The sequence below is a fragment of the Pituophis catenifer genome, unplaced genomic scaffold, assembly GCF_029215685.1.
Source record: "Pituophis catenifer annectens isolate HBS135680 unplaced genomic scaffold, rPitCat1.0.hap2 SCAF_2, whole genome shotgun sequence".
Taxonomy (NCBI): Eukaryota; Metazoa; Chordata; class Lepidosauria; order Squamata; family Colubridae; genus Pituophis; species Pituophis catenifer.
The window spans coordinates 13,829,748-13,951,643 of record NW_027256882.1 but is presented as its reverse complement, the minus strand read 5'-3'; the positions used below and the strand labels follow the sequence as shown (position 1 = coordinate 13,951,643).

Here is a 121,896-nt window from a genome sequence, read left to right as displayed (position 1 = left end):
CAAATATACATTTATTTACAGAGCTTCCTCCAGTTCCTTCACTGTCTGAATTGCTCTCTCCATAACCTACACATTTGTTAAACTCAATGACTGACTGAGGTTTGTCATGTTAAAAAATCCTTACTTTATTTTTACTTTGTTCCTTCTAGCGATCATGCTTGGTCATGCTTTGTCCCTCAGTTACATCTGAGTTACGTCTTTTCCAATGTAGGTCTTTTTCTCCATCAGCCAGTCTTTGTCCAGCCAATCTGCTTCATTGGGTGATCCTCTCTTCTTTCTTCGGCATTTTCACACGCCAGTCCTGGGACAGCTGCAGCAATGTCAGTTCACCCACAAAAATAATGCAATCCCAAACATAGAGGTCTCTTTTGCCTGACAAACCTGCCCCACAGAAATCTTGACCGTAAGATATGCTTCTTTGCAGGTGTTCTCATTAACCTAGAAGAGTCCACGTATAGTATCCAATTTTGGGGTACGACAGAACAGAAAGAACAATTACAACTTCAAAAAAAGATAAGCAAGGCATTGAAGCCCTGGAAACCAAAAGCCAGAAGGAACAGTGAAAAGAATACAATAGAATAGAATTCTTTATTGGCCAAAATAAAAATAAATAAAGTGTGATTGGATACACAAGGAATTTGTCTTGGTGCATACGCTCTCAGCGTACATAAAAGAAAAGATACGTTCATCAAGAATCATAAGGTACAATCATAAGGTTAATGATAGTATAGGATACAAATAAGCAATCGGGAAACAATATCAATATAAGTCGTAAGGATACAAGCAACAAAGTTACAGTCATGCAGTCATAGGTGGGAGGAGATGGGTGATAGGAACGATGAGAAGACTTAATAGTAATAGTAATGCAGCCTTAGTGAATAGTTTGACAGTGTTGAGGGAATTATTTGTTTAGCAGAGTGATGGCGTTTGGGAAAAACTGTTCTTGTGTCTAGTTGTCTTGGTGTGAGGTGCTCTATAGCATCGTTTTGAGAGTAAGAGTTGAAATAATTCATGTCCAGGATATGAAGGGTCTGTAAATATTTTCACAGCCCTCTTTTTGACTCGTGCAGTATACAGGTCCTCCATGGAAGGCAGGGATTGTTTAGCCTGCAACAAAGAGAGTTGAAAGCAAATGCAACAACTCTCTTCAAATATTTCAAGGGTTGTCACACTTCAGCAATAGACTTCATCTCTGTTGTGCCGGCAGGACAAGCGATTCAAATGGCATAGATGAAAATTCAAGCTAAACATAAAGAGGATGTAAACAGTTGCTAGCTAATGCAGCGTGAAGTGATGACTTCTTTTCTAAAGGTCTACGATGGAAAGAAAAGGCAGTTGCTTATTTTAGCAGCATCTAATATGCCAATTTGAAGGAACATTGCTTCTTCAGAATAAATGGACCACTGCATAAATATTTCAGATTCAGGTGCCGTCTTTCCTTTTTGTGGTCAGGTGATCTTTTGTATTCAGATCAGGCCTTAGGATGATAATGTAGCACTTGGGGAAGAAGATGCAGACCAACAGACCACCGCTGGAGGCTAAGATGGAGAAGACTTGCACAGCCACCATGGACTTCCCCTTGGTGCTCTGATAGGCTGGCACAAAGGACAGCCAAACGCTGCAGAAGACCAGCATGCTGAAGGTGATCAGCTTGGCTTCATTGAAGGCCCCAGGCAGATTCCTGGCCAGGAAAGCCACCGTGAAGCAGATGGCGGCCAGGAAGCCCATGTACCCAAGGGCAACATAAAACATGGCGACAGAGCCTTCATTGCATTGCAGGGTGATCTCTCTGGGTTGGGAGTGCACGTCAGAGTCAGGAAAAGGTGGAGAGACACTGAGCCAGATGGAGCAAATGATTATCTGGACAGCAGAACAAGAAAGGACAATGGAGTTGGCAAAACTCTTCCCAAGCCATCTGTTCATCCTCTTCCCTGGCTTTGTGGCCAGGAAAGCCAGCACCACCGTGATCGTTTTGGCCAGGATGGAAGAGACAGCCACTGAGAAGATGATGCTGAAGGCTGTTTGTCGGAGGAGGCAGGTGGCTTTGCTTGGCCGCCCAATGAAGAGAAAAGTGGACAAGAAGGAAAGCAGGAGGGAAGTGAGGATGATGTAGGAAACATCCCGGTTATTGGCTTTGACTATCGGGGTTTCCAAATATTTAATAAAGATTCCTAAAATGAACCCAGTGATTAAGGATAAGAATAAAGCAAAGGAAACCATGATAATGCCCAAAGTTTCTCTGTAATGGAAGAAGACTGTAATCTTAGGGATACATCGATCTTGATCTTCGTTTGGATAGAGATTGTTTGGACATCTGATGCATTGCTCTGAATCTGCAAAGGACAAGAATAAGAACTTATTCTTTTTGACTGGAATCCGTATTTACTCCCAGCAATACAGATTAGACAAAGACAAAAAGGACAAGTATGACAAGTATAAAAGGTGGGAAGAGGGGCAAATAACTAAGGCAGAATATTAGCAAATAGTCCGAGCCTGTAAAGATGAAGTGAGGAAAGCTAAGGCTCACAATGAACAAAGGCTTGTGACTAAAGTAAAAAATAACAAATAAAGCTTCTTCCAACATATTAAAAACAAGAAAAAAGTCAAGGAAACAACAAGAAGGTGACAAGCAACAGGGAGAAAGCAGAACTACTTAACTCATTTTTTGCATCTGTCCTTACACAAAAGGAAAAAAACAGTCCAATCTATGAAAAACAGCACCACAAAAAAACAGATTAGGAACACAAGTTAAAATAGGGAAGAAAATGGTAAGTGAACACCTGTCTACCCTAGACGAGTTCAAATCACCAGGACCAGATGGATTACCCCCCAAGGTTCTGAAGGAACTGGCAGATGATATCTCAAAAGCACTGAACTATATCTTTCAAAGATCCTGGAGCACAGGGGAACTGCCAGAGAATTGGAAAAGAGCTGATGTAGTTTCCATCTTCAAAAAAGGAAAAAAAATAGATCCAGGAAACTACAGACCTATCAGCCTGACCTCAATACCAGAGAAGATTCTGGAAAAGATAACCAAACAACAAATCACCGAACACCTAGAAGAAAACCAAGTAATAACCAAAAGCCAACATGGGTTTGTCAAAAACAAATCATGCCAGACTAATCTTATTGCATTCTTTGACAAAGTGACAAAATTAGTGGACCAGAGGAATGTTGTCGATATAATTTACTTGGACTTCAGTAAAGCATTTGATAAAGTAGACCATAACCTACTACTAGATAAAGTAGAAAAATGTGGGTTAGACAGTATCACCACCAGATGGATTCGTAACTGGCTGACCAACCGCACTCAACATGTAGTCCTCAATGGAACTGCATCTACATGGAGGGAAGTACGCAGTGGAGTACCCCAGGGCTCTGTTTAGGCCCAGTGCTCTTTAATATCTTCATCAATGACTTGGATGAGGGGATAGATGGGGAACTCATCAAATTTTCAGATGACACCAAGCTGGCAGGAATAGTCAACACTCCAGAAGATAGGCTCAAGATACAGAAGTATCTTGACAGATTTGAATATTGGGCGCTATCTAACAAAATGAAATTCAACAGTGAAAAAAGCAAGGTTCTACATTTAGGGAAGAAAACCAAAATGCACAAGTACTGTATATGTGGTACCTTGCTCAATAGTAGTAACTGTGAGAGGGATCTTGGAGTCCTAGTGGACAACCATTTAGATAAGAGCCAGCCGTGTGCAGCAACTGCCAAAAAAGCCAACACAGTTCTGGGCTGCATAAACAGAGGGATAGAATCAAGATTACGTGAAGTGTTAATACCACTTTATAATGCCTTGGTAAGGCCACACTTGGAATATTGCATCCAGTTTTGGTCGCCACGGTGTAAAAAAAGATTTTGAGACTCTAGAAAGAGTGCAGAGAAGAGCAACAAAGATGATTAGGGGACTGGAGGCTAAAGCATATGAAGAATGGTTGCAGGGACTGGGTATGTCTCGTTTAATGAAGAGAAGGACTAGGGGAGACATGATAGCAGTGTTCCAATGTCTCAGGAGCTGCTACAAAGAAGAGGGAGTCAAACTATTCTCCAAAGCACCTGACGGACAGGACAAGAAGCAATGGGTGGAAACTAATCAAGGAGAGAAGCAATTTAGAACTAAGGAGAAATTTCCTGACAGTTAGAACAATTAATAAGTGGAACAATTCGCCTGCAGAAGTTGTGAATGCTCCAACACTGGAAATTTTTAAGAAAATGTTGGATAACCATTTGTCTGAAGTGGTGTAGGGTTTCCTGCCTGGGCAGGGGGTTGGACTAGAAGACCTCCAAGGTCCCTTCCAACTCTCTTATTCTATTTTATTCTAAAACAGATTAGAGCTCCACATGGAAAAAGAGATGCCAGATGACTAAACTAGCTTTAGAAAAAACTAAGGAGGCCTCAGGCACAACCTGTCCCCAATTATTTATGCTGTTCTTTTATCAGTCCCCAGGAAGTTTAAGACCACTTCACATGTTCACCAGGGATGCCACACTTAATGACTTTTAGGGGATTTAGGAATTGGAACACTTTTTTTAAAAAAAATTTGATTTATATGCCGCCCTTCTCCTGAGACTCAGGGCGGCTTACAATGCGTTAAGCAATAGCCTTCATACTTTTGTATATTTTTTTATACAAACTGGGTCCTCAATTTACTTACCTTAGAAAGGATGGAAGGCTGAGTCAACCTTGAGCCTGGCAAGATTTGAACTTACTAATTGCAGACATTGCAGACAGCTGGAGCTGAATTACAATGCATTAGTCTGCTGAGCTATCCAGGCTCACTTACATCCCAATGGCTCTCTGCCTACTTGTTAAGCAGGAATACTTGACCTGGCCTGGAACAAACAAAGAGGCAGAGTCCAATTCTTGCTGAGTCACAAGTTTTATTCAGATCTGGATAAAGCTGAGTCCTAATATGAGCCTATTCAGATTAGGTGATAAATGAAACCACACCGGAAGACAAATAGGGGGTCCCTCTAACCAACTTCCTCACACCGAAGAAGCTACTTGGACAAGCAGTAAGATGTTTCAAAGCGACAAGAAAAGAAGTCCAGTTGCCACGACTCAACTTCCAGACAGGTCTACCTGGATAGACTGAGAATCTTCATCAATAACTTTGCACAGTGACTTCATCTCCATACTCCATGTTCTCATGATGTTATACTTGGGGCCACACTTTCATACAACCACCAATTGGGCACAGAAATGAGGATGCAGAGATGGGTAATAGGATTGACTGAAACCCCACTTCTCTAGAATTCCCACCTTCCTGAATGGAGATGGTCCCATCTGCACAAAGAACACACTTGTAGCAGCAGACTGGATCTCCTTCTGGAACTAGCTTGACCCATCCGGGATAGCAACTTTCAACACACCTGGAAGGGGGCATGGACTAAATAGATAAAAAGAGATATTAATGAATGGGTCTTGGGGTTCTGCATCTAAGGAAAGGAAACTAAACTTGGTTTAACTAAAAATCGGTATTCAATGCTAACTCTTCAAATGGAATAACTGCCGATGGCTTCTCAATTAATCTCCTCTCTCCATTATTCCCCTTTGGGTTCCTCTTGGTTGATTTTTAAGCTCCATGTTAGGGCAAGAGAGGAGAGGAGAGGAGAGGAGAGGAGAGGAGAGGAGAGGAGAGGAGAGGAGAGGAGAGGAGAGGAGAGGAGAGGAGAAGAGAAGAGAAGAGAAGAGAAGAGAAGAGAAGAGAAGAGAAGAGAAGAGAAGAGAAGAGAAGAGAAGAGAAGAGAAGAGAAGAGAGAAGAATAAAAAATAAGGAACACTGTAACAACAGGACAAACATTAAAGGTGACTAAACTATGACAATACAATAACCCACTATAAGAATGACAATAAAAATTTTAAAGTGTTGGATAGATTCTACCTTTTAGATTAAAGAAACCAGCAGTCAAGAAATATATCACCGTTGGTAAGGTAGCAATGAAGGAATTGGAAAAGATATTCAGATACTGTGTTGTGTTGTCCTACAATCCACTGCCAGAATGCTGCTGGCAATGATGGGGTATGAGTAGAAGTGATGTTCTCACCTGGTTCAGCCATTTTGGCCACACGATGGCATCCTCCTTGATAATCAACTTGGACTCCAAGGATCCCTGTCTCTCTACGCTCCCAAAGACGACTTGATTGACAGATTTATTGGGAAACTTCACCCAGTAGATAATGTCCAAGTCAGCTATCAGCTCTCCGTCCTTACTTAGGTATACACTCTTTATGGAGTTGTTGTAAAATTGAGAATTTTGTAGAAAAGGATGTAGCTAGAATGACAAATTTTAGAAGGTATGTTCCACCATTTCTTTGATATTAGTGTAACTCTTGTCCCGCAGTGTGTTGTCCCACAGTGAGTTTGCCATGCCAGGTCGTCCAGAGGTGGTATTCAGCCAGTCCTGACCGGTTTTGGTAAACCAGTAATGGAAATTTTGAGGAGTTCAGAGAATTGGCAAATACTACCTCTGGATGACTTGGCATGGCTGGTGCCACCCCCACTCCTCCAATCTATTCACTGCCTCCTGAGTCCCAGCTGATCAGCTAACTCTTCTTTTTTTGCCCTGCACAGGAGAATGGAGCTGGAAAGCAGGTTAGTAGGGTGGGGAGGGAATGGGGATTTTGCAGTTACCTTCCCTAGGAGTGGGGAGGGAATGGGGATTTTGCAGTAACCTTCCCCAGGAGTGGGAGGGAATGAGGATTTTGTAGTATACTTCCCCCAGGAGTGGGGAAGGAATGGGGATTTTGCAGTATTGTTCTGTCCCCCATCCTCACACAGACAAATGCAGTATCAAACACGCCTGCCAATAATTTATTGTATAAACAGACCAGAATTCCTGGCAGATGAGAGTTCTGGCAGCTAACTGTAAAACGCCTGCCAAGTCCAATTAGTACTCCCAAAAGTACTAATTGGATAGCTCTGCAGACTAAGCACTGTAATTTAACACCAGCTGTCTGCAATTAAAGTAAGTTCGAATCTTGCCAGGCTCAATGCGGCCGTGCGGGTGGTTATGGGCGCAACCCGTTGTGCCCACGCGACACCTCTCCTGCGTGACCTGCACTGGCTCCCAGTGGTCTTCCGGGTGCGATTCAAGGTGTTGGTCACCACCTTTAAAGCGCTCCATGGCACAGGACCCGGCTACCTTCGAGACCGACTTCTGCCACCAATAGCCTCCCACTGGCCAGTTCGCTCCCACAGAGAGGGTCTCCTCAGGGTGCCATCGGCCAAGTTATGTCGGCTGGCGACACCCAGGGGGAGGGCCTTCTCTGTGGGAGCCCCAGCCCTGTGGAACGAACTGCCCCCAGAAATACGTAAGATCTCCGACCTCCGGGTGTTTCGTTGTGCACTCAAAACCCTGTTGTTCCGCCAGGCTGGTCTATCAACATAACAATTTTAAATTGGGTTTTAAATTTCTGGGGTTTTAAATTTGAGCCGAATTCATTTAATAATTTTAAACTATTTTAACTGATGTTGTCTTGTGTTTTAATAGGCTGTACACCACCCTGAGTCCTTTGGGAGAAGGGCGGTATAGAAATAAAATTATTCTTATTCTTATTCTTATTCAAGGTTGACTCAGCCTTCCATCCTTTCTAAGGTAGGTAAATTGAGGACCCAGTTTGTGGGAGCAATAAGCTGACTTTGTATAAAATATACAAAACTATGAATGCTATTGCTTAACGCACTGTAATCTGCCCTGAGTCTCCGGAGAAGGGCGGCATATAAATCAAATTTTTTAAAAAAAAAAAGCAGGAGAGGCCTTATCTGCAGTCCGTTTCCAGAGCGACAAATTATCCACAAGAGTTTAGTCCAAAATATATCTGAGCCGAAGTGTAGGATTCACGATGTGACTCTTTAGAGTTTAAACTTTTGTCTGTCACAAAGCCTGCCGAGCAATCACGCCCCCTTTTATCCTTGTGGGGTGTGGCTCAGTGACTCAGCTCAATCCCTGACCTTCCCATGCCTCTTCCTTTGCTGCGCATGCTTCTCCCTCTGACAAGCCAGGATTCATCATTATTTATTTTTTTATTTATTTATTTATTTATTTTTTTAATTTGATTTATATGCCGCCCTTCTCCGGAGACTCAGGGCGGCTTACAGTGCGTTAAGCAATAGCCTTCATACTTTTGTATATTTATACAAAGTCAGCTTATTGCCCCCACAAACTGGGTCCTCATTTAACCTACCTTAGAAAGGATGGAAGGCTGAGTCAACCTTGAGCCTGGGGAGATTCGAACTCTCTATCAATGGGTGCTCCGAAATGCCTTCCTCCTGGCCCATCCCAGGCTGTTCCTCCTGGCCTTCGGATGGAACCTGAGGCATTGCCAGAGAGGAGGGTCCTGGAGAGGGAGGCCTTGTCAGTTCCTCCCACTCACCTTCAGAGTCCTCTTCCTCCATGAGGACAGGCTCGGGAGTCGGAGTCACAACAAGTATCCTTCCCCTGGAGAGGGGTGGGAATGGGGATTTTGCAGTATCCTTCCCCTGCCACGCCCACCAAGCCATGCCCACAGAACCGTTAGTAAAAATTGTTGAATCCTACCACTGAAGTTGTCCTAGACCCCACAAAGGACAGGTGGCACTTGGCACTTGGCAAAATGTGTCATGGTGAAGACCAGAAGGTGCCAACAAGCCATTTCTTAAGGGAGCAAGAAGGCTCAGAGCAAGCCAGTGAAAATCATGTATATTCTTCTCAAATACCCTGGTTTTTCAGGGTAAACAGCAAAGCGTCCTTGGTGCTCTCTGAGTTTGGTTATTTTCTTGCTGTTTCATTACCCAAACTAGTAACATCCTCAGTGCTAATCTGCCAATGATGTTACCTAGTTTGGATAATGAAATGTCTGCAAGAAAATAACCAAGCTCAGAGAGCACCAAGGACCTTTCATTTCCATGAGCTGTGGTGGCGCAGTGGTTAGAGTGCTATACTGCAGGCTACCTCTGCTGACTGCCAGTTGCCTGCAATTTGGCAGTTCAAATCTCACCAGGCTCAAGGTTGACTCAGGCTTCCCTCTTTCCGAGGTCGGTAAAATGAGGACCCAGATTGTTGGGGGCAATAGGCTGACTCTGTAAACTGCTTAGAGAGGGCTGTAAAGCACTGTGAAGCGGTATATAAGTCTAAGTGCTACTGCTATTTCAACCCTGAGCTACAAATATAGTATAGCCTTTATTGTCATTGTACATCATGTATACAACAAAATTGGTTATTTTGTTATCAATATTTTCCTTTATTGCAAACAACAAAGCATTTCACCTTCCACTATTTGCAAAGTGATGATTACATTAGATCAGGGGTCAGCAACCTGCGGCTCTGGAGCCACATGTGGCTCTTTCATCCCTCTGCTGCGGCTCCCTGTCACCGGTCAGCTCCCCAATTTGATAAGGCTTTCAGTTAGGACAGGTAGAGGAAGAAGGATGCCATATTAGGAGGAGACTCTATGGTGGGGGAACTGGTCTTCTGATTGGCTCCAGAATTGAATGGGGGGCTTCCGGTTAGGACCTTTGTGGCTCTTTGAGTGTTTAAGGTTGCCGACCCGGGCATTAGATAGAGAAATCAGAGATGAAAACAAAATACCTGCCAAGGCTGCAGCGTTTGAATTCCCGACTCCTTCCCACTTTTCCTCCTCCTCCACTTGGATCTGGAGGCATAGGCAGCGTTTAAGGTATGGGCCACTGCCCAGATGGTGTGGTAGAGGCGGTAGCCATTGAGGGAAAGCACCCTTTCAATCTGCTCCTGGGGCAAAGACCTCAGCTTCTCTCTCTCTCTGCATCTCATCCAGCCATTCACGGACAAGACATGTTTTGAATACGAACACCGAAACGATCGATAAACATACCAGTCCATTGAAGCAAAGAAGAGAGCCATGTCATCATATTTTATCTTATTTTTGGTCTGGATGTAGAAAGAAAAAAAGCCATAGGTGTACTGGAAAGACAGAGAAGAATACTTCAAGTCAAGGATGATATTTCTCATTGCTGTAATGATCCAGATTTTCCCTTGTTTAGGCTTTATTTCCTCCTCAAAGAGATTTTCTATAAGACATATTGTAAAGAAGCCAGACTGTGTCTCCACCAAGAAAATATATACATTGATTTGTTTCCACTTGAGAAAGATATCAGAAGGGATATCCGCTTGGTACCGATTTATCCCTGAGAGGGTTAGTGAGAAAAGGACACAAATGCCATTCGTTTCCAGGAGTGGCGTCAACGTTTTCAGAAACACCTCTCCTTTGTCTGTGTCTGGAGCAACGAGGCCGGTGGAGGTCCACCTGAAATAAAGGAGGAGTTTGACCATCCCTAAATATTGGATTCCTTCTTCAGGCACCATCCGGTAAAAAAACGGGAACATGTCTTTATTGCTCAACACTTGAGAAACAAAAGCATAAGATATCTGGAATGAAAAGAAGGGATTAAATGAAAAGAAGGGGTTGCAGATGAGTCACGTTAAACCTGTAAAAACACCCTAGCAACATAAGTCCATACAAATGACAAAATTACAGCAGTGGTGGGATTCAGCCGGTTCTGTCCGGATCGCGCAAACCGGTAGCAGCGACTGCGGGAGGCTCTGCCCACCTGCCCGGATGTAATGCACAACTACTGCGCATTAAAAGCCATTTGCATGCACAGAGGTGGCACATTTACGAACCGGTAGGGAAGATAAGTGAATTCCACCTCTGAATTACAGGCAGTCTTCAACTTACAACCAGAGATGGGTTTCAGCAGGTTCTGACCAGTTCTGGAGAACCGGTAGCGGAAATTTTGAGTAGTTCGATGAACCGGTAATAAAAATTCTCACTGGTCCACCCCCATCTATTCTCTGCCTCCCAAGTCCCAGCTGATCAGGAGGAAATGGGGATTTTGCAGTAATCTTCCCCTGGAGTGGGGTGGGAATGGAGATTTTACAGTATCCTTCTCCTGCCATTCCCACCAAGCCACGCCCAGTAAGCCATGCCACGCCTAGCAAGCCACACCCACAGAACTGGTAGTAAAAAAAAAATTGAAACCCACCACTGCTTACAACCTTAATGGATCCTTGTAACTTTCTAACTGCACACTATTACATAGTTTGCTACGCATTGAGTTTTCAGGTGGAATTTTAAGGGAGAAATGGATAGTTTTCAGTTTTCCCAGCTTTACCTGTGGGATTTTGTAGATGCCTAAGAGGGTCGAAATCTGGATGGAGATGTCAGAGTCTGTCTCATCAAGAACAACCAGCAGATTCTCCTCGCCTCCACACATATAATTTGGAATATTGGCTTGTCCAAAAGAAAGAAGGTCAAGCAAGGCTTCAGAAGTCATTTCTTCGCTGCAATAAATATCATGGAGGTTGTAGCCCAAAGTGATATTCGATAAGATACTTGGATTCTGGTTGATCTCTTGGATGGTCAACATGAAGGAAAGGAGATGCCAAAACTAGCTATTTTGCCGCTCTTATCGCGTCATCAGATAATCGCCCAGCCGCCCTGTTTAGGGTGACCCGCTCCCTCCTCCATCTGGAAGTGCGGGATGACCCCTTGCAGGGTCGAGCTGAGGATTTTGTGCAATATCTGTATGACAAAATCGCTCAGATTCGAGAAGGGCTGGCCTCTGACTGGGTATGTCCGGACGGGATGACTGAGGCAGGTCTTGAGAGTGTTATCTGGGGGGAGTTCGATCCTGTGACTCCCGAGGACATGGACAGGATCCTGGGACGGCTGAACGCGACCACATGTTTATTGGACCCGTGTCCCTCCTGGTTGGTACTGGCCTCCCGGGAGGTGACGCGAGGCTGGCTCCAGATGATTGTTAACGCTTCTTTGGGTGAGGGGGTCCTGCCGGCCGCTTTGAAAGAAGCGGTGGTGAGGCCCCTCCTCAAGAAGCCCTCTCTGGATCCGGCTGTTTTGGCTAACTATCGTCCAGTCTCCAACCTTCGCTTCGTTGCGAAGGTTGTTGAGAGTGTGGTGGCGCAACAGCTTCCCCGGTACCTGGATGAAGCTGTCTATCTAGACCCGCTCCAGTCCGGCTTCCGGCCTGGGCACAGCACGGAAACGGCATTGGTCGCATTGGTGGATGATCTCTGGAGGGCCCGGGATAGGGGTCATTCCTCTATCCTGGTCCTGTTAGACCTCTCAGCGGCTTTTGATACCATCGACCATGGTATCATGTTGCACCGGTTGGCGGGGTTGGGGGTGGGAGGCACCGTTTTGCGGTGGTTCTCCTCCTACCTCTCCGACCGGTCGCAATCTGTGTTGACAGGGGGGCAGCGGTCGACCCCGAGGCACCTTGCTTGTGGGGTGCCACAAGGGTCGGTACTCTCGCCCCTTCTGTTCAACATTTATGTAAAGCCGCTGGGTGAGATCATCCGTGGCTTCGGGGTGGAGTTCCATCAATACGCTGATGACACCCAGCTGTATATCTCCACCCCAGGCCACCCCAATGATGCCCTTGAAGTGCTGTCCCAGTGCCTGGAGGCCGTGCGGGCCTGGATGGGGAGAAACAGGCTCCAACTCAACCCCTCCAAGACCGAGTGGCTGTGGCTTCCGGCGTCCCGATATAGCCAGCTGACGCCATCGCTGACTATTGGGGGTGAATCACTCGCCCCCACGGAGAGGGCTCGCAACTTGGGCGTCCTCCTGGACGCACGGCTGTCCTTGGAAGATCATTTGACGGCCGTGGCCAGGGGGGCTTTTTATCAGGTTCGCCTGATACGCCAGTTGCGTCCCTTTCTAGATCGGGACTCCCTACGCACAGTCACTCAGGCACTCGTCACCTCCCGCCTGGACTACTGCAACGCTCTCTACATGGGGCTCCCCCTGGGGTGCACCCGGAGGCTCCAGCTGGTCCAGAACGCGGCCGCGCGGGGGATCATGGGGGCGACGAGGCGCTCCCACGTGACACCTCTCCTGCGCGAGCTGCACTGGCTCCCGGTGGTCTTCCGGGTGCGCTTCAAGGTGTTGGTGACCACCTTTAAAGCGCTCCATGGCTTAGGGCCGGGGTACTTACGAGACCGCCTTCTGCCACCAATAGCCTCCCACCGGCCAGTACGCTCACACAGAGTGGGCCTCCTCAGGGTGCCGTCCGCCAGGCAATGTCGGCTGGCGACCCCCAGGGGGAGAGCCTTCTCTGTGGTGGCGCCTACCCTCTGGAACACCCTCCCCCCAGAATTACGCATAATAACAGACCTCCGGATTTTTCGTCGGGCCCTAAAAACCTATTTATTCCAACAAGCTGGGCTGGCTTGACCAAATTTTTTAATTTTTAAATTGATTTTAAATTGGAAATGGTTTTAATTCGGCCAAAACATTTAATTATTTTAAATAGTTTTTTAGATTCACCATGTTTGTATATATGTCTTGTTTTTACCTTGGCTGTGCACCGCCCTGAGTCCTATTTTGGAGAAGGGCGGTATAAAAATTTAATTAAATAAATAAATAAATAAATAAATTTTTCTTGCTTCTGCCCTGCAAAAAGAAATAGGATCACACTATCATACTCCATTTAGCTTCTGTGTCATAATATATTCTCTGCTTCTGGGAGTTTCCAGTGAAATCTATGGCAGACTAGACATTTTTGAAGGAAGAGGGACATCATTGCAATGGAGATGGGAGCTCTGAGTGCTAATACTAGCCCCTGAAATCTCTCCAAATAAAAGAGCGATCAGAAGATAACTCCCTTGTTCTCCGCACAGCTGCTCCCCATAAATAAATGACAGGAATGAATGAATGTTGAGTGGCTAGGAAGCAAAGGATTCGCTCACATGGATAAAATGTAGCCTATATGGCAGTGGTGGGTTCAAATTTTTTTACTACCGGTTCTGTGGGTGTGGCTTTGTGGGCATTGCATGGTTTTGTGGGTGTGGCTTTGTGGGCATGGCAGGGGAAGGATACTGTAAAATCTCCATTTCCTCCCAATCATCTGGGACTTGGGAGGCAGAGAATAGATGGGGGCAGGGCCAGTCACAATTTTTACTACCGGTTCTCTGAACTACTCAAAATTTCCGCTACCGGTTCTCCAGAACTGGTCAGAACCTGCTGAAACCTACTTCTGCTATATGGACATTAAGTACTGCTAAACTTTATTTCTAATGACAATAATTTTACAAGAATTTATTCATGAAGACCATTAAAAAGAGACTTACTGTACAATTTAAGAGCTTTTGCAGATGATTTGGGGCTGGTTTTGGATGATCCATTAAAGGGAATCAGGGTGCTAATGGGAAAACTAAAATAATTTGGTCTATTAGCAGGTTTCACAACCAAACAGAAACAGAAGGTAAAACAGAACGAATGAATAAAACAGGTTTTAAGATTGAGAAGAAGATAAAATACTTTGGTATTAAATAACAAATATGAATCATATGTTATTTCAAAGTAACTACATAAAGATGTGAAACAAAGTTAAAAAAAGATATTTTGGGATGGGAGAAAATACATTTGTCATTGTTGTTGAAAATTATTTTTATTTCAGACAGTATCTGTTTTGACAACTGATGTATCATTCAAACATGGCAGAAAGATACATCTACATTTGTGTAGTAGGGAGAAAAAATATGAGTTAAATATAAGGTGTTACAGAATGTGAAAGAAAGGGGAGGACTGGGGTTACTTGATCTGAAATTATACTTCATTGCTTGTTTAATTTGAATGAAAAGGTGGATGTTCATGAGAAATAAAAGGACATGACTTAAGATTTGGGTGGCATGGACATTTATGTACAACAAAGATAAGATTAGTGCATATTTTAAAAGCCATTTTGTTGGATATGCCATATCAAGAATATAGAATTGATAGAAATCAGGGCGTGAATGAGCTAGAGGCAATTCCACCCCCTCCTTTGGACTCACTGGAAGTATTCTTGGGTAGAGGGAGACACATTGAAATGGTGAAATGGGCGCAGAACCATATTTTCAGAAGCAATCCCGCCAAGGATATAGTCTGCTGACTTGAAATCCTGCACGCGCTGTGTTATACTCCCTTCCAAAATCAAGGAGCATTTGGTCTTCCACATCCCACAGGTTATCCGTAGTAGAAGCAGCAGAAGCAAGGGAAACACCAGCAACATTTCTGATGAGGATTAGAAGAATTTTCTGGCTTCACAACTGATTAGGACGATGAGGAGAAGCTCTCCAAGACCTCTTGAGCCTTTGATTCCTTTCCAGAGAGGATAGGAGTGGAGAAACCTTAAGTCTTCTTCCCCTGAGTTGGACCTTGGTCAAAATCCAGCATTAGTAGACAAGAGGAATCAGTCTATGCAGCCTTGGATGGAAAACATCACCTGCTCTTGTTGATGCTCAACTTAAAGACGATCTTGGCAAAGGTCCCTGGGGTTCTTTTTAAGAAGAGAAAATGACGGTGATTTTGATAATCATAAGGCAAAGAACACCAGTCCTGACGACAGGCTCGATTTTCTCTGTGACACCAATGGAGGGCCAGAGAAAACATGTTGACCAAAGGATCCAGCTGCAGTTCCTCCCCCTGGGATGATTCACACTCCAAACTCAGATAAAACTTTTTAATGTAGAAAAGTCATGATAAGTTTTAGAAGTGTCTTTCTCAACTTTGACAACTGTAAGGATGGATGGATAGATGATAGATAGATAGATAGATAGAGATGGACAGAGAGATAGACATAGACATAGAGAGATAGATAAATATAAATATAGATATAGATTAGATAATAAAGATTAGACAGATATAGATCAATGTAGGGATATAAATTAGATGAGAGAGGGAGGAGAGAGAGAGATTAGATAAATATAGATAGATAGATAGAGGTAGAGATAAAGAAAGAGATACAGAAAGAGAGAACGATAAAGAGATGATAGAAGATAGAAAAATAGAGATAGCGAGATAGAGATAGAGAGATAAAGAGTGATATAGATATAAATACCATAGATTGATTGATTGATTGATTGATTGATTGATTGATTTATTTATTTATTTATTTATTTATTTATTTATTCAATTTGTATACCGCCCTTCAAAATTTAATAAAAGATAATAAAAAAAGAGATCTGCCAACATCTAGAAACAAGTAAAGTAATAACTAGAAGTCAGCATGGGTTTGTTAAAAACAGATCATGCCAAAACAATCTTATCTCATTCTTCAACATAGTGACTAAATTAGTAACACCAGTGAAATACTGTGGACATAATATACTTAGACTTCAGCAAGGCATTCGACAAAGTAGACCACAACCTACTTCTTGGTAAACTAGAAAAAAGTGGCATAGATAGCATCACCATCAGATGGATTTGTAAACTGGCTGACAAACCATACTCAATGAGTAGTCCTTAATGGTACTATGCTTACATTTATTTATTTATTTATTTATTTATTTATTTATTTATTTATTTATTTATTATTAAATTTCTATACTGCCCTTCTCCCTGAGGAGAAATTAATTAACAGCCAAAATTAAAAAACATGCAGTACAAATATTAAAAAAACAATTAAAAGATATATAAATTTGGCCCAATTAAAACTCACTACCAATTAAAACATTTAAAAATTTCTTCTTAAGCCAGCCCGGCTTGCTTGAAAAAATGGGTTTTAAGGGCACGACGGAAGGCACTGAGGTCTTGGATTCTCCTTATCTCTGGGGGCAGCTGATTCCAGAGGGTAGGTGCCCCCACAGAGAAGGCCCTCCCCCCCGGGGTCACCAGCCTGCACTGTTTGGCTGATGGCACCCCGAGGACGCCCTCTCTGTGGGAGCGCACAGGTCGATGGGAGGTCGTCGGTAGCAGCAGGCGGTCTCGAAGATAGCTAGGCCCTATGCCATGGAGCACTTTAAAGGTGATAACCAACACGTTGAAGCGCACCCGGAAGACCACCGGGAGCCAGTGCAGCTCGCGCAGGAGCGGTGTTACATGGGAGCGCCATGCTGCTCCCGTCACTACCCGCACTGCTGCATTCTGGGCCAGCTGGAGCCTCCGGGTGCTCCTCAAGGGGAGCCCCATGGAGGGAAGTAAGCAGTGGGGTACCACAAGCTTCCATTATAGGCCCAGTATTCTTCAATATCTTCATCAATAACTTAGATGATGGAAAAGAAGGGGACTTTACCAAATTTTCAGAGGATATTAAGCTGGCAGGAATAGCTAACACCCTAGAAGATAGGCTCAAGAGCCAGATGGATCTTGACAGACTTGAACAGTGGGCCCTATCTAACAAAATGAAATTCAACGTAGACAAAAGTAAAGTCTTACACTTAGGCAAGAAAAACCAAAAGTACACATATAGATTGGGTGAAATCAGGCTTAAAAGCAGTAATTGTGAGAGGGATCTTGGAATCTTAGTGGACAACCAATTAAATATGAGCCAACAGTGTGCGGTGGCAGCCAAAAAAGCCAATGCAGTCAGAAGTTGCATTGAGATATAGGGATATACTGTAGCTATAATAATATAGTTATCGTTACTATTATTCCATAGGAGCAAAACTCCTATAGTTAAGAAATAGTTAAATAGTACAAATAAAACTTAAGCAGGCAGAACTATGAACAGCAGCAAGGATTTACATTGTCTCCATCTCTTTATATCAAAAGGCCCCAAATTTCCCAGAGCAATTGTAGACCCTCCCTTTTGCATTGGATTTTCAGGCCTGACTGACACCTTCATTCTCCTGGACCACGAAGAAAAGAATTTGGGGTAAGCCATTTTGAGAGGGGAGCAGCCCAGTGGTGGGTTCTTCCCGGTTTGGCCCGGTTCCACCGAGCTGGTAGCAGTGACGATATGACATCACCGAACCAGTTCTGCCGCCCCGCTTCCCCCCCCCGCGTTATTCTTACCTTTTATTTGGCCCCACCCCCAATCTATTGCTGCCTCCTGAGTCCCAGCTGATGGGCTATAAGGAAAAAAACTGTTTAAACTCTTTCAGTGGGGCTTCAAAGGGCCGCCCTACAGCTGATCAGTGGTAAAAGGCAGTTTGGTGGTAGACCAGTGCCTCCAAAAACAAACGAGTAGACCAATGCCTGCAAAAATAAATGGGTAGACCAGTGCCTGCAAAAATAAATGGGTAGACCAGTGCCTGCAAAAATAAATGGGTAGACCGGTACAGCTTCTGCAAGCAGTTAAAAGCCTGGTAGATCAGTACCTCTGCTAAATCCTAAAGAATTGTCACATGACCATCAAGCCATGCCCACAAAATAAGCCATGCCCACAGAACCGGTAGTAAAAAAATTTAGAACCCACCCCTGGAGCAGCCACTGGGACACTCATCCCTGGGACCCTCAAATCAAACCCCCTGATATGAGGGGGGCATAAGCAGAAACTGACCCACACAGAACTTTACAATGATAATCAACACCTTAAATATTGAAGTCAGTCCTTATTTCCTACAGCTAGTCCTCGGCGCACGACCACAATTGAGTCCAAAATTTCTGTTGCTAAGGGAGACGGTTGTTAAATGAGTTTTGCCCCATATGGTGACCTTGTGAAATGAATCAAAATAATAACACAATTATTAAGGGAATCTGACTTCCCCATTGACTTTAGCACTAGCAATAGCGCTTAGGCTTATATACTGCTCCACAGTGCTTTACAGCCCTCTCGAAGCGGTTTACAGAGTCAGCCTCTTACCTCCAACAATCTGGATCCTCCTTTTATCGACCTCGGAAGGATGGAAGGCTGAGTCAACCGTGAGCCTGGGGAGTTTCGAACTGCTGGCGGTCGGCAGTGAGTTAGCCTGCAGTACCGCATTCCAACCACTGCGCCACCACAACTTTGCTTGTCAGAAGGTCGCAAAAGGTGATCACATGACCCCAGGGCACTGCAACCGTCATAAATATCAGTCAATTGCCAAGCATCTGAATTTTGATCACGTGACCACGGGGATGCCGCAATGGTCATAAGTGTGAAAAAGGGTCATAGGTTACTTTTTTCCAGTGCTGTATGTTAAGGATATTGTTGTTGTGTTACCAACCAGCAGAGTAGATTGCACAGAGAAACGTTGCTGAGAGTAATGTGTTGCGATATTTTCAGGATCAGACTCAATAAATTATATAAGAGTTAAGTGTTCAAATATATTTCCTTTTATTTACATAAGGCATTCTATATTCACTGAATATTCACAGATAGAAGCAAGGAAGAGAGTGTGTGCAGTTCCTTATATATACAATGGGTGGAGCTAGGTATGGGAGTGGTGAAGTATAAATACATTAAGAAGTGAAGAATAAATTAACCCCTGATATCCCGTTCATATACTATTTACATATTAGAGAATAAGGCATTTACATGTGACAAATCCCCCTCTAAATGCCGATTCGATATGCTACACCTATTACATTCAGATTCAGAACAATATAATACATATAACTTGGAAGTCAAGTATTTATGTTGTTTAGATGGCAAAGGCTTTGTCAATATGTCAGCTAATTGTTCTGATGTCTCACAATGCACTGCTTTAATAAATCCATCTTGAGATAATTGTCTCACATGTTTAAATTTTATATCTATATGTCTAGATCTCTGTCCAATGGCGTCAGATCTAGATATTTCAATGGCCGCTTTATTGTCTTCATGCATGACAAAAGGTAGGGCAGGTTTTTTCCAAACATCAGAAATTAAATCATTAAACCATACAAGGTTATTTGCTGCTTTAGATAAACAAACATATTCCGCTTCTGTCGTTGAAGTGGCCACTAAATCTTGTTTGCCAGTGTACCAGTAAACTGGACAACCGTTTAGGAGAAATAAGTAACCAGATGTACTTTTTCTGCATGAAGTGTCTCCAGCCCAATCTGCATCTGCGTAACATGTGAGTTTTGGCTCCTTGACATTATTAGGTTCTAACATTAAACAAAAATCTAAAGTATTTTTTAAATATCTTAATATCCTTTTAACAGCTTCCCAATGATACATTGTTGGTTTGCTGACATGTCTGGACAATAAATTGAGGGGTAAAGCGATATCAGGTCTTGTCCAATTGGAAATGTAAAGAAGTGAACCTATGATTGATCTATAGAACGTGTTATCTTTGAATTCAGGGGATGATTCATCTGCATTTCTTAGGAAATCAGTTTGCATTGGAGTGTCACAGAGTTTAGCATCACTTAGATTACATTTGTTCAAGAGTTCTATGATCTTATCTTTCTGAGAAAGCTTGAATCCCCTTCTAGTTTTACTAATTTGAACACCAAGATACTTATTTACTTTGCCTAAAGATTTCAATGAGAAATGTTCATTTAACTTTGTTACAAATGTTTCTCTTCTTTCTTTATGTTTACCTATATATAAAATGTCATCCACATAGATCAATACAAATTCTATGTAATCATTACCCTTTTTAACAAAGAAACAGTTATCAGCAGTAGTAGCATTGAATTCCATAGTTTTAAGTACTTTCACTAAACAATCATACCATCGTTTACCAGATTGTTTTAACCCGTATAAACTTTTGTTTAATAACCAAATCTCATTCTTGTTTGTGTATTGACTGTGAGGTGCTCTTACATATATTTCCTTATCTAATTTTGCGTGTAAATATGCAGTCTGTTTGTCATACTGGAATACATCGAGATTGAGTGCTGATGCTACAACTAGAGCCGTTTTGACACTTTCAGTTCTTACTGTGGGGGAGTATGTGTCAGTATAATCCTCTGGATATTTCTGTGCATAACCTTGTGCAACTAATCTAGCCTTGTATAGAGTATTGCCTCCCTCTAAATTTTTAATTTTATATATCCACCTAGTGCCAATAATTGTTTTGTCCTTTGGTGCAATTGCAGGTGTAAATACATTTAATCCTTGTAAACTTTCCATCTCTTTTGTCATTGCTAATTCCCACTTTTCTTTTTCTTTAGGAGGAAGTTTTAACACTTCCTCATATGTGTTAGGTGTCGTTGATTCTCCATCCATATGCATTATATAATCTTTGTATTTGTTTGGCATTTGGTTTCTAGTGTTTCTAATTGTTTTCTCAGGTTTACTATTATTGTCATGCAAATATCTTGCTTCCTTTTTTGTTAATGTATCTGTCTTTATTTTGTGTTGACTGTTTGTCCATGTTTTAGTTTTGTTTCTATGTTTGTTGTCATTTTGCTTTTCTATAGTTCTTTTCTCTTGGGATTTTGTATCTGTGTTGTTGCTTGGGAATATTTCATTAAGATGTATTTTAGACCAGTTGGCCTGTTCATGAAACACAGCTGTTCTGGAAACTATAAATTTGTTATTATTATCAATGAATCTGTACCCTTTTGTGCCTGTCTCATATCCCATAAATCTAAGTCTTCTAGACACATTTTCTCCCTTTCTTCTTAATTGTTTAGGTATGTGTACCTCTGCGGTGACTCCAAATATGTGCATGTGTGCTAATTTTGGTTTCCTATTATACATCACTTCATATGGTGTCTTATTTACAATGCTGGACCAAGTTCTATTTTGTGTGTAATTGGAATATTGTAGGGCTTCTGACCAGAATTGTTTGCTTAAGCCAGCATCTTCCAATGTGCATCTAATCATGGTTTGTAATGTTGAGTTCTTCCTCTCTACAATTCCGTTCTGGAACGCAGAAAATGGGCTAGATGTGTAATGTAACATTCCTTTGTCCTTCAGCCATTGGGAGAATTCCTTAGACATGAATTCACATCCCCTATCTGTCATTATTTGTTTTATTTTGATATTGTGTTGTGTTTCTACGCGTTTGTAAAACTCTTTAAATTTCTGAAAGGTTTCATCTTTGTGTTTTAATGTGTAAACAAATCCATAGCGACTATAGTCGTCCACAATGGTTAAGAAGTAACGTTTTTTATAAATGATTGATGGAGTTAGTGGACCAACCAGGTCCATGTGTACTAAATCAAAAATTTTGTTGGTTAACCTTGTTGATTTTCTAGGCCTGGGACTAGTTTTTAGTTTTGTAGATTTACATACTGAGCATTCCAAATAGTTTTCACAATTTTTTATTTTAACACCTTCTGCATGTTCAGTCATTTTCTGTACTACAGGAAAACTGGCATGTCCTAACTTCCTATGTAAGACATGAGCACACTCATCATGAATTGGCTTACCTATTTTTGGTTTTTTTTCATTATGTGCATCCTTGTTATCATGAGCTATTTTACATTCATCATTGTCACTGTTGCTAATGTTTCCATTATCTGGTTCAATACAATCTTCCATATTTGAATCAATGTTGTGTAAACATTTCTCCTTAGTTATTAAATAAGGTAGGCCTCCCTTAATCATTACTGTACCTATATCTATTTTATTTTTCTCCAAAGTTGCTTTTCCTTTTGAAAATACAATATTAATATCAGAATCTCTGCTTAGTTTTATGGCACTTAGTATGTTGTGAGGTATCTCAGGTATCAGTAATACCCCCTCTATTTTTCCTAGACCAGGTAAGGTTACATTCCCTCTACCTAATACTTGGACCTTTTCTTGGTTAGCTACCTTTATTACAAATTTATCTTCTATAAATGAAGATAATATACTTTTATTATTAGTGGTATGATTGGTTGCTCCAGAATCAATAAGCCAATTATTATCCTCAGTTTGCTGTATGTTAGTGTTGTCTTGCTTGTTTAGTCCATTCAGTGAACCAGATTTTCTGTCCTTTGAATTATCTCTGCCCCCTCTATGCTCTTTGTAATTTGGTGGGCTTCTATATCTATGTCTATCAATGGAAGACTGTCTATAGGTGTATTTGTTTCTGTGTTCTGACCTATGTCTTTCTTTTGAAATTTTGGGACAATCTCTTCTATTGTGTTCCCTGGATCCACAATTGTGGCATCTGAATGTTTCATTATATCTTTCTTGGAAAGCTACTTTTCTATATGGTTTGTGTTCTATGTGGTTGTTAGAGCGACTCCTCCTTGAATTGTCTTCAGCTATTAACTTATTGGATAGACTTTCTATGGATAAATATCCTAGATTGATTGTGTCTAAATGTGACATATAATTGTTCCATGATGGGTCAAGTGAGTTGATGATAACACTTTTCATTGTTTGGTCTGAAATCACCTCCCCCCTTAAATGCAGTTCAGCTCTTATTTTGTTTAAAGATATTAAATGTTCACTTATGGAAACCCCTGGTTTTATCATAGAAGAAAAGAAATCTTTAGACATTCTTGTGGTAGTAGCTACACTATCACTGTGAAACAAATTGAACATGCATTGAATAATTTCTGAGACAGTCAGACTTTGCTTAATGCTGTGATACATGGCAGGAGATACACTAGAAATTAATAAGAAAAATGCTCTATGGTGTAAGCAGTCTAACTTTAAAGTCCAAGGTCTTTTTGGGGGATTAGTGATGAAAAACAGTAAGTTTTCTTTCATAAAGACAACCTGGAGCTGCTGATACCATTCTTGTAAATTAATGCCATCTATTCTCAGCTTTGGGAAGTCACTGGGCAAGTTTCCGACATTATTGGGTCCATTACTTACAACCGGAGGTAGTCCGTGGTCTTGTAAATGCTGGAAATTACAAAACGGCGTGGGAATGCTCGCAACGAGTCTGCAGGGTCCTTTCAGCAACTCATGTCTTCCCGGGCCGTCTGCGTAGTCTCGCGCATGCGCGTTGCTCATTTCGTTCCTGGAGTCGTCGTGAGAGGTTCTCGTCGTTGCGGCTCGCTCGTTCAGCTCCTCCTCAGATGAATCGGTCTCCGGCTCGATCTTGGGGGTCCTGACGATGGCGGTTGTTCTTTTTCTTCTCTTGAGAGCGTTGGTGCTTGCATCGGTCTGCGGTGTGGGGCGGTATTTGCAGGGCTCTCTTGGTTCAGGCGTCGGTGCTCTCGTCGTCAGGATGGGAGTGGGTAGATTTTGAGACGTTGGCTTGCTCGTTTGTTTTCTGGTTGACTTTTTGGTAATTTTTAGTTTTGGTCCAAATGCAGCAAAAAGCATCTTCATTGCTGACTTTATTTGAGTATCTGTTGAATCACCTTCACTTTCTGATTCTGATCCTTCTGAGGTGTTTGATTTTTCTTTTTCGTTTTCACTATCTAGTAGTGTCTTTCGCGCCAGAAATTTTGAATCAAGTTTTCTGATTGGCTCTGCTTCGCTCACTCTGGAGGTCTGTTGAAACCAAGATGGCTGCCATTCAAAATTTTGCGCGGGATCACCGTTTTTCTTCTTTATAGCATTCTTTTCTGTAGTCGTATCACTCACTATTTTTGAATCTTTTGACTTTTCAGTAGCGATGTGCTTCTCTCTCGCTGCTCCGCTGTTTTTCAACATGTCTTGGAGGTTCGCGATGAGACTTTCATCATTTTTCTGGCTCTTTAACAGTTTTAATATCTCTGACCTGAGTTCGTTGTTTTCTATTTTGATTTCCTCTCGGTCATCATCTTCATCTATTATTTCTTCGTCTTCAGTTGTGTATTCTTCAGATTCTCTCGAAATCGCATTTGTGGACTCATCTATTATTTCTTGATCCGTTTCCATTTCTTTGCTGTATGCCCTGGTGTTGGGCCTATCTCTCTTAGACATATTTAAGTTTTTATTGAGTCAATTCAACCATCCTCTGCTACCAGCTTGTTGCGATATTTTCAGGATCAGACTCAATAAATTATATAAGAGTTAAGTGTTCAAATATATGTGTGTGCAGCTCCTTATATATACAATGGGTGGAGCTAGGTATGGGAGTGGTGAAGTATAAATACATTAAGAAGTGAAGAATAAATTAACCCCTGATATCCCGTTCATATACTATTTACATATTAGAGAATAAGGCATTTACATGTGACATAATGAATAAGAGTTATGCAAACTGGTTTATCAAAAGCTTACTTTATAGTAGAAAAAGAGTCTCATAGTCTTTAAACAAATTCCAAGTCTTTGCCAGTAAATCAGTCCAGTAGTTACAGAATCTTCTTACCCAACAAACAGTAGTTGGTTAGAATAACAAACTCACTCTGGTTCACAAACCACGATGGTTGCAGATCCATCCAACGATGATTACAGATAACAACTCCTCTCAATGGTAGCTTATCATAGCAGCTTCATCATCAACAGCAGACTGAATACGTGACAGTACCTTGCTTAAATATTCTCACAACCAATCATTACCTAATTACAGCATGACTCAGCATTAAAGCCACATAATACATATACAGCTTAAAGTTACAGTACATTTATATTGCCTGTACAACATAGTTAGGCTCAAACCATATCCTAACACTGTTGTAACTTTGAACAGTCACTAAATCAGTGGTGGTAAGTTGAAGACTACCTCCATTTCCTTTCCAAGTCCCTCCAACTTATTTCTCTAAGGGATATCCTGGCTTTTCCTCTTTGAAAAGTTTTAGCCAAGTTTGAACCGTGAATCGTCCCAGATGCAGGAGCCACAGCTGGACAACTTGTTTTCTCTGGCCCTGCAATGCAGCCAAAGAGAGCGATCAGCTTGCCCACAGGGCTGGCGTTCTTTGCTTCACAATTATCCTTATACCAGTCATTTTCTTTCTCTTAAGCAAACCCCTCCAGGGATCTCCTCAAAGATAGCATACGGGTTGAGCATAAGCAAGCATCAGGTGATGTTTTCCACCCAAGAGTGAAAGGGCTAACTCATAAATGTCCCCTCTCGACTAGAAGCTTTGCCCGAATTCCAGGCCAGGGGAAAGAGGCTGTCAGATTTCTTCATTCCGACCCGCTTCAGATGTAAAGCCCTGTTTGGGATCCCTCCGCCTTAGAGAGCCATCGAGGACACAAAGTGTTCTGGGAACTTGGAATGCTTCTCACTCAGCTCCTATGCAGCTTTGAAGAGCAGAATGTTGTCCTTTCCCTCCCTCGAATCCTGCCTTTTTTCCTGCTTCTGTTGCCTCTACAGACAGTCTGTGCGACGTTGAAGCCCAAATGTTCCTTGACTCTGGAGGGGGGTATATCAAAGCTGATATATCATTTCAAGCCAGGAGACCATATCCTTGGAGGGACCATTTCTCAAAATATTCCTGGACGCCCGTTTTATTATTTTAACGTGCCTCCCTATAAGAGAGAATTCTTCAGGTGAGTGAGTCAGTAGTGGGTTCCACTTACCTTCGCTACTGGTTCAGAACTGGGAGTGTGCACGGTGCTTCTGTGCATGTGCATAACTTTCTGCGTATGCGAAGAGCATCCGTGATGACATCCGGGTGGGTGAGTGGAGCCTCCCGCTGCTGCCACTACCTGTTTGCCCGAACTGGGACGAACTGGTAGAAACCTACCACTGGAGTGAGTCCTTACGAATGATGGAACACAATGGACATTAGTGTTCTTCCGTAACTATTGTGGGAGCTTCAACACTGGAGGCTTTCAAGAAGAGATTGGACTGCCATTTGTTAGAAATGGTGTAGGGTCTTCTGCTTGGGTGGCGGGTTGGACTAGATGACCTACAAGGTCCCTTCCAACTCTGTTAATCTGTTAATCTGTAACTATGCATTTAAATTTCATGCCATTATACAGCCTCCTATCCTTCAACCCAGTGGTGAAATCTAAAATTTGTTACTACCGGTTCTGTGGGTGTGGTTTGGGGGGGTGTAATGTGACTGGGTGGGTGTGGCCAATTTTTTTTTAACTTTTAAAACCATTTTTTCTATAACCTCAAAAAAATGCTTTCAAAAGGCTCTGACGATCCCAGCTGAGTTGCCTGATCGTTAAAGGCATTTAAAAGAAAAAAAGTCCCTGCTGATCAGGCAACTCAGCTGGGATCGTCAGAGGCATTTAAAAAGAAAAAAGGGTTTTTTTCTTTTAAAAGCCTTTGATGATCCTAGCTGAGCCGCATGATCATCAGAGGCTTTTTTTTTTTTAGTTTTAAAAGCATTTTTTTTCGGTGGAAAAGGTTGTAGAAAAAATGCTTTTAAAAGTAAAAAAAAAAGCCTCTGATGATTGTGCGGCTCAGCTGGGATCATCAAAGGCTTTTAAAAGAAAAAAAAGTCCCTGCTGATCAGGCAACTCAACTGGGATCGTCAGAGGCATTTAAAAAGAAAAAAGGGTTTTTTTCTTTTAAAAGCCTTTGATGATCCTAGCTGAGCCGCATGATCATCAGAGGCTTTTTTTTTTTTAGTTTTAAAAGCATTTTTTTTCGGTGGAAGAGGTTGTAGAAAAAATGCTTTTAAAAGTAAAAAAAAAAAGCCTCTGATGATTGTGCGGCTCAGCTGGGATCATCAAAGGCTTTTAAAAGAAAAAAAGTCCCTGCTGATCAGGCAACTCAACTGGGATCGTCAGAGGCATTTAAAAAGAAAAAAGGGGTTTTTTTTTCTTTTAAAAGCCTTTGATGATCCCAGCTGAGCCGCGTGATCATCAGAGGCTTTTTTTTTTTAACTTTTAAAAGCATTTTTTTTCGGCGGAAGAGGTTGTAGAAAAAATGCTTTTAAAAGTAAATAAAAAAGCCTCTGATGATTGTGCGGCTCAGCTGGGCCTGGGGGGGGGGCAGGGATTTTTGCTACCAGTTCTCCGAACCACCCGCCTCCATCGTTACCGGATCAGGTGATCCGGTCCGAACCGGGAGCATTTCACCCCTGCTTCAACCATGATTAATGCTTCCCTGCTCTTTTAGAAACTACATTTGAGATCTACTCTGTTGGTATGATTTCTTTACTCTTCGGGGGGGGGGAGCAATGAGTTCTTACTTTCCACAATGTTTCAATGCATGCGACAGTTTCATTGGCTGGATTTTGTCCAGCTTTGAGTTACAAGAGCCGGAGAGAGAAAGAGGGAAATGAACTTCGGGGTCTGGTAGCTCTTATAGTTCGTTTGCTCTACTGACTATAACTTGAAGGAAACTAGGAAAAAGAGTCCCACAGAATGCGTGTGCGCTAGTGAGTCTGTCATCTGCACCAGGCATCTGTCACTGTCTGGTTTGGCACTGCCACCAATCAAGACAAACACAGACTTCAATGGATAATTAGAACTGCAGAAAAAAACAATTGCTAATCATTTATTTATTTCGCGTATGGCTGGACACACACAATATTAAAACACTTCATTTTTACAGGTTAAAACAATTGAAACAATTTAAAAAAGAGCAGTAAGAAAACCTAAGAGGAAAACAGAAATAACATTTCAGAGTTTCATGTCGAGTTTGGAGATCCAGTCAGTAGCTGCCGTTGTTACGCAGAGGAAGTCCCTAAAATCTCCTGGATACCTTCTGTTAGAGCATTCCCTCACTATATGTTGGATAGTCTGTCGGGGGGCCCCGCAATCGCATTGTGCTGAAGGTGTCTTTCCCCATTTATACAAGGAGTCGGCACACACCCCATGTGACTCCTCTCCTGCGCGAGCTGCATTGGCTTCCGGTGGACTTCCGGGTGCGCTTCAAGGTGTTGGTGATCACCTTTAAAGCGCTCCATGGCTTAGGGCCAGGGTACTTACGGGACCGCCTTCTGCCACCAATAGCCTCCCACCGGCCGGTTCACTCCCACAGAGAGGGCCTCCTCAGGGTGCCTTCGGCTAGACAATGCCGGCTGGCGACCCCCAGGAGGAGAGCCTTCTCTGTGGTGGCACCTACCCTTTGGAACAATCTACCCCCAGAGATACGAGTGATCTCCGACCTCCGGACTTTTCGTCGGGCCCTAAAAACTCATCTCTTTCAGTTAGCCGGTCTCTCTTGATTTTATGATTTTATGGTTGATTTTAAATTTTGATACGGATTTTAAATTGATAAATTTTAAACTATGGGCCAAATTTAATTATTTTAAATCTATTTTTAATCGTACTTTATGTATAAATGTTTTATTTTGGCTGTTCACCGCCCTGAGTCCGAAAGGAAAAGGGCAGTATAGAAATTTGAATAATAAATAAATAATAAATAAATAAATAATTCTATTGTATGTCACCCATATGTGTCGGGGTAGATTAAAACCTGGCGGTATACTATTAGGATTAATATGCTCAGAAATATCTTGAGGGGAATAGCTACTCCACCCTTCCATCCACTTTTGTGTGGTGTTCTAATGATCGGCCAGCAGCTTAAGCGCTGTCAAGAGTGGTGGGTTTCTTGACTTTAATTGGCATCTTAAGAGATCAGGAATGTAGCCATGAATGGGTAGAGAGGAATTTAACAGGATCTTACTATACTCCCGAAGGAGAGCTTCTTGTCGTTGTAGGTGCGGAGGAAGTATGTGACTAAGAACTGGTAGCCAGTAATTAGGTGTAGATTTTATGTACCCAGTAATTAGCTAACCAATCTGCCTTCCATTGAGGACCTGTATACTGTGTGAGCCAGAAAGAGGGCTGTGAAAATATCTACAGACCCCTCACACCCCTGGAGATGTTTCAACTCCTACCCTCAAAACGACGCTATAGAGCACTGCACGTCAGAACAACTAGACACAAGGACAGTTTTTCCACCCATGCCATCACTCTGCTAAACAACTAATTCCCACAACACCACCAAACTATCTAGAAAGGCAGTATTACCATCATTATTCCCATCTTCCCTATTACCTGCCTCCTTATCTTCTTATGACTACAACTTTGTGGCTTGTATCTTACGATTTATATTGTTTCCTTGGTATCCTAGTATGATTTGTGTTGATTGCTTATTTAGTACCCATGACTGTCACTAAGTGTGGATATGTAATGTTTTATGATGAATGCATTTTTTACAATGACTATGATAATGATCTCTCAATTCAATTCAAACCTTCATGGTCAGAGTACAACATGTGTACAATGTGATTGGCCGAGCCTCCCTTCGTGCACGGCCCCAACCCAGTGAATCCTACTAACCATCCTATTTCTCTGTGTGAACCAGGGGTGAAATGCTCCCGGTTCGGACCGGATCGCCTGATCCGGTAGCGATGGTGGCGGGTGGTTCGGAGAACCAGTAGCAAAAATCCCTGCACATCCCCCACCATGCCAGGCTGAGCCGCACAATCATCAGAGGCTTTTTTAAAAAAAACTTTTAAAAATATTTTTTCTACAACCTCTTCTGATGAAAAAATGCTTTTAAAAGTTAAAAAAAAGCCTCTGATGATCGCACTGCTCAGCTGGGATCGTCAGAGGCTTTTCAAAGCATTTTTTTCTGCAACTTCTTGGCCGAAGAGGTGGTAAAAAAAATGCTTTGAAAAGTCTCTGACGATCCCAGCTGAGTTGCCTGATCGGCAGAGGCTTTTCAAAGCATTAGAAAAAATGCTTTGAAAAGTTTAAAAAAAAAAAAAAAAGGTTGGCCACGCCCATCCAGTCACATTACCCACCACCACCACCAAGCTACGCCCACAGAACCGGTAGTAATAAATTTTACATTTCACCCCTGGTGTGAACTTATTGCACATCGCCCTGGCCCCGTAAGTCAATCGTACTATGTTGTTGTAAAGTTATTTTCCATTCAGAAGCCTGACAGCCCACAGATAAAAACTGTTCTTCAGCTTATTTGTGCGGCTCACTATTGTTGTATGTACAGTTGCGAGCTTATGCACTGGAGACAAATTCCTTGTGTGTCTAATCACACTTGGCCAATAAAGAATTCTAATTCTAATTCTAATTTGATCCTTCGTAACACCCCATCTTCCTTCCCTCTGCCGTGAGCTCCTCTAAGATGACAGGCCACCGTGATCCCTAGTACAGGTCTCCTGCGTGAGCAGGGGGTTGGACTAGATGACCTCCAAGATCCCTTCCAACTCTGTTACTGTTACCTATTACCTGTTACTTGTGAACGGCTGATCCAAGCAAGTGGGAGGACTTAGAATGCCTGATGAAAGAAGAGAGAAGAAGGAGAATGCTTGAGCGTAAGAGGGACTCATATCACCATAAGGCTAGTTAGGAAATTGTATACCCCATGCTTTCGATAATAATCAGCTACACATTTACATTTTACATATCTTGGGAACCTTTGGCAAAGTACGGACGTCATCCATGTCAGTGTTGTCCCAAAGGTTCTTTTCCAAGAAGAAACTTCTTGAATGAGAAGCGAAAACGTCTTCAAAGAAAAACCAGACAGTCCACTTGCCTCTTGAAAAAGCACTTTTGGGATTTTTGCAAACTACCTCTTGATACGCTGCTGGTTGGGGTGTTTACAAATGTGATTTGGATGTTTGTTCTGATGCCTACTCGTTGGTTCCTCATCCCCACAACTGTCACAGAAGTAAAAATAGACCTTATTGGATGCCCAGTTGGTCCATTGATTTCATTAAAGAAATCCAAGATTAAAGGAGATCCAGGGTAGATCGAACAGAGATCTGTAGGCATGAATATTTGAATTTGAAAGTGTTGGGGGAAAAAAATCATGGGCTGAAAAGAGGCTGAAATTCAAGAAAATTCAAGGCAATGCCTCCCTTTTCCTCTCTCAGACACACAAAGGATGGATTCCATCAACACTGAATTCCTAATTTTAATAGAACAGAATAACAGAAAAGCAGAGTTGACAGGGACTTTGAAGGTCTTCTACTGCAACCTTCTGCTCAAGCAGGAAACCCTATACCATTCCAGACAAATGATTGTCCAATCTCTCTCGTTGTCAAATAGTCCTGAATTTAACTTCTAGATTTCTATGCAAGCCAACTCTAAACCGGCATTAAAAAAAAAAAAACAAATACACCTCACTTTGAGGTTTTGGCATTTGGAGGAGTGGAGATATTTTTCACTGGTACTCACAACAAAAGCTGGAAGGGAGCCATAATATGGCAGAGATGCTGAATGGAAGGTGATAATGTGACCTCTTTTTTCCCCCCGCAGAGGACAAAAACGGGAGATGTGGTATGTCCTGCCCTTCTTGTTCACCATCCAGGAGATCAACCAGAATCCTAGTCTCTTGCCTAATATCACTCTGGGCTACAAAGTCTATGACATTTATCTCAACAAAGATAAACCTTCTGAAACCTTGCTACACCTGCTTTCAAGTGGAGAAGCCAATATTCCAAATTTTATGTGTGGACGAGAGGAGAATCTGCTAGCGGTTCTTGATGGAGCTGATTCTGACAAGTCCATTCAGATTTCCACGCACTTGAACATTTACAAAATCCCACAGGTAAATATGATGATGAACGACATCTGCCTTGGAATTACAACTGAAAACTCAATATATCGAATGAAACAGAGGAAGAGGAATATTAGGATTTAGTATCCCAGTTAGAATAAATTTTGTTCTCTTTCGGTCCTTCAACTGACCTTTGATACAGCCAAGAAATGGCGAGCCGATAGGATTCCATGCAGTCAAATTCTTATTCAACAAACTATTTGATAGCGTTACAGTATTTTGTTGATGCTGTTACATATTTTGATTTTGCTCCTATTGTTCTACTACATCGGTTCCTTATAGGAAATGATAAGATAGATATTTTAAAATTGAAGTGAGGGAGTGTTATAAAACAGGGATGATATACATGAGTATACAGCAGGGGTGAAATCTACTTACCTTCCCTACCAGTTCAGAAGTGCGTGCCCGCGCCATCATCACATACAATTTTGGACCATCTGCGCATGCATAAAGCCTTCTGCGCATGTACAGAGGGTCAAAAACAGGTTATTCCCTGGTTAAAACTAGGAAGTAATGACATCCGGAAGGCTGGGTGGAGCTTCGCGCTGCCACCGCTACCAGTTCACCAAACCATGTGGCGGCGGCACTACCGGTTCGCCCGAACCGGAGCAAACCGGTAGCATTTCACCCCTGGTGAAATATTTGTTTTTCTTATGCCTTTAATCGGTTTGGTCTGTAATTCCATTCTGCTATCTGGTGTACTGCGTAATGTTCCTGACTGTAAATGGGAATAGCAGAAGGGTTATGAAAGCGTAGACATCTCCGAGATGAATGGATATCATCTTGTGTCTCCGGGAAGGTAGACAAAGTCACAATCACATCTATACAGTTGGGATCCAAAAATCGAACGTTTTCACTTTGTCAAAGTTGGAATAAAACCTAAAATTTATACAGGTTTGGTTTCTTCCCACTAATGATCTTTATTTGATCTTTATCTTTATTTGTCATGATCTTTATTGGTAGAAATGAATGTTCTCAGAGTGTATTTAGAAGTTGAGGTCAGCATAACAGAATAACAGAGTTGGAAGGGACTTTGGAGGTCTTCCCGTCCAACCCCTTTTTCAAGCAGGAGACCCTATACCGTTTCAGACAAGTGGCTGTCCAGTCTTTTCTTAAAAGCCTCCAGTGATAGAGCATCCACAACCTCTGTTGTTCCACTGGTTAATTGTTCTCAATGTCAGGAAACTTCTCCTAGGTTCTAGGTTGAAGCATTAGGCTCAAAAGACATAACCAATCCCGTCTTTTCATTCCAGGTATCCTATACTTTTGTTTCTGAAGCGTTGAGCAGTAAAGCCTTGCTCCCGTTTTTCTACCAGATGGTCCCTGAAGAGGGAATCCAATATTCAGGGATGGTCAAACTCCTCCTTTATTTCAGGTGGACCTCCATCGGCCTCGTTGCTCCAGACACAGACAGTGGAGAGACGTTCCTGAGAACGTTGACGCCACTCCTGGAAATGAAGGGCATCTGCGTCCTTTTCACGCTGACTACCACAAAGCTGGATGCAGATCAAAAGTCCATCTCTCCCGACTTCTTCCTTAAATGGAAGCAAATCAATGTATATATTTCCTTTGTGGAGACCACTTCTGAGTTCATAAGAATGCGTCTGATAGAAAAACTCTTTGAGGAGCTCATAAAACCCGAACAAGGGAAAATTTGGGTTATTACTACAATGAGGGACATCACCTTTGACTTATTTACTGGTTTTCTGACTTTCCACCACACCTATGGGCTTTTTTCCTTCTACATCCAGACCAAAAAGAGGACAACCTACGATGATATTTTTCTCTTTTACTATTCTGCCAGGAACTTTGTCCTGCAAGCATTTCTGTGTTCCTATTCAAAGCATGCCTTGTCGGTGAATGGCTGGGTGAGTTGCAAAGAGAGAGAACACCTGAGGCCTTGGCCCCAGGACCACGTGGAAAAGATACTTTGCCTTGACAGCTACCGCCTCTACAACACCATCTGGGCTGTGGCCCGGGTCTTAAACGCTGCCTATGCCTCCCGATCCAAGTGGAGGGGGAGGAAAAGTGGGAAAGAGTCAGGAATTCAGAGGCTGCAGCCTTGGCAGGTATTTCCTTCTCATCTCTTTTTCTTTCTTCTTTCTTTCTTTCTTTCTTTCTTTCTTTCTTTCTTTCTTTCTTTCTTTCTTCTTCCTTCCTTCCTTCCTTCCTTCCTTCCTTCCTTCCTTCCTTCCTTCCTTCCTTCCTTCCTTCCTTCCTTTCTCTTTCTTTCTTTCTTTCTTTCTTTCTTTCTTTCTTTCTTTCTTTCTTTCTTTCTTTCTCTCTCTTTCTTTCTTTCTATCTTTTCCTTTTCCTTCCTTCCCTTCCTTCCTACCATCTTTCCTCTCTCTCTCTCTCTCTTTCATCTCTATCTCTATCTCATCTCTCTATTTCTCCCTCTCCTACTTCTATTTTTTTCTCTTTTTCCCCTCCCTCCCTCCTTTTCTCTTTTTTCATTTTTTCTTTCATATATACAGACAATGCACATGAATCCCTCAATTCCCTCCCAGGCACCCATACATTGGAATCAGGGGTGGGTTCTAAAATTTTTACTACTGGTTCTGTGGACGTGGCTTATTTTGTGGGCATGGCTTGGTGGGGGGTAATGTGACTGTGTGGGCGTGGCCATGTTTTTTTTTTTAACTTTTAAAAGCATATTTTCTACAACCTTAAGAGATTGCAGAAAAGAATGCTTTTAAAAGCCTCTGACGATCAGGCAACTCAGCTGGGATCGCCAGAGGCTTTTAAAGGCATTTTTTTCCCCTACAACCTCTCTGACAGTTCCAGCTGAGCCGCGCGATCATCAGAAGCTTTTTTTTTTACTTTTAAAAGCATTTTTTTGGCCGAAGAGGTTATAGAAAAAATGCTTTTAAAAGTTTTTTTTAAAAAGCCTCTGATGAGGTGGGCGGGGTAAGCGAGCGACAACCGGGCCAGGGTCTGATTCGGGGGCGTGGCCAGCTAATGTTATTACCGGTTCTCCGAACTACTACAAATGTTTACTACCGGTTCTTGCGAACCGGTGCGAACCGGAAGCAACCCACCACTGATTTGAATCATACGTCACCACCCCTCCCTTTCTGTTTCTGTTGTCTGGCTGCGAGCAAAAGTGCACAGTGGGTTTGGCCATGATCTTTTCCTGTTCTTGGGTAAGAGAGATGTCAGCGACATGCCCTTTTTTTTTTTTTTTTAATTTGATTTATATGCCGCCCTTCTCCGGAGACTCAGGGCGGCTTACAATGCGTTAAGCAATAGCCTTCATACTTTTGTATATTTATACAAAGTCAGCTTATTGCCCCCACAAACTGGGTCCTCATTTCACCTACCTTAGAAAGGATGGAAGGCTGAGTCAACCTTGAGCCTTGGAGAGATTTGAACCAGCAGAAATTGCAGGCAGCTGTGTTAATAACAGGGTGCGTAGACCACTGTACTATCAAGGCTCTTTGAGAGTAGAACCATCTTTGAGTCTGAACTGAGGTGAGAAATGTATTTGTTTACCCTTCTAAATTTATTGCTCAATTGGTTGTTCTAGTTCCATCCTTTTCTGCAAAACTCCCAGTTGTACAACCATACCATGGACGGTATATATTTGGGCCAGGACGGAGCCCTGGCAGCTGACTTTGACCTCATCTACTGGATGAAGTTTCTGAATGGCTCCATCAAGAAAGTAACCTTTGGCAGTCTAGAAAGACGGGGATCCCCAGAGCCCAAGTTTATGATCAATGAGGATGCCATTGTGTGGCCAAAATGGTTTAACCAGGTGGGCGAGCTGTTTTGAGTCCACCACCAGCACCCTGCTTAAAGTCCAGTGGTTAGAATATTTCAACGGGGCTTCTGTCTTAGGTTGTCTGCAGACTTCAGCTGGTTCAACATTGGATGCTTTCATGAAATTCTAATCTTTGCATCTTTTAAGGGTCTCTGCTTGAGCCAATTTAGAATCACAAGCTTGTTTCTTTTGTTCAAAATCCATCTTTATGTTAAGTATTTTTTTTTGTTTGCCATCATTGTATGGGTTGCTTCCTAAACAAGGAAAGTCCTCACTGCTACTCCACCAAATATTAGTGTGTGGCATATTTTTCGACTGCTAATGAGTTCCAAGTAACAACCTCCAAATTAAAAGACTCCGAGACTGTCATCTTTTCAAAGATCCATTTTATTAGCGATGTCATATTGGCACATCTGAGGAAAACCCAAATATGAGATTTCCGGGTTTTCCCTAGCCCAGAGAGAATCCAAAATCCAACCCCTGCACCCAATAGTGCCTTACATGGTCCAATCATTACTTCGTTCCAACTGGAGACTATCCCCAGGCACTCCCTTCCAGGTGCAGAGTAACATGTCTTTTACTTTCAGAGAAAGGAATGTTGTTGAGGCTAATCTTCCACCGCTCCATGAAATTCCCCTCCCAAATTCCCAGGCACTGAATGTGGTAGCCCAGAAGCCTCAAAGAAAAATGGCTTCCAAACTGACAGCTAGCTCCTAGTTGTTCCTGAAAAGCAGAAGTGCTCCACTGTGTTATTTTCTTCATCATTGATTCCAAGGCTGGTTGTTGTATAAGACCATCCTACAGCTTGGAAATGCACAGAATCTATACCTATTGTCTAATCAATGAAGCAAGTATTAATTCTTTTTGGTTTTGTGCTTATCCAGCATGCATCAGCAATAATCTCCCTAAAATCAGTGGTGGATACGAGTTACTTTGGTAATAAGGCCAAAATTGTTACGATACTTTGCACAGTGTGTAAATTGTCCTTCCTATACTACTATGTTGACATGTACACTAAGCTCTGTTGTTGCTCTTCTGTTGCTTCTCCTAAGATACATACAGCCCAGGGGGGAAATCCAGCAGGTTCTGACTGTTACAAGAAATGGTGGATCAGGCCCAATAAAGAGACTTGAGTCATCTGGTAAAATATAACTCTTTTATTTGCAGGTTCATCACATCATCACTTGAATGCATCAGGAACTGGGGTGAGGAGATGTGTGCCCACCTTTTATACCTGTGGGCGGGGATTCAGGTAAGGAGGGGCCTATGGGAGGAGCTGACCAGGTGGGAGTCTGGGTTAACCCCTGCACTACTGCACTATAGCTGATCCCTGGCACGGGCAGAGCATTTATACCTGACAAATCCCCCTCTAAATGCCTGACCCGTGTCTGTAGGCCTGACTGACTAGTTGGTACCCTGGGGTGGATGTTGAGCTTGGAAACTAAGTGTGAGTGTTGTTTGCCTTGTAGGGGTTTCGTGAGTATGTCTGCGGTCTGTTCCTCTGTATCGCAGTGTATGGCTTTTATGAAACCAATTCTGGAGAGCTGTCTAACGTGCTTATATTTTATGTCTATGTGCCTTGACCTTTGTCCTACAGCGTCGGACATGAATATCTCTATGGCGGCTTTGTTATCTTCATATATATTTATTGGGTAAGCTGGTTCTCTCCACACGCTGGCAAGTAGGTCGTCGAACCAGATGAGGTTGTTGGCGGCTTTGGAGAGGCATATGTATTCGGCTTCGGTAGTCGAAGTTGCCACCAGGATTTGTTTGCCTGAGTACCAATGCACTGGGCAGTTATTTAAGTAGAATATGTACCCAGATGTGCTTTTGCGGCCTTTGGTGTCTCCGGCCCAGTCAGCATCAGCGTAGCATGAGAGGATGGGTTCTTCGGATTTTTCAGGCTCTAGGGTTAAGCATGCATTGACACTCTGTTTCAGGTATCTTAGTACCCTTTTCACTGCGTCCCAGTGGTATGTGGTGGGTTTGCTCACGTGCCTGGATAGTAAATTAACGGATAGGGCAATGTCCGGTCTGGTCCAGTTGGCGATATACAGGAGGGAGCCTATGATTGACCTGTACAGCGTGTTGTCTCCAAATTCGGGTGATTCATCATGCATGTTTTTTAGAAAGTCCGCCTGCATGGGTGAATCACATCCCTTGGCGTCTGCCATGTTGCATTTATGGAGCAACTCTTCTATCTTCTCTTTCTGCGACAGTTGGAAACCCTTTGGCGTCTGGTTGACTTGTACTCCCAGGTATCGGTTTATCCTCCCAAGGTACTTTAGGGTGAAATGCTCGCTCAGCCTGCTGGCGAAGGTGTTGCGGTTGGCTTCGTGTTTGCTGATGTATAGAATGTCATCCACGTAAACTAGGATGTATTCTGGTGAGTCCCCCTCTTTCCTGGTGAAGAAACAGTTGTCAGCTATGGTCGCCGTGAATCCCATAGACTTCAGGGCCTCTACCAGGCATTCGTACCACCGTTTGCCTGATTGCTTTAGTCCATACAGGCTCTTATGAAGTAACCAGGTGTCCCCTCTGTTGGTTTCTTTGCTGTGGGGGGCTCTGATGTATATCTCCTTGTCTAGGTTGGCGTGCAGGTAAGCGGTCTGCACATCGAACTGGTGTACTTCCAGCCCTAGCAAGGATGCGATGACTAGGGCGCTCTTGACGCTCTCTGTTCTTACGGTGGGCGAATAGGTGTCTGTGTAATCCTCCGGAAACCTTTGAGCAAACCCCTGGGCAACTAATCTTGCCTTGTATAGGCTTTGGCCCCCCTCTAAGTTCTTGACTTTGAATATCCATCGGGTGCCTATTGTGTTCTTGCCCTCTGGGACTTTGGTGGGGGTGTACACCTCCAGCTTCCTCAGGCTGTCCAGTTCCTTGGCCATGGCTAACTCCCACTTTGCCCTCTCCCCCTGGGGTAGTCTTAGCACCTCTTCGTATGAGTTTGGCGTAACGTGGTTTGCATGCACGTGCATCACGTAATCATTTAACCTTTTTGGCAGCTGGTTTCTGGTCGATCTGACCGGCCTGGTTGCTGCCTGCTCAGTGTCATGCAGATATCTGGCTTCTCTTTGTGTCAGTGATTCGACACTTATCTTGGGATGATTCTCTTTCCATCCCTCAACCTTGATGCCTTGGAGGTCGGGCTTGGGCCTGCTCCCTTCCTGCTTACTCACTGTCTTGTTTTTGTTTTGGGTTTGCTCGATTGGGCTATCCTCCTGCTTGGTGGGTACCTCATTTAGGTGTAACCTGGACCAGTTGGCTTGCTCATGGAATGCCGCTGTTCTGGAGACCACAAACCTATTATTATTGTCCACAAACCTGAAGCCCTTGGTTCCTGGCTCGTACCCCATAAACCTGAGCCTTCTGGACACCTTATCCCCTTTCTTGCGCAACTGCTTGGGTATGTGTACATCAGCCGTTACACCGAACACATGTAGGTGTGCTATCTGCGGCTTCTTGTTATACATGACCTCGTAGGGTGTTTTGTCTATCACACTGGACCATGTTCTATTTAATGTATAGTTGGAGTAGACCAGGGCTTCAGACCAGAAGTGTTGGCCAATTCCCGCGTCCTCTAAGGCGCACCTGACCATCGTTTGCAGCGTGGAGTTCCGTCGTTCTACGACCCCGTTCTGAAAGGCGGAAAACGGGGACGACGTAAAGTGAATCACGCCTTTGGACCTGAGCCAATGTGAGAAGTCCTTAGATAGAAACTCAGACCCTCTGTCGGTCATGATCTGTTTGATCTGTTTGTTGTTTTGGATTTCTACTCTTTTATAGAATTCTTTGAATTTTTGGAAGGCCTCATCCTTTTTTCTTAAGGTGTAGACGAAGCCATATCGACTATGGTCATCCACTATGGTGAGGAAGTACCTTTTTTTATAAGTTATGGATGGCCTTAGGGGCCCTACCAGGTCCATGTGTACTAGGTCGAATATTTGGTTGGCGGCGCGTAATGACTTCTTGGGTCTGGGTTTTACTTTTAGTTTTGAACACTTGCACACCGAGCACTCGAGGTAGTTTTCACAGTTTTTTATTATGGCACCCTCGGTACAATTGGCCATTTTTTGTATCACAGGAAAACTGGCGTGTCCAAGCTTGCGATGCAGCAGGTGGGCACAGTTGTCGTGCATTGGTTTGCCTATTGAGGGTCTCCTTTGGGTGTATTTGTTGTGTTGTGTCTCTGGTGTCGTGTTGTCATTGTTATCTACCTCCCTCCCGTCTACCTGTTCACCCTCAGCCCTGCCTTGGTCAGTGTCTTCTGCATTCTCTGAGCTGGTGTTTATGCTGTGGGCGTAATCCTCACAGAAAGTTATGTATGGTAACCCTTGGTCAATGGTTACTCTCCCTATATCCTTCCCGTCCTTGCTAACCTTCACGTTGCCTTTTGAGAATATCATCTCAATCCCTGATTCCCTGCTAAGTTTTACTGCAGCCAGGATGTTGTGGGGTATCTCTGGGACTAGTAGTACCCCCTCTATTTTCCCTACGCCTGGTAATGTAATTGCCCCTTTGCCTGTTACTCTAACTTGGTTTTGGTCTGCAACTTTGATAGAAAAATCCTCTCTCTTGAATGATGAGAGTAGTTCCTGATTGTATGTGGTGTGGTTGGAGGCTCCCGAGTCCAGGAGCCAAGAGCTGGTGTCTTTGTTTTGGTGTGTGGTGTGTGTGTGCTCCCCTATCCCATATAGGGACCCTGTCCTGCTGTCGCGTGAGCTGTCCCTGTTTCCCTTCCTATCCCTGGGGATGGGTGAGTCTCTACGCCTATACCTATCTTCGGATGTGTGCCTTTCTGTTTGTCTGTACCTATGCTCTGGCCTGCCTCTCTCCCTATAGTTCTTGGGGCAGTCCCTTTTGATGTGTCCCCTCGACCCGCAGATGTAGCACTCGGGCGTGTTGTGTTGTTTCTCTTGGAAGACTACTCTCTTCTCACTCTTGTGTTCTCTGGGAGGGCCGGGGCGGCCCCTCCTCAGATTATCTTCTGCGATGAGCCTGTTGGATAGCCTCTCCACAGACAGCATCCCTAGGCTGACGGTGTCTAAGTGTGTCAGGAAGCTATTCCATGAGTGATCTAAAGAGTTGATTATCACACTCTTCATGATTTGGTCAGAAATAACTTCTCCCCTAAGATGTAGCTCTGCTCTGGTACCGCTTAAGGACACTAGGTGCTCACTCATGGGTGTCCCTGGCTTAAGTCTGGCGGAAAAGAATTCCTTGGAAATTTGTGTGGTGGTGGACACACTCTCACTATAAAACAACCCAAACATTTTCCCTATGATTTCGGATACTGTGAGGTTGTGGCCAATACAGTGGTAAATGGTGGGGGAAATACTGGCAATTAAAAGGTAGAATGCCTTATGGTGCATGCAATCTAGCTCTAAAGTCCATGGTCTCTCAGGGGGGTCATTAATAAAATGAGACATGTTTTCTTTCAGAAATACCACCTGGAGCTGCTGTGACCACTCTAGGATATTGCCCCCATCCATCCTCAACTTGGGAAAGTCAACAGGTAAGTTCCCAGCACTAGTAGTAAAATTACTTACTGCTGGCTGCTGTCCATGGTTCCTTATGTCTCTATAGCAGCAATAGGGCATAGGAACGCTTGCCGGTAATTTAAAAGTCCCGCTTTGTAATTTTTTTCTTTTTTCTTCTTCTAGGCGGAAGAGCGCATGCGCGAAGTCCATTTCAGCTCCGCCGTCGCCGAGGAAGGACCTGTTCATCGCGGCTCCGCTGTGGAGGCCTCTGCCGGTCGGGTAGGCCTCGGCTTCGTACTTGGGGGTCCAGATGTGCTCCTGGGGGCGTCGTCCAGCGGCTGCTTCTCCCGAGTGAAGATCCTGGCGGCGTTGGGGCTCCGGTGACGGCTGTAAGTAGCTGCCCCAATCCATGCGGTCCGGGGTGCGCGGCCTGGGCGATCGGAGGCGCGGTGTCCCTGGGGTGCGAAGATGGGCTGGCGAATCGCCGCGGGCGTCGGTGGCTCTTGGGTGGGCGCTCCGCTGTCCCTCTCCTCGTCTTCCCTTCTGCTTCGGCCTCTCCGGCTTCTCTTTGGTAATTTTGAGGCCTGGGCCGAAGGCGGCGGCAAGGGTCTTCATGGCCCTATCGACTTGCCGCTCGCTGGGGGTGTACCAGGGGTCGGAGTCAGATTCGGTTCCCTCTCCCTGGTCACTTTCATCATTGTTTATGGCCCGGCATTTTTCACGCGCCGGCCATTTTGAATTCTGATCGCTGATTGGTTGGGGGTCGGCCATCTTGTCTGACCATGTGGACAAAGATGGCCGCCGTTTCAAATTTAGAGCGGGGCTTTGGGGCTCGGTGGCCGTTGGAAGTGCCCTTTTGGGCGATCCACTCACCGAGTCCAGCTCCTCAAGTTCAGAGTCCGAGCCCTCTTCGCTCCTTGCCACTTCGCGGTCGATTATGAAGCTCCGCAGGTCGGCAAGGAGGTTCTTGTCACCGGCTCGCTCTTTCAGCAGCTGCAGGACGTCGAGTCGCAGCTTCTCTTCCTCTTGGTCGTGGTGGTGGGCCCTTTTTCCTTTTTCGATCTCCCCCCTTTCTTCCGTCGCTGTGGCTTTGGGGGTGGCTGAGGTTCCTGCCTTCCCTGGCGAGTCCGATGGGTTGCTCTCCCGTTGCTTCGGAGGTGTCGCCATTCTGCAGGTAGGTATGGGTCCTTGTTTTGTGGCTTGGGATCTTTGGGCCTTACCAACCATCCTCTGCTACCATTTTGTTACAAGAAATGGTGGATCAGGCCCAATAAAGAGACTTGAGTCATCTGGTAAAATATAACTCTTTTATTTGCAGGTTCATCACATCATCACTTGAATGCATCAGGAACTGGGGTGAGGAGATGTGTGCCCACCTTTTATACCTGTGGGCGGGGATTCAGGTAAGGAGGGGCCTATGGGAGGAGCTGACCAGGTGGGAGTCTGGGTTAACCCCTGCACTACTGCACTATAGCTGATCCCTGGCACGGGCAGAGCATTTATACCTGACACTGACAGGTTCTGGAGAACCGTTAGCCGAAATTTTGAGCAGTTCGGAGAACCAGTAGAGGAAATTTTGAGTAGTTCGGAGAACTGGCAAATACCACCTCTGGCTGGCCCCAGAGTGGGGTGGGAATGGAGATTTTGCAATATCCTTACCCTGTCACGCCCACCAAGCCATACCCACCAAGCCACACCATGCCCACCAAGCCACGCCCACAGAACCGGTAGTAAAAAATTTGGATTTCACCACTGATATAGCCTAAAATTTAATCCAGAGAAAAAAGCAGATAAAAGAAGAGAAAGCACTATTGAAAAAGCAACTTTGGGGTAAAAGAAGAGAGTAATAAGGAAGCCATCTGTAAGTTTACCAGTTGGGCAATTGCAGATTCTGAGATGAACCAAATTTAGTCTCTCCGTTCTGCGGTGGTTCTCCTCCTACCTCTCTGACCGGTCGCAATCTGTGTTGACAGGGGGGCAGCGGTCGACCCCGAGGCACCTTGCTTGTGGGGTGCCACAAGGGTCGGTCCTCTCGCCCCTTCTGTTCAACATTTATGTAAAGCCGCTGGGTGAGATCATCCGTGGCTTCGGAGTGGAGTTCCATCAGTACGCTGATGACACCCAGCTGTACATCTCCACCCCAGGCCACCCCAATGATGCCCTTGAAGTGATGTCCCAGTGCCTGGAGGCCGTGCGGGCCTGGATGGGGAGAAACAGGCTCCGACTCAACCCCTCCAAGACCGAGTGGCTGTGGCTTCCGGCGTCCCGATATAGCCAGCTGATGCCATCGCTGGCTATTGGGGGTGAATCACTCGCCCCCACGGAGAGGGCTCGTAACTTGGGCGTCCTCCTGGATGCACGGCTGTCTTTGGAAGATCATTTGACGGCCGTGGCCAGGGGGGCTTTCTATCAGGTTCGCCTGATACGCCAGTTGCGCCCCTTTCTAGATCGGGACTCCCTACGCACAGTCACTCAGGCACTCGTCACTTCCCGCCTGGACTACTGCAACGCTCTCTACATGGGGCTCCCCCTGGGGTGCACCCGGAGGCTCCAGCTGGTCCAGAACGCGGCCGCGCGGGGGATTATGGGGGCGACGAGGCGCTCCCATGTGACACCTCTCCTGCGCGAGCTGCACTGGCTCCCGGTGGTCTTCCGGGTGCGCTTCAAGGTGTTGGTGACCACCTTTAAAGCGCTCCATGGCTTAGGGCCGGGGTACTTACGAGACCGCCTTCTGCCACCAATAGCCTCCCACCGGCCAGTGCGCTCACACAGAGTCGGCCTCCTCAGGGTGCCGTCCGCCAGACAATGTCGGCTGGCGACCCCCAGGGGGAGAGCCTTCTCTGTGGTGGCGCCTACCCTCTGGAACAACCTCCCCCCAGAGTTACGCACAATCACAGACCTCCGGATTTTTCGTCGGGCCCTGAAAACCCATTTATTTCAACTAGCTGGGCTGGCTTGAGTCAAATTTTAAACTGATTTTAAATTGAAATTGTTTTAATCACGGCCAAAAGATTTAATTATTTTAATTAGTTTTTAGATTTTGTATGTTTTGTATGTATGTCTTGTTTTTATTTTCGGCTGTTCACCACCCTGAGTCCTATATTGGAGAAGGGCGGTATAGAAATTTAAACAAACAAATAAATAAATAAATAAATAAATAATAAATGATCCCTAAACTACATTCAGGAGATGCGGTGGCTCAGTGGCTAAGACGCTGAGCTTGTCGATCGAAAGGTCGGCAGTTCAGCGGTTCGAATCCCTAGTGCAGCGTAACAGGATGAGCTCCCGTTACTTGTCCCAGCTTCTGCCAACCTACCAGTTCGAAAGCACGTAAAAAATGCAAGTAGAAAAATAGGGACCACCTTTGGTGGGAAATTAACAGCATTCAGTGTGCCTTTGGTGTTTAGTCATGCTGGCCACATGACCACGGAGACATCTTCGGACAGCACTGGCCCTTCGGCTTTGAAACGGAGATGGGCACCACCCCCTAGAGTTGAGAATGACTAGCACATATGTACGAGGGGAACCTTTACCTTTTAAACTACATTCATTAACATCTTTTTTTTAAATATGTTTAGCCCATGCCCTCTTCCAGGTGTGTGGAACGCTGTTGCCCTGGATGAGTCAAGCTGGCTCCAGAAGGACAACCAGTTTGTTGCTATGAATGTGTTCCCTGTGCAGATGGAACCATCTCCATTCAGGAAGGTGAGTATTCTAGAAAGAGGATCAATCAGTTCTATATCCCATCAGCCTCTGCACATTCTCGTGTCTGTGTCCAATGGAGTCTTTGTCACTGGAGTTATGGCTGAAGGGGGTTCAGAGTAAGACATGATGGGTACATGGAGAATAAATCACAGGGAAACCTTGTGCAAAATTAGTGGTTGTGTCTAATCAGAATTCTGTTGGTGTCATCAACCAAAGCAATAAAGATAACAATTATCCATAATACAAAATAAGTTTTTTTTATCTTATATCCCATTTTGTTTTGCTCTCTTCATGGCTCCAATATATTGTCTTCACTAATACACCCTTTCATCTTCCGTCTCTGATGTAAAGGTAAAGGTTCCCCTTGCACATATGTGCTAGTCGTTCCCGACTCTAGGGTGCAGTGCTCATCTCTGTTTCAAAGCCGAAGAGCCAGCGCTGTCCGAAGACATATCTCTGTGGTCATGTGGCATGACTAAACGCTGGCTGCTGAACCGCTGAACTGCCAACATTTCTGATCGACAAGCTCAGCGTCTTAGCCACTGAGCTACCGCGTCTGATGTATCAGCCCCCAAATTATGACTGAACATATATGAATAACCCTGACTGCTCTTTGGAAGGACAGATGTTGAAACAGTAGCACAAACACTTTGGCAACCAAATGAGAAGAGAGGGCTCATAGGAAAAGACCCTGATGTTGAGAAAGATTGAGGGCAAAAGGAGAAAGGGATGACAGAGGATGACAGTGGATGACAGAGGACAGGGTTAGATAGTGTCATCGATGCAACAAAGATGAATTTGAGCTAACTCTGGGATACAGTGGAGGATAAGGGAGGGCTATGGTCCATGGAGTCACGAAGAGTTGGACACAAGTTAAGTGAGTGAACAACAGTATATGAACTGTTGGGAATCAACCCATATTTCTGGCAAAAAGGCACCCAAATGAATGAAACAATGGGTGAGTCAGTGAATATAAAATGAAAAATGATTTGGTGTTATTTGTTTTGTAGATGCAGACCTGTGCATCAAATGCCCCAATGATCATCACCCAAACGAAGATCAAGATCGATGTATCCCTAAGATTACAGTCTTCTTCCATTACAGAGAAACTTTGGGCATTATCATGGCTTCCTTTGCTTTATTCTTATCCTTAATCACTGGGTTCATTTTAGGAATCTTTATTAAATATTTGGAGACCCCGATAGTCAAAGCCAATAACCGGGACGTTTCCTACATCATCCTCACTTCCCTCCTGCTTTCCTTCTTGTCCACTTTTCTCTTCATTGGGCGACCAAGCAAAGCCACCTGCCTCCTCCGACAAACAGCCTTCAGCATCATCTTCTCAGTGGCTGTCTCTTCCATCCTGGCCAAAACGATCACGGTGGTGCTGGCTTTCCTGGCCACAAAGCCAGGGAAGAGGATGAACAGATGGCTTGGGAAGAGTTTTGCCAACTCCATTGTCCTTTCTTGTTCTGCTGTCCAGATAATCATTTGCTCCATCTGGCTCAGTGTCTCTCCACCTTTTCCTGACTCTGACATGCACTCCCAACCCAGAGAGATCACCCTGCAATGCAATGAAGGCTCTGTCGCCATGTTTTATGTTGCCCTTGAGTACATGGGCTTCCTGGCCGCCATCTGCTTCACGGTGGCTTTCCTGGCCAGGAATCTGCCTGGGGCCTTCAACGAAGCCAAGCTGATCACCTTCAGCATGCTGGTCTTCTGCAGCGTTTGGCTGTCCTTTGTGCCAGCCTATCAGAGCACCAAGGGGAAGTCCATGGTGGCTGTGCAAGTCTTCTCCATCTTAGCCTCCAGCGGTGGTCTGTTGGTCTGCATCTTCTTCCCCAAGTGCTACATTATCATCCTAAGGCCTGATCTGAATACAAAAGATCACCTGGCCACAAAAAGGAAAGATGGCACCTGAATCTGAAATATTTATTCTGAAGAAGAAATACTCCTTCGAACTTAAATGCTGCTAAAATAAACAATTCCGTTTTGTTTTCATTATAGAACTCTAGAGAAGAAGTCGTCAAATATGCTGAGCTGGCTAACAACCATTTATTTCCTCTTACTATTTACTTTGAATTTTCATCTTTTAACATTTATTTATTTATTATTTATTTATTTAATCAAATTTATATGCCGCCCTTCTCCTGAAGGACTCGGGGCGGCTCACAGAAATAAAAAGCATCGCACAATAAAATAATAAATTAGTTTTAGTTAATTAAAATACTCCAATTAAAACCCTTAGAAAAACTAAAAACTGAAAAACTCCCAAACTCAACATTTGAGTCCATTGTCCTGCCCTTTGGCATAACAATGAAAATTATTACTGAACTGTAACAACCCTTGAAATATTTGAAGACAGTTACTGCATTTGCTTTCAACCTTGTTGCAGGCTAAATAAACCCAGTTTCTTTTAACTGTTTCTTCTGGTGGTTGGTCATCAGCCTCTTGCTTATCCTTTTCTGAATGTGTAATTGTCCTTTCTGTGCTGTGGTGCAGCTTTCTCAGGACTGGGGTGTGAAAATGCTGAAGAAAGGCTTACCCAAAGAAACAAATTGGCTGGACAAAAACTAGTTGATGGCGGGCTTTTTTCTTTCTGGCAGCCAGCAAATTCTTGCTGCCAGGTGAGAGACTTATATAGATCTATTTCTGGCTCTTGGATGCACGGCTGTCTTTAGAAGAGCATATGACAGCCGTGGCCAGGGGGGCTTTTTATCAGGTCCGCCTGATTCGCCAGTTGCGTCCCTTTCTGGATCGGGACTCCTTACGCACAGTCACTCAGGCACTCGTCACTTCCCGCCTGGACTACTGCAATGCTCTCTACATGGGGCTCCCCTTGAGGAGCACCCGGAGGCTCCAACTGGTGCAGAATGCGGCCGCGCGGGGGATTATGGGAGTGAGGGGGCGCTCCCATGTGACACCTCTCCTGCGTGAGCTGCATTGGCTTCCAGTGGTCTTCCGGGTGCGCTTCAAGGTGTTGGTTACCACCTTTAAAGCGCTCCATGGCATAGGACCTGGGTACTTGTGGGACCGCCTTCTGCCGCCGATAGCCTCCCACCGACCAGTATGCTCCCACAGAGAGGGACTCCTCAGGGTGCCGTCGGCCAGGCAATGTCGGCTGGTGACCCCCAGGGGGAGAGCCTTCTCTGTGGCAGCTCCTGCCCTCTGGAACGATTTGCCCCGGAGATACGAAGGATATCGGATCTCCGGGTCTTTCGACGTGCCCTGAAAACTTTTCTTTTCCATCAAGCAGGGCTGGCGTGACCCCCACCCTTCTTTAGTCTTTTTTAGTTTTTTAGCTTTTAAATTGTCAATGGGTTTTAATTTGAATTGTTTTAAATTTGGGCCAAAGTTATGTAATTCTTTTAATAATTTTAAATTTTGTATTGGTATGTGTCTTAGTTCTGGCTGTGCACCACCCTGAGTCCACCGGGAGAAGGGCGGTATACAAATTGAATCAATCAATCAATCAATCAATCAATCAATCAATCAATCAATCAATATCTATATCTATGGTATTTATATCTATATCACTCTTTATCTCTCTATCTCTATCTCTCTATCTCTATCTTTCTATCTCTATCATCTCTTTATCACTCTCCCTTTCTGTATCTCTTTCTTTATCTCTACCTCTATCTATATATCTATATTTATCTAATCTATCTCTCTCCCCCCCTTTCTCATCTAATTTATATCTATACATTGATCTATATCTGTCTAATCTTTATTATCTAATCTATATCTATATTTATATTTATATTTATCTATCTCTCTATATCTATGTCTATCTCTCTGTCCATCTCTATCTATCTATCTATCTATCTATCTATCTATCTATCTATCTATCTATCTATCTCTCTATCTATCTATCTCTCTATCTATCATCTATCCATCCATCCTTACAGTTGTCAAAGTTGAGAAAGACACTTCTAAAACTTATCATGACTTTTCTACATTAAAAAGTTTTATCTAAGTTTGGAGTGTGAATCATCCCAGGGGGAGGAACTGCAGCTGGATCCTTTGGTCAACATGTTTTCTCTGGCCCTGCATTGCTGTCACAGAGAAAATCGAGCCTGTCGTCAGGATTGGTGTTCTTTGCCTTATGATTATCAAAATCACCGTCATTTTCTCTTCTTAAAAAGAACCCCAGGGACCTTTGCCAAGATCATCTTTAAGTTGAGCATCAACAAGAGCAGGTGATGTTTTCCATCCAAGGCTGCATAGACTGATTCCTCTTGTCTACTAATGCTGGATTTTGACCAAGGTCCAACTCAGGGGAAGAAGACTTAAGGTTTCTCCACTCCTATCCTCTCTGGAAAGGAATCAAAGGCTCAAGAGGTCTTGGAGAGCTTCTCCTCATGGTCCTAATCAGTTGTGAAGCCAGAAAATTCTTCTAATCCTCATCAGAAATGTTGCTGGTGTTTACCCTGCTTCTGCTGCTTCTACTACGGATAACCTGTGGGATGTGGAAGACCAAATGCTCCTTGACTTTGGAAGGGGGTATAACACAGCGTGTGCATGATTTCAAGTCAGCAGACTATATCCTTGGTGGGATTGCTTCTGAAAATATCATTCTGCGTCCATTTCACCATTTCAATGTGTCTCCCTCTACCCAAGGATACTTCCAGTGAGTCCAAAGGAGGGGGTGGAATTGCCTCTAGCTCATTCACTCCTGATTTCATCAATATCAATTATCCAACTTCTACTAGGGACTCCCTGCACTCATGGCTGCTTCTTAAATCTCCGGGAAAGACTTTGATGATCTATATATTTAGAGTTTTACAATGCACTACAGCAGCATTAGTGTTCTTCCTGAACTCTGAAATAACTCTGAATTGGAATGCCATGGGCATAATATAGCACGTAACCAATTCTGAAGGCATGATTAAAGCTCCCCGACTCTCTTATAGCCTGTATTTGAGTTCTGTTTGTAAGTTTGTCAATGTTCTTATTTCCTGGAAGTGACAAATTTTGGAGGCAGCAAGTCCAATGAGTTCAACTGATGCAACTCTTCAGTTTGCATCACAGCTTTTTTTGTACCTATCAGAAGGTAACTTCCCTACTGCTAAGATTGCTAAATAATCTCCATGACAACATCATCCATATATCGTCCCAATCTGACCCTACAAAGAGAAACATGGCTCATTATGGTTAGGAGAGTAGTTTGTAGTACAAACACCCTTCTTTTTTTTCTTTTTTTAGCTTTAATCAAAATATCTAAGGAGTGCTTAGACATTCAGGAAAGAGTTAATGGAAGGGCTAAAAGCAGAGGGGATTGGATTCAAAAGTGTAGGAAGCCCCCCCTCCCCAGATTAAAATATTCTTTATTCTTAATATTAAAAAGAGGCAGGATAGAATATTTCCCCAAAAGGGAAATGGAGAAAAAATCTTAACAAAGGCAGAAAGCAGCCCTCGTCTTCCTGCTGAGGGAAAACAGCTTCAAACTAAGAAGCTTGGAGAGGCTGAGCTTTAGGAATGCAGATGTTTGTATCCTCTTATTTATAAACAAAATGCATTCAGTCATAAATTGTCCAGTCTGAGCTGACTAAGAATTAAGAATTCTAAGGGATTAAGAATTTACATTCTCCCACCCAAATTGTAAGGACAGGTTACAATTTACAGACCTTTAGGACATAATAGGATTAACCCACCACATTGAAATAGTAAAAGGCACAAGGCTCACTACATTGCACCACCCCCTGGAGCATCTCAATCACAAAACCCCAGAACCCTATAAAGATCCATCTACTCACTCAGCCATTTTGTCAGCAACCCCAGAAACATGCTGCTGTCACTGAAGTTTCTGGAAATAAACAGAGAACTTCTTTCCAACCCACCAACCTCTATTTTATTTCCAATGTCTTTCTCCCATCTTGGAACCAGACTGGATTTTTCTTCCTACAAATGTATATTAATTTTTACAATTTTTCCCTTGACAAAATTTTAGTATATTACCGTAAGTTAGCCATTTGTCTTTACTTATCATTTCTCTTTTATACAATTCATCTTGTGTCCTAAATGTATTTTCAGTCACAACCTAGGTTTCTATCAATTCTATATTCTTGATATGGCATATCTAACAAAATGGCTTTTAAAATATGCATTAATCTTATCTTTGTTGTACATAAATGTCCATGCCACCCAAATCTTAAATCATGTCCTTTTATTTCTCATGAACATTCACCTTTTCATTCAAATTAAACAAGCAATGAAGTATAATTTCAGATCAAGTAACCCCAGTCCTCCCCTTTCTTTCACATTCTGTAACCCCTTATATTTAACTCATATTTTTTCTCCCTACTACACAAATGTAGATGTATCTTTCTGCCATGTTTGAATGATACATCAGTTGTCAAAACAGATACTGTCTGAAATAAAAATAATTTTCAGCAACAATGACAAATGTATTTTCTCCCATCCTAAAATATCTTTTTTTAACTTTGTTTCACATCTTTATGTAGTTACTTTGAAATAACATATGATTCATAGTTGTTATTTAATACCAAAGTATTTTATCTTCTTCTCAATCTTAAAACCTGTTTCATTCATTCGTTCTGTTTTACCTTCTGTTTCTGTTTGGTTGTGAAACCTGCTAATAGACCAAATTATTTTAGTTTTCCCATTAGCACCCTGATTCCCTTTAATGGATCATCCAAAACCAGCCCCAAATCATCTGCAAAAGCTCTTAAATTGTACAGTAAGTCTCTTTTTAATGGACTTCATGAATAAATTCTTGTAAAATTATTGTCATTAGAAATAAAGTTTAGCAGTACTTAATGTCCATATAGCAGAGGTAGGTTTCAGCAGGTTCTGACCAGTTCTGGAGAACCGGTAGCGGAAATTTTGAGTAGTTCAGAGAACTGGTAGTAAAAATTCTGACTGGCCCTGCCCCCATCTATTCTCTGCCTCCCAAGTCCCAGCTGATTGGGAGGAAATGGAGATTTTACAGTATCCTTCCCCTGCCGTGCCCACAAAGCCACGCCCACAAAACCATGCAATGCCCACAAAGCCACACCCACAGAACCGGTAGTAAAAAATTTTGAACCCACCACTGCCATATAGGCTAAATTTTATCCATGTGAGCGAATCCTTTGCTTCCTAGCCACTCAACATTCATTCATTCCTGTCATTTATTTATGGGGAGCAGCTGTGCGGAGAACAAGGGAGTTATCTTCTGATCGCTCTTTTATTTGGAGAGATTTCAGGGGCTAGTATTAGCACTCAGAGCTCCCATCTCCATTTTTTTTTTTTAATTTGATTTATATGCCGCCCTTCTCCGAAGACTCAGGGAGGCTTACAATGTGCTCAGCAATAGCCTTCATCCTTTTTGTATATATTTATACAAAGTCAGCTTATTGCCCCCACAACTGGGTCCTCATTTCACCTACCTTAGAAAGGATGGAAGGCTGAGTCAACCTTGAGCCTTGGCGAGATTCGAACCCTGCAGTAATTGCAGGCAGCTGGTCTTAATAAGCTTAATAACAGGGTGCCTTAAACCCCTGTACTACCAAGGCTCTTATCATTGCAATGATGTTCCTCTTCCTTCAAAAATGTCTAGTCTGCCATAGATTTCACTGGAAACTCCCAGAAGCAGAGAATATATTATGACACAGAAGCTAAATGGAGTATGATAGTGTAATCCTATTTCTTTTTGCAGGGCAGAAGCAAGAAATATATGGCATCTCCTTTCCTTCATGTTCACCATCCAAGAGATCAACCAGAATCCAAGTATCTTATCGAATATCACTTTGGGCTACAACCTCCATGATATTTATTGCAGCGAAGAAATGACTTCTGAAGCCTTGCTTGACCTTCTTTCTTTTGGACAAGCCAATATTCCAAATTATATGTGTGGAGGCGAGGAGAATCTGTTGGTTGTTCTTGATGAGACAGACTCTGACATCTCCATCCAGATTTCGACCCTCTTAGGCATCTACAAAATCCCACAGGTAAAGCTGGGAAAACTGAAAACTATCCATTTCTCCCTTAAAATTCCATCTGAAAACTCAATGCGTAGCAAACAATGTAATAGTGTGCAGTTAGAAAGTTACAAGGATCCATTAAGGTTGTAAGCAGTGGTGGGTTTCAATTTTTTTTTACTACCAGTTCTGTGGGTGTGGCTTGCTAGGCGTGGCATGGCTTGCTGGGCGTGGCTTGGTGGGCATGGCAGGAGAAGGATACTGTAAAATCTCCATTCCCACCCCACTCCAGGGGAAGATTACTGCAAAATCCCCATTTCCTCCTGATCAGCTGGGACTTGGGAGGCAGAGAATAGATGGGGGTGGACCAGTGAGAATTTTTATTACCGGTTCATCGAACTACTCAAAATTTCCGCTACCGGTTCTCCAGAACTGGTCAGAACCTGCTGAAACCCATCTCTGGTTGTAAGTTGAAGACTGCCTGTAATTCAGAGGTGGGATTCACTTATCTTCCCTACCGGTTCGTAAATGTGCCACCTCTGTGCATGCGAATGTCTTTTAATGCGCAGTAGTTGTGCATTACATCCGGGCAGGTGGGCAGAGCCTCCCGTAGTCGCTGCTACCGGTTTGCGCGATCCGGACAGAACCGGCTGAATCCCACCACTGCTGTAATTTTGTCATTTGTATGGACTTATGTTGCTAGGGTGTTTTTACAGGTTTAACGTGACTCATCTACAACCCCTTCTTTTCATTTAATCCCTTCTTTTCATTCCAGATATCTTATGCTTTTGTTTCTCAAGTGTTGAGCAATAAAGACATGTTCCCGTTTTTTTACCGGATGGTGCCTGAAGAAGGAATCCAATATTTAGGGATGGTCAAACTCCTCCTTTATTTCAGGTGGACCTCCACCGGCCTCGTTGCTCCAGACACAGACAAGGGAGAGGTGTTTCTGAAAACGTTGACGCCACTCCTGGAAACGAATGGCATTTGTGTCCTTTTCTCACTAACTCTCTCAGGGATAAATCGGTACAAAGCGGATATCCCTTCTGATATCTTTCTCAAGTGGAAACAAATCAATGTATATATTTTCTTGGTGGAGACACAGTCTGGCTTCTTTACAATATGTCTTATAGAAAATCTCTTTGAGGAGGAAATAAAGCCTAAACAAGGGGAAATCTGGATCATTACAGCAATGAGGAATATCATCCTTGACTTGAAGTATTCTTCTCTGTCTTTCCAGTACACCTACGGCTTTTTTTCTTTCTACATCCAGACCAAAAATAAGATAAAATATGATGACATGGCTCTCTTCTTTGCTTCAATGGACTGGTATGTTTATCGATCGTTTCGGTGTTCGTATTCAAAACATGTCTTGTCCGTGAATGGCTGGATCAGATGCAGAGAGAGAGAGAAGCTGAGGTCTTTGCCCCAGGAGCAGATTGAAAGGGTGCTTTCCCTCAATGGCTACCGCCTCTACCACACCATCTGGGCAGTGGCCCATGCCTTAAACGCTGCCTATGCCTCCAGATCCAAGTGGAGGAGGAGGAAAAGTGGGAAGGAGTCGGGAATTCAAACGCTGCAGCCTTGGCAGGTATTTTGTTTTCATCTCTGATTTCTCTATCTAATGCCCGGGTCGGCAACCTTAAACACTCAAAGAGCCACAAAGGTCCTAACCGGAAGCCCCCCATTCAATTCTGGAGCCAATCAGAAGTCCAGTTCCCCCACCATAGAGTCTCCTCCTAATATGGTATCCTTCTTCCTCTACCTGTCCTAACCGAAAGCCTTATCAAATTGGGGAGCTGACCGGTGACAGGGAGCCGCAGCAGAGGGATGAAAGAGCCACATGTGGCTCCAGAGCCTCAGGTTGCTGACTCCTGATCTAATGTAATCATCACTTTGCAAATAGTGGAAGGTGAAATGCTTTGTTGTTTGCAATAAAGGAAAATATTGATAACAAAATAACCAATTTTGTTGTATACATGATGTACAATGACAATAAAGGCTATACTATATTTGTAGCTCAGGGTTGAAATAGCAGTAGCACTTAGACTTATATACCGCTTCACAGTGCTTTACAGCCCTCTCTAAGCAGTTTACAGAATCAGCCTATTGCCCCCAACAATCTGGGTCCTCATTTTACCGACCTCGGAAAGAGGGAAGCCTGAGTCAACCTTGAGCCTGGTGAGATTTGAACTGCCAAATTGCAGGCAACCAGCAGTCAGCAGAGGTAGCCTGCAGTATAGCACTCTAACCACTGCGCCACCACAGCTCATGGAAATGAAAGGTCCTTGGTGCTCTCTGAGCTTGGTTATTTTCTTGCAGACATTTCATTATCCAAACTAGGTAACATCACTGGCAGATTAGCACTGAGGATGTTACTAGTTTGGGTAATGAAACATCAGCAAGAAAATAACCAAACTCAGAGAGCACCAAGGACGCTTTGCTGTTTACCCTGAAAAACCAGGGTATTTGAGAAGAATATACATGATTTTCACTGGCTTGCTCTGAGCCTTCTTGCTCCCTTAAGAAATGGCTTGTTGGCACCTTCTGGTCTTCACCATGACACATTTTGCCAAGTGCCAAGTGCCACCTGTCCTTTGTGGGGTCTAGGACAACTTCAGTGGTAGGATTCAACAATTTTTACTAACGGTTCTGTGGGCATGGCTTGGTGGGCATGGCAGGGGAAGGATACTGCAAAATCCCCATTCCCACCCCTCTCCAGGGGAAGGATACTTGTTGTGACTCCGACTCCCGAGCCTGTCCTCATGGAGGAAGAGGACTCTGAAGGTGAGTGGGAGGAACTGACAAGGCCTCCCTCTCCAGGACCCTCCTCTCTGGCAATGCCTCAGGTTCCATCCGAAGGCCAGGAGGAACAGCCTGGGATGGGCCAGGAGGAAGGCATTTCGGAGCACCCATTGATAGAGAGTGATAATGATGAATCCTGGCTTGTCAGAGGGAGAAGCGTGCGCAGCAAAGGAAGAGGCATGGGAAGGTCAGGGATTGAGCTGAGTCACTGAGCCACACCCCACAAGGATAAAAGGGGGCGTGATTGCTCGGCAGGCTTTGTGACAGACAAAAGTTTAAACTCTAAAGAGTCACATCGTGAATCCTACACTTCGGCTCAGATATATTTTGGACTAAACTCTTGTGGATAATTTGTCGCTCTGGAAACGGACTGCAGATAAGGCCTCTCCTGCTTTTTTTTTTTTTTTAAATTTGATTTATATGCCGCCCTTCTCCGGAGACTCAGGGCAGCTTACAGTGCGTTAAGCAATAGCCTTCATAGTTTTGTATATTTTATACAAAGTCAGCTTATTGCTCCCACAAACTGGGTCCTCAATTTACCTACCTTAGAAAGGATGGAAGGCTGAGTCAACCTTGAATAAGAATAAGAATAATTTTATTTCTATACCGCCCTTCTCCCAAAGGACTCAGGGTGGTGTACAGCCTATTAAAACACAAGACAACATCAGTTAAAATAGTTTAAAATTATTAAATGAATTCGGCTCAAATTTAAAACCCCAGAAATTTAAAACCCAATTTAAAATTGTTATGTTGATAGACCAGCCTGGCGGAACAACAGGGTTTTGAGTGCACAACGAAACACCCGGAGGTCGGAGATCTTACGTATTTCTGGGGGCAGTTCGTTCCACAGGGCTGGGGCTCCCACAGAGAAGGCCCTCCCCCTGGGTGTCGCCAGCCGACATAACTTGGCCGATGGCACCCTGAGGAGACCCTCTCTGTGGGAGCGAACTGGCCAGTGGGAGGCTATTGGTGGCAGAAGTCGGTCTCGAAGGTAGCCGGGTCCTGTGCCATGGAGCGCTTTAAAGGTGGTGACCAACACCTTGAATCGCACGCGGAAGACCACTGGGAGCCAGTGCAGGTCACGCAGGAGAGGTGTCGCGTGGGCACAACGGGTTGCGCCCATAACCACCCGCACGGCCGCATTGAGCCTGGCAAGATTCGAACTTACTTTAATTGCAGACAGCTGGTGTTAAATTACAGTGCTTAGTCTGCAGAGCTATCCAATTAGTACTTTTGGGAGTACTAATTGGACTTGGCAGGCGTTTTACAGTTAGCTGCCAGAACTCTCGTCTGCCAGGAATTCTGGTCTGTTTATACAATAAATTATTGGCAGGCGTGTTTGATACTGCATTTGTCTGTGTGAGGACGGGGGACAGAACAATACTGCAAAATCCCCATTCCTTCCCCACTCCTGGGGGAAGTATACTACAAAATCCCCATTCCTTCCCCACCCCTGGGGGAAGTATACTACAAAATCCCCATTCCCTCCCCACTCCTGGGGAAGGTTACTGCAAAATCCCCATTCCCTCCCCACTCCTAGGGAAGGTAACTGCAAAATCCCCATTCCCTCCCCACCCCACTAACCTGCTTTCCATCTCCGTTCTCCTGTGCAGGGCAAAAAAAGAAGACTTAGCTGATCAGCTGGGACTCAGGAGGCAGTGAATAGATCGGAGGAGTGGGGGTGGCACCAGCCATGCCAAGTCATCCAGAGGTAGTATTTGCCAATTCTCTGAACTCCTCAAAATTTCCATTACTGGTTTACCAAAACCGGTCAGGACTGGCTGAATACCACCTCTGGACGACCTGGCATGGCTAACTCACTGTGGGACAACACACTGCGGGACAAGAGTTACACTAATATCAAAGAAATGGTGGAACATACCTTCTAAAATTTGTCATTCTAGCTACATCCTTTTCTACAAAATTCTCAATTTTACAACAACTCCATAGAGAGTGTATACCTAAGTAAGGACGGAGAGCTGATAGCTGACTTGGACATTATCTACTGGGTGAAGTTTCCCAATAAATCTGTCAATCAAGTCGTCTTTGGGAGCGTAGAGAGACAGGGATCCTTGGAGTCCAAGTTGATTATCAAGGAGGATGCCATCGTGTGGCCAAAATGGCTGAACCAGGTGAGAACATCACTTCTACTCATACCCCATCATTGCCAGCAGCATTCTGGCAGTGGATTGTAGGACAACACAACACAGTATCTGAATATCTTTTCCAATTCCTTCATTGCTACCTTACCAACGGTGATATATTTCTTGACTGCTGGTTTCTTTAATCTAAGAATTGTCCTGTTGTTACAGTGTTCCTTATTTTTTATTCTTCTCTTCTCTTCTCTTCTCTTCTCTTCTCTTCTCTTCTCTTCTCTTCTCTTCTCTTCTCTTCTCTTCTCTTCTCTTCTCTTCTCTTCTCTTCTCTTCTCTTCTCTTCTCCTCTCCTCTCCTCTCCTCTCCTCTCCTCCCTTCCTTCCTTCCTTCCTTCCTTCCTTCCTTCCTTCCTTCCTTCCTTCCTTCCTTCCTTTTTCAATTATTCACTGTACATTACAAATAAGGTCTCATGTTCTGCCAGCATTGATCATTCAGAACCTTTTGAGATTCGTTTTAGAAGTTTTGCCCAAGTTTTTGGTTTGTTTGTCTGTTTTGTGCCTACGAGTCAGTGTTGACTCCTGGAGAAGTCCCTGCAGTTTTCTTGGCAAGACTTTCAAAAGTGGCTTGCCATTGCCTTCTTCCTAGGGCTGAGAGAGAGGAACTGGCCTAAGGTCACCCAACTGGATTTGTGCTTAAAGAGGGATCTTGGATCTCATGGTCTCCTGGTTTAAATGCAGATGCTTTAACCACTACCCCACACTGGTTCTTGCCCTAACATGGAGCTTAAAAATCAACCAAGAGGAACCCAAAGGGGAATAATGGAGAGAGGAGATTAATTGAGAAGCCATCGGCAGTTATTCCATTTGAAGAGTTAGCATTGAATACCGATTTTTAGTTAAACCAAGTTTAGTTTCCTTTCCTTAGATGCAGAACCCCAAGACCCATTCATTAATATCTCTTTTTATCTATTTAGTCCATGCCCCCTTCCAGGTGTGTTGAAAGTTGCTATCCCGGATGGGTCAAGCTAGTTCCAGAAGGAGATCCAGTCTGCTGCTACAAGTGTGTTCTTTGTGCAGATGGGACCATCTCCATTCAGGAAGGTGGGAATTCTAGAGAAGTGGGGTTTCAGTCAATCCTATTACCCATCTCTGCATCCTCATTTCTGTGCCCAAATGGTGCTTGTATGAAAGTGTGGCCCCAAGTATAACATCATGAGAACATGGAGTATGGAGATGAAGTCACTGTGCAAAGTTGTTGATGAAGATTCTCAGTCTATCCAGGTAGACCTGTCTGGAAGTTGAGTCGGGGCAACTGGACTTCTTTTCTTGTCGCTTTGAAACATTTCACTGCTTGTCCAAGTAGCTTCTTCGGTGTGAGCAAGTTGGTTAGAGGGACCCCATATTTGTCTTCCGGTGTGGTTTCATTTATCACCTAATCTGAATAGGCTCATATTAGGACTCAGCTTTATCCAGATCTGAATAAAACTTGTGACTCAGCAAGAATTGGACTCTGCCTCTTTGTTTGTTCCAGGCCAGGTCAAGTATTCCTGCTTAACAAGTAGGCAGAGAGTCATGGGGATGTAAGTGAGCCTGGATAGCTCAGCAGACTAATGCATTGTAATTCAGCTCCAGCTGTCTGCAATGTCTGCAATTAGTAAGTTCGAATCTTGCCAGGGTCAAGGTTGACTCAGCCTTCCATCCTTTTTAAGGTAGGTAAATTGAGGACCCAGTTTGTGGGGGCAATAAGCTGTATTTGTATATTTTTGTAAAAAAATATACAAAAGTATGAAGGCTATTGCTTAATGGATTGTAAGCCGCCCTGAGTCTCCGGAGAAGGGCAGCATATAAATCAATTTTTTTTAAAAAAATGTTCCAATTCCTAAATCCCCTAAAAGTCATTAAGTGTGGCATCCCTGATGAACATGTGAAGTGGTCTTAAACTTCCTGGGGACTGATGAAAGAACAGCATAAATAATTGGGGACAGGTTGTGCCTGAGGCCTCCTTAGTTTTTTTCTAAAGCTAGTTTAGTCATCTGGCATCTCTTTTTCCATGTGGAGCTCTAATCTGTTTTAGAATAAAATAGAATAAGAGAGTTGGAAGGGACCTTGGAGGTCTTCTAGTCCAACCCCCTGCCCAGGCAGGAAACCCTACACCACTTCAGACAAATGGTTATCCAACATTTTCTTAAAAATTTCCAGTATTGGAGCATTCACAACTTCGCAGGCGAATTGTTCCACTTATTAATTGTTCTAACTGTCAGGAAATTTCTCCTTAGTTCTAAATTGCTTCTCTCCTTGATTAGTTTCCACCCATTGCTTCTTGTTCTACCCTCAGGTGCTTTGAAGAATAGTTTGATTCTCTCTTCTTTGTGGCAGCCCCTGAGATATTGGAACACTGCTATCATGTCTCCCCTAGTCCTTCTCTTCATCAAACTAGACATACCCAGTCCCTGCAACCGTTCTTCATATGCTTTAGCCTCCAGTCCCCTAATCCTCTTTGTTGCTCTTCTCTGCACTCTTTCTAGAGTCTCAACATCTTTTTTTACACCGTGGCGACCAAAACTGAATGCAATATTCCAAGTGTGGCCTTACCGAGGCATTATAAAGTGGTATTAACACTTCACGTGATCTTGATTTTATCCCTCTGTTTATGCAGCCCAGAACTGTGTTGGCTTTTTTGGCAGCTGCTGCACACGGCTGGCTCTTATCTAAATGGTTGTCCACTAGGACTCCAAGATCCCTCTCACAGTTACTACTATTAAACAAGGTACCACATATACGGTACCTATGCATTTTGGTTTTCTTTTTTTTTATTGAAAAGTTTTTATTTTATAAACAAGCATACATACAATATATAATCAATCAATCAGTGTATCATCTGAATACATATTTTTTCCTCTTACTCCTCCAATACTTATCATATCTTGATATTATCATTTCATTTGTTGTAACATTTTCCCCACATTTACTTTTATATTTATACCTTTATCTATTCAACAATTTTATCCCAACCCAGCCCTCCCCCCTCCCCACCCCCACCCCGACTTCCCAGAGCAAAAACAGGGTATAACATTTAACAAGCAAAAGCTAAAATATACTAACCTACTACAAAGTTTAAAACTCCCTCACACTCTTTAACTCCTCTTTTACAAATTCATCAACCTCCCTTTTGTAAATTCTCAAAATCAATTGGGTTAAATTCTTTCTTCCTGAATATAAAAGCCTTTTTCTTGGTATGTAATCCAATAACTTTAACAATATTACAAACTTTAACAAACACTGATAAGTTTCATTTTCATCCCTCAAACACCTTTCTTTTTCAACATTGCTCCCTAATAAGATTCTAAATTAAACATTTATCCTCTTTATTCCTTCATAAACCAATTATCAATTTCTAACTATTCAGCATTAAAAATTCTAAATTAAACATTTTAAAACTTTAAACATTTTATCACCTACACCTTTTAAAATAGTATAATCTTATATTAAACATTTTAAAAACCTCTTAATGCATCAATAAGACCTTCTTAATTCATTTCTCAAAATATAAATTTCAAAACCTTCAGGAAACTATCCCTTAAATTTTTAATTAACTATTTCTATCTTTTTTCCAGTCCTTCTTCCTCAATCAACATTGCTCTCTAATAAAATTCTAAATTAGACATTTATCCTCTTTAATCCTTCATAAAATTATACATTTTAAAACTTTAAACATTTTATCTCATATACCTTCTTAAAATACTATAATCTTATGTTAAACATTTTAAAAATCTTTTAATACATCAATAAGACATTAAGTCATTTCTCATAATATAAATTTCAAACCCTTCAGAAAGGTATCCCTCAAATTTTTAATTAGCCATTTTAATACCTCGATAGCTCTTAAAAAGCTATCATTTTTACCTCGATAACTCTTAGAATAAATTTTAAAAATACAAATTTAATTAAGCTTCTCAACCTATTGCCAAAATACTCCCCCCAAAAAAGCAATCTTCAGTTCTTCCCTTCTTTCTGTATTTTTTCCAGTCCTTTTTCTTCGATAATTCTTTCTTCTTCAGCATTGCTCCTTTCTTCAACATTGCTCCTCCCCCTGCTTTTATTTTCGAAAATTTTTGAGTATAGATTTGAGGCTGATGCATCTTTGGAAATTGTTCTCTTCTAAAAGTTATCTCCTTCAATCCATAACCTCCATTTCGACTCTTCCTGCTTATATAATCAGTCACTTCCTTCCTTGAAACAGTCTGCGGGAAAAAGTCTATTTGCTGCTTTTCAGTTAACTGCATTGAAGCTTCTGCCAAAACCTCTGTCAGTGTGCTAACTTCCATCGTGATCCTGACATCTTCTTTTCCCTGCTCCAAAATCGAAATAAGTTGATTTCCTTCCCCTTTTCCAGCCAGCAAAACATTGTTGTTCTCCAGATTATAATTTTGAATAGTTCTTTCAATTGATTCTAATATAACAGAAGTATAAAAATTTAAGAGTTCTTGTAAAACCTCTACAGTCACAACTTGTGAATTTGCTGGCTCATATAATAATGATCCTCCATCGTTGATGTCAGCCATATTTCAATTTCCAGTTTAAATTTATTCAGCTATCAGGTCAATAAGTGCAATAATTTTCCACACAATTTAGAAGTATAAAGTAGTTAGAGTCAGCACCATAGTCTTTTTCAATCCACTAACACTTTAAATCTTTTTCTTGCCACGTAATCCAGTAGCTTTTACAATGTTGCAGCTTTAACGATCACTTTCACTAGTAAGTGAAAACGCCCTTAAGCGCCATCTTTCTTCCTTTTCTTTTCAACGGAGTTAAAGTTTAATACTTGCATTTTCTGTTCTCCTGATTTTGCTCTGCCAGCATCCAGGTTCAAATTTTCTCACAATCCTTAAAATTGCTCTGCTGGTGTGGTCACGACCCTTTGTTCTGCATAAAGCAGAATCGTCCCGGATCCAGAGCACTGAAGGGCTTTCAGGGAGCTCTCACCCTGCAAACCCCAGGCTTAAAAAAAAAGCCTGGGGGTCTAGGGGAGCTCTACCCAGACCCTTCTGCTCTTCTCTCCCCCATTTTCCCTGGGGGAGAGTTTCGAGCCGCTAGAACAGCTGATTTTCGCTGCTCTAACGGCAAATGGAATCACGGGGCTGGAGCTCCTGAAGTTCTCCATTCGGGGAACGCGGAGCCACCGGAAGTCATGCATTTTGTTTTTCTTGCCTAAATGTAGAACCTTGCTTTTTTCACTGTTGAATTTCATTTTGTTAGATAGCGCCCAATATTCAAGTCTGTCAAGATACTTCTGTATCTTGAGCCTATCTCCTGGAGTGTTGGCTATTCCTGCCAGCTTGGTGTCATCTGAAAATTTGATGAGCTCCCCATCTATCCCCTCGTCCAAGTCATTGATGAAGATGTTAAAGAGCACTGGGCCTAAAACAGAGTCCTGGGGTACTCCACTGCGTACTTCCCTCCATGCAGATGCAGTTCCATTGAGGACTACACGTTGAGTGCAGTTGGTCAGCCAGATACGAATCCATCTGGTGGTGATGCTGTCTAACCCACATTTTTCTACTTTATCTAGTAGTAGATTATGGTCTACTTTATCAAATGCTTTATTGAAGTCCAAGTAAATTATATCGACAGCATTCCTCTGGTCCACTCATTTTGTCACTTTGTCAAAGAATGCAATATTAGTCTGGCATGATTTGTTTTTGACAAACTCATGTTGGCTTTTGGTTATTACTTGGTTTGCTTCTAGGTGTGAGCCTTAGCTTTCCTCACTTCATTTTTACAGGCTCGGGCTATTTGCTGATATTCTGCCTTAGTTATTTGCCCCTCTTTCCACCTTTTATACTTGTCATACTTGTCCTTTTAGTCTTTGTCTAATCTGTATTGCTGGGAGTAAATACGGATTCCAGTCAAAAAGAATAAGTTCTTATTCTTGTCCTTTGCAGATTCAGAGCAATGCATCAGATGTCCAAACAATCTCTATCCAAACGAAGATCAAGATCGATGTATCCCTAAGATTACAGTCTTCTTCCATTACAGAGAAACTTTGGGCATTATCATGGTTTCCTTTGCTTTATTCTTATCCTTAATCACTGGGTTCATTTTAGGAGTCTTTATTAAATATTTGGAGACCCCGATAGTCAAAGCCAATAACCGGGACGTTTCCTACATCATCCTCACTTCCCTCCTGCTTTCCTTCTTGTCCACTTTTCTCTTCATTGGGCGGCCAAGCAAAGCCACCTGCCTCCTCCGACAAACAGCCTTCAGCATCATCTTCTCAGTGGCTGTCTCTTCCATCCTGGCCAAAACGATCACGGTGGTGCTGGCTTTCCTGGCCACAAAGCCAGGGAAGAGGATGAACAGATGGCTTGGGAAGAGTTTTGCCAACTCCATTATCCTTTCTTGTTCTGCTGTCCAGATAATCATTTGCTCCATCTGGCTCAGTGTCTCTCCACCTTTTCCTGACTCTGACATGCACTCCCAACCCAGAGAGATCACCCTGCAATGCAATGAAGGCTCTGTCGCCATGTTTTATGTTGCCCTTGGGTACATGGGCTTCCTGGCTGCCATCTGCTTCACGGTGGCTTTCCTGGCCAGGAATCTGCCTGGGGCCTTCAATGAAGCCAAGCTGATCACCTTCAGCATGCTGGTCTTCTGCAGCGTTTGGCTGTCCTTTGTGCCAGCCTATCAGAGCACCAAGGGGAAGTCCATGGTGGCTGTGCAAGTCTTCTCCATCTTAGCCTCCAGCGGTGGTCTGTTGGTCTGCATCTTCTTCCCCAAGTGCTACATTATCATCCTAAGGCCTGATCTGAATACAAAAGATCACCTGACCACAAAAAGGAAAGATGGCACCTGAATCTGAAATATTTATTCTGAAGAAGAAATACTCCTTCAAACTTAAATGCTGCTAAAATAAACAATTCCGTTTTGTTTTCATTATAGAACTCTAGAGAAGAAGTCGTCAAATATGCTGAGCTGGCTAACAACCATTTATTTCCTCTTACTATTTACTTTGAATTTTCATCTTTTAACATTTATTTATTTATTATTTATTTATTTAATCAAATTTATATGCCGCCCTTCTCCTGAAGGACTCGGGGCGGCTCACAGAAATAAAAAGCATCGCACAATAAAATAATAAATTAGTTTTAGTTAATTAAAATACTCCAATTAAAACCCTTAGAAAAACTAAAAACTGAAAAACTCCCAAACTCAACATTTGAGTCCATTGTCCTGCCCTTTGGCATAACAATGAAAATTATTACTGAACTGTAACAACCCTTGAAATATTTGAAGACAGTTACTGCATTTGCTTTCAACCTTGTTGCAGGCTAAATAAACCCAGTTTCTTTTAACTGTTTCTTCTGGTGGTTGGTCATCAGCCTCTTGCTTATCCTTTTCTGAATGTGTAATTGTCCTTTCTGTGCTGTGGTGCAGCTTTCTCAGGACTGGGGTGTGAAAATGCTGAAGAAAGGCTTACCCAAAGAAACAAATTGGCTGGACAAAAACTAGTTGATGGCGGGCTTTTTTCTTTCTGGCAGCCAGCAAGTTCTTTAGCCATCATCAGTAAGCCACACCCACATCTCATGTATCCTCCCTGTAAAGCAGTGGTTCTCAACCTGTGGGTCGGGACCCCTTTGGGGGTCGAACAACCCTTTCACAGGGGTCGCCTAAGACCATCGGAAAACACATATTTTCAATGGTTTTAGGAATAATTTTATGGTTGGGGGTCACCACAACATGAGGAACTGTATTAAAGGGTCGCGGCATTAGGAAGGTTGAGACCCACTGCTGTAAAGGTACAATATCTATTTTCTTACTTCTTCGTAGGATTTCGTAGAAACCTCCTGGGACCAAAAACGGGCCACGGGGGGGGCACCACACCCCCGTGGCCCGTTTTGGCGCTGGGGGAAGCGCCAGACTCGAAAATCAGATGGCCAACAGGAGGCGCGCGCACATGGGCAGTGGAGCTGAGCTGGGCGACAGCTTGCGTGCCCAGAGAGGGCTCTGCGTGCTACCTGTGGCACACCTATACCCTATTACAGGTATAGGGTCTCCTGCTTGACGTTGGAATTGGACTAGAAGACCTCCAAGGGCCCTTCCAACTCTGGTTCTGTTCCGTTCCGTTCTATTCCTACTCTATTCCTATTTTAATTCTACTCATTTAATTTCATTTTCTATTCGGTTCCTAAGAAGACCAAAGCAGGAAGAAGCAGCTGAACCCTGACATTTCTTCGCAAGGAAAAAACATTTGCGTACCTTGCATTCTTTCCCTTCCCATGAAAAATTCTGGAAGAAGATGCTAATAGAATCTGTTGTCAGGCAAACTTTCCAGTCACATCCTGATCAGGCCTTGTGCACAATCCAGGGTTGTGTGCAAACAAGAACGTGCGTTTTTCAGTAGTAATGCAAACATTGCCTTTCCTCAACACACTAACCCACAAAACATGTGTAAAAGACATCCGTTTGGCCTTGGGCTCAACACAACATCAACATGTTTTGCAAGCAAATTCAAAATTAAATGATTTTGATTCAATTTCAAAATTAAATAATTTGTAAATTTGTAATTTTTTAAACTATATATATATGTATATTTCCCATCCACTCAAACATAGCGTAGCCCTGAATCACAACTCACAGTTCCTGATTTATGTATTCCATCACACTTATATACCACCCATCTCACTAAATGACTCTGGGCATTTTACAAATAATGGCCGTTTCCTTTTTCATCAGTAAGTGTTGATGCCGATGATGTAAAGACAAGTCAGATATTTATTAAATTTATGGATAACTTTATCCAAGCATACAAGCCTTTTAAAGCATAATACTGTAAAAAAAAATAGCTAATTTAAAATAACCAAAATACAAAAATATAAATAATAGATTAGGTCAACCTTCCTAATCCTAGAATGATGCTGATTGGGAACTCTAATCCCAATTTATCTAAGGAGCATCAGAGTATTGACCTTGATGAATGCATACCAAACATAGTAGTGATGTTTGTACGAATATCAGGGAGAGGTGTTGACTAGATGATCTATAAATTCTCTCCGGTCTTACATTCTGTGACACCTTTAACCAATTCAGTTAAAATTCCAGTGTCCTCATTCATTGGCCTGCTAAATTTGTGTGTATGTCTCTGTGTTAAACCAATCCACTTGGCTAGCTGACAATTCAGAGTACTGTGTGAATTCAGATTATAGAAGCTGAACCGATACATCTGAACGCAGCATGTTAGCTGCAATTCAGTTAATGCTTCAGAGAGTATTAACTCTGACTATTGGTTTAATTCAGGAGTCAAAACAACATTCTGCATAAAGAGGGGCCATTCCTCTCCCACCCTTATTATTCATTTTAAAAGTTCAGTGTTCTAGTTTTATGATTGGTTAAATTAGTACAGGTAATACCACGGGAGGCTTTCAAGAAGAGGCTGGACAGCCACTTGTCAGAAATGGTACAGGGTCTCCTGCTTGGGCGGGGGGTTGGACTAGATGACCTCCAAGGTCCCTTCCAACTCTGTTACTCTGTATCTATTTTCTTTTGAGGTGATTGCAAAAGGGTTTGTCCTTGCCTGCTTCCTGGGGTTGTAAGAGGATGATCGGCCCAATGTCACGCAGCTAACTTCAGGCCCAAGACAGGACTAGAACTCACAGTCTTACAGTTGAGCAAGAGGGTCTCCCAAAAATCTTCCATGGCTAAGTGATGACTAGATCTTGGATCTTCCTGCTCCCAGGCCAAGAGTTTAGCCATAATGGCTCTCTTCGCCCTCCTTTGTTCCTGTGCAACTCAGCATTAATTTAAAATCAATCTGTTATGCTATTTTATAGCTGAGGCGTCCTTGGTGCTCTTGAACTTGGTTGTTTTCTTGCAGACATTTCATTACCCAAACTAGGTAACACCCTCAGTGCTATTCTAACTTAATCAGACTAGCCCAGGGGTCGGCAACCTGCGGCTCTGGAGCCGCATGTGGCTCTTTCATCCCTCTGCTGCGGCTCCCTGTCGTCAGTCAGCTCCACAATTGATAGGGCTTTTTGGTTAGGACAGGTAGAGGAAAAGCGATGCCATGCTAGGAGGAGACTCTATGGTGCAGGAACCAAACTTCCAGTTGGCAGAGGGAAAAAGACGCCACACCAGGAGGAGACTCTATGGTGAGGGAATCGGACTTCCGGTCAGCAGAGGAAAAAGGACACCGCGCTAGGAGGAGATTCTATGGTGGGGGAACTGGACTTCTGGCTGGCTCCAGCATTCAACGGGGGGCTTCCGGTTAGGACCTTTGTGGCTCTTTGAGTGTTTAAGGTTGCCGACCCCTGGATCAGCCTGATGATTTCATTTTAATGCTGAGCTACAAATGTTCCCCTTAATTGGTACTTGATAGTTCTTCGAATTGTGAGACCTCAGAAAACGGCCAACAGTACTCAAAATAAATGTGTAAACAGCTTGAACGCTTCCTGATGGGTTTTGTTTTCTCGAGCTATGCACCAGATCCTTGAGGAGCACCAGTGATTCACAGCAGGTCCTCTATGGAAATCTCCTTTGCTCTGGTTTTATCTGCCAAGTGGGTTTCGTAAAAGGAAGAGGAGGAAAAAACAGTGTATGATGTTAAAACATCAAATAGCCCTTGCAGAAAGTAAACTAGTAAATTCCCAGGGCTTGTTCAGTCAGCCGGTCCCTTGGTCCATCTATCTTCTACTTAGTATTAGACTTATAAGCTGCTTTAAGTACAGATGATTCAAAGTGATGCACACTTCAATTCTGTGGGAAAAAAGAAAGGATTAAAACAATGAATAACAATAGCACAACACAATCACCTAAATAATAACAAGAATCTAGGATTCTTATTCTAATACAGAAAATTCTTAAAGTGAATAGAAAGATAAAACCAGAAACTTTGTGGGGGGGGAAGGGGTGAAATGCTCCCGGTTCGGACCAGATCGCCCGATCTGGTAGCGATGGAGGCGGGTGGTTCAGAGAACCGGTAGCAAAAATCCCTGCCCCCCCCCATGCCCAGCTGAGTCGCACAATCATCAGAGGCTTTTTTTTAACTTTTAAAAGCATTTTTTCTACAACCTCTTCGGCTGAAAAAATGCTTTTAAAAGTAAGAAAAAAAGCCGCTGATGATAGCGCAGCTCAGATGGGATCGTCAAAGGCTTTTAAAAGAAAAAAAACCCCTTTTTTCTTTTAAATGCCTCTGACGATCCAAGCTGAGTTGCCTGATCGTCAGAGGCATTTAAAAGAAAAAAAGCCTCTGCCAATCAGGCAACTCAACTTGGATCGTCAGAGCCTTTTGAAAGCATTTTTTTTACAACCTCTTCACCGAAATGGTTTTAAAAGTAAAAAAAAAAAGGCCACGCCCACCCAGTCACATTACCCCAAGCCACGCCCACAGAACCGGTAGTAACAAATTTTAGATTTCACCACTGGGGGGGAGGGGCAGCTTAATGGAAAAAGACTTGGGGGGAAAATTTGGAACTCTGATCTTGACGGCACAAAAATGGAAGGACATTTTGATTCTCCCCCATGGATGAATGGCTACAAAAGTTGATGCAGCTAGCAGAGATGGCTACATTGACCATTTTGGTTTTTTTAAAAAAATATATAAGTACCACCCAGGGTTTGTTTTCAGTGAGATGGGCTGCTATATAAATTTGATAAATAATAAACAAATATTTTTTCTATTCCTGCCCCTGATAAAGAAATGTGAACCTACAGATCTACATCCCCTACTTACCACTGGAGGACTTTCAAAATCCTGTATGCTGGCTGTAACAAAGAGATGAGAAAAATCAAGATTTTGGAGGAAAACAGCATGTCCCTTTTAGTCAAACAATAGATCACATACACGAAACGCAAACTCCTGGGCATCTCCCACATGTACACGTTTTAAAAACATAAAAGGGTTTCCTCTTGCTATCTGTCATCTCATGTCAACCACCATATAGAATGGAGATCTCCAAATTGGGCCACTTTTAAGACTTATGGACTTCAACTCTCACTTCAACTCTCAACTTCAAGTCTGGGGAATTCTGGGAGTTGAAGTCCACAAGACTTCAAGTCGCCAAGTTTGGAGACCCCTGATCCAGAACAGGGTTTTTCCAAAATCTGTTCCACATGCATGTGATGGACATCATTTAAAAAAAAAAAAAGCCAATGCAATCAAATACAGCCAGGCTTTGATAGTAATTTATCTAAAATATAGCAGGAAAGCAAAGATAATGGCCCCTATTGTTCCCTATAAAAATACCTCAGACCAGGGGTGAAATGTAAAATTTGTTACTACCGGTTCTGTGGGCGTGGCTTGGAGGGGGGTAATGTGACTGGGTGGGCATGGCCAACTTTTAAAAAAAAAAACTTTTCAAAGCATTTTTTCTAATGCTTTGAAAAGCCTCTGCCGATCAGGCAACTCAGCTGGGATCGTCAGAAACTTTTCAAAGCATTTTTTTTAACCACCTCTTCGGCCAAGAGGTTGCAGAAAAAAATGCTTTGAAATGCCTCTGACGATCCCAGCTGAGCCGCGCGATCATCAGAGGCTTTTTTTTTTTACTTTTAAAAGCATTTTTTCGTTGGAAGAGGTTGTAGAAAAACTGCTTTTAAAAGTTAAAAAAAAAAGCCTCTGATGATCGTGCGGCTCAGCTGGGCATGGTGGGGGGGGGAGGGGTTGCAGGGATTTTTGCTACCGGTTCTCCGAACCACCACCTGCCATCGCTACCGGATCGGGCGATCCGGTCCGAACTGGGAGCATTTCACCCCTGCCTCAGATGTGTATGTGTGTGTGTGTTCTCCTGCAAAAAAATGAGCCTGGTTGTCGTTTTGCTCATGTTGGCCCCTTACCCACAATTTACTCTTCCCCAGCACCATTTTCCTCTGTTTTCCCCAAACAAACTCTTATGCAAAGTTTCAGGGGGATTATTATGCCCAGCCAACAATTAGCTTCATTTATTGCCATTTTTCTATCTCTAGAGGTTAGTCTCTGGATCAAGGCTGGGAAAAAAAAATTAATAAAACATATTGTGGTTGGCTGATGGCCACAACGTTTGCTACAGCCTCTATATGTTTCACTCAATTTTTCTTTGTGTGTTGTTTTTTTTTTTTATTGAAAAAGTTTCTTTGTGTGTTTTATTGTGAACTGCCCAGAGAGATTTGAATACTGGGCAGTTCAGAAATTCTAACTAATCGATCAGTCAATATTGATTAAGGTTATTAATCAATATTAAGGTTGACTCAGCCTTCCATCCTTCCGAGATAGGTAAAATGAGGACCCGGATTGTGGGGGCAATAAACTGACTTTGTATAAAAAAGAACACCGCTTAGTGGGGGCCCGAAAGCCCTACTAAGCAGTTATATACAAAAGTATGAAGGCTATTGCTTAATGCATTGTAAGCCGCCCTGAGTCTCCGGAGAAGGGCGGCATATAAATCGAACAAATAAATACATACATACATACATACATACATACATACATACATACATACATACAAACGTACTTCTACAGGTAATCCTCGACTTACGACCACGATTAAGTCCCAAATTTCCGATGCTAAGCAACACAGCTGTTAAGTGAGTTTCGCAAAAGGCGATCACATGACCCCAGGACCAGGCAACCGTCATAAATACAAGACAATAGCTAAGGATCCAAATTGTGATCCTATGGCCAGGGAGATACTGCAACGGGTTTTAAATGTGAAAAATAGTCATCAGTCATGTTTTTTGGTGCCGTCGTAACTTCTAATGGTCACTAAATGAAGGATTGTAGATTGAAGACTACCTGTATGTAGCAGGATCCTATACAGGTGGTCCTTGACTTACAACATTTCATTTAGTGACCATTCAAAGTTACAACAGCATTAAAAACAATGACTTATTAGAATTAGAAATCTTTATTGGCCACGTGTGATTAGACACACAAGGAATTTGTCTCCGGTGGATAAGCTCTCAGTGCACATACAACAATAGGGATAGATGATTACGACCATTTTTTTTTCACACTTATGACCATTGCAGAATCCCCAACATCACACGACTTACATTTGGGTGCTTGACAACTGACTCACATTTATGACGGTTGCGGTGATCCTCTTTTGCGACCTTCTGACAAGCAAAGTCAAAGGGGAAGCCAGGTTCTCTTAACAAGCATGTACTAAGTTAACAACTGCGGTGATTTCACTTTAATGATTGTGGCAAGAAACATCGTAAAAATGGGGCCCTTAGCAAATTTCTCGCTTAGCAGCATAAAATTTGGGCTCAATTGTTTGTTTTCTTTTGTTTGTTTTATTAGATTTATATACCGCCCTACTCCCGAAAGGACTCAGGGCAGTGAACAGGCACAAAATAAAATACATAGATACAAAAGTTAAAAGACATAATTAAAACCAGATTAAATAATTTAGCCCGAGACAATTAAAAAATCCCAATAATTTAAAACAGATTAAAATTTTGATTTAAAAGAATTTTAAAACAGGGGAGAAAATTAGGCCAGGCCGGCTTGCTGGAATAGAAGAGTCTTAAGAGCACGGCGGAAAGTGCACAGATCTGGGATCCTCCGTATCTCCAGGGGGAGCTCGTTCCAGATAGTGGGTGCCCCCACAGAGAAGGCTCTCCCCCTGGGGGCCGCCAGTCGACATTGTTTAGCTGACGGCACCTGGAGGAGCCCCTCTCTATGAGAGCGTACCGGCTGGTGGGAGGCTGCTTGTGGTAGTAGGCGGTCCCGTAAATAACCAGGTCCTAAGCCATGGAGTGCTCTAAAGGTGGTGACCAAAACCTTGAAGCGCACCCGGAAGACCACCGGGAGCCAGTTCAGCTCGCTCAGGAGAGGTGTCACACAGGAGCGCCATGTTGCTCCCATAACCACCTGCGCAGCCGCACTCTGCACCAGTTGGAGCCTCCGGGTGCTCCTCAAGGGGAGCCCCATGTAGAGAGCGTTGCAGTAGTCCAGGCGGGAAGTGACGAGGGCATGAGTGACTGTGTGTAGGGAGTCCCGATCCAGAAAAGGACGCAACTGGTGAATCAGGCGAACCTGATGAAAAATCCTCCCGGTCACGGCCGTCAAGTGCTCTTCTAAAGACAGCCGTGAATCCAGGAGGACACCCAAGTTGTGAGCCCTCTCCGTGGGGGCCAGCGATTCGCCCCCAATAGTCAGCGATGGCGTCAACTGACTATATCGGGACGTCGGAAACCACAGCCACTCGGTCTTGGATGGGTTGAGCCTGAGCCTGTTCCTCCCCATCCAGATCCTCACGGCCTCCAGACACCGGGACATCACTTCAAGGGCATCGTTGGGATGGTCCGGGGTGGAGATGCACAGCTGGGTGTCATCAGCGTACTGGTGATGACACCCAGTTGTGATTGTAATTCAAGGACTACCTGTATTTCTCATGGCAGGGAAGCTGTATACCTGCCAGTTTCATTTGGGCTAATCAAGATCGTTCCCCCTTCCATCCCAAAGGCAACCTGTACCAAAATTACATTTCAAGGTCACTCACCTGATGCTGTTCTGTATGGGCTTCTGCCACATTTTTCTGCAAAACAGAATCAAGAAGTCAGAAATTATGTTCCCACTTAAAGATCCCTCAATTTCCCCTCGGCCTTTGGTAGAAGTTCAGAAGTTCAGACCTTCATTCCTGCAGCATCAGAAACTTCCCAGCGCTGGGCTGGGAAGTCGGAAAACCCTCCTGGAAGACTCGAATTGCCCCCAAATGCTGGGGTGTGAGCATGTCATTAGCTAACCTTGGCAGGTTTAATGAAGCTAAGCAGGATCAATGTTGATTAATTCTTGGACATCCCAAGTTCAGGTTGTAGCCCCTGAATTTCTTAGTGGTCTCCCATCCCAGCACTAAACAAGATGAGCTCTGGCTTGTTTCTTGAAGTCTACCAAGTTCAGCTCAGTGCTGCTACCAGTTAGGCAGAGGAGTTTCCAGAGCCCAAATCAAAGCGACCACGTTCAGTCACCATCCTCAAAAACAAATCAGCCTAAATATTACCGCTTAAGAGGGTGTTTTAGAACCTTGCCGGCTTGAAGGCGCATGGACTTCAACTCCCAGAATTCCTCAGCCAGACGTCCATGCATCTTCAAATGCCAAGGTTTCAGATACAGAGTTGGAAGAGAGCTTTTACTGTAGGTCATCTAGTCCACCCCCTGCCCAAGCAGGAGACCTCACACCATTTCTGACAAATGGCAGTCCAATCTCTTCTTGAAAGCCTCCAGTGATGAAGCTCCCACAACTTCTGAAGGCAACTTCTGATCCATTGGTTGATTGTTCTCACTCTCAGAAAAGTTCTCCTTATTTCTAGGTTGAATCTCTCCTTGTTCAGTTTCCATCCATTATTCCTTGTCTGGCCTTCAGGTGCTTTGGAAAATAGCTTGACCCCCATTTTCTCTGTGGCAACCCCTGAGATATTGGAACACTGCTATCATGTCTCCTCTAGTGCTTCTCTTCAGTAGACTAGCCATGCCCAGTTCCTGCAACTGTTCTTCATATTGAAGAATATTATTGAACTAATAAAATAAATAAATATGTTTTAGCCTCCAGTCCCCTAATCATCTTGGTTGTACTGCTCTGGACTCTTTCTAGAGTCTCAACATCTTTTTTATAGTGTGACCAAAACTGGATGCAGTATTCTAGGTATGGTTTTACTAAGGCTTTATATAGAGTTTATTTATTTATTTATTTGTTCAATTGATATGCCGCCCTCCTCCGAAGACTCAGGGCGGCTTACAATGCACTTATAGCAATAGCCTTCATTCTTTTGTATATACCTGCTTATTAGGGCTTTTAGGTTTAGGTTTAGGTTTATTAAATTTGTATACCGCCCTTCTCCCGAAGGACTCAGGGCGGTGAACAGCCAAGATTAAAATACATACAATATAAAAATTAAGATGAATTAAAACAGAATTAAATCAAATTGGCTTCCCAAAATTTAAAACCCTTTGCCCATAAAATAACCCATTAAAATTTTAAGCCAGCCCCGTTTGCTGAAATAGGAAGGTCTTCAAAGCTCGACGGAAAGTACGGAGGTCCGTGATCAGTCGTATTCCTGGGGGTAGCTCGTTCCAGAGGGCGGGTGCCCCCACAGAGAAGGCTCTCCCCCTGGGGGTCGTCAGTCGACATTGCTTTGCCGACGGCACCCTGAGGAGACCCTCTCTGTGGGAGCGGATTGGCCGGTGGGAGGTTATCGGTGGCAGAAGATGGTCTCGTAAATAAGCGGTGGCCCCCAATAAGAGGTGTTTCTACAAAGTCAGCTTATTGCCCCCACAATCCGGGTCCTCAATTTACCTACCTCGGAAGGATGGAAGGCTGAGTCAACCTTGAGTTTGGTGAGATTTGAACTCGCACTAATTGTAGGCAGCTGGCGGCTAAGTGCAACATAACAGCACTTAGTCCGCTGCACCACCAAGGCTCTGCACCAAGAGTTGTACTACTTTAGGGTATCATATGGACCAGTTCTCCAGGACTTTCAGGAGATTTGGAGGCTGTGTTTGGGAAGCTTGTGGAAAATGCCAGATTTGGGGGCACTGGGGTTGAAAGCATGTCAGATGGGGGATTCTAGAGTTAAAGTTCATCAATCTTCAAACTGCCAAGGTTGACAAACACAATCTTAGGATATTACGTAGTTTATTGTGTAAAACAGGTCTCCAAAAGCAAACCAACTTCAACATTATGGCTTAGAACAGTGTTTCTCAACCTGCTCTATTTGAAGATTGTGGACTTCAACTCCCTGGCTGTGGAATTTTGGGAGTTGAAGTCTAAATATCTTCAAGTTGACCAGGTTGAGGAACACTACTTTAGGGTATTATGTAGACCACGTCTCCAGGATCTTCAGGAGGCCATGTTCAGAGGGAGCCTGATCAGAAAGCTTGTGAGAAATACCAGGTTTGGGGCTGGAGGCTGGCAGCACCTCCCACATGTTTTGTGAATGACACACCCTGTGCCCACTCAAGAGATACTTACTGACGTAGACAGTCACTCCAACAGCAACGAAGACTGTGGCCACCACAACCCCGACGACTCCGGCCACGAGTCCCATGTTGGAGACAAAGGCTGTGTTAAAAAAAGGATAAAATGACTAGAGGTGTCCTTGAGATTTTTCTTCCCTCTAATTTCTCAGTTTTAGCAAGAGGGCAGCGAAGACTGAGTTAACTAAGCCATGGTGCTCTAAAACAGTGGTCCCAAACTTTCTCGCTTTGTGGACTGATGGGGGGTGGGAGAGGGGGTGGTTCTCCACGAGAGGCAGTGAACATGTGCATGCAGCTCCATTTATACAAGTGGTGGGCATATGCGCCCCGCCACTTGCTCAAATGGAGCTGTGGATGCATCTGTGCTCACCTGCTACTTCCGTGCTCGGTTCTGACCAGGCCACAGCCTGGTACTGGACTGCGGCCCAGGGATTGGGGACCCCTGCTCTAAAATATTCCTAATAGCAGGGACAGAACCTCTGATCCAGGGTGATAATTGATTTGTTGAAGGAGGAGCCAAATAGCCATTTTTCTGAGATGCTTTAACTTGGATGCCTGCACTGAGCAGAGGTGGACTGGATGACCTCATGGGAACCTTCCAACTCTAAGATTTTGACACACAATTAGATAGATAGATAGATAGATAGATAGATAGATAGATAGATAGATAGATAGATAGATAGATATGTTAGGAAATGGTTATTGCCTAATTGGTTGGCCAGGAAATATATAAGCCAACATTGTATGTTTGTATTGTGTGAATGTATTATGTAGCTTTAAGAACTGTGCTGAGTCATTCTGCATCCTGTTTGGCTGAGCTCTGTAGCCAATGTATTTAAGAAGAGCTAAATTATGGTTAGTGTGGACACTACACCATTTTACCTGCTCCTACGCTGTAACACTTTTTGATCTCTATGGTCAACTGTCTGATCATGATTAGTTATTTACTGCTTTCTGATATTTATTGAACTGTTTTTATATTGTTCCTGATTGTTCCTTGTATTTTTCTGCAAACTGGTAAGAACATTGTATATCCCTGGATTGATCTTATATTCCACTTTATATGGCTAAGACTTGGATTGTTAAAGGACTATGATTTTGCTTTTCCCTTAAAGTAAAATACTTTAAAACCCAGTTTGTCTGTATGTTGTTCGCAATTACTCTCAAAACATTTCCGTGCGTAAAACTCTAACGGTACTCTGCTTTATAAGCCACAACTTCGGGTGTAACTCAATAATATCCTTAACAAGATAGATAGATAGATAGATAGATAGATAGATAGATAGATTGATAGATTGATTGATAGATTGATAGATTGATAGATTGATAGATTGATAGATTGATAGATTGATAGATTGATAGATTGATAGATTGATAGATTGATAGATAGATTGATAGATTGATAGATAGATAGATTTTCCATACCATAACCCCCCTCCGACTCTACACATCCACACACGTTCTTTCTTTTGACATCCCATAGAGCCAAACTTTACACAACCACCCTTAAAATTTCCTCCTCTTTCAGAAGGCCTTAATTTACTCACCAGCTCAGATTTCCACAAAGGTCCGAGTTGCCAAACACACTGGACTAGTTCAAGGGTTCATCTGAACTTAGGTTAGGTCTCTTTAGGGCCTACCATGTTGAGTAAATCCAACCTTTGACCAAATTTATGGTCAACGCATTGGGTGAACCCAGTAAATGAGGGAACTTCATCACCACGTTCATTAGGTTGTATGATCACAGCTATGTGAGGTTTCAAGGACACCTTTGCTCATGTTCAACTGGTTCCCCCCACCCCCTTTCTCTTACCAGGCTCCTTCCAGGCCACGATCAGAGGCTCTGGCAGCCCGGCATGCTCCACATAGCACCGATAGCGGTCCCTCTCCTTCGGGTCAACCTCGATGCTCAGCCAGGCATGGTAGGTCCCATCTGAGTTTGGAAGGACACCACCCCGGAAGGTGTCCTGCTCCCAGACTTCCCCAGACTTCCTCCAGGTGGCATCCACCTCTTTGGGATAAAAGCCGTAGACTCCGCAGATGAGGGTCTCCATACCGCTATACTGGATCCTGCGAGTTACCATCACCAATGGGGGCTCTGTAGAGAACACAACACTGTCGAATTTTAAGACCGCACTTAACAGATTAACAAAGTTGGAAAGGACCTTGTACATCTTCACTTCCAACCCCTGGCCAAGCAGGAGACCCTACACCAGTGATGGCGAACCTATGGCACGCGTAGCCATATCAGTGGGCATGTCAGCTCAGCTCTGGCGTGCATGCATGCACCAGCCAGTTGATTTTTCGGCCTTTTGGGCCCACCAGAAATAGGGAAACAGAATGTTTCCTGCCTCTGGAGGGCCTGTGGGGAGTAGGGAAGGCCCGTTTTACTTTCTCACCTGGCTCCAGATCCTCTCTATGCGTCTGGGGAGGGTGAAAACAGCCTTCCCCACCCTCCTCGGAGGCGGGGAGGGGGTCATGTGTGCATGCATGAGACGGGGCACATAAATTATGGGTGTGGGCACGCATGCACGTAAACCTCCCCCGCCCCCCCGGCATGCGATGGCAAAAAGGTTAGCCATCACTGCCCTACACCATTTCTGACAAATGGCAGTCCAGTCCCTTCTTGAAAGCTTCCAGTGATGAAGCTCCCACAACTTTCCAAGGCAAACTGTTCCATGGGTTGACGGGTTGAATGAGCCACGTTGGCGCAGTGGTTAGAGTGCAGTATTGCAGGCTATTTCTGATGACTGCTGGCTGCCTGTAATTTGGCAGTTTAAATTTCACCAGGCTCAAGGTTGACTCAGCCTTCCATCCTTCAGAGGTGGGTAAAATGAGGACCCAGATTGTTGGGGGCAATAGGCTGACTCTGTAAACCGCTTAGAGAGAGCTGTAAAGCACTGTGAAGCGGTATATAAGTGCTATTGCTATTGTTCTCACTGTCAGAAAATGTCTCTTTATTTCTAGGTTGAATGTCTCCTTGATCAGTTTCCATCCATTATTCCTTGTCTGGCCTTTGAGTATCTAGGAAAATAGCTTTGCCCTTTCCTCTCTGTGGCACTGCTATCATGTCTCCCCAATCCTTCTCTTCACTAGACTAGCCACACCTAGTTCCTGCAACTGTTCATCATATGTTTTAGCCTCCAGTTCCCTAATCATCTTGGTTGCTCTTCTCTACACTTTTTCTAAAGTCCCAACATCTTTTTTACATTGTGGCAACCAAAGCTGGTAGTATTTTATTTTTATAAAGTACAAAATAAAATACAAGTATTTTATTTTTATAATTATAATGTACACTGAAGATGGCATTTAATTTCATTGTACGAGGTGCAATGACAATAAAGTAAACTAAACTAAACTAAATTTAGGATTGCATTGGCTTTTTTGGCTGCCGCCGCACACTGTTATTTCATATTTAAGTGGTTGTCCACTAAGACTCCAAGATCCCTCTCACAGTTACTGCTATTAAGCATGGTTCCACCCAGTCTATATGTATACTTTTGGTTTTTCTTGCCTAAGTGTAAGACTTTACTTTTCTCTACACTGAATTTCATTTTGTTAGATCAGAGATCTTCAAACTTGGCAGCTTTAAGACTTGTGGACTTCAACTCCCAGAATTCTCCAGCATAGCTGGCTGGAGAATTCTGGGAGTTGAAGTCCACAAGTCTTAAAGCTGCCAAGTTTGAAGACCTCGGTGTTAGATATTTCTGTAGCATGGAGATCCTGCACTCTCCTGTAACATCACCAACCCTTGGCTCCCTCCTTCCTTCCTCACCTTTCCTCAGCAGGGATTCCTTTCCATACACCATGCACTTCTGAAGCAGCTGGATACATTCCTGCTCCAAAAAGTTATTCCTGCTCTGGGCGATGAAAGGCTCCGCTTCCCACCTCCTCTTGGTCACCTGAGCGCGGACGTCGACCGCGGTCCAGGTGAGGGTCTTCTGATCCAAGCTGATGAAGTCCTCTCCATCGTAGCCATACTGGTAAACCCCGCCCTTGTGGCCATCTTTGCTCAGATCGCAGCCGATCACGCGCTGCCAGCTGTGAAACCCTGCCGAGAAGATGGACACAGAACAGAAGTATGACACTCCCAGGAGAACCCGCTCACTGTCCCTATTCTTGTCCTCCTTTTTGGTTTCTTCTCCCACTTGGGTAGTTGAAAATGTACCGATTTAGCAGGAGTCAGGAGATAGTTTGGTAAACATCCAGCTGCATGCCGCAATGGGCAGGTCCAACTCAAACATTTTTTTTTAATTTGATTTATATGCCGCCCTTCTCCGGAGACTCAGGGCGGCTTACAATGCGTTAAGCAATAGCCTTCATACTTTTGTATATTTATGCAAAGTCAGCTTATTGCCCCCACAAACTGGGTCCTCAATTTACCTACCTTAGAAAGGATGGAAGGCTGAGTCAACCTTGAGCCTGGGGAGATTTGAACTAGCAGTAATTGCAGGCAGCTGAATGATAATAACAGGCTATTAGTCTGCTGCGCGACCAGGCTCTTTGCCTGGTGGAGAGAATTGGAGAGAATCTCCAAGGTAGGAACCGCCTTCTCTTTTTTTTTTGGTTTAGAACAGAGTTCCCCAACCTTTCTGGATTGGCGGCCGAGAGTGGGAGGAAGGGGCAAGAAGGCATAGTTTTGTGGGAGGGGCAAGCACACACGTGCATGTGCATGAACACAAGTTGCTCATGCAAGTAAGGCTAAGAGTGCTTGTGATGCAGGGGTGAAATGCTCCCAGTTCAGACCAGATCGCCCAATCCGGTAGTAATGGCGATGGGTGGTTTGGAGAACCGGTAGCAGAAATCCTTGCCCCCCCCCCATGCCCAGCTGAGTTGCGTGATCATCAGAGGCTTTTTTTTTTTACTTTTCAACAAAGGCTTTTAAAAGTAAACCAAAAAAAAGGCTCTTATGATCGTGCAGCTCAGCTGGGATCGTCAGAGCCTTTTAAAAGCATTTTTTCTACAACCGTTTCAGCCGAAGAAAAAATGCTTTTAAAAGTTAAAAAAAAAAAAAAGTTGGCCATGCCCACCCAGTCACATTATCCCCCACCAAGCCATGCCCACAGAACTGGTAGTAACAAATTTTACATTTTACCACTGTTGTGACGATGCTCACACAAATGGGGCACGGATGAAATGCTACTGGTTTGCACCGGTTCAGGAGAACCGGTAGTGGCGGCGGGTGGTGGTTCAGAGAACCAGTAGCGGCGGCAGCGTGAGACTCCACCCACTCACCTGGACGTTGTTACTTCCTGGTTTTAACCAGGAAGTAACCTGTTTTTTACCCTCTGTGCATGTGCAGAAGGGTTTGCGCATGCTCAGAGGGTCAAAGTGCGCATGCGACACGCGGGGTACATGCACTTCTGAACTGATCTTTATCTTTATCTTTATCTTTATCTTTATTCAAATTTCTATACCGCCCTTCTCCTTTCGGACTCAGGGTGGTGAACAGCCAAAAAATAAAACATTTTATATACAAAAGTTAAAATAAATTTAAAATAATTAAATAAATTCGGCCCATTAATTTAAAACATTCCAATTAAAACCATATCAAAATTATTTAAAACCAATCATAAAATCAGGACAGCCCGGCTAACTGAAAAAAATAGGTTTTGAGAGCCCGACGAAAAGTCCGGAGGTCTGGGATCACTCGTATCTCTGGGGGTAGATTGTTCCAGAGGGTGGGTGCCACCACAGAGAAGGCTCTCCCCCTGGGGGTCGCCAGCCGACATTGCCTGGCCGACGGCACCGAGGAGGCCCTCTCTGTGGGAGCGAACTGGCCGGTGGGAGGCAATTGGTGGCAGGAGGCGGTCCCATAGATACCCCGGCCCTAAGCCATGGAGCACTTTAAAGGTGATCACCAACACCTTGAAGCGCACCCGGAAGTCCACCGGGAGCCAATGTAGCTCGCGCAGGAGAGGAGTCACATGGGAGCGCCCCGTCACTCCCATAATGATAGGGAAGGTAAGTAGATTTCACCACTGAAGTGGGGCCGTGAGCACCCGCAACGCTCACGGTGACGCTTGTGTGAATGGGCTGTGAGTTCCTGCATGAGTAGGGCCATGAGTGCCCGTGATGCAAAAAAAAACCCCAAACCAAAACCCCAGACCCCATTTTCTTTGCTAGCATTTTCTAACTGGTTCAGATTCTTCCTAAAGAGGTATGGTTCTCTCTGGAGGCCAAAATCCATAGTTCCCAGCCCTCCCCGCCCAATGTCTTACCTCTGCTGGAGTTGTGATAGCTGTGCAAGATGGCAAGGTCAGTTTTGAACCGCCGCTCCGTGGTGCTGACTCTCCGTGATGTCAGATCCCAGAAATGGGAGTTGTCCTCCTCCTCCTCCATTTTATGAAGCCAGGACATTTGGGGTAACATCCTTCTTGTGCGGGGGTCAAAATGTGCAGCGAGCTGGTCGTCCACATATGCCACCACAATGTAGTGGGGCACATCCTGGCTGGAGCCCATGACCAGAGTGTAGAAAATGCGCAGTGAATGGGAGCCTGAAAAGAGCACCGGGGGGGGGGGAGGGGAGAGAAAGGAAATTTGGGATAGAGGTGTCACACTTAAACCCCCCACACACACACCATTTTTTATTTGGAATCAGCTCCCTATTTCGAGAAAGCCTCAATACAGCTAGTCCTTAACTTACAACTATTCAGCACAAGAGCTGCGGTGGTGCAGTAGTTAGAACGCAGTACTGCAAGCTACTTCTGCTGATTGCTGGCTGCCTGCAATTCGGCAGTTCGAATCTCACCAGTCTCAAGGTTGACTCAGCCTTCCAGCCTTTCGAGGTCAGTAAAATGAGGACCCAGATTGTTGGGGGCAATAGGCTGACTCTGTAAACCGCTTAGAGAGGGCAGTAAAGCACTGTGAAGCGGTATATAAGTCTAAGTGCTAGATAGATAGATAGATAGATAGATAGATAGAGACAGACAGACAGACAGACAGACAGACAGACAGACAGACAGACAGACAGACAGACATAGATCAGAGGTGTCAAACTCAAGGCCCGTGGGTCAGATCTGGCCGCGGTGGTGCAGTAGTTAGAATGCAGTACTGCAGGCTACTTCTGCTGATTGCCGGCTGCCTGCAATTTGGCAGTTCGAATCTCACCAGGCTCAAGGTTAACTCAGCCTTCCAGCCTTTCGAGGTCAGTAAAATGAGGACCCAGATTGTTGGGGGCAATACGCTGACTCTGTAAACCGCTTAGAGAGAGCAGTAAAGCACTGTGAAGCGGTATATAAGTCTAAGTGCTAGAAAGATAGATAGATAGATAGATAGATAGATAGATAGATAGAGACAGACAGACAGACAGACAGACAGATATAGATCAGAGGTGTCAAACTCAAGGCCCGTGGGTCAGATCTGGCCCGTGGGGCCAGCCTGGAAACAGCAAAGGACCAGCCGACAGTGCCTTTGTCAGCAAAAGCGGAGCTTGGAGGGGGAGGGCATACATGTCCCCCCAGCTCCGTTTTCTCTGGCAGAGGGCTGCAAGAAGCTGTTGTGTCCGAAAAAAGGGCACAGGAGAGCAACGCGTGCCCCTGCCCCTTGAGTTCCATTTTTGCTGACAGAGCGCTCTCAAAACAAACTAAAAACAAAACAAAAGGAGAAATGTTTCCCCTTTTGCATTTGAGCATACAAGAACGGACAGGAAAGGAGAAAGGGAAAGTGGAAAGACAAAGAAAAAGAAGGGAAGATGGGAAGGGAGCAAAGGAGGAAAAAGAAGGAAAGAGGGGAAGGAAGGAGAAAGGAGAATGAAGAGGGAAGGAAAAAGGAAGGAAGGAAGGAAGGAGAAGGAAGGAAGGAAGGAAGGAAGGAAGGAAGGAAGGAAGGAAGGAAGGAAGGAAGGAAGGATAGCCGGCTAAGGAATTCTGGGAGTTGAAGTCCACAAGTCTTAAAGTTGACCACTTTGGAGACTCCCTGCTCTAAAATCTTGGCTACCTACGGAGGTATATCAGGAAAGATATCCTGCAGGGATAAACTACATGCCCTCTAGTACCCCTTCAGTTCTACCCCAGGAGGTATAAAACCATGCCAAAAGTCTGCAAAGGGTTTAACAACGTATATTTATTTCAGACAGATAGGATACGATCAGAGGTGGGTTTCAGCAGGTTCTGACCAGTTCTGGAGAACCGGTAGCAGAAATTTTGAGTAGTTCGGAGAACCGGTAGTAAAAATTCTGACAGGCCCCGCCCCCATCTATTCTCTGCCTCCCAAGTCCCAGCTGATAGGGAGGAACTGGGGATTTTGCAGTAACCTTCCCCTGTATTGGGGAGGGAATGGAGATTTTACAGTATCCTTCCCCTGCCATGCCCAAATCACGCCTTCTCTGTGGGAGCCCCTGCCCTTTGGAATGAACTGCCCCCAGAAATGCGTAAGATCTCCGACCTCCGTATATTTCGCTGTGCCCTCAAAACCTTGTTGTTCCGCCAGGCCGGGCAATCAATGTAAAGATTTTAATTGGTTTTAAATGTGAGATTTTAAACTTGGGGGTTTTATAATTGAGCTAATTATTTAATAATTTTAATAATTTTAAATTTTTGTTTGTCTTTGTGCTTTTAATTAGGCTGTACACCACCCTGAGTCCTTCGGGAGAAGGGCGGTATAGAAATAAAATTATTATTATTATTATTATTATTATTATTATTATTATTATTATTATTATTATTATTATTATCATCATCATCATCATCATCATCATCATCATTATTATTATTATTATTACCAATCCATGCCACGCCCACTAAGCCACACCCACAGAACTGTTAGTAAAAAAATTTGAAACCCATCACTGGATAGGACGGAACCTAGCCACCCAACCGGGCGAAGCCTCTGGAACTTGCTGCCACAGGAAAACCAAGCTGCCCGCCTCAGGTCTCCTCAGTCCACTCACCTGCGCATCCTCCGCGCAGCAACAGGACGGCCGCTGCGGACAGAAGCCCCAACCGGGCTACCGGAAGCCCCATCCGGATCCAGACGGCGAAACGCAGCCCCGCATCAGCTGGCGGCGAAGGATCAGGATGAGGCTGCGGCCAAGGAGAAAGTTTATAAAAAGTGCCAGAGGGGACTGAGCCCTGGAAAGTGAAAGTGGGGGAGGGGGCTGAGCCCTGGAAAATGAAAGCGGGGGAGGGGGCTGAGCCCTGGAAAGTGAAAGTGGGGGAGGGGGCTGAGCCCTGGAAAATGAAAGCGGGGGAGGGGGCTGAGCCCTGGAAAGTGAAAGTGAGGGAGGGGGTGGAAAGTGAAAGTGGGGGAGGGGGGCTGAGCCCTGGAAAGTGAAAACGGGGGAGGGGGCTGAGCCCTGGAAAGTGAAAGCGGGGGAGGGGGCTGAGCCCTGGAAAGTGAAAGCGGGGGAGGGGGGCTGAGCCCTGGAAAGTGAAAGCGGGGGAGGGGGCTGAGCCCTGGAAAGTGAAAGCGGGGGAGGGGGCTGAGCCCTGGAAAGTGAAAGCGGGGGACGGGGCTGAGCCCTGGAAAGTGAAAGCGGGGGAGGGGGCTGAGCCCTGGAAAGTGAAAGCGGGGGAGGGGGCTGAGCCCTGGAAAGTGAAAGCGGGGGAGGGGGCTGAGCCCTGGAAAGTGAAAGCGGGGGAGGGGGCTGAGCCCTGGAAAGTGAAAGTGAGGGAGGGGGTGGAAAGTGAAAGTGGGGGAGGGGGCTGAGCCCTGGAAAGTGAAAACGGGGGAGGGGGCTGAGCCCTGGAAAGTGAAAGCGGGGGAGGGGGCTGAGCCCTGGAAAGTGAAAGCGGGGGAGGGGGCTGAGCCCTGGAAAGTGAAAGGGGGGGAGGGGGCTGAGCCCTGGAAAGTGAAAGCGGGGGAGGGGGGCTGAGCCCTGGAAAGTGAAAGCGGGGGGAGGGGGCTGAGCCCTGGAAAGTGAAAGCGGGGGAGGGAGCTGAGCCCTGGAAAGTGAAAGTGGGGGAGGGGGCTGAGTCCTGGAAAGTGAAAGTGGGGGAGGGGGGCTGAGCCCTGGAAAGTGAAAGTGGGGGAGGGGGCTGAGCCCTGGAAAGTGAAAGTGGGAGACGGGGGTGGGGGGCGTCGGCTCCCTTTGGAGAGAAGGAAGGGAGACCCGTAGAGAGCTAGAAAAAGGAAGCGAAAGGAGACTTCGGGGCAAAAAATCTGCCAAGCCCCCGAGCGCGGAGAGGAGGACTCGGCCCCTTAGATAGGGCGGGGGGCGAGGCATCGTGGGAATTTCCCTTGTTTGCTGCGGAGCAGGGCAGCTCAATCCTCCGGGTGCCCCGAGAGGAAGACCCTCCTGCCCCCTTCACGGGTGGGTGATCTGATTCCAACCGAGTTCCTTGCGGGGGACTACAATCCCCCATTTCCCTCTGGTTTGGGGATGATGGGGATTGTCTCTTTAACACCCGCGAAAGGCAGCCGATTGCTTGATCAGGGGGTCTCCAAACTTGGCAACTTTAAGACTTGTGGACGTCAACTCCCAAAAGTTGCCAAGTTTGGAGATCCCTGGCCTGGATAAATAAAAGTGGATTGGAATCGGGTGCTCTTTAAATCGATTTAAATATATATATATATATTTCCTTTCTCACCTGCCAGCCCTTCCCGCTTCTTGTCTTCTCACTTTTGCCGGCTTCTGACGCTGGTAACCCACCAGCTAAACTCGGCGCCAAAGGCGGAAACGAATCCAAGCATGACGCAAAGCGAAACCAAACTGCGCTTTGTGGCTTGAACCGTTGCTGATCCTCAACTTTTAAGTGCCAGCTCAGCGATAGGCTCAGGCGTCCTTTGGTACGTCTTGAAATCGGAGGGAAAGAAAGGAAAGAAAGAGAGAAGGGGGGGAGGAAGTGGGAGGGGGAGAGAGAGAGAGAGAGAGAGGAAGGAAGAGAGAGAGAGAGAGAGAGAGAGAGAAAGAAAGAAAGAGAAAAAGAAAGAAAGAAAGGAAGGAAGGAAGGAAGGAAGGAAGGAAGAAAGAAAGAAAGAAAGAAAGAAAGAAAGAAAGAAAGAAAGAAAGAAAGAAAGAAGGAAGGAAGGAAGGAAGGAAGGAAGGAAGGAAGGAAGGAAGGAAGGAAGGAAGGAAGGAGGAAGAAAGAAAGAAAGAAAGAAAGAAAGAAAGAAAGAAAGAAAGAAAGAAAGAAAGAAAGAAAGAAAGAAAGAAAGAAAGAAAGCTGGTAACCCACCCGCTAAACTCCGCGCCAAAGGCAGAAATGAATCCAGACAAAACACAAATTTGGCGCTTCGTGGTTTGAAGAGTTAAGTGCCAGCCTTTTCAAACGTGCTCAGGGACCCTTCGGTCAGTCTTGCAATCGGAGGGGAGGGGGGAGAAGCAGGGGAGGGGGAGAGGGAAGGGGAGGCGCCGTCCCAGGCTGGTTTTCCCCCTTTCCTAAACTTCCCCTTGCGCAGCTCCACCCCTCCTGCTTCACTGAGCCTTTGGTGACTAAGCAATTCCCGTTTGTTTTGCTGAGCAAGGAGTGAAAGTGAAAGTAGACCCGAGTCTCCCTCCAGTCCAGCTCCCCTCCTCCCCAACAGAAAAACCTCTTGGTGAAGTGTGTGTTGTATCTTCCAGAAGTGGCACTGTTGCAATATTTTCAGGATCAGACTCAATAAAGATAATAGAAGTTAGAGATTTAAATATATTTCTCTTTAATCATAATAGGCATTCTATATTCGCTGAATATTCAAGATAGAAGCAAGGAAAATGGGGAGGATGGCTCCTTATATATACAAGGGGTGGAGCCAGGAATGGGAGTGGTAAATTATGAATACATTAAAGTCCAAAGAATAAGTTAACCCCTGATGTTCCATATATACATTATTTACACATTAGAGAATAAGGCATTTACATCTGACAAATCCCCCTCTAAATGCCGATTCGTTATACAACACCAGTTACATTCAGATTCAGGACAATATAATACATATAATTTAGAAGTTAAATATTTGTGTTGTTTAGAAGGTAAGGGTTTTGTTAATATGTCAGCTAATTGTTCAGAAGTATCACAATGTATTGCTTTGATGAATCCGTCTTGAGATAGTTGTCTCACGTGCTTAAATTTTATATCAATATGCCTGGACCTTTGTCCAATTGCATCGGATCTAGATATTTCAATGGCCGCTTTATTGTCTTCATGCATAATAAATGGTAAAGTAGGTTTCTTCCAAATATCTGTGATCAAATCATTGAACCATACAAGGTTATTTGCAGCTTTAGACAAGCAAACATATTCCGCTTCTGTGGTAGAAGTGGCTACCAGTTCTTGTTTACCAGTATACCAGTAAACTGGACAATCGTTCAATAGAAAAACATAACCAGAGGTACTCTTTCTGCATGATGTATCACCAGCCCAATCTGCATCAGCATAACAAGTAATTTTTGGTTCTTTGTCATTATTGGGTTCCAATATTAAACAAAAATCTAATGTACTTTTCAGATATCTTAAAATTCTTTTGACAGCTTCCCAATGATACAAGGTTGGTCTGCTAACATATCTTGACAATAAATTGAGAGGTAATGCAATATCTGGCCTAGTCCAATTAGATATATAAAGGAGTGAACCTATAACTGATCTGTAAAATGTGTTGTCTTTAAACTCAGGGGAAGATTCATCAATGTTTCTGAGAAAATCAGTTTGCATAGGTGTGTCACATGTTTTGGCATTATTTAAGTTACATTTGTTTAGGAGTTCAATGATTTTATCTTTCTGAGTAAGTTTGAATCCCCTTTTTGTTTTGTTAATTTGTACACCAAGGTATTTGTTCACTCTACCTAGTGATTTCAATGAGAAGTGTTCGTTTAACTTATTTACAAAGATTTCCCTGCTCTCTTTATGCTTTCCAATATATAAAATATCATCAACATAAATTAATACAAATTCAATATGATCATTACTCTTTTTTACAAAGAAACAGTTATCAGCAGTGGTGGCGTTGAAATCCATGGTCTTAAGTACTTTTACCAAACAATCGTACCACCTTTTGCCAGATTGCTTCAATCCGTACAGACTCTTATTTAATAACCAAATTTCGTTCTTATTAGTGTATTGACTGTGTGGTGCTCTTACATATATTTCCTTATCTAATTTTGCGTGTAAGTATGCAGTCTGTATGTCATATTGAAACACGTCCAGATTGAGTGCAGATGCTACTACAAGAGCTGTTTTGACACTCTCTGTTCTCACTGTTGGTGAATATGTGTCAGTATAGTCTTCTGGATATTTTTGTGCATAACCTTGTGCAACTAGTCTGGCCTTGTATAAGGTATTACCTCCTTCTAAATTCTTAATTTTATAAATCCACCTGGTACCTATAATTGTTTTATCTTTAGGTGCGATCGCAGGTGTGAATACATTTAATCCTTGTAAACTTTCCATCTCTTTTTCCATAGCTAGTTCCCATTTTTCTCTTTCTTCACGGGGAAGTTTCAATACTTCCTCATATGTATTAGGTGTTATTTGTTCTCTATCCATATGCATTATGTAATCTTTGTATTTATTTGGTATTTGGTTTCTATTGTTTCTAATATTTCTTTCAGGTTTGCTATGGTTGTCATGCAAATATCTAGCTTCCTTTTTTGTTAATGTGTCTGTCTTTATTTTATGCTGACTATTTGTCCAAGTTTTGGTTTTGTTCTTACTTTTGTTAATACTTTGATTTTCTGTTGTTCCTTCCTCGCAAGATATATTATCTTTGCTTTTATTAGGAAATATTTCATTAAGGTGCAATTTAGACCAATTGGCCTGCTCATGGAACACAGCTGTTCTGGATACTATAAATTTGTTATTATTATCAATGAATCTGTACCCTTTGGTTCCAGTTTCGTATCCCATGAATCTTAATCTCCTGGATACGTTTTCTCCCTTTCTCCTCAATTGTTTAGGTATGTGTACGTCTGCAGTAACTCCAAATATGTGCATGTGTGCTAATTTGGGTTTTCTATTGTACATCACCTCATATGGTGTCTTATTCACAATACTGGACCATGTCCTATTTTGAGTGTAATTTGAATAATGTAAGGCTTCTGACCAAAATTGTTTGCCTAAACCAGCATCCTCTAATGTGCATCTAATCATGGTTTGTAGTGTGGAATTCTTTCTCTCTGCAATCCCATTTTGAAATGCAGAAAATGGATTGGACGTGAAATGTAGCATCCCTCTATCCTTTAACCATTGGGAGAATTCTTTAGACATGAATTCACATCCCCTATCTGTCATAATTTGTTTTATTCTGATATTATGTTGTGTTTCTATGCGTTTGTAGAATTCCTTAAATTTCTGAAAGGTTTCATCCTTGTGCTTTAATGTGTAAACAAAACCATAGCGACTGTAATCATCCACTATTGTTAGGAAGTAACGTTTTCTATAGGTAATTGATGGAGTTAATGGACCAACTAAGTCCATATGTACCAAATCAAAAATATTGTTGGTTGATCTGTTAGATTTTTTTGGTCTGGGACTGGTTTTTAGTTTGGTGGATTTACATACTGAGCATTCCAAATAATTTTCACAATTTTTTATTTTGACACCTTCTGCGTGTTCAGTCATTTTTTGTACTACAGGAAAGCTTGCATGTCCTAACTTCCTATGTAAGATGTGAGCACACTCATCATGAATTGGTTTACCTATTTTTGGTTTCTTCTCATTGTGTGTATTTTTGTTATCATGAGTTATTTTACATTCATCATTGTCACTGTTACTGACATTTTCATCATCTGCTTCAATACAATCTTCCATATTTGAATCAATGTTATGTAACCATCTTTCTTTGGTTATCAGATAGGGTAGACCCCCTTTTATCATCACAGTGCCTACATTTGTTTTGTTCTTTTCTATAGTTGCTTTCCCCTTTGAGAAAACTATATTGATGTCAGATTCTCTGCTTAGTTTTATAGCACTCAGTATGTTGTGAGGTATTTCTGGGATTAATAATACCCCCTCTATTTTCCCTAAACCAGGCAAGGTCACATTTCCTCTGCCTAATACTTGAACCTTTTCTTGATTAGCTACCTTTATCACAAACTTATCTTCTGTAAATGAAGATAATATACTTTTGTTGTTAGTGGTGTGATTTGTTGCACCAGAATCAATAAGCCAATTATTGTTCTCATCTTGTTGTGTTCTGGTGCTGTCTTGTTTATTTAGCCCATTTAGTGACCCAGATTTTCTCTCTTTTGAATTTTCTCTACCCCCTCTACTTTCTCTGTAATTTGGTGGACTTCTATATTTGTGTCTATCTGTGGAAGATTGTCTGTAATTGTATTTGCTCCTATATTCTGGCCTATGTCTCTCCCTTGGGACTTTGGGACAGTCTCTTCTACTGTGTTCCCTGGATCCACAATTGTGGCATCTAAAGGCCTCATTATATTTATCTTGAAAGACTACTTTCCTAAAAGATTTGTGTTCTGTTTGGTTACTGGAACGATTTTTTCTTGAATTGTCTTCTGCTATCAATTTGTTAGATAGACTTTCTATTGATAAATATCCCAAATTAATGGTATCTAAGTGTGACATAAAGCTATCCCATGATGGATCAAGTGAATTGATAATAACACTTTTCATTGTTTGATCTGAAATCACTTCCCCCCTCAATTGCAGCTCAGCTCTTATTTTGTTTAGATTTATCAAATGCTCACTTATAGAAACCCCTGGTTTCACTCTAGAAGAAAAGAAATCCTTAGACATTCTTGTGGTTGTGGCTACGCTATCGCTGTGAAATAGATTAAACATGCATTGAATTATTTCTGATACAGTTAGGTTTGGTTTGATGCTATGATAGATTGCAGGAGACACGCTAGAAATTATTATGAAAAATGCTCTATGATGTAAACAATCTATTTTTAAAGTCCAAGGTCTTCTTGGAGGACTAGTTATAAAGAATAGTAAATTTTCTTTCATAAAAATAACCTGAAGCTGTTGGTACCACTCTTGTAAATTAATGCCATCAACTCTAAGTTTTGGGAAGTCACTGGGCAAATTCCCCACATTATTTTGTCCATTACTTACAACCTGAGGCAGTCCGTGGTCTCTCAAGTGCAGGAAATTACAGAACGGCATTGGGATGCTTGTAACGAGTCTGCGCGGTTCTCTGGCCAGTTCAAGTCTTTCGGGGCTGTCTACGTAGTTTTGCACATGCGCGTTGCTCATTTCTTCTTTGGCGCCGTTGTGGAAGGTTCTCTCCATTTCAGCTCTCTCGATCCGCTCCTCTTCAGATGAGTCGGTCTCTGGCTCGGTTTTTGGGGCTTTGGTGATGGCGACGGTTCTTCTCTTTCTCTTGTGTGCGCTGGCACTCGATTCTGTCTGCGGTGTAGGACGGAATCGGCATGGCTCTCTGGGCTCGGGTGTCGTCGTTTTCGAAGTCAGGATGGGAGCGTGCAGGTCTTGAGTTGTCGGTTTGATTTCTTGCTTCTTTGTTGATGTCTTGGAAATTTTCAATCTTGGCCCAAAAGCAGCAAAAAGCGTTTTCATTGCTGACTTTACTTGAGACTTCGTTAAATCGTCTTCACTTTCTGATTTTGGTTCATCTGAAGAGTTTGAGACTTCTTTTTCACTTTCTTCGTCTGATAGCGTTTTTCGCGCCAGAAATTTTGAACTGAGCGTTTTGATTGGCTCTGCTTCACTCTCTTTTGAAGTTCGTTGAAACCAAGATGGCTGCCATTCAAAATTTCGCGCGATGTCACATCTTTTCTTTTTTACAACTATTTTCTCAGTAGTCATTTCACTCACAGTTTTTTGATCTTTGGGTTTTTCTTTAATGACGTTTTTCTCTCTCGCTGCTCCGCTGTTTCTCAGCATCTCCTGGAGGTCCGCGATGAGGCTTTCATCATTCTTTTGGCTTTTTAGTATCTTTAATATCTCTGACCTGAGTTCGTTATTTTCTATCTCGATTTCTTCCTGGTCGTTATTTTCACTCATCAGTTCTTCTTCTTCAGTGGTGTATTCTTCGGATTCTCTCGAAATCGCATTAGTGGATTCGTTGATCGTCTCTTGATCAGTTTCTATTTCTTTGCTGTAGGCCCTGGTGTTGGGCCTATCTTTCTTGGACATTTTTAATTACTTATTGAGTCAATTAACCATCCTCTGCTACCAGCTTGTTGCAATATTTTCAGGATCAGACTCAATAAAGATAATAGAAGTTAGAGATTTAAATATATTTCTCTTTAATCATAATAGGCATTCTATATTCGCTGAATATTCAAGATAGAAGCAAGGAAAATGGGGAGGATGGCTCCTTATATATACAAGGGGTGGAGCCAGGAATGGGAGTGGTAAATTATGAATACATTAAAGTCCAAAGAATAAGTTAACCCCTGATGTTCCATATATACATTATTTACACATTAGAGAATAAGGCATTTACATCTGACAGGCACCCCTGTGAAACTCCAAGCAGGTCCTATCGAGATGGGCCACCATGTTGTGGAATGAAGGGACCAAACAACATTCCTGGGTCAGCCAGAGACAGTTTTTATTGCGCAAGGTTCAGAGCCAGATTTGTACCTGAAACTTTGAACCAGGAAAGAGCTCTGATACAAATGTTTTTATACATTTCTAAGACAAAGGATTCGGTGAGATCATGCATTTTCCATATATGGTCAACATACATCCGATTTTCCCTATATGGTTAACATACATTTGATAATCCTTGTGTCATTCACAGTGAGGTCACTCAGATGTTTTCCATATGGCTGTCCTTCTGTGACATCTAGGTCTCATCAGAAGATACATTACCACTTAATGGGGTTTAGCTGTTTTTAATGTAATCTCCAACAAGCACTTTTCTATCTTATAATAATGTGAATAGAGGGGGTTTCCTAGAGTTCATGTATCTGACTCTGTATGATTCCTTCTTTTATCCACATTAACTAGACAGTGGACATGTGGGGTCAAACTGGGGTTCAGGCCCGCAAGCTGCTGCGTGCAGGGGTGGGCTTCAAAAATTTTAGCAAGGGATTCTCTGCCCGGTTGTTGAGTGGGCGTGGCCATGGTGGGCGTGACCTAGTCAGCCTCCTGCATCATGGGGGGGGGGTGTTTTTGCCCTCCACAGGCTCCGGAGGCTTTCCTTGAGCCTCCGAGAGGGCGAAAACGGCCTCCCCAGGCTCCGGAGGCCCTCTGGAGGCTGGAAATGGGCCCATTTCTGGCCTTCCCAAACTTCCGGTAGGTCCGTTTTTTGCCCTCCCTGAGCCTCTGTGTGCACCCTGCACTTACCTGCATCCAAAATAGGTCACGTGGAACTCCTGGGGTGGGCGGGGCAAACCGGGAGTGGGATTTGGGGGTTCTCCAAACTGCACAGAATCTTAGCTAGAGGTTCTCCTGAACCCTTGCGAACCCCCAGCAGCCCACCCCTGGCTGCGTGGAACTCCAAGGAAAGTGGCTCAAGGACCCCTTCACCAGAAGTGGCTCTGCCCAGCTGTTTCCAGACTCAGCCAAGAGATGCCTGGGACTTCCCTGACCAATTTCCAGGGTAAGCGTCCCAACTGGAATCCTCCCAAGTACAGGTAGCCCTCGACTTACGACCACACTTGAGCACCCCAAATTTAGGTCGTTAAGGGAGACATTTGTTAAGTGAGTGTTGGTCCCGTTTTACGTCTTTTCTCGCCACCTTTGTTAAGTGACACAAATTAGCAACACGGTTGTTAAGTAAATGCGGCTTCCCCGTGGACTTTGCTTATCAGATGGTCATACAAAAGGGGATTGCATAACCCTGGGACACTGGAACCGTCATAAATATGAGTCAGTTGACCAGCATCTGAATTTTGATCATATGACCATAGGGATGCTATAACGGTTGTAAGTATACAAAATGGCCAAAAGGTCACCTTTTGGTCGTTGTAACTTCAAACGGTCACTAAATGAAGCATTGTAAATTGAGGACTACCTGCAAAGCTGAAAGTCGATTTATTTGAAAGTTGTTTTTCACAATAGCAGTGAGGCAGGAGCTGGAGCTGCAGACAACCCCCTAATTCTGCCCTTCGGCCTCTTCCCTTTCCAGGCTCCTCCTGGCTCTTCCTTCTTTATTTGAACCGGATGATGTCAGAACCCAGCTGGGGCTGCCCCACTACCTCACTGTGGGGTCTCAACTGGGTCCCAACAGCCAAGTGCATCTCACAGAGCAGAGTTATAATGTGTGGTTCTTCAGCAAACACAAATCACTGCATTTTCTATTAGCTGAAGCTTCCAGATACTCTTCAAGGGCAGCCCATATAGAAGGCATAACAGTAGTCCAGTGGTGGGTTCCTCCCGGTTCGGCCCGGTTCGGCCGAGCCGATAGCAGTGACGATATGACATCACTGAACCAGTTCTTTTTTCAGGAGCTGCCCCCCCCGCGTTATTCTTACCTTTTATTTGGCCCCACCCCCAATCTATTGCTGCCTCCCAAGTCCCAGCTGATCGGCTAGAAGGAAAAAAACTGTTTAAACTCTTGCTGTGGGGCTTCAAAGGGCCGCCCTACAGCTGATCAGTGTTAAAAGGCAGTGTGGTGGTAGACCGGTGCCTCCAAAAACAAATGAGTAGACCAGTGCCTCCAAAAACAAATGAGTAGACCGGTGCCTCCAAAAACAAATGAGTAGACCGGTGCCTCCAAAAACAAATGAGTAGACCGGTGCCTCCAAAAACAAATGAGTAGACCGGTGCCTCCAAAAACAAATGAGTAGACCGGTACAGTTCTGCAAGCAATTAAAAGGTTGGTAGACCAGTACCTCTGCTAAATCCTAAAGGATTGTCACATGACCATCAAGCCACTCCCACAAAATAAGCCACGCCCACAGAACCGGTAGTAAAAAAATTTAGAACCCACCCCTGCAGTAGTCCAACCAGGAGGAGACTAGACCATGAGGGACTGTGAGCAGAGCCCCTAATACAGTGATGGTTAAACTTTTTGGTGCCGATTGCCCAAAGCGTGCACATGCGCAAACCCCAAAAATACAATTCGAACGCCCGCCTGCGCATGTGCCCCACCCCTTCGCATGCGTGGGCATTCCCCCACCCATTTTGGTTTCCAGGTTGGTGCAGGAGGCTTTCCAGCCCCAAAATGGCACACGGGGGGCCCTCACGTGGCACCCGGTTGTGGCTTCCAGGTTGGTGCAGGAGGCTTTCCGGGCCCAAAATTGGGCACGGAGAGGCGGCTCACATGCGAACCCCAAAATGCAATGCGAGTGTCCCCTGTCCCTGTCTGTGTGTGTCCGCTGCATTCGTCCTGCACATGCGTAGCAGAGACCCAAAGACCAACTGGCCGGCAGATGGTGCGCGCGCATGTACGGTAGAGTTGGGCTGGGGCAACGGCTGGTGTGCCTGCAGAGAGGGCTTTGCGTGTGCCATAAGTTCACCATCACGGCCCTAATATAACACAAGACAAAATTCAACAAAAGTCCTTACAGGGAAGATGCCCCCCTATCATTAATACAAGTGGTGTGTTCCGAACCCTGAGAGGGGAATGGGACAACTTGCCACAGCCAACTTTCTGCGGCCAACTCGCCATGGCCAAATTGCTGCGGGATACCTTGCTTTTCTTTAATGATTCTATTCCACCATTTCTTTCATATTACTGTAACTCTTGTCCCGCAGTGAGTTGTCCTGCAGCAAGTTGGCTGTAGCAAGTTAGCTGTGGTGAGTTTGCCGTGGCAAGTTGGCCATGGCGAGTTGGCTGTGGCAAATTGTCATAGACACCCCCCCCCCGAGAGACCTGGCCTTTTATACAGTTTGGAAAAGCACACATTGCCATTGACGTCACAATACACCAATCATTAAGGGCAACAATATACATATATCTTGGCTAATCACACGACCACACTTGTCAAGTGCCAGGAAAAGCAGGAAATTCAGGCAGTTCAAATGAGTGTAAAGAATCTGGCCAACTAACTGTCAAGGGAAATTGAGCGGGAGATAAGAAAGGCACTCAAGGTGCGCTGGACTTAGATCTCTTGCAAGCGTGCAGGGACTCGTGACTTATGACGCGTTTGAACCCTCCCTCAGGTTCAACCTGGTCATCTCCTACAACACTTCAATGTAGCCTGACTAGGTGGCTCAGTGGCTAAGACACTGAGCTTGTCAATCAGAAAGGTCGGCAGTTCGGCAGTTCGAATCCCTAGTACAGGTCTCCTGCGTGAGCAGGGGGTTGGACTAGATGACCTCCAAGGTCCCTTCCAACTCTGTTACTGTTAAATACTTCAGCTAAAGCTTACAAGTATGGGAGACTTTATCTAATCAGTAACATTCCTACACTAAAAGCCTCCCAAAGCAATTTAATGCTGTCAAATTCAGAAAATCAGGAGTCCAGGCAGTTCCAATGAATATGCAGGTTTATTTGATGCTAAATCTCTACACAGGTTGTCCTCAACTTACGACCACCATTGAGCTCAAAATTTCTGTTGCTAAGTGAGATGTTTGTTAAGTGAGGTTTCCCCCATTTTACAACCTTTCTTGCCATGGTTGTTAAGTGAATCACTGCAGTTGATAAGTTAGGAACCCGGTTGTTAAATGAATATGGCTTACCCATGGACCCCATTTTTTCACATTAGGCAGAAATCTTGGGAAGCATGTATATATGTATGAGTATGTATATGTTGTGTTTGTGTGTGTGTATGCATACACACATACTGTATACCCATTTCCCTGAAAATAAAACCCATCTGGAAAATAAGCCCTAGCATGATTTTTCAGGATGCTCCTAATATAAGCCCCGCCCCCAAATAAGCCCCAGTTAAGTTTGTCAGCCAGACGGATGCATTTAGTACCATATTTCCCTGAAAATAAGACCTAACTGGAAAATAAGCCCTAGCATGATTTTTCAGGATGCTCCTAATATAAGACCTGCCCCCTAATAAGCCCCAGTTAAGTTTGTCAGCCAGACAGATGCATTTAGTACCATATTTCCCTGAAAATAGGTCCTACTGCGTGTTTTGGAGCAAAAATTAATATAAGACCCAGTCTTATTTTGGGGGAAACACGGTATATGTATGTGTATGTATATGGTGTGTGTGTATACACACACACATACATACCTACACACACACACACACACTGGCAATTGCTGAGCACATTGTAAGCCGCCCTGAGTCTCCGGAGAAGGGCGGCATATACATCAAATTTAAAAATAAAATAAAATAGCAAAATCCTTTCTCTTGCCTGTTCCTAGGGCTGAAAGAGAATGACTGGCCTCAGCTGGGACTGGAATTCACAGTCTTCCAGTTTCTAGCCTCTTGCCTTCCCCATTATGCCTAATCGGCTGCCTTTAGTTGTAGATAAGATTTGTGAAATTCATATCCAACCTTTCATTTAGGCATATGCGGCATCCAATTCAAGGCTCCATGTCTACGGAGATTCTCAGTCATCCAGGTCAGGGTTGTCCCAAAGGTGCTTTTTTTTCAAGAGGCAACTGGACTTTCTGGTTTTTCTTTGAAGGCGTTTCGCTTCTCATCCAGTCAGAGCTGAAGAAGCTGCTTGGATGAGAAGCCAAAATGCTCTCTACAGGGGGATCCCCTTGAAAAGCATCCGGAGGCTCCAACTGGTCCAGAATGCAGCCGCGCGGGTGGTTATGGGCGCAACTCGTTGTGCCCATGTGACACCCTTCCTGCGCGAGCTGCACTGGCTCCCAGTGGTCTTCCGGGTGCGATTCAAGGTGTTGGTTACCACCTTTAAAGCGCTCCATGGCATTGGACCTGGATACCTTCGAGACCGTCTTCTGCCACCAGTAGCCTCCCACCGGCCAGTCCGCTCCCACAGAGAGGGTCTCCTCAGGGTGCCATCGGCCAAATTATGTCGGCTGGTGACACCCAGGGGGAGGGCCTTCTCTGTGGGAGCCCCTGCCCTGTGGAATGAACTGCCCCCGGAAATTCGTAAGATCTCTGATCTCCGTGTATTTCGCTGTGCCCTCAAAACCTTGTTGTTCCGCCACGCTGAGCTATCAATGTAAAGATTTTAATTGGTTTTAAATGGGATTTTAAATTGGGGGTTTTATAAATTGGGCCTATCATTTAATAATTTTAATTATTTTTAAATTTTGTCTGTCTTTGTGTTTTTAATTAGGCTGTACACCGCCCTGAGTCCTTTGGGAGAAGGGCGGTATAGAAATAAAATTAATAAATAAATAATAAATAAATAATAAAATGGAAAAAAGGAAAAAATAAGAAAGTCCACTTGCCTCTTGAAAAAGCACCTTTGGGATAAGGCTCAGCGCTCCAAATTTTCTCCAGCTCTGGAGGTTGGTTGGGCTGAGCGAGAAGGTCTCCCAGAGAACTTCCATGACTATGGAAGGACTTGTTTCTGGATCTTCCTACTTCCAGGCTGAGAGTTTAACCACAATGGCTCTCTTCACCCCTCTTTGTCCTTGTCCAACTCAGCATGTCATGCAATCTCACTGTGTTTGGCTAGTTTATATTTCTTTGAATGCTCTTAGGAAACAGGCTCATAGTACTCAAGATAAGTATGTAAACAACCTGAGCTCTTTTTGATTAGTAAGACACCAACAAGTTCAAGCTACACACCAGATCCTCCAGGAGCTATGTAGTGATTCCCAGCAAGTCCTCGGTGGAGGTCCTCTTTGCTCTGTTTTGACCTGCCAAGTGGACCTCACGAGGTAGGAATTTGAGAGAGAAAAGTATGTGAACTTCAATAATCAAACAATAGTTGTAGCAAACGGACTAGTACACTGCTGGGGTCATTTGGTTAAATCTTTCACCTAAGAGTATAGACTGCTTTAATTGCAGATACTTCTAAAACGTATACACTTCAGCTCTGTGAATAAAAAAAAAGGAAAAGATTAAAACAATAAATAATGGGATGGGGAGAAGACTAAAGCATGATCATTCTCTGCCACGCAGAGTTGCTTTCAGTGAACTAACGGGCCTGGTAGCTCAGCAGACTAAAAGCATTGTGATTAACACCAGCTGTCTGCAATTACTGTAAGTTCGAATCTCACCAGGCTCAAGGTTGACTCAGCCTTCCATCCTTTCTAAGGTAGGTAAATTGAGGACCCAGTTTGTGGGGGCAATAAGCTGACTTTGTATAAATATACAAAAGTATGAAGGCTATTGCTTAATGCATTGTAAGCCGCCCTGAGTCTCCGGAGAAGGGCAGCATATAAATCAAATTAAAAAAAAAAAAAGGGTGACTATAGATGTTTGATGAATGAATGAATGAATGAATGAATGGAGGGAGGGGGGAGGGAGGGAGGAAGGAAGGAAGGAAGGAAGGAAGGAAGGAATAGCAATAGCAATAGAAATAGCATTTAGACTTATATACCCTGTTTCCCCCAAAATAAGACATCCCCTGATAATAATTCCGACAGGCCTGGGGCCGTTGATCTCGCTCTTGTGATCTGGCAAGATCCAGCCATGAATGGCGTGAATGAGTTTTTAATGTTTTTAATGTTTTTAAGTTTTAAATGTTTTTTATAATGATTTTTTAAAATGTATTGTGAGCCGCCCTGAGTCTTTGGAGAGGGGCGGCATATAAATTGAATTAATTAAATTAAAATTAAATTAAATAAGCCCAATCAGGCTTTTGAGCGCATGGCAATAAAGCCAAGCGCTTATTTCAGGGTTCAAAAAAATATAAGACAGGGTCTTATTTTCGGGAAAACAAGGTATCACTTCACAGTGCTTTACAGCCCTCTCTAAGCAGTTTACAGATTCATCCTATTGCCCCCAACAATCTGGGTCCTCATTTTACCCACCTCGAAAGGATGGAAAGCTGAGTCAACTTTGAGTCCGGTGAGAATTGAACTGCCAAACTGCATGTAGCCAGCAGTCGGCAGGAGTAGCCTGCAGTACTGCATTCTAATTACTGTGCCACCATGGCTCAAGGAAGGATGGATGGATGGATGGAAGGGAGGGAGGAGAGGAGAGGAGAGGAGAGGAGAGGAGAGGAGAGGAAAGGAAAGGAAAGGAAAGGAAAGGAAAGGAAAGGAAAGGAAAGGAAAGGAAAGGGGAAAGGAAAAAGGAAAGGAAAGGAAAGGAAAAAGGAAAGGAAAAGAAAGGAAAGGAAAGGAAAGGAAAGGGACATTTTGTTGCACAGCTGGAAATTTTATTTTTCCTCTCTGTTGAAAGATATACGATCTTACAGCCCTGCATGACCTACTTACCATTTGAGGACTTTCAAAATCCTGACTGGTGGCTGTAACAGAGAGAGATGAAAAAGTCAAGATTTAGGGCACAGTGGAGTGTCCTCTTTAGCCAGACAATATATCAAAGGAGTCACAATCGCACAAGAAACGCAAAAGGCCCTGGGCATCTCCCACATGCACCCTTTTTTTTTTCCCCAAAAACAACAAGATGCCAGTCACCACAAATCAATCATCAGCTAGAACTGGATTTTTCAAAACATGTACTGCAAGAATTTAGTGAACATAATTTTTAAAAAAACTGCTCAAATACAGCCGGACCTGGACTGTATTCTATACAGCAGGAAGGTAAAACTGATGGCCACTATCATTGCCTATCAAAATGCCTCATACGGGGGGATTCCAAACTCTGCCCTATGCTATGCTATGCTTATATACTTTATATTTAATTGTGTTTATTCTATTCTATTCTATTCTATTCTATTCTATTCTATTCTATTCTATTCTATTCTATTCTATTCTATTCTATTCTATTCTATTCTATTCTATTCTACCCTGTTTCCCCCAAAATAAGACATCCCCTGATAATAAGCCCAATCGGGCTTTTGAGTACATGGCAATAAGGCCAAGCGCTTATTTCAGGGTTCAAAAAAATATAAGACAGGGTCTTATTTTTGGGGAAACTAGGTATTCTATTCCAATTCCGATTCTATTCTATTCTATTCTATTCTATTCTATTCTATTCTATTCTATTCTATTCTATTCTATTCTATTCTATTCTATTCTATTTCATTCTATTCCATTCCATTCCATTCTCATGCATCTCTCTATCTCTTTTTTTTTTTTGGAAAAAAGTTTTTTATTTTTATTTTTCATCAACATGTTTAAATGTACAGTCTTTTATCCATCCTTATACATTGTTCGTTCATCTTCTTCTTTAACTCCCATTAGGTAATTAATTAATTATTTGTTCGGGTCTGCTTTTTTCCCATTTCCTTCTTTTGTTTTACTACCCCCTTTCCTTTTTCCTTTCCCTTCTTTCTCCTCCTTTCTTTCTTTCTTTCCTCATTCCTCCTCTCCTTTCCTTTCCTACTTCCTTTCCTCTTTCCCCTCTCCTCTCTATCTCTCATTTTGATCATGCTGGGCCCGTCTCCCACAGAGTCATCCTGTCCCAGCGCTCTTCCTTTCCCCTTTGCCTGAACAAGCTCTTAGGGAAGGTTTCAGGGGGATTATTATGCACAGTTGACAATTAGTTTCATTTAGTGTCAAGTGTTCTATCTTTAGAGCTTTGCCTCTTCAATAGGCCTCAGGGGAGAAAAAGTCAACCACATTGTGGTTCAGCCATGGGCCTGACTTTGGCGCAGCGTGTATACATTTCAGTTTTTTAAAAGTGTGTTTTACTTAACCTAACCTACTTAAGAGCCTTGGTAGTACAGTGGTATAAGGCACCCTGTTATTAAGCTGGTTATTAAGACCAGCTGCCTGCAATTTCTGCAGGTTCGAATCTCACCAGGCTCAAGGTTGACTCAGCCTTCCATCCTTTCTAAAGTAGGTAAATTGAGGACCCAGTTGTGGGGGCAATAAGCTGACTTTGTATGAATATACAAAAGGATGAAGGCTATTGCTGAGCACATTGTAAGCCGCCCTGAGTCTCCGGAGAAGGGCGGCATATAAATCAAATTACAACAATAAAAAAAAATAAAAACCACGGGACAGTTTAGAAATTCTAATTAATAAATCAATAAACACACATACAGGCAGTCCTTGAATTACAACAGTTCACTGACTGTTGAGCAGTGACTGCTCAAAGTTGCAACGGCACCGAAAAAAAGTGACTTATGACGGGTTTTCACCCTTACAACCATTGCTGCATCCTTATGGCCACGTAGTCAAAATTCAGACGCTTGGCAGCTGACTCATAGTTCTGATGCTTGCAGTGTCCTGGGATCGTGTGATCCTTTTTTGTGACCTTCTGATAAGCAACGTTCCTAGGGAGGCCAGATTCCATTACCAACCACGTTGCTAATTCAACAACTGCAGTGATTCGCTTAACAACGGTGTCAAGAAAGGTTGTCAAATGGGACTCTGCTCGCTTAACAAATGTCTCGCTCAGCGACAGACCTGTTAGGCTCAGTTGTGGCCATAAGTCGAGGACTACTGTATGTACAAACTTACACTCAGAAGGAACCCATATTTCTCGTCGCAGGGAAGCTATGAATCTGCCACAGCTTCATTTGGGCTAACCTGGATCGTCCCCTCTTCCGCCCCCAAAGACGGTACCAAAAATTACATTGGGGGGGGTCGCTCACCTGATGCTGTTCTGTATACATTTCTGCCACGTTTTTCTGCAAGACAGAATCAAGAAGTCAGAGAGGACGTACCTGCTTAGAGATCCCTCAGTTTCCCCTCAGCTTTTTGGCAGTGGTGGGATTCAAAAATTTTTACTACCGGTTCTGTGGGCGTGGCTTGGTGGACGTGGCTTGGTTTGGCTTGGCTTGGTGGGCGTAGCATGGGAAGGATACTGCAAAATCTCCATTCTCACCCCACTCCAGGGGAAGGATACAGTAAAATCTCCATTTCCACCCCACTCCAGGGGAAGGATACTGCAAAATCTCCATTTCCACCCCACTCCAGGGGAAGGATACTGCAAAATCTCCATTTCCACCCCACTCCAGGGGAAGGATACTGTAAAATCTCCATTTCCAACCCACTCCAGGGGAAGGATACTGCAAAATCTCCATTTCCACCCCACTCCAGGGGAAGGATACTGTAAAATTTCCATTTCTACCCCACTCCACTCCAGGGGAAAGGAAAGATACTGTAAAATCTCCATTTCCACCCCACCCCACTCCAGGGGAAGGATACTGTAAAATCTCCATTTCCACCCCACTCCAGGGGAAGGATACTGTAAAATCTCCATTTCCAGCCTACTCCAGGAGAAGGATACTGTAAAATCTCCATTTCCACCCCACTCCAGGTGAGGGATACTGTAAAATTTCCATTTCTACCCCACTCCACTCCAGGGGAAAGGAAAGATACTGTAAAATCTCCATTTCCACCCCACTCCAGGGGAAGAATATTGCAAAATCTCTATTCCTTCCCCACCCCGCCAACCTGCTTGCCAGCTCTGTGTGCGAAGCAATAAAAGAAGACCCAGCCAATCAGCTGGGACTCGATCAGCTGAGACTCGAGAGGCCGCAAATAGATGGGGGCAGGGCCAGTATTTGCCGGTTCTCCGAACTACTCAAAATTTCTGCTACCGGTTCTCTAGAACCGGTCAGAACCGCCTGAATACCACCTCTGGCCTTTGATAGAACTTCAGAGCTTCAGTGCTTCTTCAAAAGGAGCAGCAGAAAGCTGTAGACTCTCCTGCAAAATTGGAAAACCCTCCCCAAAGAAGAAACAGCCTCCAAATGCAGGAGTGAAAACATGCCATCAACTGAACTGACCTTGGCAAGTTCAAAGGAGATAACCAGGATCAATGGTGATTACCGTGTTTCCCCGAAAATAAGACCCAGCCCAAAAACAAGCCCTAGCCTCATTTTTTGGGGGTGGGCCTAATATAAGTCCTACCCTGAAAATAAGCCCAGGGTTAACCCGCTGGCCCCTTGGCACAGCACAGATACCTATAAATCTGAGCGCGGAGGCGGGGGAGGGAGACAAGAGATTTGAATGTGCTGCACAGCTGCCTGGCTCATGAGAGGCTAAGAGCTGCGATGGTGCAGTGGTTAGAGTGCAGTACTGCAGGCTACTTCTGATCACCGGCTGCCAGCAGTTTGGCAGATCGAATCTCACCAGGCTCAAGGTTGACTCAGCCTTCCATCTTTCTGAGATTGTTGGGGGCCATAGGCTGACTCTGTAAACTGCTTAGAGAGGGCTATAAAGCACTGTGAAGCGGTATTATTTTTATTATTTATTTATTTATTTATTTATTTATTTATTTATTTATTTATTTTTATTAATCATATTTCTATGCCGCCCACTCTCTGAGGACTCTGGGCGGCTTATACCAAAGACAGTATACCAAATAGCATATTGCCCCCTAACAATCTGGGTCCTCATTTTACCCACCTCGGGAGGATGGAAGGCTGAGTCAACCTTGAGCCGGTGAGATTTGATCTGCTGATCTGCTGAACTAGCAGTCAGCTGAAGTAGCTGCAGTACAGCACTCTAACCACTGCGCCACATCTAAGTGCTATTGCTATTGTGTGGCACAACCGGCAGAAGGCAGAGGCATGGTAGAGGGGGGAGGCAGCCGATCCCGATAACCCTGCACAGAAGCCTGCCTGGTGTGGCCACAGGCAAACCAACAGACAGCGGGATGCAGTGGGCAGTGTGTTGGGATTGCCTGCCTCCCTCCCTCCCTCCCGGTGCCTCTACCTCCGCCTGGCTCCACCGTGCACTTTTCGCCCAGAGGGAGACGAAGCTTCATCTGCTTGCAAATGTGACACTCCATTTCAAAGCGTCCCATTTGCAAGCAGATAAAGCTTCAAGTCTCCCTCATTTCTCTGTCTGGGCGAAAAGTATTTCTTTGTCTTTGTCTTTTGTCTTTTATTAGATTTATATACCGCCCTACTCCCGAAGGACTCAGGGCGGTGAACGGGCACAAAATAAAACACATAAATACAAAAGTTAAAAGATATAATTAAAACCGGATTAAATAATTTAGCCCAAGACAATTAAAAAATCCCAATAATTTAAAACAAATTAAAATTTCGATGTAAAAGAATTTTAAAACAGGGGAGAAAATTAGGCCAGGCCGGCTTGCTGGAATAGGAGAGTCTTAAGAGCACGGCAGAAAGTGTGCAGATCCGGGATCCTCCGTATCTCTGGGGGGAGCTCGTTCCAGATAGTGGGTGCCCCCACAGAGAAGGCTCTCCCCCTGGGGGCCGCCAGTCGACATTGTTTAGCTGTCGGCACCCGGAGGAGCCCCTCTCTATGAGAGCGTACCGGCCGGTGGGAGGCTGCTTGTGGTAGTAGGCGGTCCCATAAATAACCAGGTCCTAAGCCATGGAGCGCTCTAAAGATGGTAACCAGAACCTTGAAGCACACCCGGAAGACCACCGGGAGCCAGTGCAGCTCGCGCAGGAGAGGTGTCACACAGGAGCGCCATGTTGCTCCCATAACCACCCGCGCAGCCGCACTCTGTGCCAGTTGGAGCCTCCGGGTGCTCCTCAAGGGGAGCCCCATGTAGAGAGCGTTACAATAGTCCAGGCGGGAAGTGACGAGGGCATGAGTGACTGTGTGTAGGGAGTCCCGATCCAGAAAGGGACGCAACTGGCGAATCAGGTGAACCTGATGAAAAATTCAATTTCAAAAATTGAAAAATTTCAATTTTTAATTCAATTTAATTCAATTTATATGCCGCCCCTCTCCGAAGACTCAGGGCGGCTCATTTGGGTGCCTATGGATCGTTTGGGAATGGAGTGTTTTCCCTGGCTGGGTTGCTAGGCCTCCTACTCCAGTGCCACGCCGGTGCCGGAAGAAGTGAGCTGATGGCATTGTGGGCTCCTGCTGCACATTGCTGCTGGTGTTGCTGCCACGAGGCAGTTGTCGGGGCGTGTAGCCATGGGATCCTAAGGTAAGCTGGTGTGCACATTGGGCAGCTCCAACCCCCACACCTTGCAGTGGTCGCACTCAAAAAAATTAAGACACTCCTGAAAATAAGCCCCAATGCTTATTTTGGGGCCCAAAAGAAAATAAGACTGGATCTTATTTTCGGGGAAACAGTAGTTGTTGAACTTGCCAGTTTTCATTCTAGAGCCCTTGGATTTCTTGGTGGTCTCCCATCCCAGCTCTGTGTTGTGGCCCGTCAATGGCCGGTGCAGCTAGTAGCTGATTCCGACAGCGAGGAGGCTGGTGTGGTGCTGCGCCAGCAGCCTGTGCAGCTGGCACTCGAGTCGGACAATGAGGAGGCTGGAGAAGATGTGGTGCCAGAGGCGGGGATTCAGCCAGGGCCTTCAGAACCTCCAGAAGTTCCCTTAAATGAAGAGGACGAAGAGGAGGAACCTCTTCTCAATGCATGGGCGCATTGAGCTGCCAAAAGGCAGGAGTGGCTCCTCAGGAGGAGGTCTCCTCAAGAGTAAGGCTTGGGGCTAATTGGCCACTCCCTTAGCCTATTTAAGGAGGAACGCTGACTGAAGCAATTTGCAGGGAACAAATTGGTTCAGATACCTTCCTGTTTTGTCTTGCTTATCTTATCAGCTTCCTGCAAATTGCTTCTGGGCATTCTGTCAACCACAGTAAGCTTTCAGTTATTGTTCTTTGAATTCTTGGCAGCTGTTAATGCAGTTAATTAACAGCCTTTGTTGTAAAAAAAACTGGTTTATTTAGTAAACTAAGGTTTGAACGGACTTTGTGTGTGCTGAGCTGGGGCAGAACACTCTGACTTGTTTCTTGAAGTTTGCCAAGTTCAGCTCAGTGCCACTACCCGTCAGGCAGAGGACCTCCCAGATCCCAAACCAAAGTGACCATATTCAGTCAACATCCTCGAAAGCAAATCAGCCTAAATATTACCACTTAAGGCTGTGTTTTGGAGCCTTGGCAGCTTGAAAGCGCATGGACATCAATTCCCAGAGTTCCCCAGCCAGACGTCCATGCATCTTCAAATGCCAAGGTTAAGAAACACCAGCTTAGGGTGTCATATGGACCAGTTCTCCCAGGGCTTTTAGAATTGGAGGTTGTGTTCAAGGAAGCTTGTGGGAAATGCCAGGTTTGGGGTCATTGAGGTTGGCAGCATGTTGGCTGGGGGATTCTAGAGTTAAAGTTCTTAAATCTTCAAACTGCCAAGGTTGTGTTGTGGCCCGTCAGCGGCCTGTGCGGATTGTAGCTGATTCTGACAGTGAGGAGGCTGGTATGGTGTTGCGCCAGTAACCTGGCACCCGAGTCAGACAGTGAGGAGGCTGGAGAAGATGTGGTGCCAGAGGCGGGGACTCAGCCAGGGCCTTCAGAACCTCCAGAAGCTCCCATAAGTGAAGAGGATGAAGAGGAGGAGCCTCTTCTCGATGCACGGGCACACAGAGCGTCCAAAAGGCAGGAGTGGCTCCTCAGGAGGAGGTCTCCTCAAGAGTAAGGCTTGGGGCTAATTGGCCACTCCCTTAGCCTATTTAAGGAGGAACACCAACTGAAGCAAGTTGTAGGGAACAACTTAAGTCCATTCTCCTTCGCATCTGGATCTCTGTGAATTGCTTCTGGGCTTTCTGCCAACCTTAAGATTGTGATTACTTTATCTTTGTTTTCTTGTAGGCTGTTAAGGAAGTTTATTAACAGCCTTTGCTTGGAAAAAGACTGAGTTATTTTAGTAAATTTAAGTTTTGTAGAAACTTTGTGTGTGCTGTGTTCTTTGGGGTCCGTAGCTGAGGCAGAACAGGTTGAGAAATACAATATTAGGATATTACATAGAATATTGTGTAGACATCTCCATGACCTTCAGGAAATTTAGAGACCATGTTCACCATGACCCTGATGAAGGACGCTTGTGGGAAACACCAGATTTGGAGGTATGGAGATCGGCAGCACCTCCCAATGTGTTTCGCGAATGACACACCCTGTGCCCATCCAATAATTACTTACTGATGTAGACAGTCACTCCAGCAGCAATGAGGACCGCGGCCACCACAACCCCTATGATTCCAGCGATGAGTCCAAAGTTCAATACGAAAGCTGTGTTGGAGAAAAGGCAAAATGACTAGAGAGCTTCGGGTTTCTCTAGCGGGTTTTCTTCCCTTTAATTTCCTGGCCTTGGTGAGAGGGCAGCCAAGACTGAGTTAACCTAGTCACATTAAGAAAAGATTCTCAGTAGTAGGAACCAAACCTTTGTTCCACAGAGATAGTAACAGTAACAGAGTTGGAAGGGACCTTGGAGGTCATCTAGTCCACGCAGATCTGTACTAGAGATTCGAATTGCTGAACTGCCAACCTTTCCGATCAACAAGCTCAGTGTCTTAGCCACTGAGCCACCTAGTCAGGCTAAGAGATGATGGATTTGTCCGAGGAAGAGCTGAACACTCATCTTTATGAGATGGTTTACATTGGATGCCTGCACAGAGCAAAGGGGTGGATTGGATTACCTCAATCAGTCAATCAGAATAGACCAGGAAGGGACCTTGGAGGCCTTCCAGACCACCCCCTGCTCAGGCAGGAAGCACTTGGTCCGGAAAAGGTTAAGCCATGACTGGTATAGGGATACCAGCAGGGGTGAGATCTAAAATTTGTTACTACCGGTTCTGTGGGCGTGGCTTGGTGGTGGTGGTGGGAATGTGACTGGGTGGCCGTGGCCAACTTTTTTTTTTCTTTTTTTAAACTTTTAAAAGCATTTTTTCTACAACATCTTCGGCCAAAAAAGGTTGCAGAACAAAATGCTTTTAGAAGCCTCTGACGATCAGGCAACTCAGCTGGGATCGCCAGAGGCTTCTAAAGGCATTTTTTTTTTCTACAGCCTCTTCAGCCAAAGAGGTTGTAGAAAAAAATGCTTTTAAAAGCCTCTGATGATCGCGCTGCTCAGCTGGGCGGGGTGCAGGGATTTTTGCTACCGGTTCTCTGAACCACCCGCCATCATCGCTACCGGATTGGGTGATCCGGTCCGAACCGGGAGCATTTCACCCCTGGATACCAGTGATGGCTAACCTTTTCCGGACCTAAGTGCCCAAAGTACACGCACCCCCAAAATGCAATGCGCCCTGTTCCCTGCGCACGTACCCCCCTGCATACGTCCTATCCCTGTGCATGCATGCACAGCACCCCTGCATGCACCCCACCCACTCACGCGCAGTCCCTTGCATGCACCCCACCCCCATGCATGCACAAGAGGGACCCGAAGACCAGCTGGCCAGCGGGAGGCGCATGTGTATGCGCGGCAGAGCTGAGCTGGGGCGACGGCTCGCGTGCCCACAGAGAGGGTTCTGCAGGCCACCTCTGGCACGCGTGCCATATTATTTATTTATTTTATTTTATTTATTAAATTTATATACCGCCCTATTCCTGAGGGACTCAGAGCGGTGAACAGCGAACGATAAAAATACATGTAATACAAACGTTAAAAAAAACCAATTAAAATATACTAAACACTCTGGTCCTAGATAATTCAAGACATCCCAGTTTAAAATAAAATCAAAAGCAATATAAAGGGAAAGTTAGGCCTTGCCGGCCTGCTGAAACAGGAATGTTTTGAGGGCACGGCGGAAAGTGCGCAGATCCGGAATCTTCTGTATCTCTGGAGGGAGCTCGTTCCAGATGGTGGGTGCCCTCACAGAAAAGGCTCTCCCCCTGGGGGCCGCCAGTCGACACTGTTTGGCTGACGGCACCCTGAGAAGCCCCCCTCTATGGGAGCGTACTGGGCGGTGAGAGGCTATAGATTCGCCACCACGGCCCTATATCATTTCGGACAAATGTTTACCCAATCTCTGCTTAAAAACGTCCATTGTGGGAGCATTCACAACTTCTGGAGGCAAGTCGTTCCACTGATTCATTGAACTCCATCATGACATTCATTAGTTTGAAGGTCCACAGCTATGCGAGGTTTCAGGGACAACTTTGCTCATAACTGGTGACACCCCCCACCCCTTTTCTCTTACCAGGCTCCACCCAGGCCAAGATCAGAGGCTCCGGCAGTCCGGCGTGGTCCACATAGCACCGATAGCGGTCCCTCTCCTTCGGGTCAACCTCGATGCTCAGCCAGGCATGGTAGGTCCCATCTGAGTTTGGAAGGACACCACCCCGGAAGGTGTCCTGCTCCCAGACTTCCCCATCCTTCCTCCAGGTGGCATCCACCTCTTTGGGATAAAAGCCGTAGACTCCGCAGATGAGGGTCTCCATACCGCTATACTGGATCCTGCGAGATACTTTCGCCAACGGGGGCTCTGTAGAGAAGACAACACTGGCGTTGTTCTGGCCCAGCTCCCCAAACACGACCAACCCTCTGAAGTTAACTCAAAGATTCCTTTATTAGGAGCTCCAGCGGTCCCGGCAAAAAATTTCTCTCTCAATGCAGGCTAACAAGTCCGTCTGTCCAGAAGATGAATAGTTGTCTGCCTATTCATCTCTGCCCCCTGCCTTTTATCCCCTGAGCTAGGGTGGGGCTTCGCTAGCAAGGATCTTCCATCCCAAGGATCAGCCCAGAGATTTCCACTGCTCTCCTCTCCTCTGCCTTCTGCGAATCCATGCATCAGGCACTGGACCCAGCTGTTCCTCTTCCTCATCAGCCACCTCCAGACCTGGGGGGTGGTAACTTTCCATCTGAGGGCTGCTGGATGGCCCGTGCACCTCTCCCTCCCTCCCTCTCTTTTTCTCTTTCTCTCTCTCTCTCTCCCCCTCTCTCTTTTGTGTAGCGTGGAGACCTTGCACCACAAATCCAACATTCTCCTGCAACATCACCAACCCTTGCCTCCCTTCTTGCTTCCTCACCTTTCCTCAACAAAGAATCCTTTCCATACAACACACACTTCTGAAGCAGCTGGATGCATTCCTTCTCCAAAAAGTTATTCGTGTTCTGGGTGATGAAAGGCTCAGCTTCCCACCTCCTCTTGGTCACCTGAGCACGGACGTCGACCGCCGTCCAGGTGAGGGTTTTCTGATCCAAGCTGATGAAGTCCTCCCCATCGTAGCCGTACTGAAAATACCCCTGTTTGTGGCCATCTTTGCTCAGCTGGCAGCCGATCATGCGCTGCCAGCTGTGAATCCCTGCCAAGAAAAAGTCAGGTCGTTCTCAACTTACAACAGTTCGCTTAGTGACCGTTCAAAGTTGCAATGGCATTGGAAAAAGTGTGACTTATGACCATTTTTCACAGTTATGACCTTTGCAGCTTCCCCATGATCATATGATCAAAATTCAGATGCTTAGCAACAGATTCGTAGTTATGACAGTTGTTGTGTCCCAAAGTCATGTGATCCCCTTTTGCGACCTTCTGACCAGCAAAGTCAATGGGGAAGCCAGATTCACTTAATAACCGTGTTACTAACTTAACAACTGCAAGGATTCACTTAACAACGGGGACAAGAAAAGTCATAAAATGGAGCAAAACTCACTTATCAAATGTCTCACTTACAACCGTATATTTTGGGCTCAATTGGGGCTGTAAGTCGAGGACTACCTGTATAGGCTACCCCTGAACAGAGATCCACTTTTATTCTCACAAATCCTCATCTGCTAACCTTTTTGCCATAACGTGCCAGGAAGGGGGGGGCAGGGGAGGTTCGCACACGTGTGTGCCCACACCCATAATTCTATGTGGGCCATTTCGGGCCTCCGGAGGATCTCTGGAGGGATGGGGAAGGCTGTTTTCACCCTCCCCAGATGCATAGAAAGGATTTGGATCCAGGTGAGAAAGAAAAACGGGCCTTCCCCACCCACTCCAGGCCCTCCAGAGGCAGGAAACAGCCTGTTTCCCTACTTCTGGTGGGCCCAGAAGGCCCGAAAATCAGCTGACATGCGCGCTGGAGCTGAGCTGGGGTGCCCACTGATATGGCTACGCGTGTCACCTGTGGCACGCGTACCATAGGTTCGCCAGCAAGGCCCTAAAACAAGCTTAATAAATATTGTCCCAAAGGTGATTTTTTTTTTTCAAGAGGCAAGATATCTTTGAAGACGTTTCGCTTCTCATCCAAGAAGCTTCTTCAGCTTGGATAAAGAAGCGAAACGATTTTTAAAAAAAAACCAGAAATCCACTTGCCTCTTGAAAAAAAAAAATCACCTTTGGGACAACCATGACCTGGATGATCGAGAATCTCTATAGACTTAATAAATATTGTTTTTTTTAAGGCCCTGATTTTTTTTTTTTAAAATTTGATTTATATGCCGCCCTTCTCCGGAGACTCAGGGCGGCTTACAATGCGTTAAGCAATAGCCTTCATACTTTTGTATATTTATACAAAGTCATCTTATTGCCCCCACAAACTGGGTCCTCATTTAACCTACCTTAGAAAGGATGGAAGGCTGAGTCAACCTTGAGCCTGGTAAGATTCGAACCTGCAGAAATTGCAGGCAGCTGTGTTAATTACAGGGTGCATTAAACCACTGTACCTACCAAGGCTCCTTTGCTAGTAATTCCTGCCTGTCCAGGTTTCTCATGGGGAGGAACAGCAATGTAGGAAGGCCAAAGTCCATGGTTCCCAGCCTCCCTCTCCCACCTGCCTTACCTCTGCTGGAGTTGTGATAGCTGTGCAAGATGGCGAGGTCGCTTTTGAACCTGCGCTCCGTGGTGCTGACTCTCTGAGAGATGAAATCCCAGAAATGCAAGTCCTCCTTCTTCACGTTAAGGAGCCAGGGCACTTGGGGTAACATTCTTCTCGTGGGGGGGTCAAAGCGTGAAGCCAGCTGGTCATCCACATAGCCCACCACAACATATTGGGGCACATCCTGGTTGGAGTCCAGGACCAACGTGTAGAAAATGCGCAACGAATGGGAGGAGGAACCTGGGGGGGGGAGGGGGCGGGGAAAGGGGGGGGAGACAGAAAATTAGGGAGAGGGGTGTCCAAAGGCACACTTTTAAGTCCCCCGCCCATTTTGATTTGGAATGAGCCCCTTTCCTAGCCTCAATACTCTATAAAACAAGACTCTCCAAGAGTGGCAATTTTAAGACTTGTGGACTTCAACTCCCAGAATTCTCCAACAAGCATGGGCCGGCTAAGGAATTCTGGGAGTTGAAGTCCACAAGTCTGAAAGTTGCCAAGTTTGGTGACTCCCTGCTCTAAAATCTTGGGTGCCTACGAGGTGTATCAGGAACGGAGGTGGGTTACCACAGGTTCTGACCAGTTCTGGAGAACCGGTAGCGGAAATTTTGAGCAGTTCGGAGAACCTCTGACTGGCCCCACCCCCATCTATTCTCTGCTTCCCAAGTAGTCTTGGTAGTACAGTGGTCTAAAGCACCCTGTTATTAAGACCAGCTGCCTGCAATTACTGCAGGTTCGAATCTTGCCAGGCTCAAGGTTGACTCAGCCTTCCATCCTTTCTAAGGTGGGTAAATTGAGGACCCAGTTTGTGGGGGCAATAAGCTGACTTTGTATAAATATACAAAAGGATGAAGGCTATTGCTTAGCGCATTGTAAGCCGCCCTGAGTCTCTGGAGAAGGGCTGCATATAAATCAAATTTAAAAAATAAAAATAAAAAAAAAAGTCCCAGCTGATCGGGAGGAAATGGGGATTTTGCAGTATCCTTCCCCTGAAGTTACAATTGCTTAGTGCATTGTAAGCCGCCCTGAGTCTCCGGAGAAGGGTGGCATATAAATCAAATTAAAAAAAAAAAAAGTGGGGTGGGAATGGAGATTTTACAGTATCCTTCCCCTGCCACGCCCACCAAGCCACGCCCACCAAGTCATGCCACGCCCACCAAGCCATACCCACAGAACCGGTAGTAAAAAAAAATTTGAAACCCACCACTGCTAGGGAGGTGTATCAGGAAAGATATCCTGCAGCGCTGGTCCAAACAGAGGATGGACTAGATGCCCTCTAGCAACCCCCTTCTCCCGCAGGAGATATAAAACCAGGCCAAAAACCTACGGGGGGATTTCACAGCGTGCGTTTATTTCAGGGTTCTAACGCGACTCCCCAACCGGACGAAGCCTCTGGAACTCGCTGCCACGGGAAAGCCAGGCTGCCCCGCCTTGGAGTTAGCCCCGCCCCTCCAGCTACTCACCTGCGCCTCCTCCCCGCAGCAACAGGACGACCGCCGCGGCCAGAAACCCCAAGCGCGCAACCGGGAACCCCATCTGGATCCAGTCCCGATCAGCTGGGTTGTCAAAAGTGAGGAACGAGCCCGTGACCGAGGAGGAAGTTTGTAAAAAGGGCGCCGGCGGGGCTGAGAACGCTGGAAAGGGAAAAATGGGAGAGGGTCGGCTCGGCTCCCTTTGGGGAGAAGGAAGGGGGGGCCCTAGAGAGCCAGGAAAGGGAAGGAGCCGGAGTGAAAGGATCCCGAGCTCGGAGAGGGGAAAGCGGCCGCTCAGCTGGAGGGCGAGGCATCGTGGGAATTTCCCTTGTTTGTTGCGGAGCGGGTCAGCTGAGGGTCCCTGGTTCCCCAAGAGGAAGAAGTCTCCACCTGCCCTCTTCACAGGTGGATGATCCCATTCCAACCTAGCTCCCTGCCGGGGGACTACACTCCCCATCCTCCCCCACCCCCGTGGCTTGGGGACGATGGGAGTTGTTGTCTCCAACACCTGCGACAGGCGCCCGATGGCCTGGGTAAAGGAAGGTGGATTGGAGCGGGGCGTTCATGAAATCGATTCAAAGCAAAATCCTTCCCTTTCTCACCTGCCAGCCCTTCCTTGCTTCTTTTCTTCACCACCTGCTGGCTTCTGACGCTGGTAGCCCGCCAGCTAAACTCGGCGCCGCAGGCGGAAAGGTATCCAGGAATGACACAAAACGAAACCAAACTGCGCTTTTTGTGGCTTGAAACGTTGCTGGTCCTCCGCGATAAGTGCCAGCCCCTCCCACGGGCTCAGGAGTCCATCTGTGTCTCTTGAAATCGGAGGGAAAGAGAGAGAGAGAGGTGTGTGTGTGTGTGTGTGTGTGTGTGTGTGTGTGTGTGTGTGTGTGTGTATGTATATGTATATGTATATATATGTATATATATATATGTATATAGAGAGAGAGATAGGGGAGGGTACAGAGAGAGAGAGAGGGAGAGAAGGAAGGAAGGAAGGAAAGAAGGAAGGAGGCAGGAAAGGAAAGAAGGAAGGAAGGAAAGGAAGGAAGGAAGGAAGGACAGCAAAAGAAAGAAGAAACAAAGAAAAGGAAGGAAGGAAGGAAGGAGGCAGGGAAGGAAGGGAAGGAAGGGAAGGAAGGAAGGAAGGACAGCAAAAGAAAGAAAGAAAAGGAAGGAAGGAAGGAAGGAAGGAAGGAAGGAAGGAAGGAAGGAAGGAAGGAAAGAGGCAGGAAAGGAAAGAAGGAAGGAAGGGAAGGAAGGAAGGACAGCAAAAGAAAGAAGAAAGAAAGAAAAGGAAGGAAGGAGGCAGGAAAGGAATGAAGGAAAGAAAGGACAGGAAAAGAAAGAAAGAAAGAAAAGGAAGGAAGGAAGGAAGGAAGGAAGGAAGGAAGGAAGGAAGGAAGGAAGAGTCCTGGGCTGGCTCTCTCTCCTCTCTCTAATTCCTCCTTCGGGGCTAACTTCCCTCCTGCTTCACTGAGCCTGGTTTAACGAGCTTTGCTATTTAATAAGTAACCAATTCTCCTTGTATTTCTGAGCAGAAAGTGAAAGTAGAGTAATTCAGAGCTCTGCTCTCCCTACCTCCTTCCCCCGTTCCTGGTAAAGGCTGTGGATGTGGCTTGGTGAGCGTGGCAAGGGAAGGATACTGCAAAATCCACATTCCCTCCCCTCCCCACCCCACCCCACCTGCTTTCCAGCTCCATTCTCCTGTGCAGGGCAACAAAAGGAGACCCAGCCGATCAGCTGGGACTTGGGAGGTAGCAAATAGATTGGGGGCGGAGCCAAACAGAGGTGGTATTTGCCAGTTCTCTGAACTACTCAAAATTTCTGCTACCGGTTCTCCAGAACCTGTCAGAACTGTCTTCCAAATGTGTAACCCCTTCCAGGAGTGGTGATGTTTCCACACTTGGGTGTGAAGTTTCAAGCAGCTCCTGTCTTTTGGGACCTCCAGATCACGTGTCCCCCAACCTTTCGGACCTCCGGGACCACTAAATTCATAATTTTAAATCCCGCGGACCACTAATAGGATCCGCCTAATGACCGGCTGGGTGGGCGTGGCTAGGTGGTCATGTGACTAGGTGGGCATGGTCAACTTGATGTCACTCACATTGAGGGGCACCTCACCGGCCTCTACTCACCCCTCCCCTCCCAGCCACTCCTTGTCTCCCCGCCCGGGATCCTAGAGCCCCAACAGGAAGCAGTTGTTGGAGTTAAACAGCCACCACGAGAAAGAGTTGACAAAACAGCTCAGTTCAAATTGGATCTGACCAAGGAGGAGGCTCAGCAGAAGCACCTCACTGAGGACTACGAGCATAGGCTTTGTTTCTTTTATTTATTTTATTTTTATTTTATTTTATTATTCAAATTTCTATACCGCCCTTCTCCTTTCTGACTCAGGGCGGTGAACAGCCAAAATAAAATATTTATACATAAAGTGCGATTAAAAAAAGATTTAAAATAATTAAATTTGGCCCATAGTTTAAAATTTATCAATTTAAAATCCATATCAAAATTTAAAACCAACCATAAAATCATAAAATCAAGAGAGACCGGCTAACTGAAAGAGATGAGTTTTTAGGGCCCGATGAAAAGTCCGGAGGTCGGAGATCACTCGTATCTCTGGGGGTAGATTGTTCCAAAGGGTAGGTGCCACCACAGAGAAGGCTCTCCTCCTGGGGGTCGCCAGCCGGCATTGTCTAGCCGACGGCACCCTGAGGAGGCCCTCTCTGTGGGAGCGAACTGACCGGCGGGAGGCTATTGGTGGCAGAAGGCGGTCCCGTAAGTACCCTGGCCCTAAGCCACGGAGCGCTTTAAAGGTGATCACCAACACCTTGAAGCGCACCCGGAAGTCCACCGGAAGCCAATGCAGCTCGTGCAGGAGAGGAGTCACATAGGAGCACCCCGTTGCTCCCATAATCCCCCGCGCAGCCGCATTCTGCACCAGCTGGAGCCTCCGGGTGTACCCCAAGGGGAGCCCCATGTAGAGAGCGTTACAATAGTCCAGACGAGAGGTGACGAGTGCTTGAGTGACCGTGCGTAGGGAGTCCCGATCCAGAAAGGGGCGCAACTGGCGTATCAGGCGAACCTTCTTTTATATATGCCCAATAATCAGGATGCAGGTCATGAGAACATAAACAGTATTTATTTCTTTGTTTCCATTGCAGGAGATCATCAGGCAAGGCAAGGCAACCCTTCAGGACATCAGAATATATACACAGTAGGAGGAGTCAAATGGTAAGGAGGAGTCAGTGGGTGGGACAATTGATGTATAGATGATGAACCCTTACACGACTTTAAATATATACATATAGTTAGGTATTTTCAACATGCAACAGGCTTTCCAAGCAGAGGGAAGACCTGCAGGAGTGCAAGGCCAGGTGCCGGCACCTGGAGGCTCAGCGGGCTGAGATGGTCAGCCAGTACCACACCATGATGCAGTCCCACTGGAACGAGGCCCTCCGGCTCTTCGCCGCTATCAGCATTTCTCTCCAGCCTTCGCCCAAAGCCCTGCACCAGGAGGCCTAAGCAGACCCCAAGTCGGAATTTCTGCCTCCCTCCAACCCACACAAAAAGACCTCGAAGGGGGAGACTCTCTGCAGCAACACAAACGTTCAGCACGTGTCCAGCCCGGGGCCGTAGTTTGAGGACCCCTGATTTAGTGCAATATAAAAAAAATGCAAATAATTTTTCTACGGACCACCAAAATTTTCTCACGGACCACCAGTTGGTGACCGCTGCTCCAGATAGTGGGCCTGTGGGGTCAAACTGGGGTTCAGGCCCACAAGCAGCCCTCACCAGACGTGGCTCGGTCCAGCTGTTTCCAAGCTCAGCCAAGGGTTACTGTGGACTTCTTCGGCCTCTTTCCAGGTGAGCCTCACGACTGGAAATCCTCCAAAGTAAAGCAGACAGTGGGTCTTCCTGTTGGAGAATTGCTTTTCACAATAGCAGTGAGGGAGGAGCTGGAGCTGCAGACTCCTTCCCCCCCAATTCTGCCCTTCATCCTCTTCCATTTCTGGGCTCCTCCTGGCACTCCCTGTGCTATTCTGACCTAGAGGTATCAGAATCTAGCCTCGTTCCCTCAGGAAGGAAAGCGAATTACACATGCCCCAGGATAATGTTGCAGAATCCAATCTGGGTCGGTCACCGGGACCAGAGATTTTGTCTTCCAAGCTTTTGGACTCATGCTGGAACCCAACGTCAGGGAATGTCTCTGTGCTTTGGGCTGTTGTGTGTGCGGTAGCTATATGGCCATGATGGCGAACCTATGGCACGCGTGCCACAGGTGGCACGTGGAACCATGTCACCTGGCATGCCAGCTTAGGTCTGGCGCACATGCGTGTGCTGGCCAGCTGATTTTCGGACCTTCTGGACCCACCAGAAGAAGGGAAACAGGCTGTTTCATGCCTCCGGAGGGCCTGGAGGGGGGGAGGCCTGTTTTTCTTTCTCACCTGGCTCCAGATCCCCTCTATGTATCTGGGGAGGGCGATAACAGCCTTCCCCACCCTCTTGGAGTTTCTCCAGACGCCCAAAATGGCCCATTTCCCAACTTCCAGTTGGACAGGAAGTGATGTTTTTTGCTGTCCCCAGCCTCCAGAGACTCCTACTGGGCCATTGCATGCCAGCACGGGGGGGGGGCATCATGCACGTAAGCATGGGGTGGGGCACATAGAATTATGGGTTTGGGCACGCGCTCATGCGAACCTCCCCCACCCCCCTTTCCTGGCACGCGATGGCAAAAAACGTTAGCCATCACTGCTATATGGTCTAATTCCATCAGAGCCAAATTGACTTTCTGTACCATCTCCTGCCAACCGTTAAGCATGATTTCATGACTGTGACTTGTGATTTCCTGCTGGCTTCCCCAGTGAACGAAAATTAGTCATACTTGACTAATCTTTTTAGGATGCGTGTAACAATGGTAGCCAACAGTTAAGCATGATGTTGTGACTGTGACTTGTGATTTAACAGAATAACAGAGTTGGAAGGGACCTTGTAGGTCATCTAATTTAATCTCCTGCCCAAGCAGGAGACCCTACAACATTCCTGACAGGTGGCAGTCCAGTCTCTTCTTGAAAGCTTCCAGTGATGAAGTTCTCACAACTTCTGAAGGCAACTTCTGTTCCATGGGTTGATTGTTCTCACTGTCAGGAAATTTCTCCTTATTTCTAGGTTGAATCTCTCCTTGGTCAGTTACCATCCATTATTCCTTGTCTGGCCTTCAGGTGCTTTGGAAAATAGCTTGACCCCTTCCTCTCTGTGGCAGCCCCTCAAATATTGAAACACTGTTATGGTGTCACTCGTGGTCCTTCTCTTCATTAGTCTAGCCATTCCCAGTTCCTGTAACCATTCTTCATATGTTTTAGCCTCCAGGCCCCTAATCATGTTTGTTGGTCTTCTCTGAACTCTTTCTAGAATCTAAATATCTTTTTTGTAGCATGGTGATCAAAATTGGATGTAGAATTCTAAGTGTGGTCTTACTAAGGTTTTATAGAGTGGTATTAGTATCTCCTTTGATGTTGATTGTATCCCTCTGTTAATGCAATTTAGGATTGCATTGGCTTTTTTGGCTGCCGCTGCACACTGCTGGCTGATATTTAGCTGGTTGTCCACTAAGACTCCAAGATCCCTCTCATAGTGCTCCATGGCTTAGGACCTGAGTACTTACGAGACCACCTGCTGCAACCGATAACCTCCCACCAGCCAATACGCTCTCACAGAGTAGGCCTACTCATAGTACCATCATTAAAACAATGTCGTCTAGTAGTTCCAAGGGAGAGAGCCTTCTCTGTGGGGGCACCTACTCTTTGGAACAAAATACCCCCTGGAATACGAATAATCCCAGATCTTCGCACTTTCCGATGTGCCCTGAAGACCTTTCTGTTTCAACAAGCAAGGCTAGCATAAACATCTAAATTCTATGCCAAAGTCTTAGCAGATACACTAAGTTGACTCAATTTATTATTTACTGTATATATATATATATATATCAATTTTCTTACTTCTTCGTAGGGTCTATGTGTGTTTTTCTTCTAGCCAGGTTTTCCCTACGTAGCCAAGGTTTTTTTGTTTACTGAGCTGGAGCTACAAAAAAACCTTGGCTACGTAGGGAAAACCTGGCTAGAAGAAAAACATATATATATATATATATATATATATATATTCACAGGTTTTCGCGGGTGTTTGTATGTAGGTCTTTGGTTATTCGGGTCTTCTCCCACGTAAAATTGGAAGTGTCTTGGCGACGTTTCGACGAAGTCTCATTCGTCATCTTCAGGCTGGTGTTCTCGGCTTCGTGCTTTCCATTTGCTCCTGGAAGCACGAAGCCGAGAACACCAGCCTGAAGATGACGAATGAGACTTCGTCGAAACGTCGCCAAGACACTTCCAATTTTACGTGGGAGAAGACCCGAATAACCAAAGACATATATATATATATATATATATATATATATATATATATATATATATATATACACATACATACATACATACATACATACATACATATATTATATGTATATGTATATGTATATGTATATGTATATGTATATGTATATGTATATGTATATGTATATGTATATGTATATGTATATGTATATGTATATGTATATGTATATGAAATCTTATTCTGTTCACCATCCTGAGTCCTTCGGGAGAAGGGCGATATAGAAATTCAATAAATAATAATAATAATAATAATAATAATAATAATAATAATAATAATAATAGTAGTAGTAGTAGTAGTAGTAGTAGTAGTAGTAGTAGTTACTGCTATTAAGACGGGTTTCACCCAGTTTATAAGTGTACTTTTGGTTTGCTTCCCCAGTGAACGCCAATTAGTTTCATACTTGACTGATCTTTTTAGAATGTGTGTAATGCAGTGGTGGGATTCAAAATTTTTTACTACCGGTTCTGTGGGCATGGCTTGGTGGGAGTGGCTTGGTGGATGTAGCAGGGGAAGGATACTGTAAAATCTCCATTCCCTCCCCACTCCAGGGCAAGGTTACTGCAAAATCCCCATTTCCTCCCAATCAGCTGGGACTTGGGAGGCAGAGAATAGATGGGGGCGGGGCCAGTCAGAATTTTTACTACTTTTTTTATTACTTTTTTTACTACTATTTTTACTTTTTCTCTGAACTACTCAAAATTTCCGCTACCGGTTCTCCAGAATTGGTCAGAACCTGCTGAAACCCACCTCTGGTGTAATGGTAGCCAACAGTAGCATTTCCTTAGGAATTTTGTTGGCTGATTGCTTCTTCATTTGTACAAGGATCCTCACCTTTCTTTCAAATAGTATTTCTACAGCTGTTCTAAAATAGCTTTTAAATTTACAAAACATGAATTAAAAAAAAGAATTTTATTAAGTTTCAAAAAAAAAAAAAACCCCAGTTAACATACAAAAATACAACAAAAAGAGAAAAGTGGCGTACGGAAACAACAGGGACACATTTTAAAATAACTTTTAAAACATCATGAAAAAGAACAGAAAAAAACTTACAACTTTTTTGGAGATAGATACAATTACAAAATTCTTGTACTTTTTTAGTATGCACTTGTTTTAACAGACACAAAACTAAGATATAAAAATATAAAAGATACAGATATACACAATTAAATCATAACAATATATAATATCATAGTCTCTTAGTCTAAACAAAATGCATAACCCATAAATGCATTATAATATCAG

The 121,896-nt window shown here is 44.4% G+C and overlaps 5 protein-coding genes across 5 annotated transcripts; 2 read left to right on the top strand and 3 right to left on the bottom strand.

Annotated features, from left to right (window-relative positions):
- Positions 1-1,422: 1,422 nt before the first annotated feature.
- LOC139309878 (vomeronasal type-2 receptor 26-like) lies at positions 1,423-26,000 on the bottom strand. The gene is made up of 6 exons (XM_070934073.1): positions 25,953-26,000; positions 11,145-11,420; positions 9,583-10,398; positions 6,061-6,288; positions 5,276-5,402; positions 1,423-2,333 (listed from the first exon to the last, which is right to left on the bottom strand). The coding sequence occupies exons 1-6, from the start codon at positions 25,998-26,000 to the stop codon at positions 1,423-1,425; spliced, it is 2,406 nt and encodes an 801-aa protein (XP_070790174.1).
- Positions 26,001-26,036: 36 nt separating this feature from the next.
- On the top strand, positions 26,037-46,741 carry LOC139309877 (vomeronasal type-2 receptor 26-like). The gene is made up of 7 exons (XM_070934072.1): positions 26,037-26,047; positions 31,569-31,860; positions 33,123-33,938; positions 35,399-35,626; positions 44,817-44,820; positions 45,831-46,431; positions 46,483-46,741. The coding sequence occupies exons 1-7, from the start codon at positions 26,037-26,039 to the stop codon at positions 46,739-46,741; spliced, it is 2,211 nt and encodes a 736-aa protein (XP_070790173.1).
- Positions 46,742-47,400: 659 nt separating this feature from the next.
- Positions 47,401-64,495, top strand: LOC139309876 (vomeronasal type-2 receptor 26-like). The gene is made up of 8 exons (XM_070934071.1): positions 47,401-47,447; positions 52,481-52,772; positions 53,518-54,333; positions 57,452-57,679; positions 58,834-58,923; positions 62,721-62,856; positions 63,585-64,185; positions 64,237-64,495. Exons 1-8 carry the CDS (start codon positions 47,401-47,403, stop codon positions 64,493-64,495), a joined length of 2,469 nt encoding a protein of 822 aa, XP_070790172.1.
- Positions 64,496-68,304: 3,809 nt separating this feature from the next.
- On the bottom strand, positions 68,305-86,329 carry LOC139309288 (major histocompatibility complex class I-related gene protein-like). The gene is made up of 9 exons (XM_070933344.1): positions 86,119-86,329; positions 84,480-84,612; positions 81,811-82,086; positions 79,365-79,640; positions 77,403-77,687; positions 75,585-75,674; positions 73,119-73,154; positions 69,371-69,402; positions 68,305-68,394 (listed from the first exon to the last, which is right to left on the bottom strand). The coding sequence occupies exons 2-9, from the start codon at positions 84,550-84,552 to the stop codon at positions 68,389-68,391; spliced, it is 1,074 nt and encodes a 357-aa protein (XP_070789445.1). The 5' UTR covers positions 84,553-84,612; positions 86,119-86,329; the 3' UTR covers positions 68,305-68,388.
- A 10,468-nt stretch (positions 86,330-96,797) lies between these two features.
- Positions 96,798-114,900, bottom strand: LOC139311776 (major histocompatibility complex class I-related gene protein-like). The gene is made up of 9 exons (XM_070936283.1): positions 114,816-114,900; positions 114,205-114,375; positions 112,709-112,984; positions 110,978-111,253; positions 110,149-110,433; positions 108,149-108,238; positions 102,886-102,921; positions 100,598-100,629; positions 96,798-99,249 (listed from the first exon to the last, which is right to left on the bottom strand). The coding sequence occupies exons 2-9, from the start codon at positions 114,275-114,277 to the stop codon at positions 99,244-99,246; spliced, it is 1,074 nt and encodes a 357-aa protein (XP_070792384.1). The 5' UTR covers positions 114,278-114,375; positions 114,816-114,900; the 3' UTR covers positions 96,798-99,243.
- Positions 114,901-121,896: the final 6,996 nt, after the last annotated feature.

Coding starts and splice junctions, on each gene's coding strand:
- LOC139309878 (XM_070934073.1), bottom strand. CDS start 26,000: ATGCACAGAAGCACCGTGCACACTCCCAGTTCTGAACCAGTAGCGAAG. Junction 11,421..25,952: donor GTTCTGAACCAGTAGCGAAG/GTAAGTGGAACC, acceptor CAAAATAGCTAG/TTTTGGCATCTCCTTTCCTT. Junction 6,289..9,582: donor AAACGCTGCAGCCTTGGCAG/GTATTTTGTTTT, acceptor TTGTCATTCTAG/CTACATCCTTTTCTACAAAA.
- LOC139309877 (XM_070934072.1), top strand. Junction 31,861..33,122: donor ACATTTACAAAATCCCACAG/GTAAATATGATG, acceptor TTTTCATTCCAG/GTATCCTATACTTTTGTTTC. Junction 46,432..46,482: donor ATGTTTTATGTTGCCCTTGA/GTACATGGGCTT, acceptor TTTCCTGGCCAG/GAATCTGCCTGGGGCCTTCA.
- LOC139309876 (XM_070934071.1), top strand. CDS start 47,401: ATGGCGGGCTTTTTTCTTTCTGGCAGCCAGCAAATTCTTGCTGCCAG. Junction 57,680..58,833: donor GGCCAAAATGGCTGAACCAG/GTGAGAACATCA, acceptor CTTGTATGAAAG/TGTGGCCCCAAGTATAACAT. Junction 62,857..63,584: donor TTTGTTTTTCTTGCCTAAAT/GTAGAACCTTGC, acceptor TGTCCTTTGCAG/ATTCAGAGCAATGCATCAGA.
- LOC139309288 (XM_070933344.1), bottom strand. CDS start 84,552: ATGGGGCTTCCGGTAGCCCGGTTGGGGCTTCTGTCCGCAGCGGCCGTC. Junction 82,087..84,479: donor GCTGCGCGGAGGATGCGCAG/GTGAGTGGACTG, acceptor TGCTCTTTTCAG/GCTCCCATTCACTGCGCATT. Junction 77,688..79,364: donor GGAATCCCTGCTGAGGAAAG/GTGAGGAAGGAA, acceptor TGTTCTCTACAG/AGCCCCCATTGGTGATGGTA.
- LOC139311776 (XM_070936283.1), bottom strand. CDS start 114,277: ATGGGGTTCCCGGTTGCGCGCTTGGGGTTTCTGGCCGCGGCGGTCGTC. Junction 110,434..110,977: donor GGATTCTTTGTTGAGGAAAG/GTGAGGAAGCAA, acceptor TCTTCTCTACAG/AGCCCCCGTTGGCGAAAGTA. Junction 108,239..110,148: donor CTTGGCCTGGGTGGAGCCTG/GTAAGAGAAAAG, acceptor TCTCCAACACAG/CTTTCGTATTGAACTTTGGA.